Source organism: Giraffa tippelskirchi, chromosome 4 (genome assembly GCF_054371585.1).
Source record: "Giraffa tippelskirchi isolate mGirTip1 chromosome 4, T2T-mGirTip1v1.2.pri, whole genome shotgun sequence".
NCBI lineage: Eukaryota > Metazoa > Chordata > Mammalia > Artiodactyla > Giraffidae > Giraffa > Giraffa tippelskirchi.
Window position 1 is genome coordinate 46557984 of NC_137278.1, and position 144179 is coordinate 46702162.

General features: G+C 35.2%; 1 long non-coding RNA gene and 1 other non-coding gene across 2 annotated transcripts; both read left to right on the plus strand.

Moving 5' to 3' along the window:
* Nucleotides 1–18108: 18108 nt before the first annotated feature.
* Nucleotides 18109–18181, plus strand: TRNAW-CCA (transfer RNA tryptophan (anticodon CCA)). Its single transcript has one exon. It is a non-coding gene; the product is annotated as a tRNA-Trp (tRNA).
* Nucleotides 18182–27971: 9790 nt separating this feature from the next.
* Nucleotides 27972–89966, plus strand: LOC145544458 (uncharacterized). The gene is made up of 3 exons (XR_014081438.1): nt 27972–28058; nt 51282–51378; nt 89082–89966. It is a non-coding gene; the product is annotated as an uncharacterized LOC145544458 (long non-coding RNA).
* The last annotated feature ends 54213 nt before the right edge of the window (nt 89967–144179 follow it).

The following is a 144179-nucleotide window of genomic DNA, read 5'->3' on the forward strand; positions in this document are numbered from 1 at the left end:
TCTAACCATCTCATCCTCTGCTGCCTCCTTATCCTTTATCTTTCAATCTTTCCCATCATCAGGGTTTTTTCCAATGAGTCAACTCTTCATATCAGGTGGCCAATGTATTGGAGCTTCAACTTCAGCATCCAATGACTATTCAGGATTTTTCCTTTAGAATTGACTGGTTTGATCTCCTTTCAGGAGGCGCTAGGGGTAAAGAACCTGCCTGCCAATGCAGGGGAGATAAGAGTCATGGGTTCAACCCCTGGGTCGAGAAGATCTCCTGGAAGAAGGCATGGTAAACCACTCCAGTATTCTTGTCTCAAGAATCTCATTGACAGAGAAGCCTGGAGGGCTAGAATCCACAGGGTCACACAGAGTCAGGCATGACTGAAGTGACTTAACATTCTTGCATGCAGTCCAGATTCTCAAGAATCTTCACCAGCACCACAATTCGAAAGCATCATGCCTTCTTTATGGTCCAACTCTCACATCCCTACACGACTACTGGGAAAAAAAAAAAACAAACATAGCTTGACTCTATGGACCTTTGCAGCAAAGTGATATCTCTGCTTTTGAATACACTGTCTCAGTTCTGTTCAGTCACTCAGTCGTGTCTGACTCTTTGTGACCCAATGGACTTCAGCACGCCAGGCCTCCCTGTCCATCACCAACTCCCAGAGTTTACTCAAACTCATGTCCATTGAGTCGGTGATGCCATCTAACCATCTCATTGTCTGTTGTCCCCTTCTCCTCCTGCCTTCAATCTTTCCCAGCATCAGGGTTTTTTTCCAATGAGTCAGTTCTTTGCATCAGGTGGCCAAAGTATTGGAGTTTCAGCTTCAGCATCAGTCCTTCCAATGAATATTTAGGACTGATTTCCTTCAGGATGCACTGGTTGGATCTCCTCGCAGTCCAAGGGACTCTCAAGAGTCTTCTCCAACACCACACTTCAAAAGCACCATACACTGTCTAGGTTTGTCATAGCTTTCCTACTAAGGAGGAAGTCTCTTCTAATTTCATGGCTGCAGTCACTGTGCACAGTGATCTTGGAGACCAAGAAAATAAAAACTGTCACTGTTCCACTTTTTCCTCTTCTATTTGCCGTGCAGTGATGGGACTAGATGCCACGGTCTTAGTTTTTTGAATGTTGAGTTTAAAGTCAGCTTTTTCAGTCTCCTCTTTCACCTTCATCAAGAGGCTGTTTAGTTCCTCTTCACTTTCTGCCATAAAGGTGGTGTCATCTGCATATCTGAGGTTATTGATACTTCTACCAGCAATCTTGATTCCAGTTTGTGATTTGTCCAGCCCGTCGTTTCTCGTAATTTGTTCTGCATATATGTTAAATAAGCAGGGTGACAGGACACAATCTTTTCATACTGCTCAAAACCTAATCATATTTTTAATTTTGCCTTGAATAGATTTTCACTGTATTTTAAGAGATTCTACCCTATATCAATTGTGAAGTGATTGGCATCATACAAAAAAGGATAAACTAGCAGTTTTTAAAATGTGACTACACATTGGCATTCATGTTAGAAATATAAAAGTGACATTATTAAAATATGTTGACTGGTGAATATTTTGACATTTTACCATTAAATTGTCAAAACAATATCATGAGCACATTCAGCTCCATATTTTCAGAAATACTGACAGCATTAAACGCTTTTCTTGCTGCCAGACAGCAAATCAATGGTATGATCAATATCACAATCTGCAGGCTTTGAATCAGCTACAAATAAGTGGATTTTGTATAAATATTAACATTTACACAAGATCAAACATTGAGGTCATTAGTTAGATAATTTACAATCATTAATACTCTCAATTATTTTACAGTTTGATTGTGTTTTTCTGAAAAGGTGATTCTCAGCAAATTTTTTATTACTGATTTCCTGTAGTCAGATGTTGGGTTTATATTATTTAGCTGTCTAGATGTATACATGACCATAAGAATTTGACTTTAGCTGAACAGCAAAACAAAATGCCTGGCACATTTCTGTACCCAGGAAATGCTAGCTGCACTTGAATAAGCTAATCTGAATGATGCCAGAAAGATTTGTTGTTCATTCAGTGTATTTTATTTGCTGGTTAAAAAACAACTGATTATCATGTTTAATCATATAAATATTGGTCTCAAATTTTAGATAAAGACTGTGTTAAATGTCTCAAATAACTCATTATGCCTTTCTAATACATTCTGAAAGATAGCATGTAAATTAATATTTTAACATCAAGGAAATAAGAGGGGAGCTTTTATAAAGCTCTAAGCCCTTTATTTGTTCTATAAAAAATCAATGATATTTATTTTTCTAAAAGCAAATCCAAACAAAAATATGGATAAATAAGAAAATGGGTGGAGATACAGATTTAGTTGAATTAAAATATATCAAGAGTATGTATTTCTCATGTTTCAGAAATAGAGATAACCCCAGTTACTCCAGATTTAGTCTTATTGGTTTCATGGAGAGATGGCAGATGCAAGGCAAATTCTCACCCCTAGAATGAATCTGCATATTTTCCTCTGATGTTCAGATGGGCCTCAGACATAATTCTTGTGTAGACTTGAAAAGCAAGGTCAGGTTCATCAAAGTGCTTTTCCACGATACCATGGGGATTGAAGGATGGGCAAATTTTAAATATGATTTGATTCTGCAGAGATAGGAACATTTCAGAAATTGATCTGACCCAGGTTTATGGGTTGTCTAACTAATAGTCAGTTCAGTTCAGTTCCGTTCAGTGGCTCAGTCATGTCTAATGTTTTGCGATCCCATGAACTGCGGCAAGAACACACAGGAGAATTGTACAAAAAAGTTCTTCACGACCCAGACAATCACGATGGTGTGATCACTCACCTAGAGCCAGACATCCTGGAATGCAAAGTCAAGTGGGCCTTAGGAAGCATCACTAACTAATAGTATCAGTAGTTAATTTTTCCACCATTAAAAATATATATATATATTTTTTATTTTATTTATTTATTTGGCTGCATTGGTTCTTAGTTGTGGCAAGCAGGATCTTCATTGTGACATGTGAGAGCCTTCTTGGTGGCATGCAGATTTCTTGGTGCTTGAGCTTCAGTAGTTGTGGCTCACCAACTATGTAGCTGTGACATGTAGACTCAGTAGTTTTGGTGTATGGGTTTCTTTGCCCTGCAGTATGTGAGATCTTAGTTTTATGAACAGGGATCAAACTCAAATCTCCTGCATTGGACAGCGAATTCTTAACCACTGGACCACCAGGGCAGTCCCCTCTTCCTCATTTTTTATTATAAAACCTCTAATATATTACTTGTGGAATCTTTTTGGCATTTATTTACGGTCAACAAGTTCTCTTTTAATTTTCATGTGTAAGTGACAACTCAATCTGGAACCTTAATGTTTGTTCAACATGAGGGAAAATTTTGTTTTTCCTAATGACCTGAAATAATAATAATCAAGATTGCCGGGAGAAATATCAATAACCTCAGATATGCAGATGACACCACCCTTATGGCAGAGAGTGAAGAAGAACTAAAGAGCCTCTGGATGAAGGTGAAGGAGGAGAGTGAAAAAGTTGGCTTAAAGCTCAACATTCAGAAAACTAAGATCATGGCATCTGGTCCCATCACTCCATGGGAAATAGATGGGGAAACAGTGGAAACAGTGTCAAACTTTATTTTTGAGGGCTCCAGAATCACTGCTGATGGTGACTGCAGCCATGAAATTAAAAGACGCTTACTCCTTGGAAGGAAGGTTATGGCCAACCTAGATAGCATATTTAAAAGCAGAGACATTACTTTGCCAACAAAAATCCATCTAGTCAAGGCTATGGTTTTTCCAGTGGTCATGTATGGATGTGAGAGTTGGATGGTGAAGAAAGCTGAGCGCCGCAGAATTGATGCTTTTGAAGTGTGGTGTTGGAGAAGACTCTTGAGAGTCCCTTGGACTGCAAGGAGATCCAATCAATCCATCCTAAAAGAGATCAATCCTGGGTGTTCATTGGAAGGTCTGATGTTGAAGCTGAAACTCCAACACTTTGGCCACCTCATGCGAAGAGTTGACTCATTGGAAAAGACCCTAATGCTGGGTAGGATTGGGGGCGGGAGGAGAAGGGGACAACAGAAGATGAGATGGTTGGATGGCATCACCGACTCGATGGACATGGGTTTGTGTAGACTCCGGGAGTTGGTGATGGACAGAGAGGCCTGGCATGCTGCAATTCGTGGGGTCGCAAAGAGTCGGACACGACTGAGCGACTGAAAGGAACTGAACTGAACTGAGATAATATTTCAACACCCTTGACAACTTATACAAAAATACTGCTCTGACAAAACACTTTTCAAAACAATATTTTGACTAAAGTTTCAGTACATATGTTTATATGTACTAATTCAATGATACTATCATATAATAAAGCACATATAGAATAACAATGTTCCAAAGGTGATAAAAAAGAACGAGCATTTTAATTGTATTTTTCCCATGCAAAAATTTTCGAAAGGAATTGAGCAATGCTAATTAAAGGATATTAAAATTTATCTTATATTTTACCTAAAAATTCCATTCAAAATATTTATGTAAAGGAAATATATACAGTCTATGGTAAGATTGAAATGAAAGAATGTTCTTAGAAGTCTTCATTAGAATACAAAATTGGGGATATTATAATTATATAAATAGAATATTTTAGATAAATTATAGTATAATATAAAGATTTGAAATACAGATAGTAAATTGGAGCTATTTATTTACATGAACTTATTTTATGATATATTGATAAATGAAGGCAGGATTATAAATTGGGTGTATATTTGATCTCACTGTATATAAAAATAGAGACGCAATATAAAATGCCAAGAACAGCAGAAATAAATTTATCTATGTTTACTTGTGAAGATTTAGCATGTAAAATGTATATTGGCTACTTATCTATATTTTCTAACTTAATAGTTGTTTTTGTAATAAATATATTTTAAAGATTTCACATTTCTTTATGCTATAGCATTAAATATGGGGATTTTGAAGGCCTAAAACTTGATCTTTTTTCTTCTTCTTCATTCTTTTCTTGACCGAAATAAAAAAAAAAAAAAAAAAGATATATTTTCTAATAGTTCTCCTTACATAATAAACTGCAACAAATTAAACTGTCAACAAATATCAATGGGAAGACAAATCTTTTTGATAACCGCTTAGCAAACTGTTGCTTTGGGATATTTGACATTTTGATACGATCATCAATAATTGTTGTGAAATCCCCAGTAAATTTGTAAACCAGGTGCAAATAATGTGGCATAAAATGTTCATTATGCAAATTAGATGGTTTAAATCTTCACATGGAGCTAATGTGTTTATGCTTGAGTTTAAAGCATTTATTTTCTTCCCACCTAGCAGAACCCAACTACACATCCTTCTGATTGTCTGCATGATGATAAAACTATTTATATTTATATTGCTACGCAAACAAACTCACCAAAGAAAAGCTAAATAGGATGTGATCTTGTTGGTCTTGAGATCAAGTGGTATGGCAGAAGAAACTGTTTTTAAGATAAAAGGAGTTACACATAATTGTAGGAAAAGAAAGAAACTTCATCAAAATGTCTCTTGCTTTCACTTAACCTGTGAGGACATTATAATATAAAGTATTTGAATTTCTCATTTAAAACTTTACAATTAGTGGAAGAACCATAGTATAACTCTAGTGAGATCACACTTTTGCCTATATATTTTTATGTATGTGAAGAATATGTATTTTCTTGATTTCTTTGCTGTTGATCTTTTCATCCTTACCCTCTACTTGATGTGAGGAAGAGGAGGATGGGTGTCATAATGATCAGTTCCAGTAATTGCTGTCCAAGCTAATAACCATCTCTTTTGGTAACATAATCTGAAAAGAAAAATAAAACTTGTTTTCAGACCACACGCTTCTTTCTGATCATTATCTGGTGTATGAAGAAATGTTATTAAAAAAAAAATGACATGACCTCATGTAGTGCAAAGAGATGAAGTCCACACACACACACACATATTTCTGAATACTCTGGAGCCTGCAAAAAACAATGGTGACTTGTTGCATTTCCAGAATAATGACCAGGAGAAACAAATGGGTTTCATGTGATTTTTATGGGTTGATGATATGTATGCCAGTACTCATTGCTGGAGTGTGTGTTCCTGGCCATTTGCTTCTAGTCATAAATTATTCTCCCAAAGATACCCTTCTGCTTTGACACTATTCTGATTCCCCACTGAAATACATAAACATGTTGGGCCCCTTTCATGGAATGCACTGGCCTTGAAGAACTAAAAGTGGTGAGAATAGAAAAGCAAACATAATCATAGTATGCTGTAAAGCTCAACTGTAAATAGAACTTAAATATCATCATAGTAAATCTTCAGATCATCCCTCTAACTTTTCACCATCATTTTGGTGTCATGAAATTACCTCTTTTTGTGAGTCATCCATTCTGAATGATATTGGTACTTTATATATATATATATATATATATTTGGCTATCTCCAGGGATGCTACATATTTCTGAAAACCTTCATCCTAGTCATGGAAAGTACAGTCTGTTCTAAATTCAGAACAACTAGTTTTTTTCTCCCTCAGTAGCAAGGGTTGGGGAATCTGAGCTAATTATTTGGTCATACAGTTCTACTACAACTTTTAAACTGGTGTTTGTTTCCTGTTGATCTATATTTCAGGAACTTTATTCATAGTACTTTCTTTTACCCAGTTGTCCAATTTGCCTTATTTCTCTGCTTTCTCAGCACAAAGCTTCTCCTTTTGAACCTAATGATGACTACCTTGAGAAAAATATTCTTTCAAATATAACTTAATGAAAACTATGAATAGATATCTTTCTAAAAGTATCATTAGACAATGTGATTATAAAGAACAATGCACAAGGCAATTTCTCTCAGACAGTAAAATAAAAACCTGACTAAATCTATGCCATCATATGCAAGGGGGCCCTCACAGTATCTTCTTGGAAGAATTTCAAAATTACTTTTAAATCTGACTTCTGTGGATAGGATAATTTATTGAGATTATCTTGCCCTTATTATATTTTTGTGTATTGAGTGTGTAAATGGAAGTAGACTATAAATAACTTATCTATTTATTTTAATTCAATTTATTTTTTTAATTGAAGCACAACTGATTTACAATATTGCGTTGGTTTCTGCCAAACATCAGCAGGAATCAGACACAAGTTTACCTATATCCCCTCCCTCTTGAACCTCCCTGTCACCTCTCTATAACTTGTTTATTTAGCTTAATGATTGTCAGTGGAGAAAAATCTGGGTTAAATGCAAATAACTGAATATTATCTAGAAATTCTATACTCTTGGCCTGAGTGCAGTGACTAGATGGGATTTGGGAGTATCTTTTAGGGAGAGAGTGAATTTGTTCCATATTCAAGAGAAAGAATGAAATAGGTATTGGTGATCAGGAGGAGGGATGATGGTAGAGACTTGCTAGATAGTCACCTATATCAAATACGTAAAAATATGTGTCAAGGCTCCTTTATAATTAGAAAGAGATGTACACAGAAATGATAGATCCCCTTCCAGGCTTTGCCATAAGGCTTCAAGCATGATTGTCAAGAATCTCTCTTCTTCCTCTATGGTGATATCTGAACTAAATATTTAAAATAACAGAAATATGCATCACTTGGAAGAGAGCAAGGAGAATTTGTGTTGACGTTATAAAGTGTCTTTATTGTATTACATTCTTATTTCTGCTGTAACAAATTACTACAAACTTTGTGGCTCAAAACAACACAAATGCTCAATCTTACACTTCTTTAGGACAAAAGTTGGAAATAAATCTGTGAGTCTAAAATCAAGTTGCTGGCAAGAGTGCCTCCTCTGGGAACTCCAAGAAATAATTCACTTCCTTGTCTTTTCCATCATCTATAGGCTGCCTGTATTCTTTGGCTCATTGTAAATTTCTTCATCTTTGAAGTCAGCAGCATAGTAACTTTCAAACTCCTTCTCTGAATGTCACCCCTGTAACCTTTGTTTTCACATCTCCTTTGATTCAGACTCTCTGAACTCTCACTTACTAATATTTTTGTGATTACACTTGTCCTCACCCAGATAACCCAGGGTAAATCTTTCCATCTCAAAAATTTTAACTTACTTACATTTGAAAAGTCCCTTTTATTATGTAAGTAATATGTTAAGAGATCCTGGAGACTGGGACCTGGCATCTTTGGGGGAAATTTATTCAATTCACCCCAGTGGAAACTTATTCAAGCCACACTATCAGCAGAAAATTGGATTAAAGGTTTATTGAGCATGGCCCTGCCCACCAGAGCAAGACCCACCCAGGTTTCCCTACAGTAAGTCCCTCGAATCAGAAAGCTTGCACAAGCCTCTTATCCTCATCCATCAGAGGACAGACAGAATGCAAACACACAATCACAGAAAACTAAACAAAATGATCACATAGATTACAGCATTGTGTAACTCAATGAAACTATGAGCCATGCTGTGTAGGGCCACCTAAGAAGATGGGTCATAGTGAATAGTTATGACAAAATGTTCCCCACTGGATAAGGGAATGGCAAACCACTTCATCATTCTTGCCTTGAGAACCCCATGAACAGGATGAAGAGGCAAAAAGATATAACAATGAAAGATGAACCATCAGGTTGGTCAGTGTCCAATATGCAATTGGAGAAGAGTGGAGAAATAATTCCAGAAGGAATGAAGAGGCTGAGCCAAAGCAGAAACGAGGCCCAGTTGTGGATGTATCTGGTGATGAAAGTAAAGCCCGATGTTTTAAAGAACAATATTGCATAGGAACCTGGAACACTGGGCCATGAACCAGGGTAGATTGGAAGTTGTCAAACAGGAGATGGCAAGAGTGAACATTGACACTTTAAGAATCAGTGAACTAAAATGAATGGGAATGGATGAATTTAATTCATATGACCATTATATATACTGTTATGGGCAAGAGTCCCTTAGAAGAAATGGAGACAGCGTCACATCAACAAAAGAGTCCAAAATGCAGTACTTGGGTGCAGTCCCAAAAAGGACAGAATTATCTTGGCTCTTTTCCAAGGCAAACCATTCAACATCACAGTAATCCAAGTCTATGGCCCAATCATTAATGTTGAACAAGCTGAAGATGAATGGTTCCGTGAAGACCTACATGACTTTCTAGAACTAACACCAAAAAAAAAAAAAAAAGTTCTTTCATCATAGGGTACTGAAATGCAAAAGTAGAAGATCAAGAGATGCCTGGAGTAACAGGTAAGTTTGACCTAGGAGTACAAAATGAAACAGGGAAAAGGCAAACAGAGTTTTGCCAAGAGAATGCACTGGTTATAGCAAACACCCTCTTCCAACAACACAAGAGACAACTCTAGATATGGACATCACCAGCTGCTCAATAACTGAAATCAGACTGTTTATATTTTTGCAGCCCCAGATGAAGAAGCTCTAAATGGTCAGAAAAAACAATTCCTGGAGCTGACTGTGGCTCAATTCATGAGCTTCTTGTTGCAAAATTCAGACTTAAATTGAAGTAGGTAAAACCTTAGGTCATTTAGGCATGATCTAAATCAAATCCTTTATGATTATACAGTGGAAGTGACAAATAGATTCAAGGGATTAGATCTGCTACAGAGAGTGCCTGAAGATCTATGGATGGAGGTTTATAATATTATACAGGAGATGGTGACCAAATAATCCCCAAGAAAAAGAATTGTGAGAAAGCAAATTGGTTGTTGGAGAAGGCCTTATAAATAGCTGAGAAAAGAAGAGAAGTGAAAGGCAAAGGAGAAAAGATAAATTCAGAATCAGACCTACTGGAATTCAGAGCTCCAAAGAATAGTAAGGAGAGATAAGCAAGCCTTCTTAAGTGAACAATGCAAGAAATACAGGAAAACAATAGAATGGGCAAGACTAGAGTTGTCTTCAAGAAAATTAGAGATACCAAGGGAAAATTTCATGCAAAGATGGACACAATAAAGGACAGGAATGGTATGGACTTAACAGAAGCATAAGATATTAAGAAGAGGTGGCAAGAATACACAGAAGAGTTGTAAAAAAAAGGTCTCAATGACCCAGATAACCATGGTGATATGATCACTCACCTAGAGCCAGATATCCTCCAGTGTGAAGTCAAGTGAGCCTTAGGAGCGTTACTACAAACAAAGGTAGTGGAGGTGATGGAATTCCAATTGAGCTATTTCAAATACAAAAAGATGAAGCTGTTAAAGTGTTGCACTCAACACGCCAGGAAATTTGGAAAACTCAGCAGTGGCCACAGGACTGGAAAATGTCAGTTTACATTCCAATCCCAAAGAAGGGAAATGTCAAAGAATGTTCAAACTACTGTTCAATTGCAGTCATTTCAAATGCTAGTAAGGTAATGCTTAAAATCCTTCAAGCTAGGCTTCAACAGTAGGTGAACTGAAAACTTCCAGATGTTCAAGATGAGTTTAGAAAAGTCAGAGGGACCAAAGATCAAATTGCCAACAACTGCTGGATCATTGGAAAAGCAAAGGAATTTCAGAAAAACATCTACTTCGGCATCATTGACTATGCTAAAGCCTTTAACTGTGTGAATCACAACAAACTGGAAAATTCTTACAGAGATGAGAATACCAAACCACATAATCTGCCTCCTGAGAAACCTATATGTAGATCAAGAAACAACAGTTAGAACTTTACATGAAATGTCAGACTGGTTCAAAATTGGGAAATGTGTGTTAAGGATGTATATTGTCACCCTGCTTTTTTAACATAAATGGTGAGTACATAATGTGAAATGCAGGGCTGGATGAATCACAAGCTTGAATCAAGATTACTGGGAGGAATGTCAATAACCTCAGATATTCAGATGACACCATCCTAATGGCAGAATGTGAAGAGGAACTAAAGAGCCCCTTGATGAAGGTGAAAGGAGAGTGCAAAACCTGGCTGAAAACTAAGACCATGGCATCTGGTACCATCACTTCATGTCCAATAGATGGGGAAAAAATGGAAATAGTAACAGACTTTATTTTCTTGGGCTCCAAAATCACTGTGGATGGGGACAGCAGCCTAGACATTAAAAAAAAAAACTCTTGCTCCTTGGAAGAAAAGCTATGACAAAACTTGAAAGCATGTTAAAAACAGAGCCATCACTTTGCCAACAAAGGCCCGTATAGTCAAAGCTATGGTTTTACTAGTAGTCATGTATATATGTAAGTGTTGGGCCATAAAGAAGGCTAAGCACCAAAGAATCTATGCTTTCAAATTGTGGTGCTGGAGAAGCCTTTTGAGGGTCCTTTGAACATAAAGGAGATCAAACCAGTCAATTCTAATGCAAATCAACCTGAATATTCATTGGAAGTACTGATGCTGAAGCTGAAACTCAATACTTTGACTACCTGATGCAAGGGGCCAACTCACTGGCAAAGACCCTGATGCTGGTGAATACTGAAGGCAGGAGGCGAAGTGGACAACAGAGCATAAGACTGTTGGATGGCATCACTGACTCAATGGACATGAGTTTGAGCAAAGTCTGGAAGATAGTGCAGGACAGGGAATCTTGGCATGCTGCAGTCCATGGGGTCACAAAGAGTCAGACAGGACTGAGTGAAAGAATATCATTTTATTAATTTTTATTATGTAAATTAGGGGAGAAGGAGTTTGTTGTAGCCACTAAATTGTTTATTATCCTGGCTAATATAAAAGGAATGAGAAGTAATTATTTTGGTATTTTACAAGATAAGTTTGAAGTATCAGAGGAAATTCCAAGTGGATATGTCCAATAGGATTTTTTTAATGTATAGACTTCTGGTTTAGAATAAAGAAATAAAAGTTATTCATAGTCCCATTGAGGGTATCACTTCAACTTGTACAGTTTATATATTAATATCTCTCGAGGTTTTTTTTTTTTTAAGTAATGGCTTGTCTCTAGTAAAAAATATAATGTCTTTCTAATCAACTATTACTAATGTGAATGTACTGAATCCATTGAGTGTATTTGGGCTGGATAAGATTAACAAATGAAGGTACTGAAATAGGCTTACCAGGAAAATATATATGGTAAGAACAAAGTTCCAAGGGAAAAAAATCCTTGGAAAAAAGAAAAACCTATATTATCAATAAGTAACAGAAGAGAATCTAATTATAAATCCAAGAATTTTCAGAGCATTGAGAGGATAGTAAGAGTATAGCACCCTACAAGTCAATGCAAAACACATCTTACTACTAGACACATATGTTGACAAATTTAGTGACTAAACTCCTTGCTGCAAAATGCATTTTAATGATAACTGTAAAGTCAACAAGGTCAAATGCTTTAGAGAGGTCAAATGTGATAAGTTCCAAGTATTCATTGGAATCAACAGCATGTGTGCTTTTCATAACTTAGACAAGAATAGTTTCCATGGAGTGATCATATTCTTTCTTGTCGGAGGGCAGAGAAGGTGAAAATTGGTAATAACAGATACATAAAACAGTTTCAGGCATCTTATTTATGAAAAAGTTGAAAAATTATCTATATTTTGCTTATTATCTTAGAGAAAACATGAAGTCAAGGAATATGATTTCAAACATGTGAGACAAACATTGATAGGAATAGTTAAGTACAAAGATATAGGATAGAAAGGCTGTGAAGCAGTGTTACCAGGAGATAACATTCCAGCGTGATGTGGTTGCAGAAGTGAATGATGTCCCTGCAAAGAGATTCTAATTTCTCTCTCATGCTGCTTTGAATAAGAAGATATGGTGAAATAGATGACTTTAGGAAATTAGAGAATATTTTAAGTAAGCACTCTATCCAGATTAATACAGAATGGTTCAGGCACAATAAGATGCCACCAGCCTACCTAAAGATGTGGTTTTCTTCAGCAACTTTTGAAAGAAAGGTTGAAAAGCTGAGAAGCCAATATTTAGACTTTTGCAAAATTGCCATTTTACTGGTAGTATGTAATAGAAATGCAAATCAAGAAACGAATTTGATGATGTTTGCAAGAGAATGATTAAAATGATGCATCATAGAATTTAGTAAAATAGGGATGATAGAAAATACAGTAGTGAGGATTTCGGTAGGGGGTAATCAATGTGGAGAAGTAATACAATTCTTGGTAAGATGGCAAAACAGATGTAATCGGCAGCCACATGTGAGAGTGCAAGGATGAATTTGGGTGAGTGAGATGTTTGATTTCAAAAGTTCAGAACTGCAGCTGCTAAGTCGCTTCAGTCGTGTCTGACTCTGTGCGACCCCATAGACGGCAGCCCACCAGGCTCTGCCGTCCCTGGGATTCTCCAGGCAAGAACACTGGAGCGGGTTGCCATTTCCTTCTACAATGCATGAAGGTGAAAAGTGAAAGTGAAGTCGCTCAGTTGTGTCTGACTCTTAGCGACCCCATGGGCTGCAGCCTATCAGGCTCCTCCGTCCATGGGATTTTCCAGGCAAGAGTACTGGAGTGGGGTGCCATTACCTTCTCCGAATTGCAGCAATTATATATAATTATCAAAACTAGCAGTTGAATTAAAGTCAAGGTAAAGGTCTTGGGAGTGGAAAATATTAAGGGACTGATAAATTCACATGTTGGAAGTCTGTTTGGGTGCTAAATGTACTTTGTAGGATAGATTGCTAAACTTGAGGTGAATTGAAAGACAATGAGACGAGTGACAAAATATAAAACCTTAAATTAATGACAAAATCTGACAAAAATCTATAAGCAGGGGCAATCAAAAAGCAGCAGATGGTTTAAATATGCGACACAGTTGAGCAGGACAAAGTAAGCATGATAATGAAATCAAGTAGCATGAAAACTTCAATTTAAAATTCCTCATATTATCAGGGTTCTATGAATTAAAAGGTACAGCAATACTTTGAAATATATGAAAGTAGAGTAAATTTCCTTCAGAGAATTTCTTGGAGAATTCCATGGACAGTGGAGCCTGGTGGGCTATATAGTTCATGGGGTTGCAAAGAGTCAGACACAACTGAGTGACTAATACCTAGAATAATAAAAATGAAAACAAAAATAAACAAATGGGACCTAATTAAACTTAAAGGTGTTAGCAGAACAAATGAACACAGCATAAAGACAACCCACAGAATGTGAGAAAATATTTGCAACTGACAAGGAATTTTTCTCCAAAATATACGAACAGCTTATGCAACTCAATAAAAAAAAAAAAGAAATAAAAAATGATGGTGGAGTTCTAAATAGATATTTCTCCACAGAAGACATACAGATGGCTAAAAGGTACATGAAAAAATGTTCCACATCACTAATTATTAGAGAAATACAAGTCAGAACTATGATGAGGTGCCACTTCACACCATTCAGAATGCCATCATAAAAAAGTCTACAAAGAGTACACTAATACTAAGCTGAGTGTTTGCGGGATGGTCCTTTATCTGTGACAGAATCAAAGTGTGCTGAATACAGTGTGCATGGATGTGGCTCTCTATATGCTTCCTTCCTTTCCATACCATTGTAGCTCTACTAGCTATGGCCTAGTATATAAGATGAGTTCCAGGCATGTTTGCAGAGGTTTCCTTTCTCTCTTGCACTGATGCCAACTAAGCAGTAATGGGTCCCAAGGCATGCCCCCTGTGTGCAGGCCCATCTACCTCCTCTGTTTTCCCTTTTTCCATCTGACAGCCAGCAGGGAGACTAACCAGCATCTGTCTAGCAAACAAGGTCAAATCATCAGTAGGTACTCAAGGCAAATGCCAAGTCCTGAGCTCTCTTGTTGTCTTTCTCTTTTTAAATATATTTCACTGCAATTGTTTAGTGTATGGTTTTGATTCTATTTTAGTTACAATACCTTATCAACATTGATGCATGTGATTCAGATAAGTTTTGCAAAACTATGGATTTGGGCATTGGGATAAGTTAAAAAAGAAAAAGCATTGCTCTGCTTTCTTCCTTCATGGCTCTCTATGGCTATATCATCTTCAAATATTTGAATAGTACACATATTGATAGTTTAGGACAGATGCAATGATCAGAATCTTTGACAATTGGTGTGACAGCAACCCATCAGAATAGGTGCTGGGCTTCCATCTAGAGCAAGATCTTCAATCAGCTAGATACACCAGGAATTAAGTCTTTAAATGCTTAACTGAAGAGGTTTCTAGGGTAAGCTGGGTATCCAGGTGGTGGCATGGTTCAGGAAGGCTTCTTGCCATAGTATTTTTCCCACTAGTAATTGAAAAACAATATAGCTGTAGCTGCATAATTTGTTCCAGGTTATTGAAAACCTGATTTAGTGTAGGTTTTAGTGGTATTATTTCTATGACTTTCAAGCTATTTTAACAATATAAAGAAAACCATGCTTCTTTATATTTAACAACATTCAAAATATCATGCTGACTACGGACATACCATCTGAATGTGCCAAATCTTGTCAAAAATATTTTGTGGAATATTTTATGCTATAACATTGTGGCCCAAGACTCATCTATTTAATTGGTTTCATGTGTTGGGTTAAGGAAATTCAGAGTGAATAGACTTAGATAAGCAACTACATAGCAGTTAATGTTAGCAGTAGCAATTTTTTCTATATTTTAGTTTGCTCTTTATACATTTTTAACTACATAGATTTGCCTGTCTTTATTAACTCTGAGTCAAAGAGCATCTTAGTAAATTTTCATTTAAATATAAATTTATAAACTAATCAAATTATTATTACTGCAGCCATGAAATTAAAAGATGCTTGCTCCTTGGAAGAAAAGCTATGACCAACCTAGACAGCATATTGAAAAGCAGAGACATTACTTTGCCAACAAGGTCCATCTTGTCAAAGCTGTGGTTTTTCCAGTAGTCATGTATGGATGTGAGCGTTGAACTATAAAGAAAGCTGAGCATCAAAGAATTGATACTTTTGAACTGTTATGTTGGAGAAGACCCTTGAGAGTCCCTTGGACTGCAAGGAGATCCAATCAGTTCATCCGAAAGGAAATCAATCCTGAATACTCATTGGAAGGACTGATGCTGAAGTGGAAACTCCAATACTCTGGCCACTTGATGTGAAGAATTGACTCACTGGAAAAGACCCTGATGATGAGCAAGATTGAAGGCAGGGGGAGAAGGGGATGACAGAGGATGAGATGGTTGGATGGCATCACTCACTCGATGGACATGAGTTTGAGGAAGCTCAGGGAGTTGGTGATAGTCAGGGAAGCCTGGCGTGCTGCAGGCCATGGGGTCATAAAGACTCAGACACAACTAAGCGACTGAACTGAATCAAATTATTATGAAAATTTTGGTTATGTATTAATCACTTGATATTTCTATACACAGCAAAGGGCACTGCAACAGTTTACGGCTACAATATCATAGCTAAGTGAAAGTCACTCAGTCGTGTCCAACTCTTTGTGATTCTATGGACTATACAGTCCATGGAATTCTAGGCCAGGTATCCTTTCCCTTCTCCAGGGGATCTTCCCAGCCCAGGGATCGAACCCAGGTCCCCTGCACTGCAGGTGGATTTTTACCAGCTGAGCCACAAGGGAAGCATCAGAGCTAAGGCCAGTCTCAGAAAGTAGATATGTCAAACAAAATATCCAGGATTTGAAATAGCTTCAGCAAATTTAACTCTCAGTGACTGACCTCCCTTATTCAGTAAGCTTATCACCAAGGTACCCAATAGTACAAGAAGTCATAGACTTTGGACAGGAAATACTGTGTGCATATATCAGATGCATATCTATATTTTCCACTTCCCTGTTTTCCCCTCTCTCCTCTCCTCTTCTTTCTAGCTCTCTGTCTCTCACAAGTACAAACATACCCTTACAGGCTGAAATATGAAGATATTTTTTATGGAGTCTAGTGTAATCCAAAATTCTTGAACACAATGGAACCCTCCTATTAGCAAGTCTAATCAAATTGAATGAGATCAATTAACTAATTGTTTCAGTCTATGTTTTCTGTCTGGAAAGCTCTAATACTGAGAAATTAAAAGAGGAAAAAGAAAGAAAAGCTCTCTGAAGCTGACATTAATATTTAAAACATACCTTTCGTTAAGTACTATCCAAGGTCTTTGAAGTCCATAGATATGTGATTTCAATTATTTTTTGTTTGTTTAATTCCTTATAAATACATACTCTCCTCTGTTCCAAATAATCAATCAAACCTCATGTTTCCTTTATGCAAAACACTTCTTTCCACACCAGAGAGAACTGAAAATGAAAGGTCATGCTAACAGTAACTGGTGCCCCATTTGAAAGTTAAATGCATCTGCCTTTGAATTTCTGATTTTTGGTTTCCCTTCCAGATGAAGTCATGGCTGCCAAACTCTTGAATTTTAGTCTTACATATTCCTGATCTAATTCTGTGTAAGAAAAGAACCAAATAATGCACATCTTCACAACAGTAAATGGAGTACGAAATAAGTCTGGATTTTGTCATGGTGTATTCAGAATACCTATTGGTCTTACCAGAGGGCTCATAATAGCAACTAGTTCCAGAATCTCTCTGTTTTCTGCTGTGTTGCTCCAGAAGTACAAATAGGCCTCACGTCATTCTTTCTCAATATTTATTTTACCTCCTTTAAATTTTGAATAAAAGTTCAATACCATGCTGAACTTTTCATTTTGCCACTTATGGGGCAATGATGATAGAATGATGAATTGAGATTTATGGGTGTTCTGGAGTAGTGAACCTTCTTATATATCGAAGTCTGTGACATTAATCATGAACTAGACATACCTATTGAATGAAACAGTGGATGCTCTGTAGAGTTCAGCCCTTGTTTCTGAGCTTTTTCATTTGATCTCTGATTCATTGGTTTCCAACTTTCTCAGATTGTTTAATCCAGTCATCTTACCTCAATAAACTATATCCTCAAAAATTGCAAGGAAAAGAATGTGTATATGTGTATGGCAGACTAATTCTTGTGTTTATAATTTTTCTCTTCATTCCAACATTTTTATCACTGCTGTATAAAATTTTACTGTTTTAGAATCTCATCTTCACGATTTTATAATGTTCAAACTCCAATTAACTTCACTTCAGTATCTTCTATGCCTTTACTAGTCATAGCTTATCAGTGATATTTCATGTATGGTTTACAAATAACAGTCTTGGCCTAATGTTAACAGTGGGGATCCCCACATGCTCAGAGTTTCATTTGGTCTGAAATAGGACCCTGGAACATAGTTACAAGGACTTCCCTGGTGGCTCAGAGGTTAAAGCGTCTGCCTCCAATGCAGGAGACCCGGGTTCGATCCCTGGGTCAGGAAGATCCCCTGGAGAAGGAAATGGCAACCCACTCCAGTATTCTTGCCTGGAGAATCCCATGGACGGAGGAGCCTGGTAGGCTACAGTCCATGGGGTCGCAAAGAGTTGGACACGACTGAGCGACTTCACTCACTCACTCACATAGTTACAAAAATTACAAGCCATTCTGACTCTAGCTCTCCTGATCACAGATTGGGAGACACTGACCTAAATATTGTCCTTCTCAAAGGCAGCTTAACCATATAAACATTAAAATCCAACATTACCATCTTTGCCACAACCTTATAAGTTTTTGAGAATCTTCTTCTCACTCCCAGTCACAGATTCTAGACCTCATAAATTATGCCCCTTTGATCCTTCAATATTTCTAAGAATATAAATCAGCTAGACTCCCATTCTATTTGCATTCTAAATTGGTGCTGGTGGTTTAGTCATTAAGTCCTGTCTGACTCTTGCAAACCCATGGACTATAGTCCTCCAGGCTCCTCTGTCCATGGGATTTTCCAGGCAAGAATACTAGAGTGGGTTGCCATTTCCTTCTCTATGGGATCTTCCCCAATGAGGGATTGGACCCATGTCTTCTGCATTGGCAGGCAGATTCCTTACCACTGAGTCACTACAGAAGTTCCACATTCTATACTACACATACACATTCTTTGGCCGGCTTCCTAATTAGCTTTCATGCTGCTCTGACCCAGAAAAAGCGAAAAAAATAAGAAAAAGAAAACGTAGATAATTGTTGCAGTCTTAGATCTGCATTACTATATGCAAGTGAAGAAAATCATTTAACTAGAAGATCATCACAGAAATTTCCAGATTTCAAACTAGACAGTTACCTCAGAACTATTAATCAATCATTTATTTTACCCCATACCTTTCTTCATTCATTCCTCAAGCACTGTTCCAAAGACAATACCCAGTACTAGAAACCACAACTGTACTTTCAAAAGAAAACTGTGCCATTTCTCAGTTCTATGAGATAACTGGAGCAATTCTGTATAATTTCTCACAAATTCCTGTGCTCCTTACAAACTTAGAAACATTACCATAAATGTAAGCCTTTTTATCTGTTCTCAGAGATTGCCATATTTAACCCTTCTTCTAAATTACACCATTGTTCCTCTCCCTGATTGTATAGTTTAAGAACTTCCTTTATTGACTATATCTTTTCCGGGTATTCAATCTCTTCCACATAGTGCTTTCCTTAAAGAATAAGATGTGTAATATTTCCATTTTAGAAAGCGATTTCATGAGCCTTGTACATTCCTAGGTATTTTAAAGTGTTTTAAGATTGTGGAAAGTAGTTCTCCTTTTGCTAACTCATATTCATTATTGCTGTGATGTTTCCAGGCATTATTGTTTACTTTTAAAACCCATATCTTTTGTCTTCTGTAAAATTGTACTTCTCTCCTGTTATAGTCAACAAGATAATATATCTTACTAAGCTTTTTTGTGGTTTAGATTTTCTTCTAGAACCGAATCTGTTAAATTCATTCTTTTTTGTCTTTTACTTTTATATTACAGTTTTTTTTCTTTGTATTTTGTGTTGTGATTTGGGCAAGGGTCACTACATAATGTTTTAGTTTTTTTTATGGAAATTATTCATTTGTTCTAAATACATTTACATTTGTGTGTGTGTATTCAGTTGCTTAGCAGCCTCCAACTCTCTGCATCTCCATGGACTGTAGCCCACTAAATGCCTCTCTCCATGGGATTATTTAGGTAAGAATATTGAAGTGGATTGCCATTTCCTCCTCCAGGGGAGTCTTCCCAACCCAGGGATCGAACTCATGTCTTTTATGTTTCCTGCATTGGCAGGTGAATTCTTTAAAACTGAGCTACCTGGAAAGTCTAAATTTAAACTTAGCTATAAATTTATGAAAAGTTTCAAATAACTATTAATTTTTTATGTTTAGTAAGTTTCTCATAATATTATGCCTTGCATTGACATTAGATCTGAATGAATTAATTTCTCTGCTCAGTGTAGTCTCACCTCCAATTTGTTAATTTTATGGTAATATTTAACAGCCTTAAATAATTATAAATAATTATTTATACTATTCAAAATTGAGAGGAATTCAATTTCCTCTGTTTTCAATTAATCACCGTTTTTGAATAAGATTTTAGAGAAGATTTCTGTGTCTTATACATGAACACTGGAGCATAAAAACTTGACATTCAGGTTTCCTTCCAACTTTTGGAGAAAGATAGTCCCAGAATCTTAGCTGGTTGAAGAAATGACCTGGAATTGTTCATGCTCATGTGTTTTGTGTCTGTTATATAGCTGCTAAAACTTCCACAGTATATAAGTTATATCTGTATGAAAGTGATTTAAAAAAAAAACAAAACTCCACTTTTCTGTATGGAATTTAAAGTTCAAAGTCAAGATTAAAATACTAATAATTATCATGGATTAAATATAATGAATGAGATAAAGTGAAATAAGTAACATTACAAAAAGTATTGATAAAAATTTAACTGTTTTAAATCCAGCTATTCTTTCAGAAGTGAGAAATAATGAAGGGACCACACAGGCAGTAATCTTAGTCTTCACTGAGAAATCTCTATTTTCTTTGTGATTTTGCATATATTTTATAAATTTGAAAATGCCTCTGGGAAATTAATTCTGATATTTCAACATTTCACCTGAGTATATAAAATTAGACAAAGCCAGAACTGGCAATTTATATGTGAATTAGGCCACATCTGTCATTTCCTATGGAATATCCAGACAGAAACCAAAAAAATAATGTTTTACGAGTATAGGTAATAATGGAAGCACATACTCTAAGTGAAACTCAGGTGCAGTATCTTCTAGATAATCTAGAAATAACATAGATAAATTTAATCCTGTTAAAAATGCATGTTCTGTTAAAAAATATATATATATCCCAGAGAGTTAACAAATTTAAATTGACAAAATGATAAGTGAAAGGGTTACTTACTTGTTTTAATAAGAAATTTAAAATTTAACACTACATGTATTATGAACTAAATTGTGTCCCTCTAAGATTCATATATTGAAGCCCTACCTAACCCTCAGTGTTGGACTATAAAGAAAGCTGAAGGCCAAAGAATTGATGCTTTTGAACTGTGGCATTGGAGAAGACTCTTGAGAGCCCATTGGACCGCAAGGAGATCCAACCAGTTCATCCTAAAGGAAATCAGTCCTGAATATTCATTGGAAGGACTGATGCTGAAGCTGAAACTCCAATACTTTGGCCACCTGATGTGAAGAGCTGACTCATTTGAAAAGACCATGATGCTGGGAAAGATTGAGGGCAGGAGGAGAAGGAAACGACAGAGGATGAGATGATTGGATGGCATCACTGACTCGATGGACATGGGTATGGGTAGACTCTGGCAGTTGGTGATGGACAGGGAGGCCTGGTGTGCTGCAGTTCATGGGGTCGCAAAGAGTTGGACACAACCGAGCAACTGAACTGAACTGAACCCTCAGTGTGATGGTTTTTGGAGATAAGGAGTTTAAGATATAATTAGGTATAGTTGAGATCATAGAAGTGAGGTCTTCATTATGGGATTTGTGCCCTTTCAAGACATATCAGAGATCTCTGTCTCTCTCCCTTTATCTCTCCGTCACATAAGGACACAGAGAGGAAGTGGCCATGCATAATCCAAAAAGATCTCTATTACCAGAAACTGACCATTCTAGAACTTTTAGCTTGTCCTTTTGACCTCCAGAAATGTGAGAATACAAATTTCTGTTTTTGTAAGTCACCCAGTAATGTATTCTTTTATGGCGGCCCAATATGGACTAAAACAACTTGCTATACATACATAATTATCGTAAGTAAGAAGGTTTTTGAGGGCAAGTGCACATGTGTGCACACACAAATATATAAAGATAGGGACAATAGACAGTAAAAGGTGGGGGGGGGGGAGTTGCAAGTAAATTACACAAATCTAACTTTTCTTTCCAGTATTCTCTGAGGTGGTGACTCTGATACCTCTCTAGGCTGTAGAGTGAAATAAAAATGAAATTTGAGTCAAGATTCCTCACAATAGCATCAAATCTATTATTCTTGCTTACTCTGTGTACAACATAGGTGCTGGCCAAGTGAAATCACTGTATCTTGTTAAGAAGGCAGCATTAAATGAAAGTCCCTGTTTTGTGCATAGCGAGAGTTCCCTGTTTTTCCATTGGTTACACTATAAAATATGTAAAATGTCAAGAAGATCAGAGGCTAAACTTCTAGATTACTTTCTTTTTTTTCTTTCCTTGTGTGCATGCTAAGTTGCTTCAGTCATGTCTGACTCTTTGCAACCCTATGGACCATAGGCCACCAGGTTCCTCTGTCCATGGGATTCTCCAGGGACGAATACTGGGGTGGGTACCATGCCCTCCTCCAGGGGATCTTCCCAACCCAGGGATCAAACCTGTGTCTCTTACATCCCTTGTATTGGCAGGCAGGTTCTTTACCACTAGCACCACCTGGGAAGCACTTTGTTACCCTGGCATCCTAATCAGTATATCCCTTGGTTTAAATGCTTTATTTGGTTTGAAACCAATGAATGAAGAATATGCCTTTTTCATGATGCATTTTCCATCATCCTGTAGTGAGCTCTGACTGAAAATGGCAATCCACTCCAGTATTATCTGAAAAATTCCATGGATGGAGCCTGGTGGGCTACAGTTTATGGGGTTGCAAAGAGTCAGACATCACTGAGTACATACACATAAAATACCATCCCCCAAAAGACAGTAAGGGATGGAAATACTAGACTACCTTACCTGCCTCCTGAGAAATATGTATATAGGTCAAGAAACAACAATTAGAAACAGATATGGAACAATAGACTGTTTCCAAACTGGGAAAGGAGTTGCTGCTGCTAAGTCACTTCAGTCGTGTCCGACTCTGTGCGACCCCATAGACGGCAGCCCACCAGGCTCCACCGTCCCTGGGATTCTCCAGGCAAGAACACTGGAGTGGGTTGCCATTTCCTTCTCCAATGCGTGAAAGTGAAGTCACTCAGTCCTGTCCGACTCTTTGCAACTCCATGGACTGCAGCCTTCCAGGCTCCTCCATACATGGGAATTTCTAGGCAAGAATACTGGAGTGGGTTGCCATTGCCTTCTCCGGGAAAGGAGTAGGTCGAGGCTATATATTGTCACCCTGCTTATTTAACTTACACGCAGTGTACATCATGCAAAATGCTGGGCTGGATGAAGCACAAGCTGGAATCAAGTTTGCCAGGAAAAATATCAATAACCTCAGATATGCAGATGACATCACCTTTATGGCAGCAAGTGAAGAGGAACAAAAGAGCCTCTTGATGAAAGTGAAAGAGGAGAGTGGAAAAGCTGGCTTAAAACTAAACATTCAAAAAACTAAGATCATGGCGTCAGGTCCCATCATTTCATGCCAAATACATGAGGAAACAAAAGAAACAGTGACAGACTTTATATTCCAGGGCTACAAAATCACTGCAGATGGTAACTGCCGCCACGAAATTAAGACTCTTGCTCCTTGGGAGAAAAAAAGAAAAAAGACAAACTCAGGCAGCATATTAAAAAGCAGAGACATCATTTTGTTTACAAAGGTCCATCTAGTCAAAGCTATGGTTTTTCCAACAGTCATGTGTGGATATGAGAGTTGGACCATGAAGAAAGTTGAGTGCCGAAGAATTGATGTTTTTGAATTGTGGTGTTGGAGAAGACTCTTGAGAGTCCCTTGGACTGGAAGGAGATCAAACCAGTCAATCCTGAAAGAAATCAGTCCTGAATATTCATTGGAAGGACTGATGCTGAAGCTGAAGATCCAATACTTTTGGCCACCTTCACCAATACTTTGGCGAAGGATCGGCTCATTGGAAAAGATCCTGATACTGGGAAAGATTGAAGGCAGGAAGAGATGTGGACAACTGGGATGAGATGGCTGGATGGCAGGTTGGATGGCATCACAGACTCGACAGACTTGCATGTGAGTAAGCTCCAGGAGTTGGTGATGGACAGGGAAGCCTGACAGTGCTGCAGTGCATGGGGTCACAAAGAGTCAGACACAACTGAGTGACTGAACTGAACTGAATGAAAAGACAGTAGTTTTTGGAGTGCTGGAGAAGAAAAGTTTAACCTTGTTGATCTGTATCACATATATATTTTGAAAATCAACCATTTACAAATTTTATATTCAGTTTAAGTACCAAAAGCAAAACAAAATAAAAATCTTATTATTATTACTGACTAGATAACATAGCCCAAAATTTGGCATATGCTGAGATGACATTGGTGCAGGAAGGTGGGATAAGTAATCAAGAACCCTATCTTTGGATGCAAATACACTTAAATTTAAACTCTGCCACTGTCAACAACTGGCCACATGATCTTTACAGTTTTTATGAGAAATTGTATTTCTCATAAAAGGCCCAAGCACCGTGGCTAACAGTCATTGATCACTCAGTGTTTGCCAACAGAAGTTTTTTTGAATTTATGATTGGAAGGATTTTATCATATAGTTTCTATGTATCAGAACAGTTTTAATATGCAAATGGACAGTTATAATATTTCCTATTTATGTATTCAACAAATATTTATTGTGTACCTACTATGCAGGATGTGTTTATCTGCAGCATTCCATTCACAAATATGCAAATTAGCTAATCCTCAGACTGAGCTTATGATATGCCTCTAGATTACCAAGGCTTCCTACCTAATGTATACAAATGATCTATTTTCTATAAAATAAAAGTATATGTATAGTCCAAGTACATATTTATGTATTGACAGATTTCAAGATTTTTCCAGAAGAGTTGCAATTTTCTATGTTATATATAATCAGACCAAACTTTGTATGTCACAAAGTTAATTTATATCTGTCTTGTCAGACCAAACTTCCTATAAGTCACAATGTTGATTTATATCTCATGGTTACTGATACTCTTATAGTATAAGTATAATATAAGCTAGAAATTATTCTTTTGTTTGAAAAAAAAGTGAGCTATGTAACAGCAAAATGTGCAATGATTCACCATCTTTATCTATTGTAAATATTACAAATGAAATGTTTTTTCTTGATTAAAATGTCCTAAGCACTTCCCCTAACATTTAGTTTCCAACAAATTTATTAACCTAGTATAAGGCATATATGTGTTTCTGTGTATATGCACATGTGTACATATAAACACACATACACTGATGATAAGAAAATTAAAACTTAAGGCGATCAATGTTATGTTAACGGCCAGTGGTATGCCCATTATTAAATAATTGTCTCTCAGCTCCAGTCCTTCTCCTCTGTGTGGAAATTAACAAGATGGTGCCAGTCAGGCTCTCTTGCCTCATGATCTCATGCCCTCTCCCTACATGTTCTGTAAACAATGACTATGCCTGGTTGTGCAATGGCTGAGATAGCTTATAGCACTGAGCATGCGCATCACGAGGTACTTGCTTGGTCATAGGTTACTTTGTGCTGGTATGCCTGTATAAGTTTCACCATGAAAGCCCTGGCTGCTGCTGCATTGGGTCTACATTGGAGCAACATCATGGTTATGTTATGGCTCCATTACGGTTATGTTGTAGCTGCTGCTATGGCTGCTGTGTCAGCCAGGAGAGAGGCTATGTTATGGCTGTGGTGCCAGTCAGGAGAGAATAAACATACCTGCAGTTCCTATGGATCCTCAGGTCTCCTTCCAGGCTCTTAGCTCATGCCTTGCCTACCCTGGGTTCAGTGAACAGTGAAGACAGCGGGAACAGCAAGACAATTGGAATCACGAACAGGACCAGGGAGACATCCTCTGTGCTCTGTTTTGCAATAATGACGTTGGAACTCTGCAAATCCCATTTGAACATTATCAGCTGCTTCTCTCAGGTTTTCCAATGTGGAGTCCAGAAGGCCGACTGGAAAAACTGGAGGAGGGGAGAGGGACATATTCTTACCTTTGTCTTTCCTGTTCCTACTAGTAACACACTAGCTTCTTTGTCGGAAGAGGCAGTAAATTTCTATCACATTCGTTGGATTGCATTTTCTAGAAGGGCCCTGCAGGTTTATAGACTTTCAGGCTGGGGACAGGAAGAAGGGTTAGAAATGGAAAAGTACTGAGTGCTGAGTCAGAGTGGAGAAAAACTGTCTCTAAGGTTCTCCTCCCCCTCTGAGTTGTCCTTAGCAGAAGTATCTTGGGAAGGCCCCTGCAAATGTAGGCTCAGGACTGGGATTCAAATATGCATAAGGGGTGGCCCACCAGGGGAACTTCAGTCCTTGACTATAACTCCTCTTGTAGACTGCAATGCACTGGCCATGCAGTAAATCTGATGTGGAAATGGCAGCTTTCGCCCATGAAGCCTAATGTATAAAGCCTTTTTGATCTCCTGTGGTTGGGCATGAAAGATCACCAGTAAGATTCTGATCAGGAGTCAGACAACTCAGTTTCCTCATTATTGGGAAACAAATCAATCCATAGATTTCCCCTCCTCAATATCATTCAATTGTTATTCTTACTGTTTTGGTATTGTGGATTAATTGCTTTTTGTAAAACTTGATATTTTACAATAATAAAGTCAATAGATATGGATAGCATGTAATTACAGGACAAGAGAGTAGAAAAAATGGACAAAGTTCATGGGAAGGTAAAAAGAGATGGTAGCTAGAGCTCAAGTAGAAAAATCCACCTCAGAAAGACCAGTAGATATTATTGAAAATAATATCTACAAAGGAAATAGATATGAATGTGATGATAATATGCATTACTTTAATGTTCAATATATTATATTTTATTAATGATTTTCTAATTCCAATTCATTCTCTTACACCTTATTTGGTAATGAAGTATTTTTATTTTAATGTTTGTCTTTAAAGAATAAAGGTTGATTTAGAAATATTTACTAAAAGTATACAGCAGAGAAAAAAATTAAATCCTCAGTATATTAAAAGTGTCTAAAAATCGTGAAAAAAAAGAAATTTCATTTTTGTTTTCCTTACATGTAAGTCTGTTTCTGTTTTATAAATGAGTTCATTTGTATCACTTTTTTAAAAATTAGATTCTACATATGAGTGATATATTATTGTATTTGTCTTTGTCTGACTTAACTTTACTTAGTATGATAATCTCTAGGTCCATCAATGTTGCTGCAAAACAAACTTATGATTGCCAAAGGGGAAGCTGGCAGGTGGTGGGATAAATCAGGAGTTTAGGATTAACATACACATACTACTATATATAAGATAGATAACCAGCAAGGACCTACTGTATAACACAGGCAGTTCTAGTCAATATTCTATGATAACCTATATGAGAAAATAATCTGAAAAAGAATGAATATATATATATACATATATATATGTATAACTGAATCACTTTGCCATACTCTTGAAACTAACACAACACTGTAAATCAACTATACTCCAATTTTATTTAAAATTAAATAAAATTTTAAAATACGTACATTTTAAATTTAATTCCATTTAAAATATCCCCAAAAAGATTTCAGGAAAAAACTAAGAATATGAAAAAAGCAACAGACACTTCTAAATGACTTAGCACTTACAATAAAAACATCTGAGTGGATAGTAGAGATGTTGAAAATGTCAGTTTTCAATAGAAGTGACAATGGTTATGATTAGATGTGACATATGAATGTAATATAGTTGATATGAAAATTGCATAAACCATTTCAGTATATATGTATACTGAAGTAATGCATACATGTGTATATATACATATGAATATATGCACACATGTGTACATATGCTTAGTAAGTGTGTTAGTCACTCAGTCATGTCTGCCTCTTTGTGACCTCATGGACTGTAGCCCACCAGGCTCCTCATCCATGGAATTCTCCAGGCAAAAATACTACAGTGGGCTGCCATTTCCTTCACCAGGGGATCTTCCCGACCCAAGAATTGAACCCGGGTCTCCTGTCTTGCAGGTAGACTCTTTACCAAGTGTGTATGCTTACTTGTTTATATTCCTCTTGTTACAGCAGTTTCACTTTCAGAAATTTATCATACAGGAAGAATACATAGGGTGCTCATGTCTTTACCTACAAGAATTTTATCCACATGCATGTGTTAATTAGTGGTACATTATTTAATTAAGCAAATTAATTGTTAATAAAATTCTCCTGAGCTTGACAATAAAATATAAGTATTAGTATAGCAATATAGATAAATACATAAAAAGTCAATGTATACAATAAACTGGGAAAACTTCTAAAAATTATGTGCAATATAAACCTATTTGTATTAACGTAAATATAGAAAAATATTGAAATTTTATAGTATATGTTTATAATTGCCACCTCTTATTTGTTGGGATTCCACTTGAATTTTTGATGTCTCTGTTGTTTCCTTAGAAAGGTTGTCTTCAGTTCAGTTCAGTTCAGTTCAGTTCAGTCTCTCAGTCGTGTCCGACTCTTTGCGACCCCATGAATCACAGCACGCCAGGCCTCCCTGTCCATCACCAACTCCCGGAACTTACCCAAACTCATGTCCATGGAGTCGGTGATGCCATCCAGCCATCTCATCCTCTGTCTTCCCCTTCTCCTCCTGCCCCCAATCCTTCCCAGCATTAGGGTCTTTTCCAATGAGTCAATTCTTCGCATGAGGTGGCCAAAGTATTGGAGTTTCAGCTTCAACATCAGTCCTTCCAATGAACACCCAGGACTCATATCTTTTAGGATGGACTGGTTGGATCTCCTTGCAGTCCAAGGGACTCCCAAGAGTCTTCTCCAACACCACAGTTCAAAAACATCAATTCTTCTGCGCTCAGCTTTCTTCACAGTCCAACTCTCACATCCATACATGACTACTAGAAAAACCATAGCCTTGACTAAATGGACCTTTGTTGGCAAAGTAAGTCTCTGCTTTTTAATAAGCTATCTAGGTTGGTCATAACTTTCCTTCCAAGGAGTAAGCGTATTTTAATTTCATGGCTTCAATCACCATCTGCAGTGATTCCACAATAAGCATGAATTATTTTCATAGTAAGTAAATAATTTGCATTCATAATATATTATAGTTTATTTCTACCTATGTTTTAGTTGCTGTTTCATGTTGTAACTATCAGACAAAACCCTTTGAGATCCCACTGCAATATAGTAGAACAATTTTGCAACTGATCTTCACAGTGTTCAATTTTCTCTGTATTTTCTGGGTTTTATTGCTTTAAAAGTTTAATGTCAACTATTTTTCATAAGAAAATATATCTTGGATATTCAATCATTATGTTAAAAATGAAAGGATGTTTTGTCATGAAAGATTAAAAATAAATACCTGGCTCAAAATGAAATCATAAACTTGTTATCTTTTACTTTAGTTTTTGTGTGGAAAAATGCAATAAGAAGACTAAAGCAATAAGTTAAATTGCAACTTTTATAATAATGTGAAATACATTAGGACAGAATAAGACGAGTGACAAAATGAGAAAAACTTGGATTTAAATCCAAATATTTCCAGTGATAATTATATGATCTTGAAATGATTACTTAACATATATCACTGTCCCAGAATAGCCCCTGTAATGCATAAATTATCTTGGTTTCTTCATATCCTTACATGAAGCTTAAATGAATAGTGCATAAAAATTGATGCATTAAAAGAATGCAAGTATCATTAGCCATTAGATATTTAAATTGTTCAACCAAAAAATATATAATTTCAGATGATATTAAATTTTTCATTAAAAAAAAAGGTGTGGGGTTGGAGGAGCCTTACCTGGTTGCTCAGTGGTGGAGAAACCATTTGGGGAGCCACAGCTACTCAGGCCCGTGCACCCTGGAGCTCATGCTCTGCAGCAGGAGAAGGCACCACGGTGAGAGGCCTGCGTGCCACAACTAGAGAGTGGCCTCTGCTTGCTGCAGCTGAGAAAAAGCCCATGCAGCCATGAAGACACAGCAGAGCCAAAATTAAATAGAAAAATAAATGTAATTTAAAAAAAATAAACAAGACAACATAATAGATAGTGATATGACTCTGTGGGATGGAATATTTCAGATTAAGGAATATAAGAGAACTCCATGATAGGCTGGCATTTGAAAAGTGTATTAGCTCTCTATTTGCCATGTAAAAAATTTAACAAGAAACTTAATGGCTTAAAGCACCACTCATTTTATTTTTTTTCAAATTTTTTGTAGGTTAGACATCCAGAAATCCCTGACATTGTCCTCTGTTCAGTCTCACCAGGTTGAAATCAAGGCATCAGCCAGATGTGCTGGAGCCCAGAGTCATTTCCCAAGCTTATTTAGATTGTTAGCACAGTTGAATTTCTCCGTGGTAAGACTGTGGTATTTGCTCTCTCTCAAGCTTCTTGCTGAGTGCTTCTCTCAGCTCCCATAGGGCACAATCAAGTCCTAGCAGCACAGTCTTTTCACAATATGGAAGCTTACTTTTTCAAAGCAAGAGGAATCTCCAACCTGCTAAAATCCAGTCTTATATAATGTAAAATAATCATCAAAATGCCAGTCCCATCATAGCCACAGATTCTGCCCACACTCAAAGAGAGGGAATTATAAAGTGCTTGTCAACAGGAGGCAGGAATCTTGGAGCCAATTTGAAACCTTGCCTACTGCAAGGAAAGACTAAGATGATGAGTAGGAACTTGTCTCAAAAGTTCATTGGATGCATAATTTCAGACAGAACAGAAATAAAGACCTGGATACAGAACTGGACATCATTTTGCGCACATGCAATGATTTAAATTCCTTCTTGCTGATTGATGCTTCCTCATCCCTTGAATCGGAAAGATGCAGCATTCCTGCTTTAGAAGTAACCATTTCTACCCACTGTGGTATTTCTGTTTTAGTTTGTGACAATTATTCTAGAGATCTCAAGATACAATTCTCGGAGTTTTCCAGTTGAAGTACTACCATCATATTAGCAAACTGATATATGTTTCTTAAAAATTAATAGAAGAATGAAAGAATCTATAGAATAGACACAGAGAAGGAGAAAGTGATACAGAATAGAAACAAAGAGAGAGAAAAACAGAGAGAAATCTTAAAATTATATCATCATAATGTAAATCAAATTCAGGAACTGACTTTCAAATAACTAAATCTTAATTGAAATGGAAAAAGATGATAAAAACATGTGTTAATATGATAAATCATAATAATGGTAGCTCAGTCAGTAAAGAATCTGCCTGCAGCGCAGGAGATCTGTGCTCGATCCCTGGGTCAGGAAGATCCCCTGGAGAAGAAAATGGCAAACCACGCTGGTATTCTCGCCTTGAAAATCCCATGGACAAAGGAGTCTGGAAGGCTGCAGTCCATGGGATCACAAGAGTCAGACACGACTTAGTGACCAAACCATAAGAGCTATAGACAATACTTGAGCTATATTCTATGAGCTGTCTTATAGGTACTGAAACCCCCACTAGACGAAGAAGTTAACTACATGACGGCCAGGTTGTAGCCATCACAGAAAGTGAAAGTGAAAGTTGCTCAGTCGTGTCCGACTCTTTGCGATCCCATGGGCTATACAGTCCATGGAATTCTCCAGGCCAGAATACTGGAGTGGGTAACCTTTCCCTTCTCCAGGGGGATCTTTCCAACCCACGGATCGAACCCATGTCTCCCACGTTGCTGGTGGATTCTTTACCAGTTGAGCCACAAGGGAAGCCCAAGAATACTGGAGTGGGTAGCCTATCACTTCTCCAGGGGATCTTCCCAACCCAGGAATCGAAGCGGGGTCTGCTGCATTGCAGATGGATTCCTTACCAACTGAGCTATCAGGGAAGCCATTACAGAAGCCAGCACAATTCTGAGAATGGGCCTCAAGGAGATGGGAACAAACTGACTGTGGAACTAAAAATTAACTATACTTAAAACAATCAAGATGATGCTAGTCAGACCACCTATGACCAATTTCAAGCCAACTGTCAAAGTTGACTGTTTTTTCTGCATAGAGCTGCCTCTCTCAGCCTATAAAAGCTCTTGCCACTTACTGTCAATAGCAGGGTAGGAGTCAGCCTTCGAATTTATTTCATGAATTGAAGCCTACACCGACCAAAAAGTGAAACATAATTTCACATAATGTGGTCCCATCAGCCTTATTAATAGTCTCTTACTAGTCCCATTGTCATCTACCTACACACTCATTTGGTAAGTTAACTCATAGTTTGGATTCTTGGTAGGGCTATGTTTGCACTATGTTTGTTCATTAATATTTTAGAGGAAATTTTGCAGTAGCTACCAAAGGATTTTTATAATTCCACAAATACAGTTGCAATCCTTTGGGAGGTTATAAAATAATTTACTAAAGATACTAATTTATTCAAATTACAAAGCGGCAAAAGGCATTTCCTACTATAAATGTCACACCTGGGCCAGTTGCTTCCCTCAGGAGGACTGGGATTTTTGATTCTGCTAGTGATAAATTTTAGCATTTCTCTGGGGAGCAGGCAAGTCAGATGCTCTGATGGCCTACCACAGATGGAATTGAAGAGATGAAAATGAATTCTATCCCTCAAATGTTTTAAGAATGCAAACAGTATACCTAAATTCTGGTTATGAAAGTTATCCAGTCTGTCAATTTTATGACTTTAATGTATTCAATATTCCAAGAAAATGCTTCTTGTGGGCTGGCACCTGAAAATACTAATTTCTTGAATCTATGTTTTGATATTGTGTTCTAGAAATCATAATTATACCAACATCAAGCAAATGCTTGTACTGAATGATATGTTCACTACTCTTTAATTTTGCAAAGAAAATGTTTCTAAGTATCTCTGTCCAACTCTACTGGCAGTTTGAATTTAATTATGAGTTTGAAGTGGCTTATGAAAATTTCTTACATTTTGCAAGCACCTCCATAGAATAATTTACTTTTATTAAGCTCTCTACCTAAACTGCTGAGTCCATGACACAATATATTAAAAAAACTGAAATACTGGAATTTAAAAATTATTATTTATAGTTACTAAAAATATTATAATATCTGCCAGTGTATAACTTTCAGACTAGCTACACCTCATTTATTTTGCTTCTTTCATTTATAGTTCTTAAACATCTAAAGCTCTTTCTTACATTGATGTACTATACTACAGAATTTTATTAGTCTGTATTTGTGGCATGTTCATAAGTGATATTCAAAACATATTTTCTCATTCCAATACTATTTTATATATAGGTATATATTGACTTGTTTTCACACTTGCACTTCAGGACCAAATAATAGACTAGTTTGTTTCCTATGCTCATCATTGATTTTGGCTTAATTAATAAAAATTTATTATCTGATATTTATTTTATAAGAGTGATTAAAATTTCTTTAATTCAAATTTCTCTAACAGAAAAATTAGAAAAATGCTCACTTAAAAGTGAGGAGAAAAAAAATTAAAGATAAGACCAGGCAGCTAAGTACAACTGCCTTTTGGCATTAGAGAAGAGAAAAAGAATATGTGTATGTATGTTTGTATATATACACATGGTTGTGTGTGTGTATATATACACACACACATATACACATAGACATATCCCCAGTGTGAAAGGCAGAATAATGACTCCCTGAACAAGTATGTCCACTCACTGACCCTCAGGACATGTTATTATGTTATGTTACATGGTAAAAAGAACTTTGCAAATGTAGTTATGCTTGTAGACATTAAGATAGGAAGATTATCCTAAATTGTCTGTGTAAGCTCAATCTAATCACATGAGCTTTTAAAAGCAGAAAACTTTTTCTGGCTGGAGGCAAAGAGGTACAGAAGAAGGGCATATTAGAGCATTTTGAAGCTTGAGAAAAATTTAATCACTATTGCTGGTTCAAAGAAGAAAGGGTCAATGTGACAAGAATTGCAGGTGGCCTGAGTTATTTGAGAGAGGCTCCTGGCTGATGACCAGCAGAAAATGAGGACTTAGGTCCTACAACCCAACCATAAGGCACTGAATTCTGCAAGCAACTTTAATGAACTTGGAAATGGATGATCCCTCGGACCTTCATACAAGAGCTTACATTTGCTGTTACTTTGATTTTGATGCAGATACCACCCAACTTCTGAATTACAGAATTGTGAGATGAAGTTGTATTATTGTAGTCCACTAAGTTAGTGGTAATTACAATGATAGGAATAAAAAGGCAACAAAGATTTTGGTATCAGAAGTGGATTGTGTTTTAACAAATACCTAAAAATTTTAAAACTGGCTTTGGAAACAAGTAGTTAGTAAGGGTTGGAAGAATTTGGTGAACATGATAGAAAAAGCCCAGAGCTCTTTGAACAAACGTTTAGTAGCAATATGGATGCTAACAAATCTTTTAGAAAGGGATACAAAGGAATTGAGCAGCACAACAAAATGTCTAAATTGCCTTAAGGAATACCTAAATCATCATGAGTATACTATTAGTAGAAATATGGACATTAAAGGTGTTTGCTAGTGTGGTCTCAGAAGGTGATTAACATATTAATGAGAATTGGCAGAAAGTTTAATGGAGTTGTGTCTTTTAGTTATATGTAAAGAACAATTTGTAAATAAACTTGGAGATAAACTTTATCCCAGGAGACTTCCAAGCAAGTTATTGACAGTATAGTCTGGGTTATTCCTACTACTTATAGTAAAATAAAATTATAGTGTAGGCACAATTGCAAAAGAAAATACGACCAGAACTTGATAATGTGGCTGATTCTCAGCCTATCTGGACAGAAAAGATACTAATTTAAGAGAGTCACTGTTAGGAAAGCATGCTCTAGAATAAAGGACACATGTATGACCATACATCTCTTCCCTTAAAACTGGGAAAAGCCAAAAGCTTAAATATTCAGTCACAAGATATCAAGGGTATGGTTCACAAACCCACTCAATCAAAGTCGTGTATGTGCTAAGTCATTTCAGTCGTGTCTGACTCTTTGTTACCCTATGGTATGTATGGACTGTAGCCCTCCAGGTTCTTCTGTCCGTGGGATTCTCCAAGAAGGATAGTGGATTGGGTTGCTATGCCCTCCTCTGGTGGATCGTCCCAACCTAGGGATCAAAACCACGTGTGTGTCTTGCATTGGCAGGCAGGTTCTTTACTACTAGCGCCACCTGGGAAATCCCAGTCAAACACAGGGACCTCCAAAAAACATCAGTGCATTGGTTTCAGCCATTTCCAACAGGAGGTAAAAATTGAAATGGACCTATTTCAAAAAGATGTGTGGATGAGCCTCTTGTGTAATGAACTGAACCCATGTCAAATATAAGGAAGACCCAGCAAGTTATTGAAAATTGCATATTTGTAGAAACCTTGCCAATGTAGACTGTAAAGGAAAGAGACGGTACAAAATGAGAGAAAGCTGTTGACATCCAAATTCGTACCGGCATGAAGCTGGCTGATAAATCTACCCATCTGCAAATATGTGCTATTTTAATAAAATTATAATCACTGTTTGCATTATTCAATATATTTATGTGAAGTAGAAAGATTTACCTTGTTTTAACATGTCCCGTGGAGGAGTTTAACTCCTGACCAATAACCTATCAGCTTCCCTGGTGGCTCAGACGGTAACAAATCCACCTACAAAGGGCAAGACCTGGATTGGATTACTGTGTTGAGAAGATCCCCTGGAGAAGGGAGTGGCTACCCACTCCAGTGTTCTGGCCTGGAGACTTCCATGGACAGAGGAGCCTGGTGGGCTATAGTCCATGGGGTCACAAAGAATCGGACAGGACTGAGTGACTTTCACTTTCATGTTCAATAACCTATGGATATTCTTTCAAGCCTGACCATAAGCAATTCCAAAGGCTTTATTTGGCATATCTCACAGGGGAAAAGCTGCCTTACTCACCAAAGACTTGATGTACAGCCAATGCATTGCAGTTTTTCAAGGTGGTTGCAGTCAAGGACTCAGCCCCATCTTCCCCACCACCCACTGACCATGCTCTGATACAGATCTGAATTCCTAGCCCAAGCACTTCCATCCATAGCACTCTATTTTGGGGCTTTCAGCAATAGGCTTTCACAGGCAGGCCTGCTGAGACCTCCTCTCTGACGGAGGTGACAGACTTGAGTCTGGGATTAGCTGGTTAATTCTCAAAGCTGTAGTCTCTTCCATCATGTCATACCCATCATGATAGCCACCAGACATCTGGTCTGAAACTCTAGTCACCCATCAGTAAACCTCACATTTATATATTTTCTAGATCTTTTTCAAGTCTAACATTAGCTTCTCCCAAAAGAAAAGGAATCCTATCCAGATGTGGATAGAATTACACAGCTAAATCAGGAGCTTCTAACCTATTAACATAGCCTGCATGGTGTCTGTGGTGGGGAAAATCTCTTTGTCTGGCATCACAGTAAGCTGGGGGAGGCTGTCAACAAATTTTGTGCTCTTGCTAATAACACTAATGAAAGTTAAAATCTGACAAGATTTTTTTTTCTCAATATTATGACATAAGGTAAATAGGTGAGATAAAATCACATCTAGATATTTTTAAACTGAGAGAAGTTTCTCTTTTTAATGAATGAATTGATAGTGTTTATTCATAGTAATAAGAACAAATTAGAGCTTTTTGAATTTAAAGTAAATGAATTAATGGTAAATTTCTGGGAATTTTACTTTTGTTTGCTTTTTTCTAATATTTTAGATGCAAATCTCTATAGTCTTCTATCATATAGGGACCATACTCATTATACATCAGTTAACCAATAGATTAGTGTGATGGAAAAAACTGGAAAAAGATTGACTTTCTTTAAATACTATATTATAATGATGCATTTAACAAAGTTATTTTCTTTTCCTAATGTATACAACCCATTTGTAGAAGCATCTATCTAAGCAGATGAGAAAAATCTCATTATGCAAACTACGAATGCTATTTTCTGTTCAGTAAATGTGAGGATTGATCCTCTATGCATTAAGCCAAATGATTGCTTTTACAAATTAACTTTCTATGAAAACAAATCAAATATTTCTAGAATAGATACCATTTTCTCATAGATATTTCCCTTGCTTATATAGAAAAATAATTCCTTATGTATAATAACAGCAAAAAAACTGTAGTCCAAACCAGTTAAAAAGCTTAAAAGATGTTTTACAGCATTATGATAACTATTACACTCATACTATTTTTGAGGCTTGCCTTACTTTCAGAAAATAACACAAAATCTATGTTTCTTGTAAAAGATACTTTCTGGGAAAGGAAAAGTAGAATTTCTTCTAGGAATTACAATTTCCATCATAATTAGTGTAAATGACAATTAAGTTAAATTAATATAAATCTGAAGTCTTTTAAAAATGTCATGATATTCATTAAATAAAAGAATAAAATGATCCAAAACAGCATAAAAGTAACAGTTCCCAATTTCATGTAAAACTTATACTACTGGTGCCTGCACATGCATGGATGAGTATGTGGTTTTGCTTGTGAGTGTCTCTGAGAAATGCTCATACATGTGAACATATTATTTTCTATAATGTGAAGTGCCTCAGTCTGGACAAAAGAAAAAGTTAATATTACTAAAATAATTGCTAATTTAATACTTTAAAAATAAACTACTCCCGCTAAAAAGAAAAATGCATCTTCTTTATTAAGTACAACGGTCAAACTTAATTATATAGGAAAGGCAACAAAGTTTATTTCTTAGCATGACACAATTTCTTTCATGAAATTCAGCTCAAAGATGTTTAAATATATTTAAATGGACTAAGCATGCAATTAAGTATGTGCTTATATATGTTGTATGATATATATCCTATGAATATATTTCATATTTAAACATAAAAAGTAAACAACTTAGATAAAACATACACACATTGTGTAAATTTTTATATACATATGCATATAATTTGTACATAGTGTTAAAACAGTTATTTGTACAAATCACAAATGAAAATTAGTGGCATTATTTTTATTAACATGTGCTATACAAAAATAGCTCTTTTAATTTAACAACAGACTAACAAAAGTAGGACCTTCAAAATAAAAAAGTCTTTTCTATATATAAACAAAGAAATTTTATTACTTACAATTACTTATATAGTGAAGTTAGAAAAGAATATTGAAGATACAATACAAATCAAACATTCTAGAATTTCACCCACATTTAAGTATAGCAATGATGAATGAAGAAAGTGACAAGGCCTAAGACAAGGTTTTGGAATGAGGGAGACAAAATCTAGATTTACAGGTTTCACCCCAATAGCAAAAGGGTTCTCTTTGCCAAGGTTAGCTGACACAAGCAAAAAAATGCAATAGCTGTAAATCTGCCTTGAACAAGATCTATTCTCTTTCAGTTCTTACACTATATTTTAGCAGACTTTTTAATAACTGAATTTTGCCAGAAAACTGTACCTACATATTATTAATAGGTTTACATATTTTCCTTCTGATTGTTTCCCTATATTAAAAGACTTTAATAAATGATAACTAGAAAAACATTTTTCAAAGATTCTGGCTAAGTATCACTTGTTATTTTGTAAAAACCCATTTTGTATGCTATTCTCACACCATGTTATCTTCCAAAACAAAAGGATTTTACCAAGTGAATGGATCTGTCACATACTATTTGTCATTTTAATAAATCATGGCATTTTATCTTAGTTGTTGTTTTCTTTGCATATAAGATATCATGATCTAAACTCCCAGTTCTTCCAAATCAGGTAATTATACGGAAAACACCATCCTTTGAGAAGTAGAACTAATATATATCTTAAATAGACATGTATCAATTTATAGAAGTAGTACTTTCCTTAAAAATCTTTTGTTGCTTGGATAATATTCAATACTAAAGTGATCAAATTGTGCATTCAGACATGGAATAGGAAGAAAAATCATAGCTTACTGAATAGCAATTTTAATATAACCTATTTAAAATAGTGAATGGATATCAGTTAAAAAAATAGTAATATTTGTTTTCAGAATGTCCAAAACACAAAGTTGAAGAAGGAAATACACCACCTGTGTGTCTTCAACTTCATCAAAGAGAAAGAGGACTTCATCTGAAAAACAAATGAGAATATTTTCTGGTCAGCGTGGTAGGTTAGCCCATAGAGGACAGCAGGGGGTGGGAAGAGGGCTGGACAATCAGCTTGCTGACTGAGGTAACTTTATTTTACTAACTTTAAATTAAAGTTGTCCAAATTTCTGACAGTAAAATGATTGAATATTTGGATTTTTCTACAAAAGAGACAATTCAATCCAAACTATTTCAATGAATTTGTCAGTGCTATGCGAGACACGTTGAAAGGTATTAGGTTTGTAAACATTAGTAGGTTTTATTATTGGCTTTAAAAGCAGAGCTTACAATCCGGGGGCTAGCTAACAGCAATCTGGAATATAGCTAATAATGTGATAAGTGCATATGAGTAAGGTGATGTGAGAGCACAGAGGCAGCAAAAATTAAATTCTACTTGAAGCACAGAGAAATATTTTACAAATAAGGTGATAAGTCAACTGGGACCTAACTAACGAACTGAATCTTGCCAGAGAGATGAGGAGAAACATTCCAAACCAGAGAAAGAAAACACATCTTATTTAACCATCACAACAAATCTATAAGGTTTTTATTATCCCCATTTTGCTGACCAATTCACTGAACTCAACATCCTTGTCCAAAATCTCCCTTTTTAAGTTTAAATTGAGGCTGTAATGCATTCTTCTTGATGCTGGCTACAACCTACTAGCCACTTCCCAACAGACAAATGACAACAGACATGAAAGTTTGAAGCTAGAGTCAGTATAAGTGTATTTCTTCCCTTGGAGGTGGAATGATTCTGGACAAGTAAGGTAACAGTATAAAAGTTTATTGAGGGTAAACCAGACTGAAGTTTCTGAGCTCTGGGGACCAAAGTGTCTAGGATTAAAATGAGGAAATGACAAAGAAATGGACTCAGGACTAGAGGCCAGGGAGGAAACTAAAAATACTAGCACCAGATAAGTATTCAATATCTAGAGAAAACATAATTTAGCCACACTTCAGCAAATGCTAAAGTTAATGCTGAGAGACCAATAGAACCTGAAGTGGCCAATTGGCAAAGGAATGAAAACAAGCAATAATTATCACTAATACTTTACATTGTCTTTGTGAAACTCAACAATAAAATGGATTAAAAAAAAACTTTAAAAAAAAGTGGGATAAATTACCACTATTTTTAAACACAAGAAAAATTCAGGAGGGAGGGGACATCTGTGTATACTTAAGGCTGATTCATGTTTGTTATTTGGCAGAAATCAACACAATACTGTAAAGCAATCATCCTTCAATTAAAAATAAATAAATTAAATTAAAAAAGAAAGTCTTTTGGAATTTCAACAGAGTGAGAATTTAGGCTATAACTATTTTTTAATTGCAGTAAATAAAATTTTAAAAAATTAGGTACACTAGCATTTTCACATGCTTCTAGTTGAATTGTAAATTTATGCACTCCCTCTGGAGTTTGTTTGCAATAGTGAAAACCTTAAACCTCTTTTATACATTTTTAGGGTGGCATAACTTTATTCAAAATATGTACACAAAGGTTTAATTATATGATCATTGTTTTATTTGAATGGTAAATAATTAGACATGACCTTAACATATGGGAATAGTTTCAAGAAATTTATTTACATGGACAAGATCATGTGTTAAGCTATTATTAAAAACAATGGCATAGAATGAAAATATTATACAAACAAATATGCTCAAACGTATTATTGATTCTATAACAATACATTTCCATAATAAACTCTTACCTGTGGCTGGAGAGGGCATGATTATTATATTTCTTTGTTTCTCTAACCTTTTGGAATTTTCTACATTGATCAAATATGTTTCATATACTATTAATAAGCTTAAAGATATTACTCAAGATGTTACAAAAGATGTTACTCAAGAGATAAAAATTATAATTAAATACTCAGAGAAGATTAAAAACATATACAATATAATATGGCTATTTATTATGTAATGATTAAGAAATACTTCATTAAGCATTTATAAAATTGAAAAATAAATTAACAAAGTTTTAAAATTAAAAATAAAAGGAATAGAAATAGACAGGAAATAAATTCTTCTAGCTGAAAAGATTTTACAAGAGATTTTTTTCTAATATTCACAAAATATTGAGACTTTCTGTTCTTTATAAAAATAGCTGAAATAACCCCCACTTCATTTTACAACATTAATATAAGTTTGATAGTGAAATATGACAAATTAGAAACTAACAAAAAATGAACAAGAATACTTTGGGACATGTATGCAAAATTCTAAATATAATGAAAATCAGACTCACTAATGAATTTTAATAATACTAATATAACAGAGGAAAAAAAGAACTAAACCACATTGGAACTGCCTACCTTATTCTTTAGCCTATGTATTCTATTTCTTCAGGCCTTCATGTCAAGAATTAAATATTAGAGAAATGTTTATTCCCATATAGCTTCTTAAGTTCCCTTTTAAAAGTTCCCATTCCAAGGTCCTGGGTTAATTATGGCTATTACTTTTGTAGATGAGTTCAATTTCAGCCAAGAAACCTTGTAAATAGGCAGAGATGATACTGGTAAAGTAAAAATAACTGCTAACAGTTTGAAGTTTTGCAGAAGCCTTGTGATCTAGCCCAAGTGAGCAAGCACAAGAACAAAGAAATGTTATGTCTTCTTGAAGGCCAGGTGACTCCAAGAATTCTGCTGTCTGCCTTTACGCTTTAATTGTAACACTTCCCACTTCCCCTTTTTTCTTCAGAATAAAAGAAGCCTGAATTCTCTGCCAAATTAACATGATTCTTTCAGACATCAGTCCACCATCTTCTCAGTTTGCTGACTTTCTGAATAAGTCACTATTCCTTGTCCCAATGCCTCGGCCTGTTCTACAGTGAAAAGTACAAGCTTGGACTTGATAAAGCCACAGTTCAGTTCAGTTCAGTCGCTCAGTTGTGGCTGACTGTTTGGGACCCCATGGACTGCAGTACGTCAGGCTTCCCTGTCCGTCACCAACTCCCGGAGCCTATTCAAACTAATGTTTATTAAGTCAGTGAAGTCATCCAAACATCTCATCCTCTGTCATCTCCTTCTCATCCTGCCCTCAATCTTTCCCAGCATCAGGGACTTTTCCAATGAGTCAGTTCTTCACATAGGGTGGCCAAATTATTGGAGCTTCAGCTTCAGCATCAGTCCTTCCAATTCAGGAATCAACTCAGGATTCACTTCCTTTAGGATGGACTGGTTTGATCTCCATGCAGTCCAAGGGACTCTCAAGAGTCTTCTCCAACACCACAGTTCAAAAGCATCAATTCTTCGTCACTGAGTTTTCTTTAAAGTCCAACTCTCACATCCATACATAACTACTGGAAAAACCAAAGCTTTCACTATACAGACCTTTGTTGGCAAAGTGATGTTGCTGCTTTTTAATATATTGTCTAGGTTGGTCATGGAGAAGGCAATGGCACCCCACTCCAGTACTCTTGCCTGGAAAATCCCATGGATGAGGGAGCCTGGTAGGCTGCAGTCATGGGGTCACTGAGAGTCGGACACGCCTGAGTGACTTCACTTTCACTTTTTACTTTCGTTCACTTTCATGCATTGGAGAAGGAAATGGCAACCCACTCCAGTGTTCTTGCCTAGAGAATCCCAGGGACGGAGGAGCCTGGTGGGCTGCCGTCTATGGGGTCACACAGAGTCGGACACGACTGGAGTGACTTAGCAGCAGCAGCAGCAGGTTGGTCATAGCTTTTCTTCCAAGGACCAAGATCTTTTAATTTCATGGCTTCAGTCACCATCTGCAGTGATTTTGGAGCCCCAAAAAATAAAGTCTGTCACTGTTTCTGTTGTTTCCTCATATATTTGCCATGAAGTGATGGGACCAGATGCCATGATCTTAGTTTTCTGAATGTTGAGCTTTAAGCCAACTTTTTCACTCTCCACTTTCACTTTCATGAAGAGGCACTTTAGTTCTTCTTCGCTTTTTGCCGTAAGGGTGGTGTCATCTGCATATCTGAGGTTATTAATATTTCTCCCAGCAATCTTGATTCCAGCTTGTGCTTCATCCAGTCCAGCATTTCTCATGATGTAATATGCATGTAAGTAAATTAGCAGTGTGATAGTATACAGCCTTGACATATTTTTTTCCAAATTTGGAACCAGTCTGTTGGTCCATGTACAGTTTTAACTGTTTCTTCTTGACCTACATACTGATTTCTCAGGAGGCAGTACAGGTGGTCTGGTATTTCCATCTCTTTCAGAATTTTCCACTGTTTGTTGTGATCCACACAGTAAAAGTCTTTGGCATAGTCAATAAAGCAGAAGTAGATGTTTTTCTCGAACTCTCTTTTTCAATGATCCAATGGGTGTTGCCAATTTGCTCTCTGGTTCCTCTGCTTTTTCTAAAACCAGCTTGAACTTCTGAAAGTTCACCGTTCACATACTGTTGAAGCCTGGCTTGGGGAATTTTGAGCATTACTTTGCTAGCATGTGAGATGAGTGCAATTGTGTGGTAGTTTGACCATTCTTTGACATTTCCTTTCTTTGGGATTGGAATGAAAACTGACCTTTTCCAATCCTGTGGCGCTTTGAGTTTTCCAAATTTGCTGGCATATTGAGTGCAGCACTTTCACAGCATCATCTTTTAGGATTTGAAATAGCTCAACTGGAATTTCATCACCTCCACTAACTTTGTTTCTAGTGATGCTTCCTAAGGCCCACTTGACTTCACATTCAAGGATGTCTGGCTCTAGATGAGTGATCACATCATCGTGATTATCTGGGTTGTGAAGATCTGTTTTGTATAGTTCTTCTGTGTATTCTTGCCACCTCTTCTTCATATCTTCTGCTTCTGTTAGGTCCATACCATTTCTGTTCTTTATCGAGCCCATCTTTGCATGAAATGTTCCCCTGGTATTCTTGCTTTTTTTTTTTTTTCAGGACTTTGAATATATGATTCTACACTCTCCTGGCATTTAAGATTTCTGCTGAGAAACCTGCTGAGAGCCTAATTGTGGTTCCTTTGTAGTTTATCTTTTTTATATTTTCCTTGCTGATCTCAGTATTCTCTTTCAGTCTTTGAGTTTTGATAATTTTAATGTGAGCTGTCTTGGAGAAGATTCGTTTGAATTGAAATAATGGGGCAATCTATTAGCTTTATGAACTTGGATATCTAATTCTTTCCCAGATTTGAGAAGTTCTCAGCTATTAATTCTTTAAATAAGCTTTCTGCCATCTTCTCCCTTACTTCTGTAATGCCAATGATTTGAATATGATCTCTTTTGATTATTTTCCATACCTCAAATAGATTTTTTTTTTTTTTACCATTTTTCTTTCTTTCTTTTTTCCTTTTTTCTCCTCTGTGTTAGTTCAAAGTTCCTCTTCTCTATCTCACTGGTTCCTTCTTCTGCTTTGTATATGCTCTTGATGCTCTCTATTGCATTTTTCATTTTGTTCATAAATACTTCAGTTCCAGATTTTGTTTTGTTCTTTTTTTATGATTTGTAACCTTGTTAACTTCTCATTTTTATTACATGCTGTTTCCTGATTTCACTGAATATTTTTCTGTGTTTTCTTATAGTTCACTATTTCCTTTAAACAGCTATCTTGACTTTTTTATCAGGCGAATCATAGATTTGGTTACTGGAAGATTGGTACAACAGTTTAATTAAGATTAGTACAGTATTGCTGCTGCTATTGCTAAGTCGCTTCAGTCGTGTCCGACTCTGTGTGACCCTATAGATGGCAGCCCACCAGGCTCCCCCGTCCCTGGGATTCTCCAGGCAAGAACACTGGAGTGGGTTGCCATTTCCTTCTCCAATGCATGAAAGTGAAAAGTGAAAGTGAAGATGCTCAGTCGTGTCTGACTCTTAGCGACCCCATGGACTGCAGCCTACCAGGCTCCTCTGTTCATGGGATTTTCCAGGCAAGAGTACTGGAGTGGGTTGCCGTTGCCTTCTCCAAGTACAGTATTAGTACTAATAGTAATCAGTACAATAAATAGTACAGTTAGTACAATAATACAATCAGTACAATAGTTTAGTTACTGGAAGATTAGTACAGTAGTTGACATCATGTTTCTGTGATTTTTTTTTTTTTTTAGTTTAAACTCCTATTGTTGTCTTCACATTTGAAGTATCAGTGACCCCCTCTAAACTTTACTAACTATCTTCAAGGTAGAAATGCATTTTATCAGCTTTGCTATGGATTCTGTGGCTTTCTTAGACTTTATATGGATAGATATATTTTATGCTTGCTTCTCCCTCCAGAGGCAAAATTCCTGAGTTTGTAGGTTTTCTCTTGATTCTACAATTCACTAGTCCAGCTGCTTATAACCTCTCTTATTTTCATAAAAATATTGTGACAGCTCAAGTTTTGAGAATTCTCTCTTACCCATAGACCTTGGCCTGCGTTCTCTGCACAGTCCCTAACCTTCTACCAAACTTTCCTCTTGCTACCACTCTCAGAATTGCACTCAGGGAGCTGTACACAGATTGAGAGGAGGTATGGGTTTGGCACTGAGACTGCCCACAAGCCAGTTCAGGCTATTCATGGAAGAGATTTTTCTGATGGCTTGTGGGAAGGCTTTTTGATGGAGTCCAGAATGCAGTCAGCAGGAACTGTGTCCTTTTCACACCCTCCAGACATCTTATTTGCTACTCTACCTATCTGTTCCCTACCCCCAGTCATAGCACTCCCAATTTAGTACTCTGAAATCTGTGAGAGAGAAATGAATCTCTTCAATAGTTTGTGACACAGCTGGGAAAGCTGCATACTCACTTGCTAGCTCCCTTTCACCATTAGTGAATTCATAGTCTATCATGCTTAACCTTGTCACCTTGGGGTAGGAGGAATGATGGCATGCTGTTCCTCTTACCTACTCATGTGAATCCGAATTTGTACTTTGTGTGTGTCAGTGTGTGTGTGACATGGAGTACTGGAAGTTCTCTGTAAACCTGGACTTACCCACAGATTCTTTTATCCCCAGTGTCTGACCAAGTCAGTATTCTGCAAGTGTTCCCAGACTATGTCTGAGAGGTGCTGGTACTAGCTGACAGTCTCCTGTAGGGTCTGTGGCCAAAACCAAAGTCTATCTTCCTATTTCCTGATAGACGTATAGGTGGTTGAGGCTCTTCTCAGGTACTTTGTCATATGGTGCTGGGTCTCCTAACTCACACAGAGATACTTAATTTCATGGATAGATGTCAAAATTTTGTTGTTTAATGTGAGGATCTGTAAAAACTAGGCATTACTGATGCATCTATAGTGTGGACATAAGTTTCCTGTACAATGTGTTTTGATTCTCTGTGGATCCATACTCATAAAATCAGTCCTGTTCATCTTGCACCCAGTAGTGCTTATCTACAACTACCAGGAGCCCCTTCTCCTGTGTGACTGCACTTGTTAATGCAGTGTGTCGATTATACACCTGCATGAACACCATTCCCTATCAAGAATGGGTGATTTTATATTATAAGTATTCTCCCTATGTACTGCACTGACATTTAACTTTAAGTTTCTATATCAGGAATGAAACAAAAAGATTTTGTGCTGAAATTGTATTATCATGGCATTTTAATAAATACCTTAAATTGCAAAGCATACATTCTTAATACTTTATTTTAATCAATATTTCTAATACCATTCAAAACTCAGATTTAGAAGAAAGTTTAATATCAGAAACCTTGAAACTAAGTGGTTCTTCTGTCATATATTTGCTATAACCTTTAGTATCTATACCTTGAATTCTCTTAAAATTACTGTGAAATAAAAAATGAAAGTATAGATACAGAAATTTCAGAACATAGTCTATTCACCCAAGCCATTATTTGAAAGTTGTCAGTTCATTTCTCAGAAGGTCAACCAACAGTCACAACAGGATGCTAGTCTTGAATTCAAGTTCATAGAACAATTGTGACATCTATAAGAAGAATTATTAAACACAGGTTGTAAATTTGTGACAAAGATCCAGGTTGGGCCTAGTCTGCATCTCTTACAAGAGTTTAAAAGAGGTCAGTCAATCTTGTTTTATAAGCAAATGATGGGATTCAGATAATTCTTAAGAGTAAAATCTACAGGAAGAATCTTAATTATAAGAATAAATTCTACTTGACAGAACACATCTGTTCACATACACTTTCCCAGTGGAATGTGGGGATTCTGGTTTTGATAGTACTAAATTTCCTTCAGGTCCTTGGTGAGTTAGATCATGAATGTGAAGTATTTAAATAAGCATGTTAAAATCTACTCTAATAAACCTATGAGATACCTGAGTGTAACTAAGCACATCAAAAAAAAAAAAAAGGTCATTAATATTCCATAGCTCTGAAACCTTCTAAGCTGCAAGGCCAAAAAAACACAAGTGAAACTAGGAAGCATAGTAATATTGACTACGGAAGAAGAGATAGTGATACCAGCCAGTGATGGTAAAAGCATGAATAGCAAATGTTTTCAACACAGTTTGTAATACCCGATGGTATTAATAAAAATGCCTGAAAGTTTGGGCAGAGGTCACTTTGGAAGTAGAAAGTGAAAGTGAAAGTGGCTCAGTCGTGTCTGACTCTTTGCAACCCCATGGACCGTAGTACATAGAATTCTCCAGGCCAGAATACTGAGTGGGTAGCCTTTCCCTTCTCCAGGGGATCTTCCCAACCCAGAGATCGAACCCAGTCTCCTGCATTGCAGGCAGATTAAGTGTGGGTCTATAATATACATAGCTTTCCCCTGAAGATTTGTTGTTGAAAATAGAAAAGAGAGAAAAGTATCATTGATAGGCATGAAACAAGGCATATTTATGAATATATGTGACATTCTATACCTAGCTATTTAATTGGCATAGCAATCCCTACATCAGTTTTTATTGTTGTTCAGTCTCTAAGCTCTGTTTGACTCTTTGACACCCCATGAACTGCAGCACGCCAGGCTTCCCTTTCCTTCATTATCTCCCTGAAAGTGAAAGTCACTCAGTCGTGTCTGACTCTTTGTGACCACGTAGACTATACAGTCCATGGAATTCTCCAGGCTGGAATACTAGAGTGGGCAGCCTTTCCCGTACTCCAGTGGATCTTCCCAACCCAGGGATCGAACCCAATCTCCTGCATTGCAGGCGTATTCTTTACCAGCTGAGCCACAAGGGAAGCCCTGAGATTACTCAAATTTATGTCCATTGAGTCAGTGATGCATTCAACCATCTCATCCTCTGTTACCCCCTTCTCCTCTTGCCCTCAATTTTTCCTAGAATCAAGGTCTTTTCCAATGAGTCAGCTCTTTGCACAGTAGGTGAGGGTAAACATCAGGGTGATGTAGTCAGCTTCTGTCAAAGCAACTTTGTGGGCTGATGAAAAAGTAGAATTGTGTGTTTTCATATACTTCTTGAAAAGTTGAATATTGGTATCATCTAAATTGAATTACTTTTACCCTGTACTCAGTAGCATTTATGTATCTAGTCAGCACACTTTACCTGTGAACATGTGCTTTGAAATTGGCTCCACTAGTTCACTTTATTAATATCTATTAAATTTCAGTACTGTTGACCAGTGTGAAGACCTATCAATGTTTAAGATAGTTCTTTCTCTCAGGGAATTTTCAGTTAGGTAAAAAAAAAAAAGGTATATAAAATTAGTAATTTGTATCTTCTGATAGGATGCCATGGATATTTATTTTACTTCTATAATTAGTATATTTTACATGATAAGAACCAATGATTAATTAAATTCAATAAATATTAAATAATCCTCTATTATGTACTGAATGCTATTTAGATACTTAATGTACAACAGTGAAGGAAATAGACAAATAGTCCCTGTTGTATGGAGCTTACAGTCTAGTGAGGAGACATATAAAAACCAACGCATGAACAAATGATTAAAATAAATGAAGAAATGCTATTCCATGCTATGTTGAAGAGTAACACTGCTTTGAAGTAAACTTAAGTTATAATTGCTCATAGGGATATGAGCAATCTCTTTCCCAGAGATTCGTTTCATTTTCAATAGGATGATTAGTAAAGGTATCTCTGAGAGGTTAAAACTCAAGTAAAAACCTGAAAGAGGTTAGCTATACTTATGTTTGGGGAATATATATATATATTTTTTTAGGTAGCATAATATTTAAGTGAAAAGCCTTGAAACAAGGAAATACTAAGAACAGCAAAGAGCTCAGTTTATCTCAAACAGAATAATATAAAGGGAGACTAACAGGGGATGACTCAAAAAAGATAAGGGAATTTGTAAGCCCTTGGGAAGGCTTTGGCTTATACTCTGAGAGAATTGAGAAGCCATTAGAGGGTTTGAGCAAATTAATGCCTTGAACTGACTTATAGCTTAACAGGATTACTCTTGCTGTTGTGTTCCAAGTGGAAAACAGAGAGGCAAGTGCAGAAACAAAGACAACACAGAGGGCAACTACAACACTCCTGATAAGAGATGATCATGGCCTGAAACAGTGAGATAAAGATATGTACTCAGACTATTGAAATGTTTTGAAGATACAAGTGACAGTACTTACAGATGTATTGGTTTTGGGATGTGAGATGAGAGAAGTCAAGGCAGTATCTCAGATATCAGCATTCAGCTGAGAGAAGGAAGATGTATCCATTTATATATTTTTGACAAGATTGTGAAAGGATTAAAGTTGGAAATAAGAGCAGTAAGTCTGTGTGTACATCAAATTACATATTTCAAAAAAGGTTAATATAAAATATGGAATTAGTTATTATGACTGCAATGGAAATGTAAAAGGTATTGGAAACTCTAATACTAAATGATGATACTGAGAGAGAAAGAGATAAAGGGAGAGAAGAAAATAAAGTAATATAGCATTTAGAGACCAAGGAAATAAGTTGAAATAGTAAAGGAATAATCATTGAGGTAGGAAAAATAGGACTTATTTTCTGAAGCCAAGTGAAGAAAGTGTTTCCCTGAGAAGACAAGGAATCTTTAAATAGTTGTTGGTATATTAATTTACAAAAAAAATTCATAGATTCTAAGTATACAGTTATATATAATTAAATATTTATAAATAACATGTGCTACTGTCAAGATTGGGTATGCAAAAGAGTATGAACTGAAATTTTGTACAGTACAGCTAAAATAATACCTTGTTTAATTTTCTATTATTCATATTATTACCAACAGGGGTGAATTTAACCTTTCTTTTTCTCAGTGAAAAAATAGCAAGTTTTTAAGCATTTTTACAGATTATACAACATTCACTGAAATATATTAGAATCACAAATTTTAATGAAGTAAAATATGTAATTAAATCTTTAAAATTAACATATTAATTGCCCAATCGCTTTCTTTTTATTCTCCATTGTATTACACACTAATATGTCATGATGAATCTATTTCCTATGGAGAAGTGGAATTATTATGCATGGAATTATCTTTTTAGTCTAAATTATTGTGTATATGTTTATAAGTAAAGGAAAAAATCTCTACTTTCTCTTTTATTAATTCAGTCTTACTATATAAATCAAAACTTGTAAGGAAAAAGCAATAGCATTTTCTTGAAGGTTACAGTGAAAGTCTGCGTATGCTAGATAGTACAATCTAAAGAATTTTCATAAATATATTTATGCAAAATACAATATTGCATAATGCAATATCATATAAAAAGATAAACTCGTATAGAAACATATTTTATGTATCAGCGAAAGAGAAACCATATAAGATTTAGAAATATTTTTGTCTAAAGGGTTATACATGTATTTTCTAATTGTGTAAATTATCTTCATATAATTCCTTGAAAAGTTTTGAAATATGTAAGTAATCTACAAGTCACAAGAGCATAGCATAGTCATGGAGCATAAGGTACCATTACTAAAGAGAACACTTACAGTCCTAAGAAGTGAAAATGTCTGCATTCTTAAATTTCTGAAATCACCCTGAAAACAATTTTATAAATATAAAAATATTTTAAAAATCCATATTGTGAGATAAATAAATTTCCATTATTTTGATTAAATAAAAAGATTGAAAAAATACCCCTATAGATAATTTTCTGCATCATGCTATTGCTTGATTAGTAGATTTTAGGTAAGAGACTATAGGTTTGCATTTTCTATCTAATTCAAAAGTAGAAAAAATGTATATATAAAATGTATATATAATTTTTATGTCATCTAGAAACAAATGTTTTCTGAATTCACATTTTAAGCTGATGGCAGAGTATTTCACAGAGGTTTATGTAGAGAGTTCACAGGAAAATTGATTCTTCCTTAATCATACCAACTGTTGCCAATCTCAAGTAATTCCAGAAGGGATTTTTTTTCTCATATAGGAAACAGCTGCACAATGACTCTGATGAGCCCTCAGACTGGGGGATGTGTGCCCTGGATTTCCGTTGCCTACTTAAAAACCAACTGACCAGGACCTAAGTGAGCACATGCTGCTGTAACCAAATGCCTAATGTCATTTGCCTCTACGTTTTATTATCCAGTATCCTTTGAAATATGATTTATAACACTATCTTTTATTCTTTATGTGTAAATTCTGAAAACAAGAGAAGATAGTTTATTTCTTTGTATGCTTCTTAAGTAATACAAAGTATTGCCTTAGAAACATAAAGCAATGTACTTTTTATTTATAATGTATCATTCTACAAATTACCATGAAAAGTAAATTGGTGCAAAGTAAAATAAACCCAGTGAAAAAAACTTAAATTAAAAACTTACCTTTAGCATTTGTTGAAGAGGTGGTTTGGTGGTGCTGAATTCTCTGAGCTTTTGCTTGTCTGTAAAGCTTTTGGTTTCTCCTTCATTATTTGAATGAGATCCTTGCTGGGTACAGTAATCTGGGTTGTAGGTTTTTCTCTTTCATCACTTTAAGTATGCCCTGCCATTCCCTTCTGGCTTGAAGAGTTTCTATTGAAAGATCAGCTGTTATCCTTATAGGGATCCCCTTGTGAGTTATTTGCTGTTTTACCCTTGCTGCTTTTAATATTTGTTCTTTGTGGTTGATCTTCGTTAATTTGATTAATATGTGTCTTGGGGTGTTTCACCTTGGGTTTATCCTGTTTGGGACTCTCCGGATTTCTTGGACTTGGGTGGCTATTTCCTTCCCCATTTTAGTGAAGTTTTCAACTATTATCTCCTCAAGTATTTTCCATGGTCTTTCTTTTTGTCTTCTTCTTCTGGGACTCCTATGACTTGAATGTTGGGGAGTTTAACATTGTTCCAGAGGTCTCTGAGGTTGTCCTCATTTCTTTTAATTATTTTTTTTTCTTTTTTCCTCTCTGCTCCACTTATTTCCACCATTCTATCTTACACCTCACTTATCCTATCTTCTGCCTCAGTTATTCTACTGTTGGTTCCCTCCAAAATGCTTTTGATCTCAGTTACTGCATTATTCATTATTGATTGACTCTTTTTTATTTATTCTAGGTCCTTGTTAATCTTTTCTTGAATCTTCTCAATCCTTGTCTCCAGACTATTTATCTGTAACTCCATTTTGTTTTCAAATTTTTGGATCATTTTTACTATCATTATTCTGAATTCTTTTTCAGGTAGACTCCCTATCTCCTCTTTTGTTTGGTTTGGTATAGATGGCTAACAAACACATGAAAAGATGCTCAACATCACTCATTATCAGAGAAATGCAAATCAAAACCACAATGAGGTATCTCACGCCGGTCAGAATGGCTGCTATCAAAAAGTCTACAAAAAAAATGTCTACAAACAATAAATGCTGGAGAGGGTGCAGAGAAAAAGGAACCCTCTTACACTGTTGGTGGGAAGCAAACTAGTACAGCCACTATGGAGAATAGTGTGGAGATTCCTTAAAAAAATGAAAATAGAACTGCCATACGACCCAGCAATCCCACTACTGGGCATACACACCAAGGAAACCAGAATTGAAAGAGACACTTGTACCCCGATGTTCATTGAAGTACTGTTTACAATAGTCAGGAGATGGAAGCAACCTAGATGTCCATGGGCAGACAAATGGATAAGAAAGCTGTGGTACTTTTACACAATGGAATATTACTCAGCTATTAAAAAGAATGCATTTAAATCAGTTCTAATGAGGTGGATGAAACTGGAGCCTATCATACAGAGCAAAGTAAGTCAGAAAGAAAAACACCAATACATTATATTAATGCATATATATGGAATTTAGAAAGATGGTAACAATGACCCTATATGTGAGACAGCAAAAGAGACACAGATGTATAGAACAGACTTTTGGACTCTGTGGGAGAAGGCAAGGGTGGGATGCTTTGAGAGAATAGCATTGAAACATGTGTATTATCACATGTGAAATAGACCGCCAGTCCAAGTTTGATGCATGAGACAGTGTGCTCAGGGCTGGTGCACTGGGATGACCCAGAGGGATGGGATGGGGCGGGAGATGGGAGGGGGTTCAGGATGCGGAACACATGTAAACCCATGGCTGATTCATATGAATGTATGGCAAAACCACCACAATATTGTAATTCGCCTCCAATTAAAATAAAAATAAATAAATGAATAATAAAAATTAAAAACTTACTGCCAGGGCTTCCCTGACAGCTCAGTTGGTAAAGAATCTGCCTGCAAAGCAGATGACCCCTGTTTCATTCCTGGGTCAAGAATATCCACTGGACAAAGGATAGGCTACCCACACCAGTATTCTTGGGCTTCCCTTGTGCCTCAGCTGGCAATGCAGAAGACCTGGGCTCGATTCCGGGTTGGGAAGATCCCCTGGAGAAGAGAAAGGCTACCCACCCCAGTATTCTGGCCTGGAGAATTCCACAGACTACAGTCCATGGGATCACAAAGAGTTGGACATGACTGAGTGACTTTCACTTTCATGCAAAAAACAATTTTTAATGACTAAGGAGTATTTAGAGAGACATACTTAACAAACAGTCCAGTAGGTGACATGTATTTGCTAAATCAGAACAAATATTGACTGCAAACTATCAGTACGCTTGATTCAGCCAGACACCTGAATATCATTAAGTATATATTACATGGTATGAATACTTAGAAATCAATTTTAACCACTTTTGCTAGTTTTTTGTTGTTGTTGGTGGTGGGTTATATATATATATATATATTTTTTTAAGTAAAAGTAATGCAGAATAATGTTTCAGAAAACTGATTTATCATTAATAAGATATGGGTATTGTTTGTATATATGACCAAATGATATAATTTAAACAAATAATTTAATGCTTATTTTTGTTGTCTTAATCATCTTGTTTGTAAAATGGAGCTAAAAACTGAAAACATCACAGGAACATTCTATGAAATGACATAGTCTTATATGTTAGCCTGGTGCCAATATCATACTTGATAAGGAATTGGATATTTTCATTCTAAGACCAAGGACAGGTCAATAATGACCTTTTCAACTGCATAGAGTGAGTTCTAGTTAGTGCAATAACAAAATAAAAAGAAATAAGATGTATACAGTTTAAGAAGGAAGAAATAAACTGGCTTTAATCTCAAATGACAAGATGGTCTACATAAGATAATCCCAAGGAATCAAAAGATAAACTCCTGACACATAAACAAATAAAGCTTGCAGGATACAAATCATCCTATTCTCCTTTCCTCAGTCTTTCCCAGTATCAGGATCTTTTCCAATGAGTTGGCTTTTTGTATCAGGAGGCTAAAGTATTGGAGTTTAAACTTTAGCATCAGTCCTTCCAATGAATATTTAGGGTTAGGTTTCTTCAGGATTGACTGGTTTTATCTCCTTGTCGTCCAGGGGATTCTCAAGTGTTTTCTCCAGCACCACGATTCAAAAGCATCAGTTCTTGGACGCTCAGCTTACTTTGTGGTCCAACTCTCACATCCATACACGACTATTGGAAAAACCACAGCTTTGACTAGACGGACCTTTGTTGGCAAAGTAATGTTTCTGCTTTAATATGCTGTCTAGTTTGGTCATGGAAAAAGCAAGAGAGTTCCAGAAAAACATCTATTTCTGCTTTATTGACTATGCCAAAGCCTTTGACTGTGTGGATCACAATGAAATGTGGAAAATTCTTAAAGAGATGGGAATACCAGACCACCTGACCTGTCTCTTGAGAAACCTGTATGCAGGTCAGGAAGCAACAGTTAGAACTGGACATGGAACAACAGACTGGTTCCAAATAGGAAAAGGGATACATCAAGGCTGTATATCGTCTCCCTGCTTATTTAATTTCTATGCAGAGTACATCATGAGAAATGCTGGGCTGGAGGAAGCACAAGCTGGAATCAAGATTGCCGGGAGAAATACCAATAACCTCAGATATGCAGATGACACCACCCTTATGGCAGTAAGTGAAGAGGAACTAAAAAGCCTCTTGATGAAAGTGAAAGAGGAGAGTGAAAAAGTTGGCTTATAGCTTAACATTCAGAAAACTAAGATAATGTCATCTGGTCCCATCAATTCATGTCAAATAGATGGGGAAACAGGGGAAACAGTGTCAGACTTTATTTTGGCGGCCTCCCAAATCACTGCAGATGGTGACTGCAGCCATGAAATTAAAAGATGCTTACTCCTTGGAAGGAAAGTTATGACCAAACTAGACAGCATATTAAAAAGCAGAGACATTACTTTGTCAAAAAAGTTCTGTCTAGTAAAGGCTATGGTTTTTCCAGTAGTGATGTATGGATGTGAGAGCTGGACTGTGAAGAAAGCTGAGCACTGAAGATATGATGCTTTTGAACTGTGGTGCTGGAGAAGACTCTTGAGAGTCCCTTGGACTGCAAGAAGATCCAAGCAGTCCATCCTAAAGGAGATGAGTCCTGGTTGTTCATTGGTAGGACTGATGTTGAAGTTCAAACTCCAATACTCTGGCCACCTCATGCGAAAATTTGACACATTAGAAAAGGCCCTAGGGCTGGGAGGATTGGGGGCAGGAGGAGAAGGGGACGACAGAGGATGAGATGGCTGGATGGCATCACCGACTCGATGGACATGAGTTTGGGTGAACTCTGGAAGTTGATGATGGACAGGGAGGCCTGGCACGCTGCGATCATGGGGTTGCAAAGAATCGGACACGTCTGAGAGACTGAACTGACTTTCTTCCAAGGAGCAAGCATCTAGTTTTATGGCTGCAGTCACCATCTGCAGTGATTTTGGAGTCCAAAAACATAAAGTCTCTCACTGTTTTCATTGTTTCCCCATCTATTTGCCATGAAGTGACAGATGATCTTAGTTTTTTGAATGGTGAGCTTTAAGCCAACTTTTTCACTCTCCTCTTTCAACTTCATCAAGAGGCTGTTTAGTTACTCTTCACTTTCTGCCAATAAGGTGGTGTCATCTGCATATCTGAGGTTCTTGATATTTCTCCTAGCAATCTTTATTCTAGTTGGTGATTCACCCAGCCTGGAATTTCACATGATGTACTCTGTATATAAGTTAAACAAGCAGGGTGACAATATACAGCCTTGACATACTCCTTTCTCAATTTTGAATCAATTCGTAGTTCCATGTCAGCTTCTAATTGTTGGTTCTTGACCAACACACAGGTTTCTCAGGAGACAGGTAAGGTGGTCTGGCATTCCTATCTCTTTAAGAAGTTTCCACAGTTTGTTGTGATCCACACAGTCAAAGTCTCTGGAACTCTGAGAGCAGACTTATGGAGCTTATTCTTAATTACCTCAAGAAAGATCTGTTAGGGCAGACTTTTTTTTTTTTTTCAAGTGGTACATAGGACTCTAAACTTTCAACATATTTCACTAACTCTTAAGCCACTGAGTATTTTTTTGATGAAAGCTTTTAATGAAGCTTTGAAAGTGTTAGTTGCTCAGCCATTTCCAATTCTTTGCCACAACAGGGACTATACCCCGCCAGGTTCTTCTGTCCATGGAATTCTCCAGGCAAGAATACTGGAATGGGTAATCATTCCCTTCTCCAGGGGATCTTCCCAAAACAGGAATCAAACCTTGTTTGTTTGTTTTTTCCATTGCAGACAGACTCTTAACCATCTGAGTCACTGTCTCAATTTTTAATGAAGTAATCATTACATTTGCTTACAATTTGCTTGTCTATTATATTAAAAATTGTATTCAGAGCCAAGCAAACATACAGACTTCCCTGGTTGTCTAGAGGTTAAGAATCCACCTGCCAATGCAGGGGGTATGGGTTTGATCCCTGGTCCAGGAAGATCCCACATGCATCAAGGCAACTAAGCTCATGCACCACAACTATTGAGTGCACACTCTAGAGTGTGCAAGCTGCGACTACTGAAGCCTGTGTGTTCTGGAGACCATGCTCTGCAACAGGAGAAGCCACCACAATGAGAATTCCATGTACTGAAGTAAAGAGTATCCCTCACTCGCTGTAACTAGAGAAAGCCCTCGAGCAGCAACAAAGACCCAGGGCAACCAAAAATAAATAAATAAATAAAATGAAAATAAAAAGTTGAAAAAAGAACATGACAACCATAAATGTAATCTATGTAGATTTGTTATGATCCCTCCCCAGTTTTACTGAGGTACATTGACGAATAAGACATATATATTTAAGGTGTACAGGATGTTGATATATATATATAAACACATTGTGAAATGATTACCATAATCAAACTGATAAACATATCACCTCACAGTTACCATGGTGTGTGTATGGGGAAAGGGTGAGAACACTTGAAATTTACTGTCTTAGCAAATTTTGAGTATACAATATGTTGTTATTAGTTATGGTTACCACAACTAGAAATTATTTCCAGAGCTTATTCATCTATAGCTGAAAGCATGTATCCTTTGGCCAATATTTTCCATTTCTATCAAGCTCCAGCACCTAATAACACCCTTCTTTCTGCTACTATTAGTTTGATATTTTTAGATTTTGCATATAAGTAAGACCATGCACTATGTGCCAGTATAATTTCTCTTAATGCAATGTTCTTCAGGTTTATCCATGTTGCTATAAGCAGCAGGATTCCTCCTGTTTTTTAAGATTGAAAATATTCTACTGTGTATATATGCCCCGTTTTCTTTACCAATTCATTTTTTAAAAGGCAATTCGGTTGTTTACATATCTTGGTTACTATGAATAATTTTGCAGTGAACACGCGGATGCAGATACGTGTTCAACTGTATTTTTTCATAGTGATGTTTGAGTCACTTTTGGCTAGAGTTAATGACAGGCAGAAATAATCTCTGTTTCCAGTACCATATTTGGTGAATATCTGGAGGAGGAAGAGGAAAGAGAGGGGATACAGAGAGAGAGGATGAAAAAAGGGCATGTTTAGCAATAAAGAGCCAAAAAGAGATATAGTTTAGATTTTTTCTTTCTTTAAACCAATTAAAATTATCATAAATATGTCTTGTTAAATATATTATAAAAATGACTTCTGGCTGAAACACAATATATCTCTGGAATGTGCAGCAGCCAATTACGAGGCAGAGTGTGCATACTCACTTTGGCTAATCCTCTATTTCACCAGAGGTTGATTATGAGGGACAAAATAGACAATTATTTCTTCAGGTTGTACTTGATTTCTCAAAATCCCTTTGTTCCACATTACACTTCGTCTGCTTTATTTATTTTCCATTCTTGACATTAGGCATTCCCTGGATATTCGTTATGCCACTAAGAAAAATGAATATAATTGATAAATGAACTACAGCTAGCAGCTGCTTTCTTTCCATCTATCAGCTTGATTCTCTACTTCTGAACATTGCAAAACAGCTAAATTTGTCATGATTTCCCAGTTCTCTAGTAATCTGATGATAGTTGTATTATATACTAATCCAACTAAATATATTTATAGAGTCTTTATCTTTTAAAGAACAGATAGGATTATAAAGTAATATAGAAAATATTCTCATGACTCTGAGGAGAAATGGGAAAAAAAAAACTGAAACAAAACACTGTGTGTATCATCTCTCTTTAAATAATTTTTGTTCCCAACATACTTTATTTTTAGAATTCACTTTCTGTGGTGCTGAATGACAAATTATATTCTAAATAAATTAGTTGCATAAGTTTATTGTGGAATTAAACATGTTCATTGTAAATAATTCTGACAAATAAAATGTAAGATGAACAGATAAATTTGATATTTGGCAAAAAATGAATAATTATTTAATATAAAATGCCCCAAATACTGTATGGGACATACATATAAAATATAGGTTATTTATCTGATAATCAGTTTAGCTGTGTGTCAAATATTTTTATTTTCTGGAAACTTTTCCTGTAGATTAGCTTAACTCTGTATGTTTTCACCTTTGGAGAAATCAATGCACTTTTTAATTCCAGCTGTTGCTTCTAGGTTAACTTTTTCCTCTCAAAAAATAAACAAAAGAGAAAAAAAATATTGTAAACACATTTCCTATTTTCCTTCCCAGTTACATGTAATCTTCTGACCTGTGTAGAAAGTTTGCAGCTGTCATTTGGAATTCAAAACCTCAGTCTCATCATGTTTTATCCTTTTATTTGATGCCTTGCCTTAGAATCTTCCTTCTTTAATGAACTAAGAAAAGCGATTAATTCACAGAAGGGGAGAGAATGATGTCTTTCTGGATCTCTATATCTTCATGCCAAAACTGGCCTTATATTACTTCGTTTTTTTAAATTTTTTAAAATAATTTGTTTTTTATTGAAGGATAATTGCTTTACAGAATTTTGTTGTTTTCTGTCAATCTTCAACATGAATCAGCCATAGGCATATATATATATATCCCCTCCTTTTTGAACTTCCCTCCTATCTCCCAGCCCATCCCACCCCTCTAGGTTCATACTGAGCCCCTGTTTTAGTTTCCTGAGCCATAGAGCAAATTCCTGTTGGCTATCTATTTTACATATGGTAATGTAAGTTTCCACATTACTCTTTCCATACATCTCACCCTCTCCTCCCCTCTCCCCGTGTCCACAAGTCTATTCTCTATATCTGTTTCTCCATTGCTGCCCTGTAAGTAATTCTTCAGTACCATTTTTCTAGATTCTGTATGTATGCGTTAGAATATGCTATTTATCATACTCTTTCTGACTTACTTCACTCTATATAATAGGTTCTAGGTTCATCCTCCTCATTAGAACTGAATCAAAGGTGTTCCTTTTATGGCTGAGTAATATTCCATTGTGCATATGTACCACAACTTCTTTATCCATTCATCTGTTGATGGACATCTAGGTTGCTTCCATGTTCTAGCCATTGTAAGGGGTGCTGCAATGAACAACGGCATACATGTGTCTTCTTCAAATTTAGAATCCTCAGGTTATATGCCTAAGAGTGGGATTGCTGGGTCATTTGGTGGTTTTATTCCTTTTTTTTTTTTTTTAAGGAATCTCCATGCCATCTTCCATAATGGCTGTATCAATTTACATTCCCACCAACATAGCAAGAGTGTTCCCTTTTCTCCACACCCCCTCCAGCATTTATTGTTTGTAGACTTTTTGATGATAACCATTCTGACTGGTGTGAGGTGATATCTCATTGTAGTTTTGATTGGCATTTCTCTAATATTGAGCGATGTTGAGCATCTTTCCATGTGTTTGTTAGCCATCTGTATGTCTTCTTTGGAGAAATGTCTGTTTAGATCTTTTTCTCACTTTTTGATAGGGCTGTTTGTTTTTCTGGCATTGAGTTGTATGAGCTGGTCGTGTATTTTGGAAATTAATCCTTTGTCAATTGTTTCATTTGCTATTATTTTCTCCCATTCTGAGGATTGTCTTTCCACCTTGCTTAACGTTTCCTCTGCCATGCAAAAGCTTTTAAGTTTAATTAGGTCCCACTTGTTTACTTTTGTTTTTATTTCCATTACTCTAGGAGGTGTGTCATAGAAGATCTTGCTTTCATTTATGTCATCGACTGTTCTGCTTAAGTTTTCCTCTAAGAGTCTTATAACTTCTGGTCTCACATTTAGGTCTTTAATCCATTTTGAATTTATCTTTCTGTATGGTGTTAGGAAGTGTCTTAATTTCATTCTTTTACATGTAGCTGTCCAGTTTTTCCAGCACCATTTATTGAAGAGGCTGTCTTTGCTCCATTTTATATTCTTGCCCCCTTTGTCAAAAATAAGTTTCCCAAAGATGCATAGGTTTATTTCTGGGCTTTATATCTTGTTCCATTGGTCTATATATCTGTTTTTGTGCCAGTACCATACTGTCTTGATGACTGTAGCTTTGTACTATAATCTGAAATCAAGAAGGTTGATTCCTTCAGCTCTATTCTTCTTCCTCAAGATTCCTTTTGCTATTCAGGGTCTTTTGTGTTTCCAAAAATTGTGATTTTTTTTTTTGTTCTAGTTCTGTGAAAAATGCCATTAGTATTTTGATAGAGATTGCACTAAATCTGTAGATTGCATTTGGTAGTATAGTCATTTTCACAATATTGATTCTTCTTACCCAGGAACATAGAATATCTCTCCATCTGTTTATGTTGTCTTTGATTTCTTTCATTAGTGTCTTATAATTTTCTTTGTGCAGTTCTTTTGTCTCCTTAGGTAAGTTTATTCCTAAATATTTAATTCTTTTTGTTGCAATGGTGAATGGAATTGATTCCTTAATTTCTCATTCTGATTTTTCATTGTTAGTATATAGAAATGAAAGTGGTTTCTGTGTATTGATTTTGTATCCTGCAACTTTGCTAAATTCACTGATTAGCTCTAGTAATTTTCTGATACTATCTTTAGGGTTTTCTATGTACAGTATCATGTCATCTGCAAAATGTAAGAGCTTTATTTCTTTTCTGATATGAATTCCTTTTATTTCTTTTTCTTCTCTGATTGCTGTAGCTAGGACTTCCAGAATTATGTTGAATAATAATGGTGAAAGTGGGCTTGTCTTGTTCTTGATCTTTGGGTGAATGCTTTCAGTTTTTCACCATTGAGAATAATGTTTGCTGTAGGTTTATCATATATGGCCTTTACTACATTGAGGTAGGTTCCTTCTATACCCATTTTTTGAAGAGTTTTAAGCATAAATGGGTGCTGAATCTTGCAGTCTTTTTCTGCATCTATTGAGAGCATCATATGTTTTTACCTTTCCCTTTGTTAATATGGTGTATCACATTGATTGATTTGCATACATTGAAGAATCCTTGCATCCCTGGAATAAACCCAACTTGATCATGGTGTATGAGCTTTTTTATGTGTTGCTGAATTCTGTTTGCTAAAATTTTGTTGAGGATTTTTGCATCGACGTTCATCAGGGATATTAGCATATACTTTTCTTTTTTTGTGTGTTATCTTTGTCTGGTTTTGGTATCAGCATGATGGTGGCCTCATAGAATGAGTTTGGAAGTATTTCTTCCTCTGAAATTTTTTGAAAGAGTTTTAGAAGGATAGGTATTAGCCCTTCTCTAAATATCTGAGAGAATTCTCCTGTGAACCATCTGGTCCTGGGCTTTTGTTTTATGGGAGATTTTTGATCACAGCTTCAACTTCAGTGCTTGTAATTGGGTTGTTCATAATTTTTGTTTCTTCCTGGTTCAGTCTTGGAAGATTGAACTTTTCTAAGAATTTGTCCATCTCTTCCAGGTTATCCATTTTATCGCCATATAGTTGTTCATAATAGTCTCATAATCTTTTGTATTTCTGCATTGTGTGTTGTAACCTCTCCTTTTTCATTTCTAATTTTGTTGATTTGATTCTTCTCTTTTTTTCTTGATGAGTCTGTCAATTTTATCTTCTCAAAGAACTAGCTTTTAGTTTTATTAATCTTTACTGTTGTTTCTTTCATTTCTTTTTCATTTATTTCTGCTCAGCTCTTTATGATTACTTTCCTTCTGCTAATTTTGTTTTTGTTTTTGTTGTTGTTCTATATCCAGTTGTTTTGGGTGTAAAGTTAGGTTGTCTGTTTGATGTTTTTCTTACTTCTTGAGATAGGATTGTAGTGCTATAAACTTCCCTTTTAGGACTGTTTTGCTGCATCCCAAAGGTTTTGAGTTGTTATGTTTTCATTGTCATTTGTTTCGAGATTTTTTTTTTAATTTCCCCTTTGATTTCTTCAGTAAACTGTTGGTTATTTAGAAACGTGCTGTTTAGTCTCCATGTGTTTGTGTTTCTTACAGTTTTTTTTTTCTTTTAATTGATATCTAGTCTCATATTGTTGTGGTCAGAGAAGATTCTTGATACGATTTCAATTTTCTTAAATTTACTGAGGTTTGATTTGTGACCCAAGATGTGGTCTATCTTGGAGAATGTTCCATTTACCCTTGAGAAGAAGGTGTATTCTTCTGCTTTTGGATAGAATGTCCTGAAGATATCAATGAGATTCATCTCATCTAGTGTGTCATTTAAGGCTTGTGTTTCCTTACTAATTTTCTATTTTGATGATCTGTCCATTGGCGTGAATGTGGTGTTAAAGTCTCTTACTATTTTTGTGTTACTGTCAATTTTTCCTTTTGTTTCTGTTAGTGTGTTTGTCATGTATTGAGGTGCCCCTATGATGGGTGTATAGATATTTACAATTGTTATGTCTTCCTCTTGGATTGATCCTTTGATCATTATGTAGTGTCCTTCCTTATCTCTTGTAATCTTCTTTATTTTAAGGTCTATTTTGTCTGATATGAGGATTGCTACTCCTTTCTTTTGCTTCCCATTTGCATGGAATATATGTTTCCATCCTCTCACTTTCAGTCTATATGTGTATGTAGGTCTGAAGTGGGTTTCTTGAAGACAGCATATATATGGGCCTTGTTTTTGTATCCATTCAGCCAGACACTGACCTCACATTATTTTATTTCACACCAGCAATTTATGCAAGTGCTTATATTCCCAAAGGACTTTCAAGAAAATATGTCATCAAACAGTTGGATATTGCCAATCTCATAGAAGAAACATAATTCATGTTATTTTGGTTAGGTTCACATTTAGGAAAGTGATATTTTTCAGAAGGCATTAAGTTTTCCAATATAAAAATTTCCATCCTATGCAAAGGTATTCCTTTTCTACCTGACATAATAATAAAAATCTTAATAAGTGATCTCTGTTTCTCTACATGCATGCACTCTTGCACACACACAAACATATGTGCTACACACAAACACATATCTATATCAATGATTTTTATTTTCTTTCTATGAAGATTTTTTCAATTTTTAAAATTTTATTACCTTTGTATTATTATTAATACCTCAATAATGTGATCAGTCATATCTGACTCTTTGCGTCCCTGTGGACTGTAGCCTGTTGGGTTCCTCTGTACATGGAATTTTCCAGGTAAGAATGCTGGAGTGGAATGCCAATCCGATTGCTATTTCTAGCCAGGGATAGAACCCTCAACTCTTACATCCCCTGCATTGGCAGGTGGATTCTTTACCACTGCACCACCTGGAAGCCCTATAATAATAATAACAGTAGCATTAGTAGTCTTAATCTTACTTGTTTGATAAGAGGTCTTTTAGTCACTGCTTTCCCATTAGGGACAATGTTGAAACTCAGTAGCAACTGCTTCTTTTCCATCTCTGCCATTACCCTGAGAATCACATAATAGTGTCTCATTACTTAAATGCTGACCATTTTGCTTCTATTTCCCAAGTTTGCAGTGAGTTCTTTCACTTCACACTTTAAGTAATCTTAAATTTATTTTAGGAATAATAAGATAACAATGATAAATTTATTTGAAATAACGCTAATTTTATTATATTTTATTGGCTTATAATATTAATATCTATACTATTTCATTTCTCTCTCATTTTAAGAAAGTTTAATAAAGTATATGTACTTTAGATTTTCTTAAATTCTTTCAGCTTATTTAAAATATTGAAGCATCAGTTTTACTTGTTTTGCAGATGTGTATTTCTAGTATGCCTTCATTTTCTTAGAAGCATTAGCTTATTCTTATAACCTGCAGTAAACTTGCTTGGAATTAGACACAGTTCTTTACTGTTGCTCAGTTTTAAGATATATAAATTTTTTGTTCTTTTAGTAGGGAAAGGTCTACCAAAGTAATTACCCCACCTGTGTAATTCAGCAGTTCTCTCTTCTTTTCTTTTGTGAACTGGTAAAACGTGTTTCTTTGTACTTTTTGAAATTTGCCTCCATGCTTTTCTTTTCTACTTTTGTCTGCACTTTCTCTTTTATTTTTCCTTGTTTCAGTTTACTTATTTTTGACTCTAAGAAAAATTCACAGCCTTTGTCCTAAAAAGGAGTTTGGAGGGTTGGTTTCAGAAGTTCATAACACTAAGATTTTTATTATTTGCAGATCTTATCATGGTCTTCTTCATTCCCTCTGAGGTGAATTTAGGTGTACAAATTTCCATGTTCTTTCTGCTCCTTTCAGACCACTAAGGTTTTCAGTGAATACCTAGTCACAATTTGCATGTTATAATTATTTTCATTGTTGGAAAGTAATTCTCTTCCTTAGCCTGATCCTACATTTTTGCTTACAAAAAGCAGATCATTAGTTATCTTTACCAGATACCTATATTTTATATTTTATGGATATATCTTGTTGTCAATTTTATTTTAGATATTATTTTCCATTCAATGTACTCAATCATTTTAAAATAAATTTAAAACTCAATAAAATGGTATTTATGCATGTTTCCATTTTTGCAATCTTAATTTGTTTCTATAGATTCTTATTTCCATAGGTATACCTTTTCTACTTAAATAAATGCTTTCAACAATCTTTACAGAATAGCTCTTCCAACAATTAATACTCTGTTTTTATTTATATCAAAAATCTTTATTTTGTCTTTAAATTGGAAGGACATTTCACTGGGAATAGAATTAGAATTCTAGGTTGAAAGTCTGTTTTTTTTTTGTTTGTTTGTTTCTTCTTTTCCTTATTCTTTAGTAAAATCATACTATCATTACTTTGCTCACAGTTTCTGAAGAAATGTCTGATGTCTTCATTAGGTTTTATATAATATTTCTTTTCCTCTAGCTGACTCAAGATTTTATCTTTGGGTTTCAAAAATCAGACTATGATGTGCCAAGTTTATTCTTCTTGCATTCACGGTACACACATTTTTGTTGTTTGTTATATTTGGGAATTTTATATTCATTAAGTCTTTAAATACATTCTTCTTTGTCATCTCTCCTCCAAATTTAGTATTTCAATAATGTTTATGTGTCTGTAGAGTACATCATGAGAAACGCTGGGCTGGAAGAAACACAAGCTGGAATCAAGATTGCCGGGAGAAATATCAATAACCTCAGATATGCAGATGACACCACCCTTATGGCAGAAAGTGAAGAAGAACTAAAGAGCCTCTTGATGAAAGTGAAAGAGGAGAGTGAAAAAGTTGGCTTAAAGCTCAATGTTCAGAAAACTAAGATCATGGCATCTGGTCCCATCACTTCATGGAAAATAGATGGGGAAACAGTGGAAACAGTGTCAGACTTTATTTTTGGGGGTTCCAAAATCACTTCAGATGGTGATTGCAGCCATGAAATTAAAAGACGCTTACTCTTTGGAAGGAAGGTTATGGCCAACCTAGATAGCATATTTAAAAGCAAAGACATTACTTTGTCAACAAAAGTCCGTCTAGTCAAGGCTATGGTTTTTCCAGTGGTCATGTATGGATGTGAGAGTTGGACGGTGAAGAAAGCTGAGCGCCGAAGAATTGATGCTTTTGAACTGTGGTGTTGGAGAAGACTCTTGAGAGTCCCTTGGACTGCAAGGAGATCCAATCAATCCTTCCTAAAAGAGATCAATCCTGGGTGTTCATTGGAAGGACTGATGTTGAAGCTGAAACTCCAATACTTTGGCCACCTCATGCGAAGAGTTGACTCATTGGAAAAGACCCTAATGCTGGGTAAGATTGGGGGCAGGAGAAGAAGGGGATGACAGAGGATGAGATGGTTGGATGGCATCACTGACTCAATGGACATGGGTTTGGGTAGACTCTGGGAGTTGGTGATGGACAGGGAGGCCTGGCGTGCTGCAATTCATGGGGTCACAAAGAGTCGTACACGACTGAGCGACTGAACTGAACTGAACTGAACTGAGACCATTTGATTCTCTTATTTAGTGTTGAATAATTTGTTCTTTTTTGTCTGTGTTTCAATTTGAAGAAAAAGACAATATTGATTTATCTTCAATTTCACTGATATTTATTTCTTCTGTATCTTATTTTGTGATAATACTATCAAAAGCATTTCTCATCTTTGGTATTGCTCCTCATTTCTAATACTTCTACTTCAATTTATTGTATAGTTTACGCTGTTTTCTTAATCTATCTCAGATATCTTGTCTTTTTTCCCCCACAAGATCTTTTAACACATTTATAAGAGTTATTTTAAAGTTTGTATTCTTTCATATCAATGTCTCTTTCGGCTGAGTATTTTGTCTTGAAAATGCTTTTTTTTCCCCTTGTAATTTTGTATATTGCTTTATTTTTAATTAATTATGGACATTGTGTGTAAAAACAAAAACAACCCAACAGAGACTGTTAAAGAATATTTATGTTCAAAACTGGGCGTGATTTTTCTTTTTTCAGAGTATTTGTGTGGAGAATTGAGTCTAGTTAATCTAGTTAATCCATATTTGTTTTGTGTTACAATTTATAATATTTGAAGTTATGTTTTATAACTTCACTTTATAAGGGCTTCCCTAGTGGCTCAGATGGTAAAGAGTCCACCTTCAGCGTGGGGCACCTGGGTTCAATCCCTGGGTTGGGAAGATCCCCTGGGGGAAGGCATGGCAACCCACTCCAGTGTTCTTGCCTGGAGAATTCCCATGGACAGAGAAGCCTGGTGGGCTACCGTCCATGGTGTCACAAAGTGTCGGAAACAAATGACTGACTAAGCACCACACACATGTTTTGTAAAGTTTCTGAGAATATTAAATTTGTGAATACTGAACCATTGCTTTCAGAGGAATTACAAGATAAATTCCTGAAAATGTCAGGTCATATTATTTTCATTATCAGATAAATATGTAGCCTTATTTTGTGCTCTTTTTTCTGATAAAAGAAATTGTATTTAATGATATTTTGTTTATTAACATGAAACTCACAACTACATATGCATCTATATCTATCTATCTATCTATATATATATATTTGCACTATAATACATACCTGAATGAAGCTAATCTAACACTGATATTTTCTTCACGAGGAGCATCATAGCCTTCTTGCACTTTAGAACACTAGACAACACACTAGCAGTACACTTATGGATTATTTAAAACAGCAAAATCACCAAAGAAAAACGTACAATTATGAAAAAAGATAGCATTAATACACCATGATGGCAGAGCATTACCTTGGTTGACCTCAATAAGAAATGTAAATGTCAGGTTAACTCAAATTTATCAACACTCTATGTGTTTCCAAAAATGACAGCAAAAGGGCTGTTACGTTTGATTTTGAAGTTGTAAGCAAATTCCAGCAAGTAGGAGAACTCACACATTAAGAAGCCACAAATAATGAATATTGGTCATATTTGTGTGGTGACCTTCACTGTACCATAGGAGTTAAGATCACAGTGTAAATAATGGCCAGCTTCAAACGCTAGACTTCAGTTCCTTCCTTGTGCTCAGTGTGAGGTCTGGAAGACTAGATAGATATTGTCAGTATTCTTGCTTCATCCTCAGGTTCAGCAAGTCATGCATACCCACACCAAAAAGGAAGTCTTCCCTTCTTGACCATGCATCTTGCTTAACTTAAGGCTTATGATGGGTTTATAGAGGTTTTTCAATTTTTCTTTCCCAGGTTCAGTCTCATATGGCACTGTATGCATATTGTGAGCAATAAAACTTTCTCCACTTTCTGGGCCCTTCCCTAATGACAGACAACATATGCTTAGTTTTCATAATATGTTCTAGGTCAATATTGTAAAATATTTTCTGTGAAGAACAAGATAGTAGATACTTTAAGCTCTGTATCATATAAGCTAAATATTTTGCCTTTGAAGATGTAAAAAAGAAACAAAAATAGCAAATATTCTTCAAACACAAGTGCATACATTCTGTGAACTTTTAGGGAAATACTTGGCAACTAAATGTATACTTCCTCTATTCAGGTACCTAAAAATTCTAAATTTTTCATGCAAGACTTGATAAACCTTAACATGCACCCCTATGTTCATAGCAGCACTAGTCACGATAACCAAGACATGGAAACAATCTGAATGTCCATCAATAAAGGAATGGATAAATAAAAGGTAGTACATATAAACAATGGAATATTACTCAGCCATAAAAAGAATGAAATAATGTCATTTGCAGCAATAGGGATGCAACTAGAGATTATCATACCAAGTGAAGTAAGTCAGAAAGAGAAAGACACGTACCATATGATATAATAAGTGGAATCTAAAATATGACACAAATGATCTTATCTATGAAACAGAATCTCAGTCATAAAGAAGAGATTGGTAAGTGCCAAGGGGGAGAGGACTAGGTGATGGATGGAGTGGGATGTTGGGGTTAGCATACATAACCTTTCACATATAGAATGGATCAATAACATGGTACTACTGTGTAGCACAGAGAACAATATTCAGTATCCTATGATAAGCCATAATGGAAAATAATACATATATATCTGAATCACTTTGTTGTATAGCAGTAATTAACACATTATAAATCAACTATATTTCATAAAAACAAATTGATTTTTAAAAGCCCTGGTCAAACCTTAGTAAAATTTTAAATACTTCATTTCTTCTCATCTCACTTAATTTTATGGCTTCCATTTATTTCTCCTATGCTCTACCAAAGTTGGAATAAGTAACATGACCTGTCCTTTCTTGCAGAAACTTGTCACTCTTCAGAATTCAGTGTATGTGGTTGCTTTGAGAATTCAGCACTCTGGTAGACTTGAATTAGAATTTTAAGATTACTCATTTTTTCTTCTTCTTAGAGTGGCATTCCCTCATGGCTTTTTATGTCTCAAGTAGAAGAAAAATATTAAGCTCAAATATTTTTTAACAGTTTAAGTCTTCTCAATATATATAGGGCCTTCCAGGTGGCTGAGTGATAAAGAATCCACCCGACAATGAAGGAAACTCATGAGATATGGGTTTGATCCCTGAATCAGGAAGATCCCCTGAAGGAGGAAATGGCAACCCACTGTAGTATTCTTGCCTGGAGAATACCATGGACAGAAGAGCCAGGCAGGCTGCTGTCCATAGGGTCGCAAAGAATTGGATACAACTGATCAACTAATCATGCGCACATACATTTGGATTTAATTTCTCAAGTATTTTTTTTTTTCTCTGTATAACTTTTAAATTGAACTGAATTGCCCTGGAAGTCCTATCTACGCCCTGTTGGACACGTTTGATAATACTGTCTCTTCAGTCAGTTAACTTCCATCATTACGTAGTCATATAGATATTATTGGAATCTCTTTTTCTGTAAACATATTGTGCATTATTGAGCTATGACTTGGGGAATACTAGTCACATTGGATTTTTCCAGAATAAGGACACTTCTTATATCACATCAACAGTTAAGGAGATTGGCTGTGGTATTTCTTCTATGCTTTTAAGAATTTCAACAATGAACCCCATTTTACCTCTGTACTGTACAGTGAAAGTGACATTTATCTATAAACCTTACGTTGACATAGTCTTCAATGAGTTTATATATGCATTAACCGTGTTATTGATCTTTCAAATATATTTTCTTTGATTTTATTTATTACTTCTTATTCATCTGTGTTGATTCTTTTTTATACCTTTTTGGATATTATTGTGATTTTATTCTAATTTATTAAATTTAATTATTTAATTCGATGTGCATCCTCAAATCCCCATATTTCTTCTGGGTCAGTTTTGTATAATCCATATTTTGGATCACAATAAACTGTAAAATTGTTAAAGAGATGTGTCTCCTGAAAAACCTGTATGCATGTCAACAAGCAACAGTTAGAACTGGACATGGAACATTGGACTGGTTCAAAATTGAGAAAGGAGTATGTCAACAGTATATATTGTCACCCTGCTTGTTTAACTTATGTACAGAGTACATCATGAGAAATGCTGGGCTAGATGAATCTAAAACTGGAGTCAAGATTGTCAGGAGATATATCAACAATCTCAGATATGCAGATGATACCACTCTAATAGCAGAAAGCTAAGAGGAACTACAGAGCCTTCTGATGAGGGTGAAAGAAGAGAGTGAAAAAGCTGGCTTAAAGCTCAACATCCAAAAAACTAAGATCATGGCATCCAGTCCCATCGCTTCATGACAAATAGATGAGGATAAAGTGGAAACAGTGACAGATTTTATTTTCTTGGGCTCCTAAATCACTGAGGACAGTGACTGAAGCCCTGAAATTAAGACACTTGCTCCTTGGAAGAAAGGCTTGACAGAGTTAGCATATTAAAAATGAGAGACATCACTTTGCCGGCAAAGATTCATATAATCAAAGATATTAGTCATGTACGGATGTGAGAGTTGGACCATTAAGAAGGCTGAGCACTGAAGAACTTATGCTTTCATGAATTGTGGTGCTGTAGAAAATTCGAGAAAGTCCCTTGGACAGTAAAGAGATCAAACTGGTCAATCCTAAAGGAAACCAACCCTGAATATTCATTGGAAGGACAGAGTAATTAATGAGTAATTGAGTAATTAATGCAGTGATTAATCTTATTAGTGAGTTATGTGAACAATTTGGTATGTGGAACTCAGCACTATGGTATAGTTAGTTTATAGAAATTCTTACTGGGATGAATCTCTCATGTTTTAGTGATACTAGAGTCATGTAATTTAGACTAATGAAAGGATGAAACGTGAGCACCCCAACTTAGCCCATATTGAAAGTTCGTCTTCAATTTTTTTTCAAGCTGTCTGATTTCTCTCTCTCTTTCTTTCTTTGCTCAGAATTCCAGTAGAGGAGAAAAAAAGGTTTTTGGGTTTTTTTGGCTAAATGAATGAGGAGGAAATGACAATATACCATTTCCAAGTCTCAGCCTGAGGAGACTTTAGATTTGCTAAATACTAATTCACTTTGCAATGATAATTCACTGATGTGAAGAATTAACTCATTGGAAAATAACTTGATGCTGGGAAAGATTGAAGGCAGAAGTAGGGGACCACAGAGGATGAGATGGTTCCATGGCATCACCGACTCGATGGACATGTGTTTGAGCAAGCTCCAGGAACTGGTGTTGGACAGGGAAGACTTGTATACTGCAATCCATGGGGTTGCAAAGAGTTGGACACAACTGAGTGACTGAACTGGACTGAACTGAATTCACTTTGAAGCTGCTGCCCTTTCATATTGGGTCCTTGCCCAAACACACATGTGGAGGGACAGGTCCTATAGCTAATCTCAGTCAAATCTAAGTGCTTGCTGAACATATCCTGGATCAACCAATTCTCTGCTTATCTACACACTGTTGAGAATACAGGGTAGTAGTTTTAGCCATACTGTAGTGTGAACATGATTGCAGCAATAGCTATTTTAATTGACATAAGAAGTGCTATCTAACTTAACACTCCAAAAGTCGAATATACAAAGCATGAACAAGACTCTATGAAAATACATATAATGACTGTTATTAGCATCAAATGCTGAAATCAGATTTTACATCATTGACTATATCATAGAGAAAATCATCTGCAGATTTTTTTTTTCTTTTTAGTTTTAGATACATGCAGCAAATGCAGAAATCATAAATATATAGCTCAGATAATCAACACTGTATGTATAAACACTTCCTCAGTCATGAAGTTAAAACTTCTAGCATCTTAACCCACTTTCCTCCCAGAAACTGCATGAAAGGATGGAACTGGAAGTTGTAATATTTCAAAAGTTAAAATGTTTTAGAGTTCAGATTCATACATCCACAGATGCAAACACAAAAGCAACTGTTGCGAGCTTAAAAAGAAAGAAGTGTCTTTTTAAGCCACATTCCTAAAATGGCTTCCCCAGCAATGTTTTCAATTCCTTGTTATAAAATGGGAAAGGAAATTGTCAATTTAATGGTATTCACTGGGTTACTATTATATTTTTGGTATGGTGCCTGACAGTCCTAGACTTTGTGTATTTTAAAAAGATAACTTATAGGAATCTATATATTTTAATGGTACTAGTGCAAATTAAATCAGTTAAATCATTCATTTACATTAATAAATATAGCATACAATAGCATAGAACACAAACTGAAAATTTGCATGAAAAAGAGTCCTAATGCATATGTTGATGAAATGTTACATTTCAAATTATGTGACATTTTTCAAAGTCAGGCAAAAATAGAAGATTTAAATGTCAGCAAAATACTAGTACTCAGTTAAATCTTTATTCAAATGAAATCATATTTCTTTACTTTCATTTTAAATAGCAATTAATTAATACATTCTTATCGGAATTTACAGTAAAGTAAATTTGGGAACTGATACAGTGAATGTGTATTTAAGTATCTTGGGAAAAAAATCAATAAAATTCTTTGTGACAATAATGTTACCATATTAAATTTATAGCAGCTGGTTAAACAATACACATCCTCCTCCATACTTCTAAGTTTTGCTCCAGGATCTTTTTTATAGACCATATTATTTCATGGTAGAATTGTAAAGAGACAGTTAAAATAATTTTTCTTAACATTCAGTGTACCTTCAAGAAAAGTTCTATTTTGAAGATTTCTCCAAATAATAGCTTACTTAAATATCTCAGGAACAGTTTTCTCTAGGGCACATGTAGATTTTCACCATGGGTAATTCTAAAATAGGAAATTTTTACCCAAAACAGGAGTCTCCCACAGGGAAAGCTAACCTTTTAAAGATATAATCAAGATCAAGCTTGATATAGGAGAGCCACTGAGTTTTGACATCTATTTTGAAGTCATTTCTGTTTTCATCTGACTTCCTCATATAATATAAATATATATATATATTTTTTTTCTATTGGAGCTAGCTTACTTTATTAATCAAATTTTTTTTTTAAGTTTCAAAATATTAAATCTTAAACCATTATTCTATAGTCATGGAACATTATAACAAATAACCTAGTCAAAACTGTCACTATTGATAAGATAGTGATACTGCAAAGATGCCGCTACTCCACTATCTTCTCTAAATGGACAAAAAGAGAAAAACAGACTCAATTTTACCATCTATAAAACTTGTTCTGTACTTGACCAGTTTATTATTCTACTTATTGCCTGTTACTGGTTTGATGTCTAAAGAAACATCAAATTTATGGTTCATTTTTTACAGATATATAATACTGTATTTCTGTTTTTAATATCATAATTTATTATTATTATTAATTTGCATGAATTGATTAATTTTAATTTTATGTTTTTCATCTCTCAACCTAATTTTTTTAATTATTTATATTCATATATATTAAATCATATAATTTTCTGATATGAAAATTATATGGCAAATGTGGAGCAACTACATTGAAGAGCAACTACAATGAAAACATTTGTAATCCCATTATCTAAAACAAAATTATACCAAACCTATTCCTTTGAATGAGTTTATAAATACATGCATAATTACATGTAGTGTATATGTTTCATATATTTTCTATGTTCTATAAATAAGTTTTAGATGTATACATATGTATATATGTACCATGTATCTCTCTGCTTATATACATAAGAATGTAGTTCATAGCCATGCTGTAGTGTGAACATATTTGCAGCAATAGCTATTTTAATTGATATCACTTAATCATATGGAAAAAATAATTTACATAAACATTTATCAATTGCTTTATAGAATTTTATAAGTTTTTCTGTATGCAGATTATGAAATACATGTTTTATTGCTTTCTAGATATAGAATCATTGAATCAAATTTTGTACAAAATCTTAAAATATATGATATACTTTTAGAAAGAGAAGTAAACACCTTGCAAGGATCCTTAGCATGAAGATGTTTAATTCAAGATGAAGCTTAGATATCTAACTTAATTAACTTAATTATTAAGATTATTGCCAGTCAATTAAATCATAGACTATAATACGGTAGTATCTTTATCATATATCAAATTATACTATCATTATTCACTCTGGCAACAAATATAGAGAAACATAATTATACTGATAATAATATTACAGTATCTGAAAAATGATCTATAGGTTAATATAGCAGTCATATTTTAAAACATAAACTCAGAGTATATACGTAAAAAGATCTATCAACAAATGGAAAGATACACAACTTCAATCATTTTTAAAAGAATACATTTTAAAAGTAATTATAGTGTTTTCATCTATCCAGAGGGCTAAAGCAGTAATCTGGTTAAACTGAGTGAAAAATAAATTGGTAAACAAGTAATTTCAAAACTCTTTGTGGTAATGGAAGTGGATGTGGCCTCAATGGAGGGTATGGAGTCAATTCCTTTAAAAGTGCACATGCCCTTTGACACAGAAGTTACACCTCTAGGAATGCATCCTGATACAGATCGCATGTGAACATCAAGTCATGAAACAATAGACTGAATGCTATTTTCTTTTACGTTTTCCTTTTTTCTATACCATGTTGCAATATCCCAGTTCCTAAAGCCAGCTGCTTCACAGCTTGGCCTAAACATGCTAAGAAATTGTGGAACTAACTTTCCTAGGACAGTCTTTTCCTTTCTAGTCTTTATAAGAAAATGTTAAGATTCTGTTGACTGGTTCAGGAGGCCAGTGATGAGGATAACTTAAGAAAAAATTTGAGAAGACTTCAGTATCCTGCTACATTCTGTCCTTGCATCTGTGAGAGGAGAAGGGAATATTTATCTTTCTCAAGCTTATTGATGAGGCTTTCAACAACCTGCTATGGCTGCTGGAAATGTTTATTGTTGAAGGAACATGATATCCACTGCCTGAATTACACCTACAGAAGAAGTATACAGAAGCCCCTGCCTGTGGCAAAGCAGAGACAGGGGTGTGTTGGGATTGCAATTTCAAAAGTATTCAAGTTTCCAGTGAAGCCGATAATGACTCCATAATAAGTACTTCAGGAATTCTGAGATAATATTTACAAAGGGATGCTCTGATGGAAACTCCAAAGTGAGGGGGGATTTTTAAGTTCCAGTTAGAGATGGCATTGGCCATGATAAATATATTACAGATAAAATCCATGATAGCCAAGAAAGAATCAGCACTGGATTCTGCTATATGCAGAGGTCAGTAGTATCAGATTAAAATTTTTCCTGATAAAATTCTTACTTTTTTTCTACCAGTAGATGAAATATTTCTGATGCTCTATCTTTCTCCTTTGCTCAACACCTCAAGTTTAAAAGACCCCCAAACTGCAGTTATTAAATGGAAAAGTCAGCAGGAAAAAAAAACTTTAACTTTTTTGTCTACTTCCCTGCAGTTACCTAGTTGAGGCATTCACAAACTGGAGAAGAAAAGCAATTGTTTAATTACATGAAAATTGACTGCATTGATTTTACATTTGTTAGAATGTCTTGCCTTAAGTGATTGGGAGACATTTTATTATGTGAGCATTACTGACTAACTATAGTACCTGCACAAGTGTTTACATATCATGGAGAAGTTTGGAGCTCACATCACACACAAGAAGGGATGGTCAGTAAGAAAGAATGAAGTTCAGTTCATTTAGTAAACCAGATTGAGGTTTCTACAAATATTTTCATTGAAGCTACAGTCCATGGGGGTCACAAAACATCAGACATGACTGAACTGAGCACACACACATAATTTGTATTCATAAAAGATAGATTAAAACCTTAGCAGAAAATTGGTTAATGAAAGTACAGTATACATTTAAAATGGAATGCAATTAATTCATCAGAAAATATGCTAGATTTTACTTGGGATAATTTAAAACAATGAAGAAGATAGATTCTTAAATGGAGGAACATAGACAAAGTTATGAGTATTGTTAATTATAATAAGTTCTTCATTCCAGAATTTTAACTAGATGTTCCTGAAACTGCCTGTACAAATGAGTTTCTTTAGGCATTAACATTTGTTTCTTCAGCAGGTTGATTTGTTTTGTTAGAAATAACTTCATTTTAATAGCTTTCAAACTGTGCCAGTGATCTGTCGTTATATTGCATTAACAAAAGCCTTATATATTTTAGTTGCTTTCAACAACAAAAGTTTATTTTTTGTTCCTCTTACATATCCTGATGGTGCACCTGAAGTTCTTCTCCTTATTTGAGGACAAAAAACAAACTTAGCTTGAGAAAATTTGGCCTCATGAGCAATAAGAGCCATGCCTCTTTTCAAGAGTGATAGGTATATATCACTCTTGTTCAGATTCCACTGGAAAAAGCCAAGACACACAGGAAATTCTGATATTTATAGAGCAAAGAAATACAATACTCTTACTGGGAGAGAAAGTAAATACTTAACAACCAACAGTAAGTTAACCTACCAAATGATTAACAGTACTTTTTCCTTTTAATACAATCCTATAAAATCATGCCTAAAATATTGAGGATTATTTTTTGCAACACAACAATACCTGATTTTAAATTAAAAAAATATTTTCACATATATAGTAAATTGAAGAAATTTAACAGCTAACACACATATATGCAACACCTAGATTGTATCAAGATTTTTCTTCAAAACTTGATTTTTTGGTTAGTTTTTGAGGTCTAGAAAGTCTTTTACCATTTATAAGTAAACAAGACAGGCGTTATTAAGCTCATTTGCAAATAAGGAAACTAAGGTTCAGAGTCACTTACTAGGTCCACTTACTAGTTCAGTGCAGATTTCCATTTCCTGGCCTTAGTTGTACAAGGTTTTCATCTAGGAATCCTTAAAAAAGCTGATACTTGGATTCCATCCTCAGAGACTGATAATATATATATATATAATATTTAAATTATATAAAGTAATATTTAGTTTTGTTCAGTCACTAAGTCATGTCTGACTCTTTGCAACCCCATAGACTGCAGCACATCAGGCTTCCTTGTCTTCCACTATCTGGGAGCAGAGTTTGCTCAAATTCATGTCCATTGTGTTGGTGATGCCATCCAATCATCTCATCCTCTTTTGCCCCCTTCTCCTCATGCCTTCATTCTTTCCCAGCATCAACTTTTCCAATGAGCTGGCTCTACACATCAGGTGGCCAAAGTACTGGAATTTCAGCTTAAGCAACAACAGTGCTTCCAATGAATATTCAAGGTTGATCTCCTTTAGGACGGACTGGTTTGATCTCCTTGCTGTACATGGGATTCTCAAGAATCTTCTCCAGCATCACAGTTTGAAAGCATGAGTTCTTTGGCACTCAGCCTTCTTTATGAAGCAACTCTTACATCCATACATGACTACCGGAAAAATCATAGCTTTAGTTAGATGGACCTTTGTGGCCAAAGTGATGTCTCTGCTTTTTAATATACTGTCTAGGTTTATCATAGTTTAACATATTTAATAAAATATCATGTAATTACATATTAAAAATAATATATATCATATAAAAACATATGCACATAAATATACCCACTCCAGTGTTCTTGCCCGGAGAATCTCAGGAACAGGGGAGCCTGGTGGGCTGTGGTCTATCGGGTCGCACAGAGTCAGACACGACTGAAGCGACTTAGCAGTAGCAGCAGCAGCAGCAGCAGCAGCACATAAATATAAAGTCATTATTACTGTAATCAAATATTGCAAAATTTATCATCTTAATCATTTTTAAGTATATGATTTAGTAGTGTCTAGTATATTCGCATTGCTGTAAAACAGATCTTCAGAACTTTTCATCTAGCAAATATGAAACTATACCTATTAAACAACTGCTTCTGTTTTCCCCTTCCCCTAACCCCTAGTAACCATCATTTTACTTTATATTTCTATGACTTTATTTTCAATACCTTCTGCAAATGCAATTTAGTATTTGCTTTTTTGTGACTGGCTTATTTTAGTTGCCATAATGTCCTCAGATGCACTGTGTTATAGCATATGACAGTGTTTTGTTCCCTTTTAAGGCTTAATACTCTGTTGTATTATACACTACATTTTGTTTATTCATTTATCTGTTGACAGAATTAAGACTGTTTTCACCTTTTGGGTGCTATGAATAGTGATGTTATCTATGATTATGGTTGTACAAGTATTTCTGAGTGCAACACTTTTGTTTCCTTGATTTTTTTTCTATTGATTTCCTATTCTCTGTTTCATTTATCCCTGTTCCAACCTTTATTTCCTTTTTTCTGCTAGCTCTGGGTTGAGTCTAATAGTCTTTATTCTAGTTTCATAATGTGCAATTTTAGGTGGTTTATTTTGGGTCATTCATTTTTAAATGTATATATTTATTGATATAAATTTCCCTCATAGCACATATTTCACTGCATTACACAAATTTTGGTATGAGGTGTTCTTGATTTCATTTGTCTCAAGGCATTTCCTAGCATCCTTGCAGACTTCATTTTTGACATTCTGGTAATTTAAGAGTGTGTTTAGTTTCCACATATTTTGTAGATTTTTTAGTCTTCCATCTACTATTGAATTTTAGTTTCATTTAATTGTGATCAGAAATGATTTGTATGATTTCAATCTTCTTGAATTTTTTTATGGATTCAAGAATTTGTCTATAGTGTTGTTCAAGATCTCTATTTCCTTATTGACCTTCTGTCTGGTTATTTTACCCATTATTAAAATAGAAGCATTATTATGTTCCTATCTCTTATCTGTCAGTGTGCTTCATCGATTACAGAGCTCTGATGATTGAGGCATAAACACTTATGGTTTTTATATTTTCTTGGTAAATTGGCCCTTTTATCATTGTATAATGTTACTCAAAAACTCCTACAACAATTTTTGACAAGTCTATTTGTTTATTTGTATAGACATCCCCCTTTTCTTTTAATTATCATTTGCATGGATTATCTTTTTATTCATTTCACTTTCAGCCTTTGTGTGTCCTTAAATCTAGAATGAGTTTCTTCTAAACAGCATGTAATTGGATCAGTTCAGGTCATTCGGTTGCTCAGTCGTGTCCAACTCTTTGCAATCTCATGATCTGCAGCATGCCAGGCCTTCCTGTCCATCAGCAACTCCTGGAATTTACTCAAACTCATGTCCATTGAGTCGGTGATGCCATCCAACCATCTCATCCCCTGTCATCCCCTTCTCCTACTGCCTTCAATCTTTCCCAGCATCAGGGTCTTTTCAAATGAGTCAGTTCTTTGCAGCAGGTGGCCAAAGTATTGGAGTTTTAGCTTCAGCATCAGTCCCTCCAATGAATATTCAGGACTGATTTCCTTTAGAATAGACTGGTTGAATCTCCTTGCAGTCCAAGGGGCTCTCAAGAGTCTTCTCCAACACCACAGTTCAAAAGCATTAATTCCTTGGCACTCAGCTTTCTTTATAGTCCAAATATCACATCCATACACGACTACTGAAAAAACCATAGCTTTGACTAGACAGACCTTGTTGGCAAAGTAATGTCTCTGCTTTTTAATATCCTGTCTAGGTTGGTCATAGCTTTTCTTCCAAGGAGTAAGAGTCTTAATTTCATGGCTGCAGTCATCATTTGAAGTGATTTTGAACCCCTCAAAATAAAGTCTCTCACTGTTTCCATTGTTTTCCCATCTACTTGCCATGAAGTGATGGGACCAAATGGCATGATCTTAGTTTTCTAAATGTTGAGTTTTAAGCCAACTTTGTCACTCTCCACTTTCACTTTCATCAAGAGGTTCTTTAGTTATTCTTCACTTTCTGCCATAAGGGTGGTGTCATCTGCGTATATGAGGTTATTGATATTTCTCCCAGCAATCTTGATTCCAGCTTGTGCTTTATCCAGTCCAGCGTTTCTAATGATTTATTCTGCATATAAGTTAAATAAGCAGAGTGACAATACACAGCCTTGATATACTCCTTTCCCAATTTGGAACCAATCTATTGTTCTATGTCCAGTTCTAATTGTTGCTTCTTGATCTGCATACAGATTTCTAGGAGTCATGTGAGGTGGTCTGGTATTCCCATCTCTTTAAGAATTTTCCACAGTTTGTTGTGATCCACACAGTCAAAATCTTTGGCATAGTCAATAAAGCAGAAGTAGATATTTTTCTGGAATTCTCTCGCTTTTTTGATGATCCAGTGGATGTTGGCCATTTGATTTCTGGTTCCTCTGCCTTTTCTAAATCCAGCTTGAACATCTGGAGGTTCACAGTTCACATACTGTTGAAGCCTGGCTTGGAGAAATTTGAGCATTACTTTGCTAGTGTGTGAGATGAGTGCAAATGTGCAGTAGTTTGACCGTTTCTTGGCATTGCCTTTCTTTGGGATTGGAATGAAAACTGACCTGAAAGATGATGCTGTGAAAGTGATGTAATTGGATACTATATTCTTTTATCCATTCAGTACTGTATAAGTTTTATTGGTAAGATTAATACATTTATACCAAATGTAATTATAGATAAAGTAATTACAGTTGCCATTTTATTAATCATTTATGCTATGTCATATAGACTTTTTGTCCATTTTCTCTCTTACTGCTTTCCTTTCTGATTTCACTGTTTTGTTTTTCTCATAATAAACTTCAAGCCTTTCTCATTTATTTCTGTGTGTATTCCATAGGTATTTCTATTGTGGTTTCCATTGTAACTACACATATCTTAAATTTATAAATCTATTAAAATTGATTTTGTACAAAAATCTCTACATTTTCACCCTCCTACCCACCTGGTTTTGGGTTATTGAAGTGACTAATTGCATCTTTGTACATTCTTTACCTATTAACATATATTTATAATTTTTTTGTTAGCATTTAGCATCTATACATCAAAATTGCAATATTACTGGTTAATACATTTGCCTACTTCTTCATCTTTCCTGGAGAACTTCTTTCTCTGCCTTGTGTTTCTATTTAGATTCTTTTATTTCAACTTTAAGGACCTCCTTTAACATTTCTTGTAGAGTACCTCTAGTGGCAATGAATTGCCTCAACTTTTGTTTACCTGGGATAATCTCAATTTCTACTTCATTTTTGAAAGACAGGTTTTCCAGATACAGTATTATTGGTTTTGATAACATTTGTATTCTTTTACTGCTTTGAACATATTCCATTCCCTTCTGATCAGCAAGTATTCTGCTGAGCAAACCTTTGATCTCTAGAGTTCCCATGGACCTATTCTGACCTGTATATTTTTATTATCTCAGTGTCTCCATGGACAAAGGAGGACTGAAGTTTCCTAGTCCTCCATTTATCACTTTGAGGACTTTGAGATAAGTATCATTCTCATTACTCAGCATATTGGAATGAATGCTATAATGTGTCACCCACTTCTTTTCAGAATCCATTCCTCCAGTTTCTGGGAGTCTTGGCTACTCGTTGCTCAGAATGGAGTCTCTTCCTGGGAATTGCCTTAGGGAGATACCTTATGCCAGTTTACTTTTGCTAGAAGCAGCCAACCTCCAGGGACTATTTTCCTTGGCAATTCTAAGACTTTACTGGTAGGTCAGGGGGAGTAATTGTGATGATGTATATGAGTTTTAGAGTTCCTTATTGAATCATCTGAAGCTGAACTGTTCTCCTCTTTCTCAGTCTTGCTTCTCTTGTTCTCTCACTGGTGTTAATAAGAGCACTCCTCAACTTACGGTATGCAAATTTGTGTCTCAGTCTTTCCCAGGAAATCTGGCTCAAATAATTCAAATACATTTCTGTCTCTACCAAAATATCTCTAACTTGCTTTTTATGAAACTGCAAACGTCACTTAATTATTTTGTAGTTATGTTTGTGCTTATATGTATATGTGCATGTATGTACATTGGATCTTCTCTGTAGCTCAGACGGTAAAGAATCTGCCTGCAATGCAGGAGACCCGAGTCCCATACCTGGGTGGGAAAGAACCTCTGGAGAAAAGAATGGCAATCTACTCCAGTATTCTTGCTTGGAGAATCCCATGGACAGAGGAGCCTCGTGGGCCACAGTCCATGGGCTTGCAAAGAGTCAGACACAACTGAAGGACTAACACTACACTACTATGTATGTATATTATATGTACTGTACCCCACATAGAAATGCCTTTTATCTCTGATTAATCCAAGAATTAATCAGAAATCAAAGATGGACTAAAGAGCCTATTGATGAAGGAGAAAGAGGAGAGTTAAAAAGCTGACTTAAAACTCAGCATTCAGAAAACTAAGACCATGGCATCCAGCCCCATCAGTTCATGGCAAATAGGTGCGGAAAAAATGGAAACAGTGACAAACTTTATTTTCTTGGGCTCCAAAAGCACTGTGGATGATCACCGAAGGCACAAAATTAAAAGACGTTTGCCCCTTGTAAGAAAATTATGACAAACCTAGACAGTGTATTAAAAAGCAGAAACATCACTCTGTCGACAAAGATCCATGTAGTCAAAAGTACGGTTTTTCCAGTAGTCATATACAGATGTGAGAGTTGTTGGATCCTAAAGAAAGCTGAACACCAAAGGATTGATGCTTTTGAACTGTGGTGCTGGAGAAGACTCTTGAGAGTCCCTTGGACAACAAGGAAATCAAATCAGTCAATGCTAAAGGAAATCAACTGTGAATATTAATTGAAAGGACTTATGCTGAAGCTCCAATACTTTGGCCACCTGATGTAAAGAGCTGACTCATCAGGAAAAAGACCCTGATGCTGGGGAAGATTGAGGGAAAGAGGAGAAGGGGGTGACAGAGAATGACATGGTTGGATGAAATCATCTACTCAATGAACATGAGTTGGAGCAAACTCCTAGAGATAACGAAAGACAAGGAAGCTTGGGGTGCTGCAGTCCATGGGGTCACAAAGAGTTGGACATGACTGAGTGACTGAACAACAACAATCCAAGAACGTTCTCACAAGAACATATTTCCACATCATTTGTTTCCTTACTTATAATATGTTGACATTCATTAAGATATGCAAGAAGAATTTTCAGAAAACTGTAAACCCCATCTATCTTCACATTTCTTCCTTTCTAATTTCTCTCTGATCAAATGAGGTTATTTCCCACACCTATAATATCTATTAGGCTTTTAATAGTACAAAGGATGGCTGTTTTAATAAATATTATAAGGGGCTAGATGTAAAGAATAAAATAAGATCAGAAAAGTTCAAGATAAATCTTAAAAATTATCTTGAGATACTATGCCTTACTAAATAGAAAGAAATGTGTAAATGTCATGCCCTCTTTATACTGTTTTATATTATGTCATATTTTATGGATTTTTAGGGATTCCCTGGTAGCTCAGATGGTAAAGGGTCTGCCTGCAGTGCGGGAGACCAGGGTTTGATCCCTGGGTAGGGAAGATCCCCTGGAGAAAGAAATGGCAACCCACTCCAGTATTCTTCCTTGGAAAATCCCATGGATGGAGGAGCCTGGCAGGTTACAGTCCATGGGGTCACAGAGTAAGACATGACTGGGCAACTTCACTTTCACTTTCAGGTATCTCTTAGAAGGTGCCTTTAAATAATAAATATATAATTTATTAAAGATATTAAGATTTCTCTCCTTTATCAATGTTATCTCTGTGTTTAACTGTAAACATCATAAAGTTTAATTCCTGAAACCAGCCCCATGGGAATGGCATTTGTTTATGCATGACTATTTTCAAGATTACAAACATATCAACTTGTTCAAAACTATGATGAACAATAAATCAGGCAAAAATGTAAATTGTTATTAGAATATTCAATTTAAATATATTTATTAATAATTTTAACACTCCATGCAATTCAGTATTCAAATGCCATACTGTAATTAAATTAACACTGTTTACATTTTCAGTATTTAAAGTCTGAAATTGCAAGCTGTAATCATAAAATAAAGTAATAAATAATGATAATAACTAATTACCCACAAAAATGGAATGAAACCATAGTAATAATCACAGCTTTTATTGACAACAGCTCTTTTATAGCACTCCAAATGACTGCATAATTCTACAAAGATTAGTTTTATTACCAACAAAACTTTGGTTACATCTATTAAATAAATCAAGCACTAAGTTTTTCCCCTACTTATGTAAGAGCACTATCTTTTTTTTCATTTCTGATTTGTAAACTATCCATGAAGCAGTGCCAATTCACACATTTTATGGCCTGTGTCATAGATTACACAGGATAATGTAATCGACCACCCCCTTCAAATTGTAGAATTTAAAGTCTTCCAAAATAAATGCATGAAGGTATAAATTTAACTGGTCAAATTACTAAAGAGTAATTATCAAATAAAGCAATTTTTCCTATTTATTCCTTCTCATTTACCACTTGTGTTGCATTTTAATTCTGGAAAACCAAACAGAAAAATTACAGAAACTTCCTAGAAAGTGTGAAATAAAGCTGGCTGGATATATGATTTAGACATATTTGATAAATGAAGGCCTCTACACGATGTCTGTTGAATTATTTTCTGCGAAGAAAAGTGATAGTGGATGCTACAATTTAAAATGGATGAAAAATAGAGGGTGAGATGTATGGAAAGAGTAACATGGAAACTTACATCACCATATGTAGGGTAGATGGCTGACAGTAATTTGTTGTATGGCTAAGAAACTCAAACAGGGACTCTGTATCAACCTGGAGGGGTGGGATGGGGAGGGATATGGGATGGAAGTTCTAGAGGGAGGGGATACATGTATGCCTATGGCTGATTCAGGCTGAGGTTTGACAGAAAACAAAAAAATTCTGTAAAGCTATTATCCTTCAATAAAAAAACAAATAAAATAAAATACAAAAAAAGGATGAAAATAAATAAAACATGATTCCTATTGGATTGTATATTTAAACACAAAGACAAGGAATCATGCTTCTAGGAAAAAATAGAGAATACCTTCATTATCTCAGAATTAGCCAGGATATATTAAACAAAATATAAAAATTATTGACCATAAAGGAAAAATAATGGCTAATGAAGTAAAATAAAAAATGAAATTATTAAATAAAATTAATAATTTTGTTTTTCAAACCACAACTTAAGAAAATGAAGTCAAGGAACATAGTGGGAGAGTGGTAATACTCATAAAATACATAAGCAGTAAAGAATCTGTCCTCTATATGAAAGGGTATATGTGTACCTATGTTAAGCATGTTTATTTTAATTTAAAAAAAAAACAGAATACTGAGTAAGAAAATTATGCAAATATTTTACGAAAGAGAATTTCCAATGTTCATTAATTATTTGAAAAATTCATCAATATTAACAGAAGTCAGATAAATGCAATGTACACTATAATGAGCTATCAGATACATCTAGGGAGTGATTAAAAATGACATATTGACACTTTTAGGGTTACCGAAAAGGAGAAGAATAGGTGCTCACAACTGCACATGAGAATGTAAATGGAATACTATTTGGGAAAATTTTCTACATCATCAATAATTGTTGAAAAGATACATATCTTATGATTTTTATCCCTCTCCCAAGTATAAAGTAAAAAGAATTGTGTTCATCTGTGTGCCAAAAAATAGAAACAAGCTGTTCATAATGGTATTACCAGTAAATAGTTCTTTGTGGTTGTTTCTGTTCAGTCATTCAGTCGTGTCCAACTCTTTGTGACCCCAAGGACTGGGGCCTACCAGGCTTCACAGTCCTTCACTATTTCCTGGAGTTTGCTCAAACTCATGCCCATTGAGTTGATGATGACATCCACCCATCTCATCCTCTATCACCCCCTTCTCCTCCTGCCCTCAATCTTTCCCAGCATCAGGGTCTTTTCCAATGAGTCAGCTATTTACATCAGATGGCCAAAGTTTTGGAGCTTAGCTTCAGTATCAGTTCTTCCAATGAATATTCAGAGTTGATTGCCGTTAAGATTGACTGGTTTGATCTCCTTGCTGTCCAAGGGGCAACACAGTTTGAAAGCATCAATTCTTTGGAGCTCAGCCTTCATTATGATCGAATTCTACAACCATATGTGACTACTGAAAAAATCATAGCTTTGACTATACGGACCTTTGTTGGCAAAATGATGTCTCTCCTTTTTAATAGGCTGTTGGAGAAGGAAATGGCAACCCACTTCAGTGTTGTTGCTTGGAGAATCCCAGGGACGGCGGAGCCTGGTGGGCTGCCATCTACGGGGTTGCACAGAGTTGAACACAACTGAAGCAATTTAGCAGCTAGGTTTATCATAGCTTTTCTTTCAAATGGCTGTATGCTGTGCTGTGCTAAGTCACTTCAGCCATGTATGACTCTTTCCGACCCTATGGACTACAGCCCACTATAGCTCCTCTGTCCATGGGGATTCTCCAGGCAAGAATACTGGAGTGGGTTGCCATACCCTCCTCCAGGGGATCTTCCTGATCAAGCCTGCAGATCTTATGACTCCTGCATTGACAAACAGGTTCTTTACCACTAGTGCCATCTAGGAAGCCCAATGTTACTTCCAAATGACAGTAATAGACAAATATATGAAATAAAATAAAAAAATAAAAACTCAAAATCAGTCTCCAGTGGAAATGATAAAATGATGGACATATTCATAAAATAGGAAAGGGTACTACACTGAAATGAATCAATTGAGGTTACACATAACACAGAGATGTATCTCACAATCATGTAATTTTAGTGCAAATGCCTAGGCTTTCTGCACACTTTTTTATTGGGTTGTTTGTATTGAGCTGGATGAGCTACTTTTATATTTTGGAAATTAATCCTTTGTCAGTTATTTCATTTGCTATTTTTTTCTCCCCTTCAGAGGGCTGTTTTTTTTTCACTTTGTTTATAGGTTCCTTCACTGTGCAAAAGCTTTTAATTTTAATTAGGTCCCATTTGTTTATATTTGTTTTTATTTCCATTACTCCGGGAGGGGGATCATAGAGGATCTTGCTGTGATTTATGTCAGAGTGTTCTCCCTATGTTTTCCTCTAAAAGTTTTATAGTTTCTGGTCTTACATTTAGGTCTTTAATCCTTTTGAGTTTATTCTTGTGTATGGTATTGTGAAGTGCTCTAATTTCATTTTTTTGCATTTAGCTATCCAGTTTTCCCAGCACCAATTATTGCAGAGACTATCTTTTCTCCATTGTATATTCTTGCCTCCTTTCTTGAAAATAAGGTGCCCATAGGTGTGTGGACAGAAACTTATCCAAAGAAGACATACAGATGGTTAATAACCATATGAAAAGATGCTGAACATCACTCATTATTAGAGAAATGCAAATCAAAGCTACAATGAGTTATCACCTCACAGCAGTCAGAACAGCCATCACCAAAAAATATACCAACAATAAATGCTGGAGAGGGTGTGGAGAAAAGGGAGCCTCTTGCTCTGTTGGTGGGAATGCAAACTGATACAGCCACAATGGAGAACAATATAGGGATTCCTTAAAAAACTAGGAATAATACTACCCTATGAACCCAACCCAAAATTCTCACTACTGGGTATATACCCTGAAGAAACCCTAAACTGAAGAAGACACATGTACCTCAATGTTCATTGCAGCAGTATTTACAATAATTAGGACATGGAAGCAACCTGGATGTTCATTGATAGATGAGTGGATAAAGAAGTGTGGTACATATATACAATGGAGTATTACTCAGCAATAAAAAGAAGCTCATTTGTCTTAGTTCTAGTGAGGTGGATGAAGCATGTCTATTATTCAGAGTGAAGTAAGTCAGAAAGAGAAAGAGAAATATTGTATATCAATATCTATCTATCTATATATATATAAATGGAATCTAGAAAGATGTTACTAATGAACTTATCTGTAGGACAACAATGGAAACATGCAGAGAACAGACTTGTGAACATAGGAGTAAGGAAAGAGGGGACAAACTTAGAGAATACCATTAAAACATGTATATTACCATATGTAAAATTAGATAGCCAGTGGAAATTTGCTGTATAATGTAGGGAGCTCAAATTTGGTGCTTTGCTACAACCTAAAGATGGGATGGGGAGGGAAGTGAGAGGGATGTTCAGTGGGAGGGGACATGGGTAAACCTATGGCTGTTTCATGTTGATGTTTGATAGAAACCAATGCAATACTCTAAAGCAATTATCCTTCAATTAAAATTTTTAAAAACATTAATCAATTACAAGAAATATATTACTTAAAAAATTAAAAAAATAACTAGAGAGAGCACTGTGATTCTATCAATACAAAATTAATTTTGTTTTTTCTTAAATCAGCAAGTATTAGGCTGGTGCAAAAGTAACTGCAGCTTTGCATCATTGAAATTTGCCATTTGATATTGGAATACATTCTTAAATAAATGTGTTTTTTTTTATACCTCATTTTAATGCACCTTTCTTACTCATGTCTTATTACTTGCTGTGTATTTTATATTTATTTTAGACTTTGGAAATGATGTTAGACAAAAAGTAAATTCAAGTGATTTTCTTGAATTCAAAATGGGTCATAAAGCAGCAGAGACAACTCACAACATCAACAATACATTTGGCCCAGGAAATGCTAATGAACACACAGTGCAGTGGTTGTTCAAGACGTTTTGCAAAGGAGATGAGAGCCTTGCAGTTTAGGAGCGTAGTGGCTGCCCATCGGAAGTTGACAATGACCAATTGAGAGCATCATCAAAGCTGATTCTCTTACAACTGCATAAGAAGTTCCTGAAGAACTCAACATCAACCATCCTGTGGTCATTCTGCATTTGAAGCAAATTGGAAAGGTGACAAAACTTGATAAGTGGGTGCCTTATGAGCTGACCAAAAAAAAAAAAAACCACATAATTTTAAAGTGTCATCTTCTCTTATTCTATGCAAAAATAACTAACCATTTCTCGATTGAATTACGACATGAAACAAAAGTGAATTTTATACAACAGGACAACCGGCGATGAGCAGCTCAGGGGTTGACTGAGAAGAAGCTCCAAAACACTTCCTAAAGCAAAACTTGCATCAAAAAAAGGTCATGGTCACTGGTGGTCTGCTGCCTATCTGATCCATTTCACCTTTCTAAATCTTGGTGAAACAACTACATCTCAGAAGTGTGCTCAGCAAATTGATGAGATGTCCCCCAAAACTGCAATGCCTGCAGCTTGCATTGGTCAACAGAGTGGGCCCTGTTCTACTCCACAATAATGCTTGACTTCATGTTGCACAATCAACATTCCAAAAGTTGAATGAATTGGGCTATGAAGTTTTGCCTCATCTGCCATATTCACCTGATCTCTTGCCAGCTGACTACAACCTCTTTAGGCATCTCCATAACTTTGCAGGGAAAATGCTGCCACAACCAGCAGAAGGAAGAAAATGCTTTCAAGAGTTCATTGGATCCCAAGGCATGGATTTTTATGCTACAGGAATAAATCAACTTGTTTCTTGTTGGCAAAAATATGTTGATTGTGATGATTCCTATTATGATTAATAAAAATATGTTTGAGTCTAGTTAAAATTATTTGAAATTCATAGTCCAAAACTTTATATATATATAATTATTTATATATATTTAAGTGCATTTTATATATTTTAATATATACTATATAATTAATTAAATATATTTATTAAATTAATATATATTAAAATATATTTAAATGTATTATAATTAAATGCAATTTTAATTGTATGTATATAAATATTATGTATATTTGCACCAGCCTATTTTGTTGCAGATCAGAGCAGCTATCCATCATGAGGAGGGAAGATCTAATGATTCAGCAGGAATATACAGGGATTTTTATTCTGGACTTAATCTCTGAAACTAAATGGTGTTTTACAGATATTTACTTTTGATAATCCTTTGAGTAAGTACACTTACAGCTAGGTAACTTTCTCTGTGTTATATTAATCTATTTATTTTCTCTCTGTCTCTCTCTGGTCTACCTAGGTCATGTGGATATTTACTGAAACTTACGCTCTACAAATGCCTTATTTTGTGACATCAAAAATGACAATAAAACTATGTTTAACCTTAAATTTTCAATAAAATTTAACAGCAGAAATTGTATGAGTTCTATATGATTTTAAGGATGGTCATAGCAAAAAAAAAAAAAAAAATTGGAGAAGGCAATGGCACCCCACTCCAGAACTCTTGCCTGGAAAATCCCATGAACAGAGGAGCCTGGTGGGCTGCAGTCCATGGGGTCACTGAGTCGGACACGACTGAGCGACTCCACTTTCACTTTTCACTTTCATGCCCTGGAGAAGGAAATGGCAACCCACTCCAGTACTCTTGCCTGGAGAATCCCAGGGACGGGGGAGCCTGGTGGGCTGCCGTCTACGGGGTCGCACAGAGTCGGAGACGACTGACGCGACTTAGCAGCAGTAGCAGCAGCATAGCAAAATACACATTTAAAATGAGTTACATTGATTGGAAAACTTCTTGACCAGGGAAATATTTTCAGTGTAAAAGAAAACTATTCCATTATAAAAATTAGCATATTGTATCTAAGAGCTTGAACAAATTCAAAGACTATTTCTGAAGGAAATACATGAAAATATAAATTAACATATTTTATCCTTCTTAAAATCAATTTCTAAGCACAGTTTTTAATGACTATTTGTCATCATTCACAAGCATTCATACAACAATATTTTTCAGTTTTGCTATAGTATCAGATACTGACAACGAAATGGTTTCACATCAATGGGGAAATAAATGAATCATTTTGTGTAGTTGATAAAAAAATATAAGCTAGCACTATGAAGTTGACTTGAAAGGATTTCAACTGTGTGCAATTAAGTGAGAATAAAAGAAGATGTAGAGATTGTATATGAGATAATTTTAAGGAAATAATAAATAAAAGCTATATTTATAATGAAATTACATTAATTCTACATTGGCGTGTCTATGCATATAACAGAGTATGAATTGTTCATTCAAAGATGGCCAAGAAAATGAAATGATGGTGAGATTTGGGAAAGTTTTGTATTTTCATTTTGCTTTTATATATTACTTTAATTATGGAAATATTTATTTATCAATTAAAGTATAATGGAGGTACTTTTGTTAGAGAAGTATTTAATTATAATTAGAGAGTTGTTTTAATGTATACAGTATTTAAATTATATCTAATATAAATTAAGTGATCTTTGTGACCTCTACTTTTCTGAATTTGTACTTTCTCCACATTTTTGACTCTTGTGCTTTCTTCTCTCTTTTTTCACAGTTCAGTTACTTATTTAAAGAGAATTAAAAACACACATCCAAGTCTCTTCACAATATTTACTCTTCTATGTTTCTAGATATAGGGTAAATGAATTCTACTTTTACTAAGTATTTTGAGTTAATGGGTTTTAAAAATGAATATTAATAGAATTCCCCTATACAATAATTTTGTTTTAAAATATAATTTACTTGTAATAGAGCTTCAGAGAAAAATAGCTATTATGATACACTTAAAGGTCTTCCTATTAGGTAGATTAAATAAAAATATTTCTCTTTTCTCCAGGTAGGGATTCTTTGTACTTCATCTGCAAAGCCACTTGTTAGTCAAATGTCACTTAGCACTGGCATACATAATGAGCTTCCCAAGTGGTACTAGTGGTAAAGAATCTGCCTTCCAATGCGGAGATGCAAGAGACACAAGTTCAATCCTTGGGGTCTGTAAGATCCCCTGGAGTAGGGACTGGCAGTCCACTCCAGTATTCTTGCCTGGAAAACTCCATGGACAGAAGAGCCTGGCAGTCTACAGTCCACAGGGCTGCAAAGAGTTGGACACAACTTAGCACTTCTTCCCTCCTTCCAACACAATGGTAAATCCTTTATGGTAGGTCTTTTCAGCTTACAAGATCCTATATCCCACTAAATCATCTAGCAAGGTATTTGATTATTTTTATATCACTTATTTTTAAACTGTAATTCCTAGGGCAACATTGAATTGAAAGACTAATAATAAAGGAGTGTCTCCATCTTCAGTTAACATGCTTAGATTTTACTCTTTCTTCTATCATGTATTAGGGGTACTAAATTGTTTTCATGATTGGGAATCATCCATTTCAGTGGTTTTCAGTCATAGATGATTTTACTCCCATGGAAACATCTAGAGACAATTTTTATTAGCACAACTGGAAGGTGGAGGGGCCTCCTGGCAGTAGGAAGAGCCCAGGGATGCTGCTAAACACCCTACACTTCACAGGATAGTTCCCCTTCCAGCAAAGAATTATTGGAAGCAAATGTCAATGTGTCAAGATTGGGAAACCCTATTCTATATCCTGGGCTTCCCTGGTAGCTCAACTGGTAGAGAATCCTCCTGCAATGCAGGAGACCTTGGTTTGATTCCTGGGTTGGGAAGATACTCTGAAGGAGGGCATGGCAACCCATTCCAGAATTCTTGCCTAGAGAATCCCCATGGACAAAGAAGGCTGGTGAGCTACAGTCAATGGGTAGCAAAGAGGCGGACACAACAGGGTGACTAAGCGCTGCATACATTCTATATCCTGACTTCATGTTACTTAATTTAGCATCAAATTAGCAAAAATATGCTGTCTACATCATTTCCACAAATTATCTCTTTAGGAAATAGTTAACCTGGAGTTAATTTTTGCAGTGACTACTGATATTTATAACAAGTATATCATTTATACTATGAGCCAAAAACCACTGTAGCATTATACAGTGTGGGACCTCATAGTAATTTAATAATGTGTCAGGGAGTATCACTATCAACTTAAAAAAAAAAAGAGAGAGAGAAGTAAAACAAAGTTCAAAGGCATTAAGTAAGTTTCCCATACAATATCAATATTAAATAGAAATGTGGAAATCTACTAAAAAATTTGACTCCAGGATCAGTATAAAGTTTTTCACAATGATGGAATAAACTCAATAGCTTGTATACTTTCAATATACCATATACAGAGCAGTAATTATTGAGGAATTTAATGTAAATCTCCTTTTTGGATGTGCCTTCGCTAATATCTAATATCTGAGCATTCCCAGACTATCCAGCTCTTTATGCATAAGATGATTCGAGGGATTAGAAAACTAAAAGTTTAGAGAATTAAGAATGGAATTTGTGGAGTGGTAAAATCTACATTTTACAATAAGAATATACATATTTCCACCTTCTATTACCTTATGAAACCTTCTGTCAGCATTCATTGCCTTTTCCCTGGTCATGGATTCTGGCATGAGTGTGTCTTGTTTCAGGGACCTTGTCACTAAATTCCTTTATCTTTAATTAGGTCCTCTATTATCATATGCTTTTAAATATTGAGTTTCTGTGCATTAATTTCTCTGAATTTTAATAACACTCATTCTCTTCCATCTCACTGTCATTAATATAAATCATTACTATTGTTCTTTATTTGTTTATTAATGTCTCAGAACTGCTCAAGATTGTAAACATTGTGAACTTTCTATGAACTGATGATTCTTTCCTAGATGTCTTCACAGTTCATGATTCCATCATTCACATCTATCTTGCTGCTAAGTCGCTTCAGTCGTGTCCGAATCTGTGAGACCCCATAGACGACAGCCCACCAGACTCCTCTGTCCCTGGGATTTTCTAGGCAAGAATACTGTAGTGGATTGCCATTTCCTTCTCCAATCCACATCTATCTTATATACCCTCTTATCCAGAATATATTTATGGTAGCATTTATTCTGACTTGACATCATAATCTCTCAAAATTAAAATATCCGGTGAGGGTAGAGTCTTGACTCTTTTATTGTGAATTTGAGACAGCTATTTATTAGAAACAAAACATATGAGATAGTCATACTCAATATTTCCAATATCTGTATTCAGAAACCCTACATTGTGTTCACAATATTCCCTGTAATAGCATCCCCAAGAACTTAATGTTTCTGTATAGCTATACCATATAGGACTCTCTGAACATAGTTGTTGTTTCCTGTCATCTAGGGTTATATAGTAAATATAAAACCAAATGAGTTCTAAATAAATGTTAAATAAATGAAATTAATGAATTCATTGTATGACATTCCCTCTGTGCATATATTTTTCTATTAATATTTTGAAAATTATTTCATTAAAATTTTAAATATTTCAATGTATTTATTTAAATTTTATCCTGAGAAGTGGCCCGTAGGCATTAATAGATTGCCATAGGATTTATTTTATATTTATTTTCCAATTTCCTTAGGAATCATTCACCTTTAGGCAGAGCTATATCCTTTAGAATTACACTTAGTGAGGCTTTATTGTAATTACTTTTCATATATATGTGCGCTTAGAAACTTGTTTATATTGTATCCTTGTTTGTCTTTGGAATACATTTTTTACTAATCTTAGAATTCTAAGTTGGTAATTTCATCACTCACTGGAAAAATAATTTTACTGTATTCAGTTGTCTACTAGACTGTAAGGAATCTTTGGTCTTACTGATATTCTTTTTAAGGTACTCTGTTTTATTTCTTGGGCTAGTGCTCATCTTTCATTTTCTTTGTTTCTTTTCTTTCTTTTACCAGCGTTCATGCAGTATGAAAATATTTTTCTTTCATCTGCTTTATATGCATTGTGAATTTGCATCTGGTTCTTGTATCTTTTATCAGTTCGTTATTTCTTTGACTTTTGCCTCTGTTTTAATTTTTCTTTCCTTTCTTATATTCCACAAAAATGTATCTTGGTCCTTGTCATTCAATCCTCTGAATTTCTAAACTTCTTTCTTATGTTAAATATTTTTGTCTCTGAGTTGTATTCTAAGTAATTTCTCACTTTTGTTGTGTCATAATTTTGGTCAACCTGGCCGTGGGGTTACTATTTCATGAACTCTATGCTTCTTAAATATGTGACAATATGTTTTATAATTTCCTTTCTTTTACAGATATTTTAAATGTGTTTTATTTCTTGAAAGTATCAAACTTTATTATTTTATGATCTATGTCTGGTATTTTCTTTATCTGAAGTATTTGCATCTCTGCTATTTTTGCACCTATCTTTAATAGAATCATGCCTATATAATTTGTTTTTGGCTCCACAAGACTTTGAATGAGGATTGTTTTCTAGAGTGGATTGTCTTTAACTCCTGCAAGGTATTAAGCCTTTGGAAGTCAGAGATAATCTTATATGACAATTCATTATGGCACTGAAAAGTATAGCTACCAAAAAAAAAAAAAGCATGAGAAAGCTGAACTATAGCCACCTTTCTCAGGGATTTTGTTGCTTTTGTTGTTCTTTTTTTATTTAGTCCACTCTTGCTATCTCCTGAAAGGGAAGATTTTCATGGGAAGAATCAGGCTTCTATCCTTTAATTTTCATTCTAGTTTTGTGACTCTGTATTCACAGCTTATTAAAGGTGTGTTTCCTGTGATTGGTAAAACCTGAACCTAATCTTTCATCTCTTTTCTCCTCAAGGTCACTGGCCTAAAGTCTCAGTTTGCTTTGTTTTGGCCTTAAGATATACTCTGAGCAAGAGTTATTTAGGAGAGATTTTTCTTGTATTTCTATATTCTCACATCCTTCTAAATTTAGTTAGCAATTATTTGTTCTTTCCTCAACTTTATAACATTTTTAAGAAATTAGAAAAATAAAAATTGCAAGATTAAAAAGAAATTGTTTTTAACGGAAATTTTCTCCAAGAAAGAAAAATAAAAACAGAAACAAAAACAAAGCAACAACAACAACAACAAAAAAAAACCACTATTCCTCCAAGCAGAGATTTTATAAAGGTTTTATTTGTCTTACATATACCACCACTGGAAATAAGCAGAAGTCTTCCAGTAGAACAGTGGTAAAGAATATGCCTGCCAGTACAGGAGATACAAGAGATGCAGGTTTGATCCCTGGGTCAGGAAGATCTCCTGGAGCAAGAAATGGCAAGCCACTTCAATGTATTCTTGCCAGGAAAATTACATGGACAGAGTGGCCTGGTGGGCTGCAGTCCATGGGGTCACAAAGAGTCAGACATGACTGAGCATGCATGTGTGCAAAGGTAAATATATTTACATATTTTCAAATTGTCTTATGGTATAAAGCTAATTATAGTCCTTATCAGTAGAATTGAGCTCTAAGTACATGACCTCAAATTGGTCTAAAAAGCATGGATAACTTATGCTTTATTAGCAACCGCACTTAAATAGAACCTCAAAAATGCAGAGAAAAGATTTTATGCTTAATCACAAGATAACTGACCTCAGTTATAGTCTCATTATACATTAGAATTGCTAGTTTAATTATTCAAAATTAGTATTCATGGGACTTTGTTATTCAGTTTACATGTAATATAAAATAATAATAAACACTAAAGATGTATTATTGTTTCTTCAACAATGAAGACTTACATATTCTGTAATATACAAAAGTTAGTAAAACATAACTGACTAGTTTAAGAATTCTAAGAAATTAAAATAAAATAATTCAAAATGATAGATTCTGCTCTCATAACTATATATGCATGTGTACTCACACATATACACATTTTTATTTGAGAAAAGCTGAGTATTCACAGGTCTCCAACCATTATTTTAAGTCCTCAAATAAAAGTCAAGATATAGGTATAATGATCTTATTTTTAAAAAAGCTATGAAGAAAGAAATTAAAATGAGCAAAACAAACTATAATAATAATCGCAGCAAAAAAATAAAAACAAATGAAAGCTTTGTGAGAATTATAGTTAATAGTGTATCATTCCTACCAACTTTAGTTAGTAGAAGAATGAGAAATCACACACACCTCAATCCATTATGTGGGAAATATATTTTATTGCTGGAAATATTGGGTGAAGGAGAACCACAGAGAGAAGTAAACTACTTTCTTTACTGGAGCCCTATTGCACTTAAAGTATTTTAGAGTACATTGAGGTAAAAATAATAGCATCTACTGAGGCAATATGCTTTTTAGAGTCTAGAGATTTTTCCCTCTAGGAAAAATGCTTCTTGTAGTCCAATGTGATTTTTTGGAGAGAATTCTCGATCTGAACACTGATCATCTGAGTGTTCCTTGTTAAATATTTAAAAATCCAATTATGTTATTCTGCTGCTGCTGCTGCTGCTGCTGCTAAGTTGCTTCAGTCGTGTCCGACTCTGTGCGACCCCATAGACGGCAGCCCACCAGGCTCCGCCGTCCCTGGGATTCTCCAGGCAAGAATACTGGAGTGTGTTGCCATTTCCTTCTCCAATGCATGAAAGGGAAAAGTGAAAGTGAAGTCGCTCAGTCATGTCCGACTCTTAGCGATCCCATGGACTGTAGCCTACCAGGCTCCTCCATCCATGGAATTTTCCAGGCAAGAGTACTGAGTGGGGTGCCAGTGCCTTCTCCGAATTATGTTAATCAGTTGTGGCTATTAAGATATGAGAGAATGCATGAGTTTCTTCATTGAAAACTGAATAATGGACCATTGTTCTTTTTTCTCTTTATCTTGTTGTAATATACATCAGGCATTACATGAATCTGGCACTTTGGGAAAAATAAAAAGTTACATTAAATGTTTGAAAGCATGTGGGAGTATGTTTTGGTATTCTAGTGAAATAGAATCCAATTTACCAACCTTCGCTATTTTTCTTCTCTTAGTTAAAACATAATAGATGGTTATCTTAAGTATAGCAAATAAAAAAGCATAAAGAAGAGAAGTGAAATCACTTTGATGCCTTAATGACATGATCATTATGAATTAGCAGATTATTGCTTTCTAGGATCAATATATCTATCCACCATGTCTCTGTAATAGTTAAAACTTTACATTGAAAGCCTTGTTCTTTATTGTATTCATTTGACTAATTATCATTATGTTCCTAGTATATGCTAAGAATTGTTGTAATCGCTGGGAATACAGAAAAGAGTTACACAGACAAAAAGCTTTGCCTTCAGTGATGGTGGAATGGGCACCAGATATAAGAGCAATATGGTTACACTTGGAAGTCCTTGAAAGTGAGTGTCTATTTCTGTGCTTTGGTGACTTATTTCACTCTAGTCCACATCCTGAATAGAGCAAACCCTCTGTGATCCTAATTTAACACTAAAATTTCTTAGATATACTCACAAAAATACAATACATAAAATGACATATTAATGAGTTGGACTTCACCAAGTTAAATTGCTCTGCTGTTAAAATGAGACTATTAAAACAAGGAAAAGATAAATCACAGACTGGATAAAAATATTTGTAAATAATATATCTCATAAACAGCATGTAAAATACTCTCACAATTCAGTAACAAGAAAATAATCCATTTTAAAAATAGGCAAAATTTTAAACAGACACTTTAACCAAAAAAGATGGCAAATAAAGCCATGAAAAGATTCTCAATAACATTAGTCATTAGGGAAATGTAAGTTAAGTCACAATGAAATATCACTACACACTTATTAGAATGACTAATTAAAAAAATAAACCACTGCATGAATTGCTGGCAAGAATATGGAAGCACCAGGACTTTCATAAAACATTGGAGAAATTGTAAAATAATGCATTCACTTTGGGGGCATCCCAAGTGGCTCAGTGGTAAAGAATTTGCCTGTTAATGCAGGAGCTGCAGGGGACATGGATTCAACCCCTGGGTCAAGAAGATCCGATGGAGGAGGAAATGGCAACCCACCCCAGTATTCTTGCCTGGATAATCCCATGGGCAGAGAAGCCTGGCAGGCCATAGTCCGTGGGGTCACAAAGAGATGGACACAAGTGAGTGACTGAGCACACTCACACGCATTCATTTTGGATATGGCTACCTATGTGTGATATTCTTTGTGTGTCAGTGTTTACTGTATAACAAACCACTCCAAAATAGTGATTTATAACATTATTACTTGGATTTAATTTCTCACTTACGTATTTTGCTTTTTCTATTTTACTTTGAGATTCGACTAAGTTGCCCTGGAAATTCACTCTCTATTAAGCATCTTTAATAATAAAACCCCCTTCTCAGTTAAGATGCTTTCACTGTATCATATTCAGGTGGATGATATTGGACTCCTTTTGTATAAATGTATTGAGCATTATGAAGGGGAGACTTCTGCAATACTAGCCATATTGGATTCAGTGACACTTTTTCTGTAATAAGCCTACTTCTTGTATCACAGCAAGATTTTTTGCTTTCAGTTTTATTCAGATAAAACTGACATACAGTAGTGTGTGAGTTTGAGGTGTACAATAATTTGTTTCAATGCCCTGACTTAACGTTTGTTGCAGAGTGATTATCACCATACTTTTAGTTAATATCCATCATTTCATATAATTACTGAACAACAATGACAAATAAATAAATAAAAGGAAGAAATGAAGGAAGGAGAGGGGGAGAAAAAAAGGAAGGAAGTAAAAGGAAAGAAAGAAAGAAAAAAAATTTAACTCATAAATGAGAACTTTTAGGAGTTACTTACTTAACAACTTTCAGATATACTGTACACACAACAGTGTTAACTACAGTCAAGTTTGACATGGGCAGTTCTAATTAGGACAGCATGGGCTGGTGATCTTGGTTGACATTATTCAGTTTGACTTTTTCAATGCTTTAAGGGGCCTGAAATGGGCTGTTATTTTCCCACCTCATGATTGCTCTCCCATGGCTTTAAAGAATATTTTTAAAAAATCATCTTTCATAATTGTTATGAACTGTAATCTTAGTCAAATGTAAACTTACCTGGCAACATACGAATAGAAAGTTCAACTGCAAACATTTAAAGTTGGACTTTTAGTATATAGATATTGATAACATTTCTATCTTCTATATATTTTTAATTTGATTTTGTTTTCCATATTTCTGTTATACATGTCTATTAAAAAAGGAGTTCTTCAACAAAATCTCACAGCTCAATAATTTGATTTTGGTTTTATTCTATTTTCAAGTTCTTTATTTAAAAAATTGCACATTTTATGCTTGGTGTCTTGATGTGAGTTTTCATAATTGCAAGTATTAAGTTCATGCCCTCAGTAGCTCCCTTTCATCTATTAAAAATCTATTTGGCTTGTGACCTTTGTTGTAACAGTGTATTCTCAGTTATTTAATTATGTTTCCATTAGTTCATTTCCCTTGCTTAGCTCAGCCACTTTGACAGTTAATTTGTACCTGAGGAGAGTGACAGGGCTCCACCTTATGCTCTTCTGGTGAATTTAAGCTGGGATGTGGCATAAAGCAGACAATCTTGTTGCCGTAGCCCAGGATAGGCCACCTCCATCTGCTGCATATCACATCCTGCCTTTATGTACCCTGAGCCTCCACACTGATTTTTACAAAAGCATTTTTTTCTTTCACCATCTCTGGCTGGTCCTGTTCAGAAGTTTCTGATCAGATATTTATGTTCTATAAATACATCTGTTTCCATATTTTGACACCTAGATCTTCTCTAAACTCTACTGTCATTTCCTCCCATGGCAGGTCAGAGCTATCTTTTTTTTTTCCTACAAGAGTGACATCATTTTTAAAATGATTGTTAGTCATATTCTTATACTTCCCAATAACTTTTCTAGCATCTCCACAAAAGCCACTAAAAGACCCAGTTTTAGTTTTCTATTCCTAACTTAATAAAATATATATTATTGATAGGCTATACTTAATTGAATTAATTGTCTTTATATTTTATTATGGTCACACACTAGGTAAAATAATGATAAATATAAGCTAGCACTATGTTAAAATATATTTAGTTTCCAATTTAATTAATCAACCATGATTTTCAAACTTTAGTCTGTATCATAATCACACAGAGTGCTTGCTAAAACACAAGTTCCTAAGTCCTAAGTCCTCTTGAGTCGCTGATTCTAAGATCTGGGATTTTGCCCTGAGAATTTGCATTTCTAGAAGTTCACAGGTGCTGCTGCTGTATCTTTTTAATAAATGATGAGATTTGACTCAGACACTTACATTAACACAACAGAAAGACAGATGAAGCACAACTTCATTTGATGTCTGAGGTTACTTATTGTCAGCTATGTAACTTTCAAAACTTTTGATTATTCTATTAGTATGCTCTGGAAGATTTCAAACTCTTTCCACCATAGCCAATTTGATATATCTACATACAAAGATTTGTACACAAATCTTGCATGTAAGAATTTGATTGGTGCTCCCTTATCCTTTGAACAAGTTAGACTTCTCCAGGGAAATGGAACAAACTGTAAATACACACTGCTGCTCTTTAGTTGCTAAGTCATGTCCGACTCTTTGCAACCTCAGGAACTGTAGCCCACCAGGCTCTTTTGTCCATGGGATTTCCCAGGCAAGAATACTAGAGAGTGTTGCCAGTTCCTTCTCCAAGGGATTTTCCTGACCCAGCGATTGAACCAGGGTCTCCTGTATTGCAGGTAGATTCTTTACCATCTGAGTCACCAGGGAACCCCCCTTCCCACCACCATGTGTATATGTGAGTGCATGTGTGTGTGTGTGTGTGAGAGAGAGAGAGAGAGAGAGAGGAGGTGAGTAGAGAGATGTTTACATTATTTTGGTGGCTGGCCAGTAAGCGTGGAATTCTGGCAAGACTTGATGGTGAAGTCTTGAGTTGGAGATAGCCTGGAGGTGAAATACTTTCCTTCTCGGGGAATCATAGTCTTTTCTTCTAAAATCTTTTATTGGTTGAAGTATATACTTCTCATGAAATGTAATCTTCTTTACTCATGGTCTACTATTATAATTCAAATGTTGTTGTTCAGTCATTTAGCCATGTCTGACTCTTTGTGACCCCATGGTCTGCAGCATGCCAGGATTCCCTGTCCTTCACTATCTCCCAGATCTTGCTCAAACTCATGTCCATTGAGTCAGTGACGTCATCCAAACATCTTATCCTCTGCCATCTCCTTCTCCTCCTGCCTTCAATCTTTTCCAACATCAGGGTCTTTTCTAATGAGTCAGCTCTTAGCATCAGGTGGCCAAAGTATTGGAGCTTCAGCTTAGGCATCAGTCCTTCCAAAGAATATTCAGGACTTATTTCCTTTAGGATTGACTGTTGTTTTTTCTTTAATGTCAAAGTGACTCGAGTCTTTTCCAGCACCACAGTTCAAAAGCATCAATTTTTCTGTGTTCAGCCTTCTTTATGTTCCAACTCTCACATCCATACATAACTACTGGAAAAACCATAGCTTCAACTATATGGACCTTTGTCAGCAAAGCAATATTTCTGATTTTTAATGTACTGTCTAGGTTTGTCATAGATTTTCTTCCAAGGAACAAGTGTCTTTTAATGTTGTGACTGAAGTCACCATCTGCAGTGATTCTGAAGCCCAAGAAAATAAAGTCTGTCACTGTTTCCATTGTTTTCCCATCTATTTGCCATGAAGTGATGGAACAGATGGCATGATCTTCGTTTTTTGAATGTTTTTTGACTTTGCATGTTAATCACATCTAAAAAAACACCTTTCCAGAAACATATACACTAACATTTGGCCTAAAATCAGGAACTAAATTATAGCCTAATTGAGTTATAAAATTAATCTTTATTCTCTCTGACATCTAGTTTAGTTTATTCAATGGGGAACTCTAGCAAGAAAAGTCAAAAGATCTGTGAGAATAGCCATTGGTTTCCTTCTAGATGTGTTATCATAGATCCAGCTTCTGATGAGGACACTCTTTACACTTGACCCCCAGTTTCCAATTCCATGAATGCCTCTCCATTTCTCTCACCCATTCCCATGGTGGAGTAGAACCAATTTCTTCTTCTCACCTCTCACTAGTTCTCCAGTCCTATACTACCCTTTTGGTTTGCTCCAATACTTTAATAATAGCCCTTTTAAAACTCTCCTCAAATTGTCCAATTTGACTTTGGTCTCCTTTTCCTTCTGGAACTAGACAGACAAAATAAAATGTTGGATTGAACATGTGTAGACTATTCCTGTGGATATTCAAATCACTGTAACAAATTTACCCATATTTCTTCCATTTTTTAAGAATTTCCTTTTGACTCTTAGAGACTTCAGCTGTTCATTGTGACTTCCAGTTTTACCTTAAATCCCCTTCATTTGCAGAGACATCATTTCTCAACCTTCCATTGACACCAGAAAACAGGTTTGATCTTTGGAAATACAACAAATGCTGATATTGAGCTGAATAATACTATAGAACATAGAATATACTCTTCACTATCAAGCTGCTTCAATCACGCCTGGCTCTGCTGGAAGCAAAAGACTAGCTGTCCTTTAGGTCAGCAGTTGGTACCAATTATGTAATTGTGGTGGGATAATATGGTACTTTCACTCACTTTATCCACCTCCATTGGCTCTTCTCAATGGGAAATATAATGATTTTTGACTGGTTTGTTAGGGTTTATATAGCCAGCACTCTATCTGTACCTGCTTGCTGCTCAGAGTAATTCTCCTCTTCCTCCCTGCCTTGTGAAACAGTCTGTATTCTAGCCTCAGTGGCAAGGCAGCTAGCTAGTGATAGAATTTTTATAGGACTATGATATAAAAACAGAAAAGCTACTCTATAAGCTTACTATAGAGTTTAGGCTAGAGTTGGTAACATGATACATCACAGCTACAGCAAATGCAGAGTCTTTCCATTTATTTGCTGTTGCATCGGTACTTGTTTTTTCAAATAGAATTTTTAGAACCCATTAGTGCATCATGCAAAATGCCAGGCTGGATGAAACACAAGTTGGAATCAAGATTGCCGGGAGAAATAGCAATAACCTCAGATATGCAGATGACACCATCCTTATGGCAGAAAGTGAAGAGGAACTAAGGAGCCTCTTAAAAGTGAAAGAAGAGAGTGAAAAAGCTGGCTTAAAATGCAACATTCAAAAAACTTATGTGTATTCATACATAGACATTATATTTTAGCTAATATATTTGTGAGTGTATTGAAGAAATCTCTGTGCTTTATCAATAAAACTCTTCAATGTGTATCTCCTAAGAACAAAAACAACCTTCTACATAAAGATAGTATGTGCATATTTCTCAATAATTTAACATTGATTCATGCAATTTTCCAATTGTCCCAATAACAAACTTTAGAAATATTTTCCTCTTATTCTAAGATCTAATTAAAAGGATCATACACTGAATTTGGTTGTTTTGTACTTTAGTCTACATTTAATTTAGAAGTGTCTCTTTTCCTAAACTAACTTGGATTTTTGTTGTTGTTGTTGGTTAACCAGTATAGGCCAGTTATGAGGGATGGGATGGGGAGGGAGGTGGGAGAGGGGTTCTGGAAGGGGAAAACATGTACACCCATGGTGGATTCATGTCAATGTATGGCAAAACAAATACAATATTGTAAAGTTAAAAAATAGATAAATAAACTAATTAAAAAATAAAATAAAAAATAAATAAATACATACATGTTTGGTTGTCTGATAGATGTCTCATGATTGGATCCAGGTTAAAATGTTTTGGCAGGAATACAGCAAATGCCATATGTATTTATCACAACAAGGGATTATCCTATTATTATTCTGATTATCCTATTAATCAGTTTTCCCTGTTGCTGATGCTATTAAGTTATAGAGAGCCTATGGATATCCAAGTCACTTAATGATCAATTAATGTTTTCTAATTCTGTCATCTCTTGTACATTTATTGGCTTCCCTGGTGGCTCAGACAGTAAAAACTATGCCTGCAATGTAGGAGACCCAGATTCGATCCCTGGGTCAGGAAGATTCCCTCGAGAAGGGAATGGCTACCCACTCCTTGCCTGGAGAATTCCAAGAAGAGAGGAGCCTGGCAGGCTACAGCCCGTGGGATCTCAAAGAGTTGGACATGACTGAGTGACTCACACTTTCACTTTCATACGTTTATTGGCATTTGTTTGTCTGTTTAAAATTAGTTTCTTTCTTTAATGTTTATTTAGATTATCCATGTGGAACTTATGGATACTCTTATTTTACAATTAAGTAAAGTTAAACTTAATTAAAAGTTAAAATCACCATCATCACTATTTATTTTGATATATAAATTTTTCTTTTAGATATTCCTTAGTCCTCAAGATTTTTTTTTTTCCCAAACAAATTATTTTAGCAACAAATTGCATTTTACTTGTTCTATCTAGACCTGCAATCAGCATATTAAAAGTTGGTGAAATTTAATAAGGGATGGTAAGAGTGGCTCAGTTATGTAAAATAGAGTTTAGAAATCATTATTGGGGTACTAACTTTATTCATTACTACCAAAATGTCATTGACTTTAATCTGTTTTAATGGTGAGAAGTAGGGAACACATGGTATGAAAATCACAAGTTTATGTTAATGCCTCCAAGTATTAGCCAAGAAAACAGGGTTTTTCTCCATTGTATATACATATATTGTGAGAATTTTGATTCACAAGTTGTTGCCTTAATTTTTTATAATGCAACATCATATGTGTAAAGATAATCAAATGCACCTATGCTAATAGTAAAGCTACTTAGTAGAGTTCAATAGTCCTATGCAATCTTTTGTCTTTAGTAGACATACACACACACACACACACACACACACACACACACACACACACCTTATAGAAAACATGCAGTTAGAGTAATATATTCAAAAATAAATAGTATTAATATTCTTTTAAATATTCTTCTGGGTGGATACTGTGAATATGATGTTTACTTAAGGTCATTACTTTCTGTTTACGCTCAATATTAAATCATTCTAGTTGACTTAAATGTAATTTTAGAGAGATAGAAATGTTATAAAGGCTAAAGATTTTAAAATATGTGAGCATTTAAGTGAAAATGACAGAGTAGACCACTCCAAAGCATACAGATCTTTTTCAGCCTACAGATCTTTTACATCCTTGTTTAAATTTATTCCTAAGCATTTTTTGATGCTATTGTGAATGAGACTATTGTTTGTTTTTTCAGATACTTTATTGTTGTTGTATAGAAACACAACTCATTTCTGTATGTTGGATTTGTGTCTTGAGACTACTGAATTTGTTGATTAGTTCTGACAGTTTTTTGGTGAAGGTTTTAGAGTTTTCTTTATGCAATGTTATCATAAATAGCAAAAGAGAAAGGCGACCTGTAGAATGAAAGAAATACTTAAAAACACACATCTCGTAAAGGGTTAATATCCAAAATATATAAAGTACTCACGACTCAAAAGCAAAACAAACAATATAATTAAAAATGAATAGAAGCACTGCTAGATTGTAAATGGATAATCAACAAGGACCTATTGTATATCACAGGTAACTCTGTTCAATATTATGTAACAACGTATGTGGGAAAAGAATTTGAAAAAGCATAAATACATGTATATATATATATATGCATATATATGCGTGTGTGTGTATATATATATATTGCTGGCATATGCATATATTGGGCTTCTCTTGTGGCTCAGCTGGTGAAGAATCCACTTGCAATGTGGGAGACCTGGGTTCAGTCCCTGGGTTGAGAAGATCCCCTGGAGAAGGGAATGGCTACCCACTCCAATATTCTGGCCTGGAGAATTCCACGGACTGTATAGTCCATGGGATCGCAAAGAGTCGAACACGACTGAGCAACTTTCACTCATTCATGTATATATAACTGAGTCGCTTTGCTATGCACCTGAAACTATCACAACCTTGTTAATCAAGTAAGTTGTTGTTTAGTTGCTGAGCCATGTCTGACTCTTTTGCAACCCTATGGACTGTAGACCACCAGGCTCCCTCTGTCTGTGGGATTTCCCAGGCAAGAATACTAGAGTGGGTTGCCATTTCCATCTCCAGGGGACTTTCCTTAACCTGGGTCTAACCTGCATCTCCTATATTGGCAGATGTGTTCTGTACCACTGAGCCACCAGGAACACTCCATATAAAATAAAAAGGTGAAAAAATAGACAGTGGAATCAAAATAGTTATTTTTTCAAAAAATATCAATATGAAAATTGGCTTACCATGACAAACTAACAAGGAAATGTAAATAAATCACAATGGACTATCACCTGGCATTTTTTAGACTAACTGTTCTCAGAAAGACAAAAGATAAATGTTGGCATAGATATGGAGAAAAGAGCCCTCGTGCATTATTGGTGAGAATGTAAATTGATGCAGCCAATTTGGAAAACAGTACAGAAGTTTCTCAAAAACTTAAAAATAGAAGTAGCATATGATCTAGCAATCACATTTCTGTATGTGTGTGTGTGTATATATATATATATATATATATATATATATATATATATATAAAGGAAATAAAACAAGGATCATGGAGAGATATCTGCACAGTTTGTTACATCATCATTCACAATAGCCAAAATATGGAAACATCCTACGTGGTGTCTGTCACTGTATGAAAGAATAAAGTGTGCATATATACACATATATGTACATAAACACAATGAAATATTATATAGTTATGAAAAAGAGAAATCCTGCCACCTGTGACAACATGAGTATACATTGAGGGTTTTATGCTTTTTGAAATAGCAGACAGAGAAAGATAAATACTATACACAGTCACTAATGTGTGGAATCTGAAAAAAGCAAACTCATAAAAATAGTAGAATTGTGTTTGACAGGGGTTGATAGGTAGAAAAGATGAGGAGTTGTTGGTCAAAGATATATATTTCCACTTATTTGATCAAATAGGCCTTAGGAAGCATTACAATGCACAAAGCTAGTGGAGGTGATGGAATTCCAGCTGAACTATTCAAATCTTAAAAGATGATGCTATTAAAGTGCTGCATTCAATATGCCAGCAAATTTGGAAAACTCAGCAGTGACCGCAGGACTGGAAAAAGTCAATTTTCATTCCAATCCTAAAGAAGGGCAATGCAAAGGATTGTTCAAACTACCACACAACTGAGCTCATTTCACTTGGTAGAAAGATAATACTCAAAGTCCTTGAGGCTAGACTTCAAAAGTAGGTGAACAGAGAACTTTCAGATGTACAAGTTGGATTTAGAAAAGGCAGAGGAACCAGAGATCAAATTGCCAATACCTGCTGGATCATAGGAAAAGCAAGAGAATTCCAAAAACACATCTACTTTTGCTTCACTGACTACACTAAAACAATTGACTCTGTGGATCACAACAAACTGAAAAATTCTTAGAGATAGAAATATCAGACCACCTTACCTGTCTCCTGAGAAGCCTGAATGCAGAACAAGAAGCAACAGTTAGAACCAGACATGGAACAACAGACTGGTTCAAAATCAAGAAAGGAGTACATCAAGGCTGTATATTGTCACCCTGCTTATTTAACTTATATGCAGAGTACATGAAGCAAAATGCTGGGCTTGATGAGGCACAGACTGGAATCAGATTGCTGGAAGAAATATCAACAAACTTCAGCTATGCAAATGATACCACTTTAATGACAGAAAGGGAAGAGGAACTAAAGAGCCTCTTGATGAGGGCAAAAAGAGAGGGTGTAAAAGCTGGCTTAAAACTCAACATTCAAAAAATGAAGATCATGGCATCCAGTCCTATCACTTCATGGCATGATAGGGAAAGAGTGGAAACAGTGACAGATTTTATTTTCTTGAACTCCAAAATCACTGCGAACGGTACTGTAGCCACAAAATTAAAATGATACTTACTTCTTGGAAGAAAAGTTATGACAAACCTAAACAGCATGCTAAAAAGCAGAGACATCACTTTGCCAACAAAGGTCCATCTATTCAAAGCTATGCTTTTTCCAGTAGTCATGTATGGATGTGAGAGTTGGATTGTAAAGAATGCTAAGCACCGAAGAATTGATGCTTTCATATTATGGTGCTTCCGAGAGTCTCTATCCAAAAGAAAATCAACCTTAAATATTTATTGGAATATTGAGCTGAATGTTCACCTAAAGCTTTAACTCCAATATTTTGGCCACCTGATGTAAAGGGCTGACTCATTGGAAAAGACTTTGATGCTGGGAAAGATAGAGGGCAGGAGGAGAAGGAGGTGACAGAGGATGAGATGGTTGGATGGCATCATTGACTCAATGGACATGAGTTAGAACAAACTCCAGGAAACAGTGAAGGACACGGAAGCCTGATGTGCTGCAGTTCGTGTGGTTGCAGAGTCAGACATGACTTAGCAACTGAACAACAATATTGGTTTATCTCTATGTATAAAATCTTGTTCTTTCATCTCTTCCTACTATCTTTTTCACTCCCATTCTTTGTAGGTAACTAATTAGTTTCCTGAAAACTAAGCAGTTATATTAACACATTCTTATTTCCTGTTATATATTTCTTGCCCTAGAAATAGTAGTTTAGGCTTATTCAGTGGTATCTATGTTTGTTTGTTTGATTTTTCTTTCCCCCACTTGGCACATATTTTAAAAGTACAATATTCTAGAAAGTGTGATTTATGGATCAAGTGGTAAATGCATGTTCAGTTTTGGTAGATAGTGTCTTCACAGGGGTTATGCCATTTCACAGTCCCAGAAGTAATAAAAAAAAATGATACTACATTTCTCCACAACTTGGCCAACAGCATGTGTTGTCACGTCTTTGAATTCTGTCAATATAATGGTAAAATACTATAACTAAATGTAGCTTTAATTTGCAAATAAAGAAATCAAATATATTTTCTTATATACTAGAACTCTATTATATCTTTTTGGAGCATTTTAAAAATTAATTTTGAGTCTCTTATTTGTTGTTACATTGAGTTTTAAGTCTTCCTTTTTGAGATTTTTTTGAATTAAGGTTATGGACCATTTATTCTGTGGATTATAAATATTTGTACTCAGTTGGCCATTGTTTTTGATATTACTGTGTTTAGAAATGGAATTATTACAAAATTCTATGTGTCACAATATGCCAGCAAATTTGGAAAGCTCAGCAGTGGCCACAGGACTGGAAAAGGTCAGTTTTCATTCCAATCCCAAAGAAAGGCAATGCCAAAGAATGCTCAAACTACCGCACAATTGGACTCATCTCACATGCCAGTAAAATAATGCTCAAAATTCTCCAAGCCAGGCTTCAGCAATATATAAACCATGAACTTCCAGATGTTCAAGCTGGTTTCAGAAAAGGCAGAGGAACCAGAGATCAAATTGCCAGCATCTGCTGCATCATCAAAAGAGCAAGAGAGTTTCAGAAAAACATCTATTTCTGCTTTATTGACTATGCCAAAGCCTTTCTGTGGATCACAACAAACTGGAATATTCTGAAAGTGTTGTGAATACCAGACCACCTGACCTGCCTCTTGAGAAATCTGTATGCAGGTAAGGAAGCAACAGTTAGAACTGGACATGGAAAAGCAGACTGGTTCCAAATAGGAAAAGGAGTAAGTCAAGGCTCTATATTGTCACCCTGCTTAGCTTACATGCAGAGTACATCATGAGAAATGCTGGGCTAGAGGAAGCACAAGCTGGAATCAAAATTGCCAGGAGAAATAACAGTAACCTCAGAAATGCAGATGACACCACCCTTATGGCAGAAAGTGAAGAAGAACTAAAGAGCCTCTTGATGAAAGTGAAAGAGAAGAGTGAAAAAGTTGGCTTAAAGCTCAGTACTCAGAAAAGTAAGATCATGGCATCAAGTCCCATCACTTCATGACAATTAGATGGGGAAACAGTGTTAGACTTTATTTTTGGGGGCTCCAAAATCACTGCAGATGGTGACAGCAGCTATGAAATTAAAAGACGTTTACTCCTTGGAAGGAAACTTATGACCAACTTAAACAGCATATAAAAAGCAGAGACATTACTTTGCCAACCAAGGTACATTTGGTCTAAGCTATGTTTTTTCCAGTAGTCATGTATGGATGTGAGAATTGGACTATAAAGAAAAGTCAGCGCTGTAAAACTGATGCTTTTAAACTGTGGTGTTGGAGAAGACTCTTGAGAGTCCCTTGGACTGCAAGGAGCTCCAACCACTCCATCCTAAAGGAGATCAGTCCTGAGTGTTCATTGGAAGGACTGATGTTTAAGCTGAAACTCCAATACTTTGGCCACCTGATGCAAAGAGCTGACTCATTTGAAAAGACCGTGATGCTGGAAAAGATTGAAGGCAGGAGGAGAAGGGGACAACAGAGGATGAGATGGTTGGATGTCATCACTGACTCAATGGACTTGAGTTTGGGTAAACTCTGTTGGTGATGGACAGGGAGGCCTGGCGTGCTGCAATCCATGGGGTCACAAAAAGTCAGATAGGATTGAGTGGCTGAACTGAACTGAACTGAGCCGATGCATCTCATTTGTTACTTGTTTTTATTATTCATCTGAATTTTGAGATACAGTTGAAAGATACTTATACATATGTGGATTTTAAAGAAAGTCTGTCATAATATTCAGTATATTTATGTTGCTCATATCTATCTTTAGATCCTAACTATTAAGTTTTACAGATGTATTTTAACAAGTGATGCAATTTTATCCTTATAAATGGATGTCTAATCATACCATTACCATATATTAATAAGCATATTTGGCCCTAGCAATTTGGAACACAAACTTTATTATCATAATAAAGTTTAATATTTCTTTAGTATACTTTGGATTTTCAGCTTCTGTTCTACTTATTTATTTATCAGCCAATGCTACAGTTTTAAAATTTTAGATGCTCTGTTTTAATATCTGATTGTGCTAGCTCACCCAATTTTGTTAAAATATTTTAAAATATTTTTTTTTATGGCCATGGTAAGTAAGCTCTTGTCTTCCATTTTATTTTTAACTTTTTATTATTTATGTATGTTATCGTTATTAAGTTTTGTATGTTATATTATATTTTGCCAAATTAGTGAATTATTTTCTGTTTTTAGATAGTATATATGAACAATCCAAAGGAAATTATGATAAAAAAATCACATCACAAATACATATAATGTTATTTACTCTTTTAGAAATTTGATGTCTGCAAATTTATCTTTCTCCTGGTTTCATTTCCTAATTGTATTTGAATTATTTCCCCATTTGTTCTAATACTGATTTTGGAAACTGTATATCTCAGGTTCTTAACCACACAGATTCCACTTGCTGCCCCTCTACATGTCACTGACAATAGATAAACTCCTTTATTTTGTCTGTCCATTCATATTTTAATCTTATAGAGAACAAAGAGCATAATGGTGATCTTTGTAATTCTTCTCTTTACTACATAGAACATTATTTTTACAAGGCAAGCTGTTTAAATTGTCTAGACTCATCATTTATAAAACATATGTTCAAAAAATGTATGCGTAAGGTATGATTTTTTTAAAGACAAAATGCTTAGGAAGTAGAAATATTATGGAAAAATTGTAAAGAGTTTTATTAGCTGTTAACTGAGAAAGCAAACGCTTATGCAATGTGATTTTAAATTCCAATAACTTTTTATACAACTGAAAATACCTATCCAGAAAATGTTCATACTATTTTATATCCCACTTTAAGAAATGCATAATTTCTTAAAAAGACAAAGGATACAAGGTTCCCTATATGCACCTTAATTTATGAGAAAATGTAGCAATATTAAAATTCAATATTAAAAATGTTCAGTGTTAAAATTGGGCCACCATTCTGCTCTTTACACTGTATTCTGTCCCTCCCCCTCACCATAGGCCATTACATCTTGAAAGTATCTATAAATTATTTATTTTAAACTGATTTTCATCAAGGAATGGCTGGTATTCGCTTCATTTTGTCCATTTGATTTTGAGTTTTCCCATTGTTACAAAGTTCTGACTTGAGGAAATTCTCAGAAGATCTTAGTATTCTGGATCCAAGAAGGGCAATGTCATGGAGGATGCCCAAAGTCTTGGACAAAAACTAGCCAAGTCTCCCTTGATGAATTAAAATTTTGTTCAAGGGGTATAACTATGAATTGAATGAGTTGAAAAGATTAGACCTAAAGTGTATCTTTGAATGAATGCCAAGATCACTTTGTCACAGAGTTCAACATTAATACAAATAATAATACATTTTAATATCACTACTATGTGTGCATTTCCTTAGACCACAACTTTTCTTGTTCAATAGTCCTGTCCATCAAAATCAATGCTAGAGTGAGGAAAGTTTGTTCAAAAAGATGAGAACTTTTATTTAAAGTTTCCTTTTAATTCTATGAAGAAAATATGTGTTTATGTGATCAGATCTTTTGTTATTGTTGTTGACCTATAAAAATAGGTAGTAGTGGGAAACTTGCAAGACCTCAATAGATGAATTTTTCTTAGATTGAAAATAACCACCTCTCCCCCACAAAAAGAGTACTTTTTGTTACAGAGTTTAGTTTTGCATTATCTTTATCTTTTAGCAACACTATAAAGTATGGTGTTAGCATTTAGAAATTTCAAGCATGTTTAGAGACATTGAATTAATTTGTGTTTGAAAAGAAAGTGAAAGTGGTTCAGTCCTACCCATCTCTTTGGGACCCCAGGGACTATACAGTCTATGAATTCTCCAGGCCAGAATACTGGAGTGGGTAGCCTTTCCCTTCTCTAAAGGATCTTCCCAACCCAGGAATTGAATCCAGGTCTTCCGCATTGCAAGCAGATTCTTTACCAGCTGGGCTATAAGGGAAACCCCACAAAGGAGCCACCAGGGAAGCCCCACAAGAGAGCCACATGAATTTGTGGTGCTAGAGGTAAAGAACCCATCTACCAACACAGGAGACATACGAGAATCAAATTAGATCCTTGGGTTGTGAAGATCCCCTGGAGGAGGACATGACAATCCACTCCAGTATTCTTGCCTGGAGAATACCATGGAGAGAGGACCCTGGAGAGCTACAGTCCACAGGGTCGCAAAGAGTCAGACATGGTTGAAGCGACTTAGCACACACACACATTGTCTCATCATATTGGTTTTTGATATTTAAGCTTTTAACAGGAAAATGAAAAGAGGGAAAAAATTCCAGAATCTCTGATCTCAAATGGTTTAGTAAATCTACATAACTGTATAGTTCAGTGATGTACAAGAAATGAACAAAATAATTAGGATAATATTCTTACTAGTGCAGGGGAAATGTAATCATTTTGAAATATTTTTTTATGAATCATAAATTCACACATATAACTTCTTCACCATTAATTTCTTCATCTACCCTTCCTATACTTTTGGAAAATGCATATATAGAAAGAAGCAAAACAAATGATACAGTTAAGAATGATTTTCAGAAATAGAAAGGAAAATTGTTTACGTGTTTAGGGGTTAGATAGTTCAAAGGTCATTCATCTATGCAATAGAAAATTCGTTTCAAGGCTAGAAAGTTTAGTAGCCTGGAAAAATTCCCTGTTGAAATAAATAGCCATATTCTTCAGAACAGCAGCCTGTCAAAAGAGAAGAGCAATTTACAACTGCACACTCTACAAGTTTTGGGAGGAGGGAATGCTCCTTGACAACTTGCAACTGAAAAATGAACAGAGGGAATTCAAACTGGTTTTAGGTCTCTGTTTCTTTTAAAGACACATGGGGGATTGATACATATTTCTTCTTCTGAAACAAATTTTTAAAATCCCTGGGAAGACAAATGTCCAAATAATAAATTGGCTGACAATTTAGAAACAGTAGAAATCTATGGACATACCACTTCTCGAACTATTACTTGGCTTATATTTAAAACTGTCAGTAAATCCAGATGACCTTCCAGACTTCCTCTATATTAATCTGAATTCAGACTATTAAAAAGAAACATATGCTCCATTCATCCACTTACTGAATTTCTCAGAGCATTTTGGAAAATACAAGTCAAAACCCAAGCAACAGCTTTACATTTAATCTTGTTTAAATGTACTACATTATATAATTGCTACTTTTTTAGTATTCATAATTGATTAATAATGGAATATAATGAAATGTAGACTCATCAATATTCTTAACAGGATGGTTACTGTCATTTGATTACTGTGAACTAGCAAAATCAGAATAAACAGAAACATAGATGTGACTTTTACTGTTTTGAACAAGTTAATAAAAAAGCCCAAGTTTACAAATTATAGCTATACCTTTTTGAAATAAAATATTATAATAAGATGAAAATAATATTGTCTGTTTTCTTTAAAAAGGTTATTTTGAGTTGGTATATTAAGACAAATATATCAAGGAATCTTGTATATTTTTTTTATACAACAGACTTTTTTCTTATATGTTCATATCTGTAAAAGATACTAAATGCTAGATATTCCTGTCTTCCTTTTGAAATTGAATGACTTTTCTAAGTTAGTCACAAAAGACTGGGAGTATATTTTATATCTCCATACACTTACTTTTGAATTCTAATCAACATAGTCTTAAAAATGTTCGGTTCAGTTTGGTCACTCAGTCGTGTCTGACTCTTTGCGCCCCAATGAATCGCAGCACGCCAGGCCTCCCTGTCCATCACCAACTCCCAGAGTCCATCCAAACCCATGTCCGTTGAGTCAGTGATGCCATCCAACCATCTCATCCTCTGTCGTCCCCATCTCCTCCTGCCTTCAATCTTTCCCAGCATCAGGGTCTTTTCAGATGAGTCAGTTCTTCACATCTGGTGGCCAGAGTATTGGAGTTTCAGCTTCAGCATCAGTTTAGACTGATTTCCTTTAGTATGGACTGGTTAGAGCTCCTTGCAGTCCAAGGGACTCTCAAGAGTCTTTTCCAACACCACAGTTCAAAGCATCAATTCTTCTGTGCTCAGCTTTCTTTATAGTCCAACTCTCACATCCATACATGACCACTGGAAAAACCATAGCCTTGACTAGACGGACCTTTGTTGGCAAAGTAATGTCTCTACTTTTCAATCTGCTGTCTAGGTTGGTCATAAATTTCCTTCCAAGGAGTAAGTGTCTTTTAATTTCATGGCTGCAATCACCATCTGCAGTGATTTTGGAGCCCAGAAAAATAAGGTTAGCCACTGTTTCCCCACTTATTTGCCATGAAGTGATGGGACCAAATGCCATGATCTTAGTTTTCTGAATGTTGAGCTTTAAGCCAACTTTTTCATTCTCCTCTTTCTCTTTCATCAAGAGGCTCTTTAGTTCTTCTTCACTTTTTGCCATAAGGGTGGTGTCATCTGCATATCTGAGGTTATTGATATTTCTCCCAGCAATCTTGATTCCAGCTTGTGCTTCATCCAGCCCAGCGTTTCTCATGTTGTACTCTGCATATAAGTTAAATAAGCAGGGAGACGATATACAGCCTTGACGTGTCCCTTTTCCTATTTGGAACCAGTCTGTTGTTCCATGTCCAGTTCTAACTGTTGCTTCCTGACCTGCATACAGGTTTCTCAAGAGGCAGGTCAGGTGGTCTGGTATGCCCATCTCTTTCAGAATTTTCCACAGTTTATTGTGATCCACATAGTCAAAGGCTTTGGCATAGTCAAAAAGCAGAAATAGATGTTTTTTCTGGAAATCTCTTGCTTTTTTGATGATCCATTGGATGTTGGCAATTTTATCTCTGGATCCTCTGCCTTTTCTAAAACCAGCTTGAACATCTGGAAGTTCACGGTTCACATATTGCTGAAGCCTGGCTTGGAGAATTTTGAGCATTACTTTACTAGCATGTGAGATGAGTGCAATTGTGCTGTAGTTTGAGCATTCTTTGGCACTACGCTTCTTTGGGATTGGAATGAAAATTGACCTTTTCCAGTCCTTTGGGCTCTGCTGAGTTTTCCAAATTTGCTGGCATATTAAGTGCAGCACTTTCACAGCATCATCTTTCACCACTTGAAATAGCTCAACTGGAATTCTATCACCTCCACTAGCTTTGTTCATAGTGATGCTTTCTAAGGCCCACTTGACTTCACATTCCAGGATGTCTGGCTCTAGGTGAGTGATCACATCATCGTGATTATCTGGGTCATGAAAATCTTTTTTGTACAGTTCTTCTGGGTATTCTTACCACCTCTTCTTAATATCTTCTGCTTCTGTTAGGTCCCTACCATTTTTGTTCATTATTGAGCTCATCTTTGCATGAAATGTTCCCTTGGTATCTCTAATTTTCCTGAAGGAATATCTAGTCTTTTCCATTCTATTATTTTCCTCTATTTCTTTGCATTGATTGCTGAGGAAGGCTTTCTTATCCTAAACTACACTAGTATTTCCATTTCCTAGCATATGATGCCAGTCCAGAATCATCAGTGTATATGATTGATAGGTCAGGCACTATACTCAAGAGATTCACAAATGTAGATGATGATTATTTCTTATGATCATCAACAGTAAATACAAACAGATGAAAGCCATGTGTTCTAGGGCTTTCATGTCACAATATCAATCTGAATATATTTTCCCAGATAATCCTTTGAGCTCAACATAATCCTGGTCTAAATCATCTGTATTATTCCCTCTTCCCTCAATCATATCAGTTCTGTAAATCCACTCAAGTATTTGTGGTAGTGATTTTTTTAGGCTACTTAAAACAACGGACATTGACTAAAAAATTCTAACATTTCACAAGAGATATGAATACTTCTGCTTTTCCTATAGAAAAACTAGATGCTTTATCTTACTCTTGACAAGTAAGTGATTTTCAAATAGGTAAAAATAAACAGTTATGAAATTGACAAATGACTGAGTATTGAACATCATTTAATTTTGTTAATTAGATCTCATAGCAGATATTCTGCATTGTGTGATTAACATATATACATTGCTATATATAAAATAGATAACTAATAAGAACCTAGCACAAGGAACTCTGCTTATTATGCTGTGACAACCTATATGGGAAAAGAATTTGAAAAGGTGAATGTGTGTATACACATAAATGATTCACTTTGTTATGTTAGAAGAAACTAACACAATATTGTAAATCAATTATACTCCAATAAAATGTGTTTATTAAATATATATATATATTCATATATTTTCCCCCAGAGGATTTAAATTTGTTCAGCTAAATGAACATTGTAAGTTGTGTAGAACTTTATTACCATTCTATTCATTCCTGATTTGGATTGTAGTTTATGGTGGTTAACAAATCACACATAATTTTAGGATTTTCTAAATATCTTGTTAGATCATTCTATATATTAGTCATTTAAATTGTTAAAGAAAGTAAATCTAAGCATGGGATTTTAGTTGTACTGTGAATAACTCACCTACTGCCCATGAATATAAAGCATCATTTCAGTTCAGTTCAGTCACTCAGTCATGTCCAACTCTTTGCGGCCTCATGAACTGCAGCACGTCAGGCCTCCCGTCCATCACCACCTCTCACAGTTTATTCAAATTCATGTCCATTGAGTCGGTGATGCCATCCAACCATCTCATCCTCTGTCATCCCCTTTCCTCCTGCCTTCAATCTTTCCCAGCATCAGGGTCTTTTCAAATGAATCAGCTCTTTCCATCAGGTGGCCAAAGTCTTGAAGTTTCAGCTTCAGCATCAGTCCTTCCAAAGAACACACAGGAGTGATCTCCTTTAGGATGGACTGGTTGGATCTCCTTACATTCCAAGGGACTCTCAAGAGTTTAAAAGCATCACTTCTTCTGTGCTCAGCTTTCTTTATAGTCCAACTCTCACATCCATACATGACTACTAGAAAAACCATAGCCTTGACTAGACAGACCTTTGTTGACAAAGTAATGTCTCTGCTTTTTAATATGCTGTTTAGGTTGGTCATAAGTTTCCTTACAAGGAGTAAGCGTCTTTTAATTTCATGGCTGCAGTCACCATCTGCAGTGATTTTGGAGCCCAATAAAAGAAAGTCAGCCACTGTTTCCCCATCTAATTGAAGTGATGGGACCGGATGTCATGATCTTAGTTTTCTGAATGTTGCATTACAAGACAACTTTTTCACTCTTCTCTTTCACTTTCATCAAGAGGCTCTTTAGTTCTTCTTCACTTTCTGCCATAAGTGTGGTGTCATGTGCATATCTGAGGTTATTGATACTTCTTTCTAATATCACAAATAACACAACTTGAATTATGACAAACTTAAAAGCTAAGAGTTGGGGTCCTTGTTCCTACTTCAGGAGACTCATGACTCTTGCCAGCTGATCATAAACTTGCCCTGTTCTCCACAATCATGAGTGTGAGTGTGAAGACAAATACTCATACTCTTTTGAAAACATACTCTTTCAACTGGTAGCAAAGGGGTCTCTAGCCTGACTGATTCAATATGTAATTATGACAACAAAACAGAAAGCACCTTTTCTGCATTTGGAGAGTGGAATTAAAGGTCACTGCAGGCACCAGATCTGTATTTATGACCACCACCTTAAATAGAAACTCAGCAAATGGGGAATGGCAAATACAAGTTAGATTAATTCAAAGGATACAGCCATGCAAAGAGATATTCTATAGACTATAGCTTCAAAATATTTCATTTATTTCTTGTATAATTTAAATATGACAATAAAAATGTTACAATACTTCTTGGAAAGGCAAAGAAGAGTGCCTAGTAGTCTAAAATCCAAATAAAACTATAATTTCATATTTTCCTGTTTTTACCATTTTTCCCAGTATCAATTTCCATGCTTCTACCTTGGTTATATTTGTAATTTTAATGATCAGAATACATTTTAATTCAGAATACCCCAGTATTAATGTGGTCACTACATTATCATTTATATTTTTATTGATATAAATTTTGCTTTTAGATTTTAGTTATTTCTCCAAAAAAGAAACTTTGGTTATTTCAAAATAGTATCCTCAATTTTTTATTGTAATATTTAATAAACATGCACATAATTAGTAAGACTAATTCAAATATAAAGCAATTAATAATACCCATGTTCTTAACATATATAAATATACATTAATATTACTATTAATTAAATTTAAAAATTTTCTCTGTTTCTAAATTAAGTGCACCTATTAAATAAGCCATGTATCCTGGCTTATTACGTATAATGGTGAAGTCTGAGAAGAAAATAAGTTACATAACAGGAGAAAATCTGAACTCAAATATTAACGAATTTGGATACTTGTGGAATCTAGTTCCCAAACTATCTATACCTCTAAGTTGTAAGGATCAAGTCAAATTAGTTAAGTGCTTTATAAAAAATGGAATCTAAGTAAAAGTTAGTTATTCGTGGTTGCATTACAAACATTTTGTTTAAAATGAATGTAGAAGTTTAACTACCATTCTATTATAATTAGTTTCATTGAGTCTACCTTGATTTTTTTTTTCCTTTTCTTTTCTTTTGCTGCTCATATATGCTTTTTAGAAATGTGTGCCTTAGCTTGAAGAGAACACTTCTTGATTACATACTCTGTGACATATGACACCCCCTCCTTTAAGTCCTCCTGTCTCCCTTCTGTTCTTGCTCCTTTACGGACTCCTTTCTGGAGTCTTTATTAAATACTCCCCTCTCATTTCAGTTCTGTTATCTTCTAGTTCAGACCCTTAATCCTCTTCTCCTCTTCAACACAAGAACTCTCCTATTGCACCTCTCATAGGCATTTCTAGTCATCAGTATTACATCTTGTTTCTTTTTCAAGAGCTTCTCTGGAAGTGTTTTATAATTAAATATTTGTGTGTGTGTTTGCTTTGGTTTTGTTTCCAACTTTTCTTAGAGTGAAGTAAAATTTCCCCTCACTTCTCATTGCTATCTCCATATTCACTCTTCATTGTTTATATCCTAAACTTCCAATCCATTCAAAGGTCATGCTTATTTTCATGCTAGTCTTCTGAAGAATTCAGGGTTATTTCTACCTCCTTTCTTGACAGTTTTATCAATTGACTCACGTTTCCTTCTCTACCAATATGGTGATAACTTATTTCCTTTAACCAGCTTCAACTGTTTGTCTCTGGATCCTAACTGGCATTTTTTTTCTTTGAGGAAACAGTTAATTGTACATCTCTCTATTTATTCCCTACCCATGGTTTCAGATGATGCATTGAAAAAAATGTTCCAACTTTTACATTCTCTCCACTGATACCTCAGAGGCAGTGATGAATAAGTTGATGACTAAGAATATGATAACCTGATGTAATCAATATAAATTTGGTGGCTTGCCTAATGCTGGCACAAAGAGGAAAACTAAAAATAAATTATAGTCATCTATGTCCAATTAAATATGGAATCCTACTTTCTCTATTTAATAATAAGGGGAAGTTACTGGAAATTTATAATTTAATTCAAAATTCCTTACAAAGTAAAATCTTAAAGAATTGATGAACTGAACTGATTTGTAACATTGAGTTAAAATGGTTACTATAATGAGAAAGAATATGTTGTCAGAGTACTCCTCGTTATGCCAATGGTTGATATATCCTTATCTTTTAAACCAAGCTGCTGCTGCTGCTGCTAAGTCGCTTCAGACGTGTCCAACTCTGTGCGACCCCATAGACGGCAGCCCACCAGGCTCCCCCGTGCACTTTGTTTCTTACAATATGCTCAAGTAATATAATATTCTGCCTATTTTAATGTTGTAAGCAAGAAACATTAGTATGACAACTCCTTATAACAATGCACCCATAAAGTAAGAAAAACTAGTCATAAATCGTGTCTGCATGATACAAAATGAAATATGTAGAAGGAATAGTTACTGGTCTTCAAGTCTGAAATTTTATATATAGTAATTTCAATTTCTATTTGTTAGTTCTAAATGAATACAACTGACTGAGATTTAAATATATGTTCACACACATACATCACACATATATATATATGTAAGGAGAGAGTGAGAGGTGGATAAAGACAGGAAAAGAGAGAAAAATATAGAGATTCTGTAAGAAAAGAATATACAATTTGATAAACTTTTAATGGGTTAAATGTCTTACTAAGAAGCCACCGCAATGTCAGTATTAGAACACAGAACTGAGCCCACATTTGTGCTCTACTCACCCGAGAGTCTGTACAGTGTATAACAGTTGTCAATCTAGAATTTTCGTTCTTTGTCTAAGTTAGCTCATTGGTCCCAACAAAACCTCAGTTCTGTCACCATGTGTGATATTCATAACATTCACAGAAAGAAGAATAAGAGTCAGATCTACCATCACATTTGTGCTTGAATATAAGACTATTAGCCTAACTCTATATCTGGAATTGTAGGGCTCAATCCTGAGAATCCCAAAGGGCTTCAAGCTAGTAAACACTAGACTACTGACATTCTTAACAGGACTTCTTTTGTAAAATTGATTTTGACATCTGCATCACTACCTAGGCATCCTCCAAAAGTTGAGTTGGGAAAAACATTTCTAGAGTTTTTACCATGAAAGAAAGAAGATAAATTCCATAATCATCATAATTCATTTTTTCTCTCATTTTCCTCTCAACACCACTATTATGTCTAAAGTGAAACATGTAAATCTTGCACAATTGCTTGTGTTCAGAGTAATTTCATAAACAAGTACTATGATGCAACTACATCTAAAAATTCATTGAGTTCTAGTATACAAGCTTAAAAATATATTTGAGAAGTGGGTCATTTCTGTCCTAAGAAATTACAACCTAGTTTTACTTCTTTGAGTTATGAAGATACCACACTATTAAAAATTATTGGAGTATAGTTGCTTTACAAAATTGTGCTAGTTTCTTGCTGTACATCAAGGTGAATAAGTCATATATATTCATATATTTAATCTTTTTTAGATTACTTTCCCATTTAGGTCAACACACAGTAGAGTTCCCTGTGCTATAAAGTAGTTTGCATTAGTTATCTGTTTTATACACAGTAGTGTATGTATGTCAGTCCTAGTCTCCCAAGTCATCCCACTCTCCTTCCAACCTTGGTAACCATAAGTTTGTTCTCTACATTTGTGACTCTATTTCTGTTTTGCAAATAAGTTCATCTCTAATATCTTTCCAGCATCCACAAATAAGTGATATTATACAATATTTTTCTCTTTCCAATTTACCTTACCCTGTATGACAGTCTCTTAGTTCATCCATGTCTCTGCAAGTGGCACTATTTCGTTTCTTTTTATGACTGAATAATATTCCATTGTATATTTGTACCACAACTTCTACAATTGGGAATGAAAACAGAGAAGTTATAAGGATCATAAGAGATTACTACAAACAACTTGGACATCCTAGAAATGGACAAATTCTTAGAAAGATAAAACCTTCCAAGACTGAACCAGAAAGAAACAGAAAATATGAATAATCTCAAGTACTGAAATTGAAAGTATTATTAAAAATCTTTAATTTAATTTAAATTAAAATTGGAAATGTTATTAAAAATTTTGCCAGCAAAAGTCCAGGACAGATGGCTTCATTGGTAACTTTTGTCAAACATTTAGAGAAGAACTAACATCTGTTCTTGTTCAGTTACTCAGGTCCGACTCTTTGCAACCCCATGGACTGCAGCACGCCACGCTTCCCTGTCCTTCACCATCTCCCAGATCTTGCTCAAACTCATGTCCATTGAGTCTGTGATGCCATCCAACCATCTTGTTCTCTGTCATCCCCTTCTCTTCCTGACTTCAATCTTTCCCAACATCAGGGTTTTTTCTAATGAGTCAGCTCTTCACATCAGGGGCCAAAGTATTGGATCTTCTGCTTCAGCATCAGTTCCTACCTTTCAGAAACACTTCCCAAAAAATTGCAGAGGAAGGAACACTCCCAAGATCATTCTCTGAGTCCACCATCATCTTGATACTAAAATCAGACAAAGATAACACAAAAGAAGAGTATTACAGGCGAATATCACTGATGAACATAGACGTAGACATCTTCAACAAAATACTAGCAAATAGAATCCAACAATACATTAAAAGAATCATACACCCTGATCAAGTGAGATTCATCCCAGGAATGCAAGAATTCTTCAGTGTATATAAATCAATCAATGTTATACAACATATTGACAAATTGAAGAATAAAAGCTATATGATCATCTCAATATATGCAGAACATATTTGACAAAATTAAACACCCATTTATGATAAAATCTCTCCAGAAATTGGACTTAGAGGTAACTTACTTCAATATAATAAAGGTCATATATGACAAACCTATAGCTATTGGTGAAAAAGTTAAAACTATTTCCTGTAAGATCAGTAACAAAACAAGGATGTCTACTCTCACCACTTTTATTCAACATAGATTTGGAAGTCTCAACTACATTTTTAAGGTAGAATTAAAACTATAAAACTGATAAAGAATAAAAGAGTCTAAAAATAAGTTGGTGGATAGAATGAAAATTCCAGTCATAAGAAGCATGACAATTTAAAATCTCTCATTAATGTTTGTTTCATGAAAGTGCAAGAATTTTTTGCATAGATTATTATAGAAAAATAAATTAGTAAAGATTTTCTTTTTTACACATATATTTTAGACCTGCTACAGTAAACAAACAAACAAAAAATTGATCCTCACACATAAGGCCTGCACTACATCATCGATTTTTTTGTAGTAAACAGGGTTTATGTTCAGAGTGATGAGGTACTGGGTTTGATTATCATTATTTCCCAGGCTTCCTATAGAGACCTGTACATTTTACTTAAATCATGTCTCAGAGGTACAGCTTGCAATATTTTATTAATTTCCACCTTATGCCATAAGTTAAATAGGAACATTTTTGTTTAAAACAATATAATAAAAATATATCAGTGTAGGTTTTTGTTCACGCAATTTTGCTCACATTTATGATTTTTACCTTAAGCATGAATATTCAATAGTAAAATAGCTATATTAAGAAACAGGAGGAAGACAGTTTTTAGTCTTCATATGCATTGTCAAATTTATTCATCTATTATCTATTCACACATACGTGCATATATTGACACAGATGTATAGGCAGGCATATAAATATAGATTTTTTTTACATTTACTATTTTATATTTCTACCAGCTGTGAAGAATAGCCATTTTACTTACTCTTAGCACTAAGCATATTTAAATTTTAAAACAGCCAAAATATAGGGCAACTTTATAGGCCTAAATTTCTGACTCATTATGATTTAATTAGCCATCTCATTCATCACAACTAAAATTGTTCTTTTTTTTTTTTCACCCCCTCATTAGCCTTTTAAGTTTCCTGCAGTGTTAAGTTACATATATTTTCTTAGTTTATTTTTCTCGGGAAGTTTATATCTTAGTAATTTGGAGAAATTCTTAATATATTTAGCATGGCCATTGCCAAACCATGATCATTTCAGTGTACAGCATAGGGCATAAGAAGATACAATTAGACCTTAGGATTTTGTTTGAACAATGGGGGAAAAAACATGTTAACTCCCCTCTTAATGATGAAAGAAGTAGCCAGGTAAGTTATCAACACTTCTAACCACGAATTCAGTGAGAGAAAGGATCAGACAGATAGAGAAAGCAGAATGAAGGAAAAGAAACAGTTACCATTTTTACTCCATTTGTTTTCTGATCAAGCCTCATGTGACACTATGAAAAAATATTTTTTGAATTAAATAGCACTGTTCTTGCTTTTCATGATATTAACTATCATAATTTAGTGATTTTAATGTTTGAATTTTGACTTGACTTTTAGGCTTTATGGACCCACATACTTCATCTATTAATAAGATAACATAGGGAAAATATTTAGAGGGTAAATATCAATAAATATCAGCTTTGTATTATTATTAATATCTCTATTCAAAATGTTTCTTCACTTGCTTTTGGTAAGTTTTTTTTTTTAAATCTTATGTTTCTAAATATTAGCTTATATTCTTCACATCAAAACTTTGGTTGTTTACATTGAAAACTTTAATTCATTTAAAATTTAATTGGGGTATGAGATAAGAATAAATGATCAGTTCATCAAATTGCACGTTCTGGAATAATTTGCCTTTATTACCAAATTTTGGAAAGCTACATTAATTAAATTCCCAATATATATAATTTGAATACCTTTTACACTTTCGTTTACCTTATTAATCTGTACTGGCCTAGTGTCATCATGATATAATTTTTATACATTTAAGTTATATCTATACATACACGTCTCTGGATATCTTCGGTAAACAAAGTTAAGTTTTGTTTTTCATTTGTTAATTATGTATGTGCTTGTAATATTGAATGCTAATGCTTATTTTATTCTCATTTATTATTAACTAATATTCCTCCCTAATTTTCAATAGTTTCAGATGCTTACACTTATAATTTTATACTTAGATTTTTAGACATTGCTATGGCTAGTATTCCATTGTATGTCTATTTCTTGATGTGTTTATCTACCTGCTACTGCTGAATATATCACTCAAAGTCCTTTTTTAATTATAAATAAACCAAATAAATAATGCCAAGCAATGGCTCAAGTATGTTAGAAGTTTAAACAATAAAAATGAGATTGCTAGGTCAATTCTTATATATATATTTGAAATTTGTGTAAATATACTAACAAGTTCTAAAGCTATTGGCTCTAAACCAATATTTCCTGTGCCTGTTTCCCTATATCCCTGCCAAGAGAATTTTATTCAACATTTAAATTTTGGTAATGTTCTTAATACAAGTAGTATCATTGTGAAATTACTTTATGTGTCCTTTAGTAAAAATAAGATGGATTATTGGATTATATTTTACCGTGTTTGAATATTATTTTCAAGTCCACATCTGTGTAATGTGAGTTCAGAGCCATTTTTCTATAAGACTATTGTTATTTTCCTATCAATTGTCATAAAGATCTTTATACATCTTGAGATTTATAGATTACAGCATTGATAAAAATTGCAAATGTTTTCCCTAGCTTTTCATTTATGTTTTAATTTTACTTCTGTTTGTAAGATGTGCAGATATGTTTGCTTCTTTTATAGCATTATAAAATGATTTTCTTTATAGCATACTTCATATAAAAGCATTATTCAAAAATTTTTACATTTGTATTACTTTTATTTTGTTACACATGTAAATCCTTGATCCAGTTGAAGCTTATGCTGGTATATAGTGTAAGTTTCCAAATATTTCATTTTCCAGATAGCTACAAAATTACTTCAACATTATTGAAAGTTATCAGTTTTCACTAAATAATTGAGATACCATATCCTCTTACATAAATGTAGTTTTTAGATTTCCTTTATTAATCACATTGATCTTTCTATTTATATACTAATTACATTTTTGATGTTTTATAAATTTTAATAGCCAGTAAGACATTAGGGCACATTGATTTTGTATTTAATGTTTTCTTACTGTTTACTTTTATTTTTTCTTTCACTGAATTGTGTCCAGATTCTCCATCCCCACTATCAACATAAAAAGAGTTGTTATTTTTATTAGTTATCCCTAAATATGTTATGGTAACTGCTACTATATACTCTAACTGCTTATTTTTGTATATAAATAAATATTGTGATACTTTATAGCTCATGTTAACATTGTGAATAGAATTTTATTCTAATTATTTGTGGTTATTAGCATCAGGTATGGATGAGTAGTAATTATTTCTAGCAGCACTACTTGTAATTTTAGTGCCATCAATTGTTTTATTTTTAAAAGTTATATGCATCAAATGATACAGCATGAGAATAATATTTGAAATGACTTGAAATGATTCTCCTTACAGACATCTGGGCTAAGTGCCTTCCTTGTTATAATCTTTTGATTAAAAACTCCAACATATTTTAAGTTTATCAGTAGAGCCACATTCTTTCTTGCTTTTCAGATAATCGCGTTATTGTGCATATTTGTAGAAATCATCACTATTACATTTTTTCAGATTTATTTCCATAGTGTTATATTGCATTTTATTGTGAAGTTTCTCTCATGTTTTGTTTAATATCTACAGTTATGGTGAATATGCAATGAAATTGGCTTAATTCTTACATTTTAGAGGAACTGTAAATTTATACACAACACTTTTTTTAAAGCAGTTCACCAAGAAGTATCTGAAACCATAAATATATTCATATTATTTGAAAAAGTAATACCACTTCTGGGAAGTGATGCCAAGACAATAAACCAATGTTAAGTGAAAAGCCTTGAAAGAGATTTTCATTTTCCCATTATATATCACAGAGAAAAGTCAGAAGCAATATAACTATTCCTGGCAGTCACAGAACTTGCAACATGTTTGTTTATCAAATAAATGGAATAAACTTTACATAGGATTTGAGAACTCTATAGGGAGATAATCATTCTAGAAAGACAAACTAGACAAAATTCCCTAGCTCCAGAAAGTGTCTTAGCTGTTAGATGGAAGATTCAACTTTGATTATAGCACAGTGGTTCTTTTGTGGAGGGTGAGGGGTATGTCTCTCAGCCGAGCCACCATTGGACAGAAATCAAAGTTACAACACTAAAAGATTTTCACGGAAACTCCTTTTACATCATGTAGTGCATGTAGCTCTTTTTAGGGATGTTTTCAATGAAGCACAATATAAAGATGGAGTCATCCTTCATTTGCTAAACTTCAGCAATGAATGTAGTCATTTTGGCCTGTCAATGTGTATTTAAAGCAGGAGTGAATGGAGATCAGTGAAAAGCTGTTACCAGCATATTCATAGAGGCTATCAACAAGACCTGGCAGAGATGACCTCTGTATTAGCATCTAAGTTCTTCCCCTGTGCACAGTCCTTCAATTCCTTTTACAGGAGAACTGTGAAACTGAAGTAAAATACTGTATCAAACTAATACAGTAAAAAAAAAAAAACATCAGAAACTGGAGAAACACAGGTTTCAGAGCTTAACTAACCTGCCCAGTGTTATAGAGGCAGTAAAAAGTAAAATAATATATGAACTTGTCTTCTCTGCAGGGAAGGTAGCAGATATCTATTTATACTTCACTCTGAAGTTTTTCGTCAGAGAAAGAGGCTCAGTAGTGATTATGAAGTGAGCGTGGAGAAAGTTAAAAGAGCTTATGATCTTTCATCTGAATATTTACATCCTATTGCAAAGAGGGGAAAAATATTAAGGGTCAGACATTCATTTTTGCTTTATGATTTTCTCGCTAGTAATAGATGGTCAACAAATTTATGTTAATGGTTGATTGATTCTTTATGTCATAGCATTTCAAAGTTTTGCCTCCATGGGTAGCAAATGTTACATTTTCTGTTACACTGTTATTTCTATGTAAGAACTTTTTTCCCCATTTCCTTTGATGTCTTTGGCAAATTGCATCAAATTTTATGTTGTGAGTTTTTGATCTCGCATCTATAAGGCTAAGCAATTTCCTTATACAACTTAGTTGTTTAAACTATTTTTTTGGCATGTTCATTTTTGTTTCAATTGCATGAGCGTTTCTTTGTGCAGTCATGTGAATTTCTCCCTTTCTGTAAATATTTCTGTAAGACTGCTTAAACAATGTTTCATTTATCAATATATTAAGAGATCTGTATCTATTATGCATAGGTAATACACACATGTTTATATATGTTTATATATGTACTTTTGTTTGTATGAGAAATAGATAAGTGATTAGTGATTGCAATCATGCTACATTTAGTAAAAATAGTTCAACCATTTTCAAATGGCAGTAAACTTAGAACACAAAATTAAAACTTAGGAAACAATAAATTTTCAAATTCAGAATTATTATTTATGCAGATTGTAATGAAGGAAATACTTTTAAAATCAAAACTAACTGTTGACATTTATATTTTGTTTGTATTCAAATCCTCTCATTTTGATAAAGCATCTGAATAATGGCACATTTTACATTTGCTATTTCTTCTCCAAATTATAACAGGTGTTGTATATCTCCTCTTTTGTTTTCAGGGAAGAATGCATTGTCTGCTCAAATGCATTTTAAGTATCTTAAGTATTTAGTCAGTACTGTGTCTTGTACTTTATTTTTATCATATACTTTGCACACACACAGAGGAGGTGTTAAATGAATAGTTGTTCATTGGTAAATTAAAGTATATAATTAATCAGAAAACTGCATTTATCAACTATCTAGAACTTTAGAATTATATTACATGTCATACTACCCTATACTTAAGTTAGTTATAGCTTCTACCTGTGTAGTAAGTATATTCTTATTATCATAACCATTTATAGCATCATTATAATAAAGCATATTATTTAGATATATTAGAGAAATGTAAGATGTGCTGTATATTACCTCTAATTCAACATTGTTTAAGGCAAAATTATAACTAGACAGCTTATCTATTACTTTGCATTATCTAGTACTCTGAACAGTAGAATCTATTATTTGCATAATAATTAGGCTACATTCTCTGATATATGCATTAGATCACTTTTTCACATTTGCTTTTTTTTTTCCTACAAATTTCTAGCTCAGGCTTCCTTCATAAATATGTATATTGGTAGTGAAGAATAGGAAATAGTTATGCATTTGAATTCCTCTCAATAATACTTTAATACCTCCTCCCTTTTAGGTAGTAGAACATTTTATCATTTAAATAATCAGGATGGAACAGATTTCTAAAATATTTATTGATGAAAACAGTGTGCAGAGTATCTGGAAACAGGAAACAGCAAGAGCATTCTGGAAAGCTGTCTAATGGGAGCATGGACATAATACAAATAATTCTAATGAAAAAGGAAATTTCTGAAGTATGTTCCTTGTGATATAAGGATTGAAAGGCAGGATTCCTGAACAATCATTGGAGGGATAAAATTAAATGAGGCTTAAAAATAGATAATACTCCATGAAATTAAAAGACGCTTACTCCTTGGTAGAAAAGTTATGAGAAACTGAGACAGCATATTAAAAAGCAGAGACATGACTTTGCCAACAAAGGTCCATCTAGCCAAAGCTACAGTTTTTCCAGTAGTCATGTATGGATGTGAGAGTTGGACCATAAAGAAAGCTGAGTGCTGAAGAATTAATGCTTTTCAACTATGGTGTTGGAGAAGACTCTTGAGAGTCCCTTGGACTGTAAGCAGATCCAACCAGTCCATCCTAAAGGAGATCAGTCCTGAATATTCATTGGAAGGACTGATGCGGATGCTGAAGCTTCAATACTTTGGCCACCTGATGTGAAGAGTTGACTCCTTAGAAAAGACCCTGATGTTGGGAAAGGTTGAAGGCAGGAGGAGAACGGGACAAGAGAGGAAGAGATGGTTGGATGGCATCATCGACTTCATGGACACGAATGTGAGCAAGCTCTGGGTGTTGGTGATGAACAGTGAAGCCTGGCATGCTGCAGTCCATGGGGTGGCAAAGATTTGGACAGAACTGAGCAACTTAACTGAACTGATAGAAGGGCATGTAAAAGGATCAATATAGCAGGATAAGGCCTAATATTCATTATGGGGCTTTTGCATAAAGAATAGATTCCATGAAAAATAACTTGTCGAATCTGCTGTTCTGAGCCAGTTAGTAGTCTGTGTAACAAGTTTAGTGAATAGCTAACTGCATGTGGCATTTTAACAGTAGAAAAGGAAGCACTAAATTTTATTCTTGTGGCAAGGGGAGGGTTGATTTTATACTTTGGGGTCTATGTAATGTTTTTTTCTTTGTTTTATTGTATCTTTTACTATAAAAATTGTGAGAAACTTGAATCTAGAGAGATTATATATCTAACTTAACTAAAACAAACAAAAAAAAGATAATACTGTAAAAGAGGTTAAAGTTTCCTGACAAGGTGGCGTATAGAATGTGCTGCCATCTGTATTCTCTAAAATCATCTGTGAAAATAAAATACAGAAATTGCAGGGCAGACTGGTTGTGAGAATTGACAGACAATATCTGCAAAACGCCTAGGGACAATAAAGAATATCATGAACTTATGGAAGAGAAGGTGGTATTGCCTTGGAAAGAAAATACACTTGGGGAAAGATTTGAGTTCTGTTATCATCCACTTAAATTATTTGGGAAAGTGTTTGACCTAGACAACAGAAATGACCAAAATCAGCCCAGGCTCCTCAGTTGTGAATGCAGATAATGCTGGGTTGGCACAATACTTTCAGTGAGGCACTATAAAAGGGGTACAACTGACCCTTAGATGTCAAGCATTCACAGCTCCTTCTGTTCTGACTTTAAATCCCCAACAATGGTACATCAAACCATGCAGATGAGAGAGTATGCTTCCCAACTCCAGTCCCTTTCTAAGTCTTTAAGCATGGCTCATTAGTAGAACTGTTGGCTTGGTGAAGTGATGAGATCATTAGTGGTTTTATATGCCCTCTTTAAACCCATTGAGAAGGCTCCAAACATTCATATGACCTTTCATTTTTCCATTACACTTTACCAGACAGGAACGTTGACACATCAGACATTCAGTTTGTTTGCTAAAATAACTGAATACCTCACAAGTTTAACTGCTATAAAAGAAAGATATCAAATATAGATACAACATGAACTGAAATAAATAGAAAAGAACAAGTAGAAATTAAAATAATTATAATAATCTTTCAACAAGGCAATTAGTAATACGAAGCAGAAACAGAAAGTCATAAAAGGAAACATATGGAAGAATAAAGAGAGAAAGTAAAATGTGGAGGAGTAGTGTTTTGCCGAAAGTTTTCACTTTCATTTCATGTTCAAAGGATTTAACAAAATAAGCCACTCGTTATATACAAATAAATAACACAAATACTTATTAGAGAATTACCTAGCTTACTTTCAATATACTAATATTAAAAGAAAAAAGACATATAAAGAGCAGAAGATACATCACCAAATTGAATTTTGACCAACATTCAAATGGCCTGGGAAGTCCCATGTCACAGCATATCTGGAGTCCCATTTGGGCAAAGATCCCAGACAGTGTGTCTGCTCCATGGGTAAAACTTCAGATTGCAGTCCCATGGGTTCCCATTTATAATCCCCAGGCCACAAACCTATATCATTCTCAGTCTGGGAGCAAAACTGCAGCTCTTGTATTATGTTAATTTTTTTACAATGCTGTTTCCTTTGTTCTGCAAATCTTGGAATGTTCCTAAATCCAGGGAGTGGCTGGCGAGACCTCCTACAGGGACTTAACAAATTCCAAGATCAGCTTCTGATCTATCTATTGTGTTTCTCTTCCAACACTAACACTCACAAAGGTGTGACTGACACCCTTAGTAGTAGTCAGGGCAGTGTTCAGGTAGGTTGGAAGCAAGGTCAGAGGTCTGCTCTGCTTTGTCTCTGAAGTCTAAACAGGACTATTCAATTTCCTTAACAAGTAGGAGGACATGGAATTCATTTCTCTCCACAAATGCATTAAGGATACATCTACAGATGAAACAATTCTCACAGAACACTGGCTGAACATCTGCAGAAGATCTTGGACACCAGAAAGGACAGGAGAAATCCCTGCAGAGCTGGGTAGGATAAAAGAAAGAAGAAGGGGGAAAAAAAAAAAGAGAGAGAGAGAAGAGGATATGGGATGGGACCTGCACCCTGAGAGTACTGAAGGAGAGAAAAATTTCTCACATCTAGGGAAATCCCCTCAAATGATGGGGACATCAATTGGGACAGAAGGGGAGCATCTGGAGCTGTCAGAGGAGAGTGAAACAGCATGTCTGTGGCTCGCAGGATAGGGTGGGACCTACACAGAGGGTCCATGCCACAACCCTGCACACCCCAGCCTGTGATATATGTCTGCCATTGTGCATGAAGTGCTGCTTGCTGGAATGTGAGGATTGGCAAGCAAACCTGTAGAGAGGACTGTTGCTGGCTGCAGGGAGGTCGTCTGAGGGGAGGGGAGTGAGTTGATTTTTGATGGAGAATATTTGTGGAGGAAACACAGACTGCCACAAAAGCATGGCACCATTGTGCGATGATGTGCAGGGGGTCAACCTGCTCTTGTAGTCTCTCCCCAACCCCACACCAGGGCTGGCTTTCTTATGCCTATAGCAAAATACTAGGAAAGGCCTCTGCCAGGGCAAGCCTACATGTGTCTGCCACTGGGTGCTAGAAAAAGACCTGGGGCAGGCCCAAGAACGACTGCAACTGGGAACTGGAAAAGAGCCCCACCTTGGCTGACCCTCTTGCACATGCTGCTGGGCAATGAGAAAGCTCTCTGCTAGAGTTGGCCATCTCATGCCAGTAGCTGGGAACTAGGCAAGTCTTCCAACAGGACCTTGCAGTGAAGTGAAAGTGTTAGTCCCTCAGTCGTGTCCAACTCTTTGTGACCCCATGGACTGTAGCCATGAGGCTCATTTGTCAATGAAATTCTCCAGGCAAGAATACTGGAGTGGGTAGCCATTTTCTTCTTCAGGGGATCTTCCTGACCCAGTGATCAAACCCTGGTCTCCCACATTGTAGGCAGATTTATTTTTTTTTTTTACGTTTGAACCACCAGGAAAGCTCTTGCAGTGGGAGTTATCTAATCCATTTTACTTCATACTGCAGATCAGAATCACACCTAAAGGACAGATCTGGGGCCTCTACTCCAACAACCAGAGAGCAAACCTCGTGCCTGACAAGGCAAGGACAACCACAGAGCAAACAGGAGGCCCCACCCCATATCTAGTGTTGGCTCTGATCAACACAACAACAATCAAACCCTCTAACAAGGGGATAATAGCACAAGCCTCTGGACCAAACTCACTCATCAGGGGTCAGACATCGGAAGCAAGAGGAACTATGATCCAGTGGCCTGTGGTAAGGAGACCACAAACACACACGTCTGACAAAATAAGTTAAAAGAGAAATATATTGCAGATGGAGCAAAATAAAACTTATAATAACAACTAAATGAAGAGGAGCTAAGAAATCCACCTGAAAAATAATTCACAGTAATGATAGTAAAGATGATTCAAGATCTCAGAAGCAGAAAAGAGGAACAGAGTGGGAAGACATTAAAAAGGTTAAGAAAGACCTAGAAGAACTAAAGAATGAACAAACAGAGATGAACAAGACAATAACTAAAATGGAAAAACACTAGAAGGAATCAATAGCAAAACAACTAAGAAAAAAGTACAGATAAATGACCTGGAAGAGTGAATGGTTGAAACCTCTGCTGCAGAACACAGTAAAGAAATAATAATAATAATAAAAAGAAATGAGAACAGTCCCAGAGACCTCTGGAACAACATTAAACAGATCAACATTTGAGTTATAGGGGTCCCAGAAGAGCAATAAAGAGGAAAATGAAGTGAGAAAATATTTGAAGAGATAACAGTCAAAAACATTCCTAATATGAGAAAAGAAATATTCACCCACATCCAGGAAGCACAGAGTCTTGAACAGGACAAACTCAAGAAGGAACATTCCGAGAGACTTAATACTAAAACTAACAAAAATTAAATAGAAAGAAATTATATTAAAAGCAAAAAGAAAAAAAATCAACAAATAATATATAGGTGAATTGTATATTATAACCATAAGTTTATCAGCTGATTTTTCAACAGAAACTCTGCAGATCAGTAGGGAGTGGCAGGATACATTTAAGATAATGAAAGAGAGAAACTTGTTTCCAGGAATACCTTTCCCAGCAAGACCCTAGTTCAGATTCAACAAAGAAGTCAGAAACTTTATAGACAAGCAAAAGCTAAGAGAATTCATAACCACCAAACCAGCTTTACAACAATCTCTAAAAGAACTAAACTAGGCAAAAGAGAAAAAAACAGGAAGGGGGGGGAAAAAGATATGCAAAACCAAATACCAAACAATTAAGAAATCAGCAACAGGAACATACATACTGATAATTGTCTTAAATGCTAAATGCTCCAACTGAAAGAAACAGACTGACTAGATACAAAAGCAAAATCCATATGTATGCTGTCTACAAGAGACTCACTTCAGACCTCAGGATACATATAGAGAGAAAGTGAGGAGCTGGAAGATATTTCTTGGAAGTAGAAATCAAAAGAGAGCTAGAGTAGCATTTTCATATCAGACAAAATAGACTTTAAAGACTATTATAAAAGACAAGGAAGAACACTAGCTAATGATCAAAGGATCAGTCCAAGAAGATGATATAGCAGTTGTAAATATTTATGCACCCAACCCAAGAGCACCTCAATACATAACACAAATGCTATTATAATAGCTATAAAATGGGAAATCTACGCACACAATAAGAGTGAGGGATTTTAACACTCCACTTGCATAAATGGACAGAATATCCAGATGATAATTAATAAGGAAATACAAATTTTAAATGACACATTAAATGACACAGATCAGACTTAATAAATGTTTATAGGACATTCCATCTGAAAGCATCAAAATATAATTTCTGTTCAAGTGCACATGGAACATTCTGTAGGATAGATCACATCTTGGGTCACAAATCACACCTTGGTAAAAACTCTCCAGGATGTGGATTCTCCACCTTGTTGGGGGGGAGTCCACCTCAACAAAAAGGTCATATATGACAAACCCACAGAAAACATCATTCTCAATGGTGAAAATTTGAAAGTTTCCTCTAAGATTAGCAACAAGGCCAAGATGTCCACTGTCAACCACATTTTCTCCCACTTTTATTCAACATAGTTTTGAATAAAGAAGTAAAACTGTCACTATTTGCAGATTACATGATACTAAAGATTGAAAATCCTAAGAAAATTTCTATAGCTTACCAGTGAATTTGGTAAAGTTGCAGGATTCAAATAAATGTAAATTTTTTTCATTATTATTGCATTTGCTCTGGTGATCTATGATCAGTATCTTTGATGTTAATATTATATCATATTGGCATTTTTTAGCAATAAATTATTTTTAAGTAAAGTATTTACATGTTTTAGGCATAATACTATGTACACTTAATAGACTACAGTACAGTATAAATCTAAATTTTTATAAACTGTGTAAACAAAATGTTAGAGTTTCAAAAGGGAGGGAACATATGTATATCTATGGCTGATTCATGTTGATGTCTGGAAAACACCAAACCTTTCACAAACTACGTAAAGGTTAGTGTTGTGGAACTTTGTATGACATTTAAAAGCATCACATACATAGATCTCTTTTATTTCCCATCACCCTTTATAAGCACATCTGGGAAACAGTGCTGTTTTGGTTCCAAACCACCACAATAAAGCAAATATTGCAATAAAGTGAGACACTTTTTCTTTTATTTATTTTTAATTGGAGGATAATTGCTTTACAATGTTGAGTTGATTTTTGCCAGACATCAACATGAATCAGCCATAGATTGGAAGGACATATGTTGGAAGGGCTGATGCTGAAGCTCCAATACTTTGGCCACCTGATGTGAAGAACCAACTCATTGGAAAAGACCTTGATGCTGGGAAAGACTGAAGGCTGGAGGAGAAGGGGACAACAGAGGATGAGATGGTTGGATGGCATCATCGATGCAATGGACTTGAGTTTGAGTAGGCTCTGGGAGCTGGGGATGAACAGGGAAGCCTGGCGTGCTGCAGTCCATGGGGTTGCAAAGAGTAGGACACAGCTGAATGACTGAACTGACTGATAACAGAATTATCCAAATGCTAAAAAAAAATTTAAATGAATGCAGAAAACTTGAAACAGACAGACAAGAAACAAACAAGACAAATATAAACAATAAAAATTCAAAATTAAATTCAGCCACATAAATACTTACATTAAAAGTAAATGGTTTAAACATATTATTTTAAGGACATGAATTATTGGATTGGATAGAAGGACCCCAGCTCTATGTTACGGATAAGAAATGCATTTGAAATATAATTACATTGACAGGTAAAATGGCAAAAAAAGAAAAGGACATACCATGAAAATGTAATTTCAAAAAGCTTAAGTAACTATATTAACATCATAAAAAAGTAGAATTTGAAACAAGGAAAATTACCAGTAAAAAGAAATATTTATGATAAAAACGGTCACTGGATCCTAAATCGCTATGTGCCTAACATGAGAAATTTAATATAGATGAATAAATAACTGACAGAAGTGAAGCGAAAAATAAACTAAATCAGAACTACACTTGGTCAGTTGACTCCCTTTCATCGTGACTGATAGGACAAGTAGAAAACCAACAAGAATATAAAACACATATTGAATACGGTTAATTCACTTGACCTATTTTCTGTTTATACAGCATTCCATCCAACAACAGTAGAATGTACATTGATGTTTTTTAAATGTTTATTTGTTTGCCTACGTTTTTTTTTTTAATAAAGCACTGCTAGGACTAGAGTGAAGCTGAAAACAGATCACCCAACAAATGTTTCTAAAAAAAGTATAGCAAGATTGTAGCTGTAAAATAATTATAACCAATTTCTATTTTAAGGGAAACTTTGAAATATACTTGAATCTTAAATAAGAGTAAAAATGACAATCCTTTCCATGTAATAGCATCATTTAAGGAAAATGAAAAATATGGCACAGAGGTAAAAAAAATCCATGTAAAAAGAGAAATAATGTTGTTTATAATTTTAACAACAAAACTGGATATAAGAAGATAAGAGACCCATGCAAAAGCCTTTTTTCCTTAATGTTCCTGAGTATTACTGGAAGAAAAAACATCTAAGCAGAGATTTATATATCTAATGACAATTTCATGTATAATAAAATATACATAGGTATGCAAAGCTGCAGAATACAATGTCCAACACTGGGGATATAGAGTTGTCTGACATGTAAACCACAGCAATAGATTGGAATTAACTGCTATGTTGCTGGATGTCAGTAATTTTTAACTGCATTTCCAAATTACTATATAAGATATGATCTCAGGCAAGAATGTGCTGGTTTCAAATGCAATAAATGAAAGAAAAAAGAGCATAGAGACATGTGCCTTGAAGAGATGGAAACACTGAATGCTTCTGGACCCTGAAAAGCAGGAAACTAGTTTAAAAGCAAACAAACAAACAAAAATTTAAATGGCAATGTCCTTTTAGTATTTCTCAATAAATGGCAGAGTTAAACATCAGTAAAGATCAAATTAAGGGTTTCCCTTCCCACCCAACTCGATTGGTTCAAATAGCCACCATTAAGTTATGGAATATAAATAAGAAAATAAATGTCTGTTTTACTAAGTATATCTGGGAAAGAGCTTTAGCTAAAATTACTGACTCATAGAGCTCACTGTAAGAAAATAGTTCAGAATTCTATTTCATTTTTGAGGAAATTACACTGATAAAGAAAAAACTAACATGACCTGAAGATCCTTCAAATATTTAAATATCAAAACACTTAAGACCCTACACAGTCCATGGCCAGAGGAGTTAGTCAACAAGACAGTCCTCAAGGACAGCAAATTTTTCAATACTTACTTTAACAAGACAGCCCTCAAGGACAGCAAATTTTTCAATACTTACTTCATATTTTATCATGAAGGGTAATGAACAAGGAAGAATATCTCAGAAGTTCAAACCAGTAGTTAAGAATAGGGCCAGTCATGGGTGTTCAAGCTGTATACTTACCCATGATTCCATAATTGGTTTAATGTTTTTCTGTTATGATCTTGAAATTTATAATAAATTCATTTTCAAACTTGTGTATTGGAAATGACATCTAATGATCCATCCTGTGAGCAGAGGAGTGATGTATAGTATGTGTTCTGCAATATCTTGCATATTCTTATTTGAAATGCCCTGAGCACAGTGACCCCACAAGAGACTGAGCCAGACTTGCCTGTGAATGTCCAGGAGTCTCTGGTGGAGGTGTGGGTCGACAGTGGCCTGTCCTGGGGTTAGGGTCACTGACTACAACAATCCTGGCATAAGCCCTAAAGAAGGAGGTGTCATTACTGCCATTACCCCTACCAGAGTTTGGCCTCAGGCCAAGCTACAAGGAGGGAACACAGCCCCACCCATCAACAGAACATTGGGTTAAAGATTTACTGAGCATGGCCCCACCCATCAGAGCAAGACCCAGATTCCCCCACAGCCAGTCCCTCCCATCAGGAAGCTTCCACAAGCCTCTTATCCTCATCCATCAGAGAGCAGACAGAATGAAAACCACAATTACAGAAAACTAAACTGATCGCTTGGATCATGGTGATGTCCAGTTCAGTGAAACTATGAGCTATGCCATGTGGGGTCAACCAAGACAGACAGGCCATAGTAGAGAATTCTGACAAACGTGGGTCCACTGGAGAAGGGAATGGCAAACCAATTCAGTATTCTGGCCTTGAGAACCCCATGAACAGCATGAATTTGAGCAAGCTCTGGGAGCTGGTGATGGACAGGGAAGCCTGGTGTGCTGCAGTCCACGGTGTTGCAAATAGTCAGACATGACTGAGCAAATGAAGAACAACAAATTGTAAAATTAAGGGATTTTATTTAGGTCATACCTAAATGGCCTAGTGGGTTTCCTTGGTTTCTTTATTTGAAGCCTGAATTTTTCAATAAGGGACTCATGATCTGAGCCACAGATCATGATTTGATATCAGCTCCACTTCTTGTTTTTGCTGACTGTATAGAGCTTCTCCATCTTCAGCTACAACAATATAATCAGTCTCATTTCTGTAATGACCATCTGCTGATGTCCATGTGCAGAGTCATCTCTTGTGTTATTGGAAGAGGGTGTTTGCTATGACCAGTGTGTTCTCTTGGCAAAACTCTTGGAAAACCCTGCTTCGTGTTGTACTCCAAGGCCAATCTTGACTGTTACTCCAAGTATTTCTTGACTTCCTACTTTTGCATTCCAGTTCCCTATTGCAAAAAGGATATCATTTTTGGGTGTTAGTTTTAGAAGGTCTTGTAGGTCCTCATAGAACTGATCATGTTTCTGAATGGAGAGCAGCCCAGAACCCTGGCCAGCGTGGACTGCAGGACTGCTGCCTGGTGCTGACCTAGCGGTTTGTGGCTGTGGTACCCTGGGTGGGTCTATATGCTTAATACTCTACAATTAACATATCATAAAGTTCTTTGATTATATTCTTATAGCATTTTATTGTCATATTTCCACTGCTATTTAAAATGTTACACTTCTAACTTTAAAATAATTTTAGTGAATATTCCCTGAATTTTTTTTTTAAGTAAAAGATCTAATATATTCTCTCATAAACACACAGGTTGTGTACATTAACCAATATATCTGAATTTTTTGAGGGAGAAACTGTTTATGTTTGTGAACATTTTTCAAAGGATAAAGTTTTCCTATTTTAAAGCTGTATAAACATTTTTTAAACAAATTTTTTGTGTTTCTACATTTTGGTACTGTGCAAACAGTACAATAAATGTCAGAGTTTATATGTTACAATTTTTAATATAATTATTTCCTTGATGTATGGATTTATAAAAGGAAAATTTTGGTGTCAACATTGATGATTTTAACACATGAATCAGCTATCTCTCAAGAAATTTCGTGAAATGTATATTCTGCCAATAAAAGAAAAATGTTTGTTTCCTGACACTTGTGAACATATCAAAAATCCTTTTTTATCATTGAACAATGAATGGCTAAAATGTAATTAATTCACTATATTGAAAAATATTTGTTTCAGCAATAAAAGAATATTTAAGTATTTAGTTAAGCAGCTATTTTAAACTGTGTATCATATCAAATTCATTAGCAATTATTTAGTTTATTCTCATGATAACTTTGGAAATATACCTATAAGTCTAGTAAGGCACAACTTTCATCTAGGTTTTCACTGTTCATGTATTTCATAATTTAATATATTGCTTTTATCTATGATGTTTTTATAGTTATATCTCTTTTTTAATTTTAATTTATTATTTAATCATTATTTTAGTAGCATTTCTGATTAACGGAGAGCTTAGTTTTATAGGATTGAAACTTCACATAAAGTGAAAACAGTATGTATTCTATAAGTATGGATTTGCTTAATATCATGTTTACATATTACTATGTTGATGAATGGAACTATAGTTTATTCTTTTTTTTACTACTATACCTTTCTTTTGAATATATCACACTTTGTTTTTTCATCCTCGTGGTAGCAGATATTTGTGCTATGCACTAGTTTTGCTGTTACTTAAAAATTTTGTCATGAACATTTTTCCTTTCATGTAATTAGAATATATAATTAGAAGTGAGATTTCTACATCGTTTTATGTATGTAACTTCAGTTTTATTTGTGTAAGGCAAATTATTTTCAATTCTGGTAATAAAAGTTTCCTATTCTACAAGCATATATCTTTAAAAACTTTTTTTTTTCATTGTGTTGTACTGAGTATATCTAAAATAGTGTTGCAAATTAATTTTATTGTACATTTCCTAATAACTATTGAATATCAAGGTCTTTTGACATGTTAGTCATTGTGTATTTATTTCTTCCTGAAATGTCAGGTCAGGAGTTGTGCTGATTTTGTATTGTCTTATTTCTCATTTTATTATTGATTTATAAATCTCTCCATGTGTCTTTATAAATTTCATGTGTGGCAAAGATATTCCAAGCTTTCAAATGATATCTTAAGATTGTATAAACACATATACATTAAATTTTGCAAATTTAGCTAAATTTAGCACTTATATAATTGACTGTAATATATTGTTTTTAAATTTCTTCCCAACCTACAGTAGGTTGCAAGACATTCTCACTTATTTTTTGGAACATTTAAAAATTTTGTTTTTTATATTTAAGATTTTAATCCACAGTATGGTTTTCTAAATCTGTTATAAAAAATAGATGTCCTATTGATCAGCTGTGACACCGTCCACTATGTATGTAGCATCCAATAAGGGCTCATCCATGTCAGCCTGGTAAGATTTTGGGGACAAAGGGAAGAGATGTGAGTATTAAGCTCATACTGCCTCTTTACTATGAATAATAAATAATTTTGACTTTAGCCCAAGAGTTTCATGTCTTCTGCTAGTATCTATAAAAATTGTGGTAAGCTAAATTATTGGTTTGCCCATAAAGAAGGTTGAATGCTAAAGAATTGATGCTTTTGAATTACAGTGCTGGAGACGACTCTTGAGAGTCCCTTGGACACCAAGGAGATCAAACCAGTCAATCCTAGGAGAAATCAACCCTAAATATTCATTGGAAAGACTAATGTTGAGGCTGAAGCTCAAATCCTTTGACCAGTTGATGCAAAGAGCTGACTCATTGGAAAATATCTTGATGCTGGGAAAGATTGAGGGCAAGAGAAGGGGGTCACTGAGGGTGAGATAGTTGAATGACATTACTGACTCAATGGATATCAAATTGAGGAAACCCTGGGAGATAATGAAAGATGAAGGACGGGGAAGCCTAGAATGCTGCAGTTCATGGGGTCACAAAGAGTCAGACACAACTTCGCGGCTGAGCAACAAAAGTAAAATTGTGAGACCCCTCATAGTTCTTGACACTAGGTATTCTTCAAAAACAGGTGCAAGTCATAAAAGAACAAAGTTCTGTTACCCCTTTCAAGAAATTAGCAAGATTCTCATACATCTTGAAACAAAATATAATTGAATACAAAACCTAATCTTTGATTAGATAAATCATTGAAATTACACAGTATTATAAGTTCACAATACTATATGATTGAGTTATTAATCCTACATATGTAGTTCTTAACATTCGAAATAGTGGCTTGATTAGTTAAACTATTCTTATCCCATATAGAATTATACCATTAAATTTATAACCACAAACAAATTATACACTTGCTTTGCATTTTCTGTTTTATTTTATCTCATATTTTCTTCTCAGAACATATGCCTTTTTCTGTTTATATATTAACCTACAGATTCTGAAATCAAATAAACTGCACAGTGCAAAGCCAAAACTGGTGAAGAGTCTAGAAGAACAGACATGCATAAAGACAAAAAAAAAAAGAGATTTAAAAAAGTAGGTGTGAGAAAGGACAAAAATTCCAAATGAATTTTTAAGATTAACTATAACAACTACTAATAAAAATGACCAGCAAAGTATGGTCACAGCTGTTTCTTGGTAGAAGAACATACTTTGAATTGTATGCTGCTGCTACTGCTGCTGCTAAGTCGCTTCAGTTGTGTCCGACTCTGTGCGACCCCATAGACGGCAGCCCACCAGGCTCCGCCGTCCCTGGGATTCTCCAGGCAAGAACACTGGAGTGGGTTGCCATTGCCTTCTCCAATGCATAAAAGTGAAAAGTGAAAGTGAAGTCGCTCAGTCGTGTCCGACTCTTCGCCACCGCATAGAATGCAGCCTACCAGGCTCCTCCGTCCATGGGATTTTCCAGGCAAGAGTACTGGAGTGGGGTGCCATTAAGTGTATAGGTTAAAATAAAAATGTGTTTCCTCTACACACATGCTATTTTTGATGTTAAATGTGTGGGTTTTTCCCCCAATCTCACCCGATATCCCAGTCTCAAGGACCAACCAGCTGTCCTATAATTTAATCATGACCTTACTACCTGGAATTAGCATAGAACCCACAGGTTAAGGGGTCAGTCCTGCAAGA